Here is a 139,016-nt window from a genome sequence, read left to right on the forward strand (position 1 = left end):
ACGTGTTAATCTCAGACGCCAATACCAAAAGAGAGCAACCGTCTTGCATGTGAGCCTTTGAAAGGTGTCATATATGATCTCCATCTGCCCAAGAAATGAGATTATCTTCAGTTGCCTAATAAATGAGAGATAAGGTTGTGTTCCAACGTAGAATGTGCATGTTTCTTACCGAGTAAGCACCATTTGCAGCCAAAGTAGTCCAACCCCTTGCTCCGCTTTATTCCGGAATTTAGCATACAGTCCTTGAAATGAGACTGTGGTTGATACATGTAGTCGTTTGACTGCAACTAAAGCACATACCAGTATACAAGTCAGTATGAAAAGTTTAGACGCCTCAAATCCTGCAACCGTTAAGACCTACCAACATCGAGGTTAGTACGATGCAGAGAGATGTCAAACGTTCAACCTGATTACCTGAGGCTCCTGCATTCGTCCTGCAAACATGCCGTAAACGCTCGTCATATCGCGAGAATCTCTACCAGTTTTAGCTTCACATATCATATACGAATTAGTTAATAAAGTACGAGAACACTAGTAACCGAAAAGCTAAGCACATCGTGCGAAAAGTGTAAACTCAAGAATGCCCCTTCTCACAAGAGCCTGCGAATTGGCGATGGTCCTGATGATAGCCAAACATTTGCGGAGTATTTGGCCTATTCTGATCTGGAACTAGCGCATCCCCGGAGGCTGAGAGATCAAGGTGTGCAGACAGGTTTGAAGTTTGACGTCTTTAGACCAGCATTACGTTACGGAAGATCAATAAAAGGCTTCCAGCACATTTTGGCGTGCCTGTTCCAACGGATAGAACGCCAGGGGCTTCTGCAAGCTCCTCCGGAAGTGCGGTTGCTGGACCTTCAGGAGCTTCAGGCATTACTTATTGCCTAGTAGCCAAAGCTGTGAGCAAGCTAGCAACCGCCACTCTGGGGGTCCTACAGCCCCAGCAGGCGAACCGGCCATTAGGGCCAGTGCAGCAGCTGAATCTCCAAAACTCCCAGGCTACCATACCGTTGCCGCCATTTTGGCAGCGGCAGAGCCAGACTGCTGCCCAAAGAGTGCGACAGCCTCTTCTGCTTGTCCAGCTTTGGCCGCCAAAATAGCTCCTGAAATCCTAGGCACCACACTGTCCCAAAGCAGTGACTGAAAGCCAATAAAGTTAGAATCTTCCAACCAAAAATTCGAGACTCGTACAGGGATTTTGGGCAGTTACAAGCAGCGAGCCTTGATCCTCGCTAGGCTCGATCATATCAAAACTACCCTTGTCAGCTTGTAATGCGGCATCTGTTGATGCAATCTTCAATGCCATATTTTGTCGTTCTTTAGGTATACCAGCAGTCGAACACCCTTGAATGGCAGAAGGACCCCAAATATTCTTTGGAGCCACCCTTCGATTATGGAGTCATAATCTCGTGCGAGGCTGGAAGAACAAAGTGTGGAGATATGTTCGATTTCGACCAGCTAGTTGAATGCCAGCGATTTTCTTCTATCAGATCAATACCAGGTAGAATAGACGATGGTAGTCGTCAACCAGCTCGAGACTTGAAGGAAACTCAAAGTACGCATGCGATTTTGAAGATAAATCCATCCGAAAATCAAGAAATGGGTTCTTCTTCAAGCTTCTTACTCAAGAACTTACCGCAAATTGACTCCATCGCGTCAAGCCGTCTAGCAGCACTTTACATGCACATTGGCGATACCGCAAGGCGATTCTAATAGATTCGAAGATGTTTTAACTACAGAAATTCAATTCGATTTGAAACAGACTCGTCTGAATGAAATACATCTTTGTGATCAAAAAGTTCAAGAAAAGTGATCAGACAAAACAAGCACTTTACAGCCTAGCAATCGCAACTCTTACTTTCAAGATCAAGTTCCTATAGCTGATTGGCTAAAGGATGATCTCGTTAGTATGCAAGAATGTGGTCTACGCGAAGAAACAAACTCATTTTGAGAGTAACAACGACAGTTTCCAGCGATACTTTTAGTGACGGAAGACCTGTTTGTACGATTTTAGTAGCAAACATCTCCCTTTGGTCTGTCCTCTCGCTCTCCTCTTGTCAAGTTCGATGAAGTTGAGCATTCAGTGGTTTTGAAGAGGCTCGACAAAATAGGAAGCTCACTTGCAAGATAGGACGCGTTTGAAATACATTCTGAATCGAATTAAATTGAAATTAAAATAATTGTGTGACTACCATATATAGTAAAACTAATCTCAGAAAGCAATGCCAGAAAGAAACAAGCTGGTAGATTACCATCCGCGTACTTGCATGTGGACCTTTGAAAGATACCACATATAATCTCCACTTGCCTAACAAATGAAAGATAAGGCTCTGATACAGCGTAGAACTAGCATGTTTCTTACCGAGTAAGAACTATTTGCAGCCAAAGTAATCCAACGCTTTGCTCCGTCCACATTATTTTGGCATTCAGCATACAGTCCTAAATGAGGTTGCGGTTAACAACCCAAAGGAGCGATTTGAATTGGTACTCGAGCACATACCAAGATACAAGTGAGCATAGAAAAGTTTGGACACCTCAGACCCTGCGACTTTTAACACCTACATAATCAAAGTTACCATAATGTAAAGCAGTTGTGCAATGCTCATACCGACTACCTCAGACTCCTGAGTTCGTCCTGCAAACATTTCGTAAACGTTCCTCATAACTTCACGAGAATCTCGACCAGTCTTGAGGAACTGGAGACGAGCTTGATCGAAGCCAACTAGTTTAGCTTCGCATAGCATACACCAAATAGCTTCCTCGGTCTAATAAAGGGCGAACGAAGGCCATTTTAGCCAAAGTGTGCAATCCATTGAGGGAATGGATCGATCAAGCAACACGTCTTTGGACTCACGTCGTTTGGATTTTCAGCAACATCAAGACGAAACTGAGTTGCCCCATCTGCGTATCGTTCCAAATAGTATAGGGATAGACCACGCTGCCAAAGAAACCTTGCAGAATCTGGGTTTGACTTGATGGCATCGTCGAAGTGTGTCAGCGATTCTATGACACGACCGAGTTTAAACTGTTCCATGCCCCGCCTGATAAGAGCCTGAGAGTTGGCCATGGTCCTAATGATGGCCAATCGTTCAGAGAGTTCAAAGTTGACATTTAAATTAGTGGTGAATGTCCAGAGATTCTCCAGCTAGCTGGTGAATAAGAGAAGCTCGTATCCACGTATATCACAATTTAACGCGTAATTTGGCGATTGGAGCGTGAATTTTAGCTTTCCATATCCTTGATCTCGTCGGTTTTGGTTAGTCTGTTCCAAACATTTTTTTCTTCACTCGCAACATTCATTTCACCAAATATCAATGAGGGTTCAGGCTCGGGCTGGACGATATCAAGCCAAGGGCAAGCATTCATCTCGGATACCTGGATACGAGCTGTCAAGTCTCCTGGTCTGCTCGCATCAAGGCTGATTAGCTTCAATTTCAAGATTTCAAGATTTTAATTTTGACCATTGTTTTGACAATTGTTTGACTATTGGTCGCTGGTCGAAAACTCCTCGAATCATCCACATACTGTTGGATGTATCCGTCTCGAACTGGTAAGCTCTCTTGTTAACTTCATCATCAAATGTCTTGACACCAAAAAAAAAGTGGTAATTGGGTATGATGACAATTTATGTGCATTTCTTTCCCCGTCATATCGACCTTGATGATACAATTGCGCCCAGTGAAAGTTAGTAGCTGGGTTCACTTTTGCCAGTAATCGCCTGACCCCAAATACCATCGAGACATTTGATGTTTTTGGTTTGCAAAAAAAGTCGTCGTTTGCTGACCATTTGACCAAAACAGGTTTCGAAACAGATACATCTGCATAACCGGATGGATGCCAACTATCAAACGATGCGTCATAATGTAAGTTTGAGCTCACTTCCGATGTGGTTGATGTCAAATATCCCCTATGATGAAAACGCGAGAATCGCATCTCCAATTCGCAGTTTCCACTATAGGGAAGTTTACAACTTCCCGGTGATAGCCTATTATAATTGGATTGTCTGAGGGGATTGACATCATATCGTGCGTTTTGCAAACGAGAAGCTGGTGACTGTTAGCTGACCGTTGTCTTCTGCTCGCACAGGATGTGGCTTGTACTTTTTTTTCTTCTCGCTGTGTTTGAACAATCTCATGACTGCATATGGCAAGCTTCGTGGTTAATGAAAGTGGCAATGTGTGCTGTGATGGCGGATGGCATCAGTTTGCAACGGATGGCTTCGTTCTCAAGTCGGCTAGAGTGATCGAACTTTTCTCTTGATGTCGAAATACACTGGTGTCAAGCAAAAATCTTTTGGCATAGATGTTTCTTCAATAAAACAGTTCTTTGCTATCTGACCCTGTCTTGGTGTGTCTCGTCGACCACTATTCTGATTTGAATCTTTTATGACAACATCTTACATGTGCATCGAGCCTCTGTAATGCGCAAATTAATCTTGTATCACGCTCGCGTTGCTTCCTTTATTCTCAAACGCACTCTCAAATTCGCTCGCGACAACTCCTGAAAACAAAAACACCCAAACCCAAACAAGATAAACCAAACTATACTATCAAACAACACAACACATCACATCAACATGAAGGTCTCAGCTCTATTGACTTTGCTCTTCATGCTCTTCATTGCATTGGTCTATGCTGAAGAGGTACGTTGGTTCAAAGATTGCATAAGAGAGCTTCTCTGGCTCCAATCCATTCTTTCAAATAGTCTCAAGCCAATACTGCAGCCAAGGTATCTCAAATGCACACTTCTCTTACACCGATCGCTCATGCACAACCGATCGCTCATTCACAACACCCAACATCTGGCCAACACCTTGCCTCAAACCTCAAAATATCTTTCTTCTTCCAACACAGGATGCCTCAGTAACAACTGACTCCAATGGTAACGCAGCTGATGACAATGAAGCTGCTCAACGAGGCGGTCGTGGAGGTCGTTACGGAGGAGGTTACGGTGGGGGAAGATATGGTGGTGGAGGCCATGGTCGAGGCCGCTACGGTGGTGGAGGCCGTGGTCGTGGAAGATACAGTGAAATCAGCGAAGATGATGACGAGGTCACTGATATTGCTGATGAAGATGCTTACTACCGTGGTGGTGGATACGGTGGTAGATACCATGGCGGATACGCTGGTGGTCGATATGGTGGTGGTCGCTACTGAATGCGAAGGATGTTGTTTTTGGGTATAAAGTGCTAAAAAGTGTAAAAGTGGTAGTGTAGCATACAGTCATGAATATATAGCATATAAAACGTACAATGGTGTTTCAAAGAGTTCAAGCTGCTCAATTCGAGCATTACTTGGTAGCAAAAAAAGCTGATTCGTCGCAACGCCGCAAAAAAAGGTCTCTTTGTTCAGCTCAGATTATTATTTGTTTTGACAAGGATGCCATAATAAATTATTAATAGTGAATGGAATTAGTAGAAGCCACCACCAAACCCACCTATTGAGAGAAGAGTAAGTGCTTGGAGGTTGAGAAAGACGAGACAGCAAATGTGAGAGTTCGAGTTACCCTTGCCAAAGTCATCATACTTAACAAGACAAGAATTAGACTCAGGAAGTGTAAGATGAAATGACAAGAAAGGTGAGAAGCTTATGCTGTTCTTGATGTTCTTGAGTACCAGGCTGACCACGAGGTTGGCATTCTTGACCAATTGAAGATTGAGCGAATGCGCAAGCAACCAAGGCCAAGAAGGCAAAGAAGAAGGAGCTCTTGGGAAAAGTCGTAGTTGGAACAGTGTAGGGTGGTATGTTTGAGCAGAGTATAAAGAAAGCATAAAGAAACCTAAGCAATTGAAACAGGTGAATTGACTGTCAAGATAAATACGACCTGGAGCAGCTTGTTTAAAGAAGAAGAAGATGAATAATTACCTAGGGATGAGCTTACATCAGTGTATTTTATCTGAAAATGTTCGTTGTTGTGATGATGGACAGCAGTGAACCAGGTTCTTCCTTTAAATGTTGGGAGCCGAGTCCAAATGGTTGTGGGAAGCATGACAGGTAGTGAGAATGACATGAGGATTCATTCAAAGTTTCAAAGTCGACAGTTTCAAAATCTTGCTTCTATCTAACAATGGGTTGCAATCAAAGCTACCTAAAGGCAAGATGGACGCCTGTGACGATTTCACGAGTTCTTCGACGCAGTTTGGTGATAGGATACCAGATTCATTTCATCCAATATTATTTCAACCATGCTGACCTACTTTGCCTCTGCTCTTCCTCTACTAGGTGACTACTGGTCGACCTATCGTAATACCAGATGAACAGGACGATGATTTTTATATAATTCTGTCAGGAAGGTTGATACATCCCCCCGATTCATCCGATGTAAGTAGTTGGAATGCCAGCCTCGTAATGTCTTTGACGGTATATTGCACGCCGCCAGGCAAACTCGAGCAGTTATTGCCTGGGTTTCGTAGGTATGGGCTGCTGGCACTCAGCAGATATCCAGAAAGAAGTATTTTCCTGCTATTGATGCCAATGCTGGTAATATAGTGGTCATTGCTCAAGGGGCGGTTGGTTTGGATTGTAATCCGAGCCGCAAGCACGCTGTATACTTTAGCGGATCTGGACCACATGATTAGTGTAAATGTACCTTCGGAACGTTGTTTCAATTAACTCAATACGCCAATTTGGACGATAAGGAGTGCGTGAAGGAGTTTCAGGCTGGTCGTTTGAATTCGTTGTTATCAATTAAATAACAGGCGTCACTGATGCTCCCGCGAACGAGGATATGCCACGGCTTACTCTAAGACCTTATTGTCGCAAATGGAAATAAGGGCGCTTTTAAATCATTTCTCCATTCCTTTTTTAATTTTATTTTCAATCCTGCTGTACTACAAAAACAAATCAAAATGCACTAGAAATAAATATCAGAACGTTGCATTTTCACCACCAAGGGGTGTCCTTGGCAGTGGTACTCTTTTTGTCAAGTCGTATTTATAGAGGTTTGCCACACCCAGGGTCGTCCCAGGGGGCAGTACTATCCTAGACCCAGGCCAAAACGTGTCTTGCAGGACCCAATTTCCGTAACTGCAAGTAGAGAGAGCGTTATTACGACATATTGAAGCCTAAGAAACAGAATTCTGTGGCATATTTACCTCACGTCCTAAATTTGCACCAGAGACAAAGTAATCTCGAGCATCAGCTCCAATGGCCTCAACGAGTTTTGCGAGCATGAGTTCCAAAGTGACAACTTTCAAAGCAACAGCATGGCCAGATATTCTTCTTTTCCATATAGCGTCGACGACCTACATGTCAGTACAGACGACACATGTCAGTGAAGCCTGACTTTTGTGCCAGCAACACACAATAACAACTTACAGTGTATTCAAACACTTGGCCAACAAGCCCAGGCTTTGCCACGACACCGATACAATTATAAAAAAGGGCCCCGACGTCGCGACACCATCTAAGTAGCAAAGAAATGTGTGAGTACCCAAAATAAAAGGTACACAAACTTGTTTTGTTAGTTTCGAATGCCTCAACGGGAGCTACCAACGATGGATCTCTACGTTCCAATGGTTCTACTGGTGCTACAGGCGACGATGTTTCAGCTTCTAGCATCACTAATGGAGCGACTATCTCCTTAGATTCTTCGACCACCGGCAATTTACTAGATTCTTCAGATACTGCTGTTGCAGCTGGAGATTTATCGTCTACGAGACTCACTGATGGAGCAACCGTTGACGCTTCTACAGATGCGTCAACACCAGGCAGACTACTAGGTACTTCAGCTTCAACTACCACCGGTAACCACTTTGATTCTTCGACAACCTCTATAGGAGCAACTGGTTATGACTTTTCATATTCTACAGTAACTGATGGAGTGACAGTTGGTAATTCTTTAGATGCCGTGAGGGCTGATGCATCAGTATCTTCTACATTCGATATAACGACCGGCGTTGCAGCATCTATCGGGTTTTCAGCTACTACTGGTTCTATTACGGGCAGCGATTCAAATTATAGTTTCGATTATAGATACGTCCTCAATGGGAGAGTAGGTGATGTATATACTTTTTGGAGCCCACGCCTAATGTTCAGCTATCGGGCTATGATATATGGAAGAGTGGGTGCCGCGAATGCGGCAAATGAAGTTATGGTTCGCGAAGGAATTTCTTTTATGGCTAGCAGGCTGAGGTGTTTCAACGAGCTGTTCAGTTGGTACCATTACTGGTGTTGTTGGTTCGTCTTTGGCGAGAACAAGTTCTCCTAGGTGTTCTATGGGCATCAATTACTGGCTGGCACTAGTATGGCTTGGTGCAGAGGCGAATTCGGCAAAAGCAAACTCTGAAAGTCCCGTGTTGGTGGTGGCTCCACCGTTTCTGCTGCACCGAGCTTCTTGACGGAGAAATTTCAATAGTGTCAATTGACTCTATCGGTTTCTGTTTGAGTGCTTCTGCCTTGGGGTTGACCTCACTCTTTGAATGCCGTTGGGTGCTCGTTCTGGGACACAATTTTGTCCACAGTTTCGACCGGTCGCTCCATGAAAGTGCTGGCTTTGGATGAGCTCATATGTCGTGCATCAATAAGAAGGTTAGGATTTACTACCTCGGATGCCTTTATCGGGGTTGACTGGCACAATCATGTTCCTTGGCCACTGGCGTATCTGTCGCAACTTTTAAGCTTTCTGCAGATGAAGCGATTACAGTGGCAACTTCATCTACAGTAGCAGTACTAGCGATAGCAGCAACTTGCGTGATGGCTGCATCCATCGTCATCCACGCCACAAACTATCATCTACACTCAATCATCCGCTGTCTTGGCAGGCAAGGATCCTCAACGCACTAATACTGGTAAAAGGTCTGTGGATCCTCCATCTGTCACAGTCATTACGGAAGCCTCCCAGAGTTCATGGTGTAGCAGGTCATGTATCAAATCATCAAACTGTCATTGAAGATTTCAGACCAGATCTTACTTCGGCTGGGGTGTCCTGTAAAATTGTAAAACTTTAGGATCAAGTTTCTTGCATAAAGCTGAATTTATTTTGTACTCTTCCGTTGTTGAAGAGCTCATTCCAAGTTAATATTGTTTAACTATATGATACTACCTACTATTACTCTCCAAAAATCCATAAGCAAGAACACCATCATAGATGTTGCCAACGATTCCACGCACGTCTCGTATAAGGAGTAGATCCTCATCTCATCCAGTGCAGAGTACATAGGAAAGGCAACCAAAAAAACCAACATGTAAAATACCGATCCTATCGAATACATCTTGTCTCGATCCTCAAATCTATAGTGAGGAAAACCACTAATAGTCCATGTTTCCATGAAAGCAGTAAAGTAGCCGAGAGTCAGTACCGTTAGACTGAGTAGGATATACTCGAGGGTCTGGCTGACGTTCCAGATAAATCGACAATTATAACGCAGCCTTCGTAGTAGGATGCCGACCGTTACAAAGTATCCCACAAACCAGACGTGGGCCAGTAGGTACATCGAAAATGGCACTATGTGAAGAAGAGTGGTATGTCAGGGGGGGAGGGGGGTGTTTAAAGCGTGTCATCCGAGATATGACGATAGTATCAAGCAGTCTCAGAATGTTCATTCGAAATACGAGTCTTGTAGTATCATTCTCACAGTTGCGTCGGTCTGAAACTCAATCCATAAACCAAACACACCCTCGTTGAGTTCAAAGACATCGTCAAAGGTATATGAAGCACCCAATAGATCGTAAAAGTAATGAGTCCAAAACCACGATCCAATAAAAGCAAGAATCCCGATCCACAGATTAGCCTTCAGATAGTGCTGTTGGTACCAGGGCAGCTTGTCTTTCGGTGATGGGAACAGAGCTGGTATGTACCATGACGGTGTTGCTAGCAATATGCCGATACCAGTATATCCCATAGGACCCCATTTCTATAGATAGATTAAACGTCAGTTCTTACGGAGCCAAAGAAAAGACGACGAAACCTCAAAGTCGTGATGCATCAAGTGTTTTGACAAAGGTGTGGTTTGTCTCAAAGGTTCCATGTCTGGATGGTGTTCCGACTGCCTCCGAGGCTCACCTCGTACAATTCAAAGTATACAACGAATGCTACGATGGTCATCCACACTGGCATGTAACATAGCATCTGAATCTCGAAATGTCTTTTCGATTCGTTCTTGGCCAACCACGAAACAGCCTTTGAGAATTTACGTGTCCTCGTATCCTGTACATTACTTCCGTATGACCGTTTCATCACGTCCGTATACCTATTTGCGTCGATTTGAATTAATGGTTTGCAAGTTCCTGACAGAGAACACAAAAGCTCCCATAGAAGAGTACTCTTTTCAAGCAACAAATAGAAAGACGATTATACCTGCAGCTGGACTAGAAATACATCCGTCCCAGCTCTCCTCCTTCGTCACCCTTCTCTCAATCAAAAGCGTTGGCTACTTTGTTGCTTGCATCCAAAAAGTCTGCAGCAACTCTTATGGGAATTCACAGGACGAGGGCCTTTGATGGTGCCGAATATTTGTGAATTCCGATGATGCTTACTCTTATACCTCCCATCTTCAAACACTTGAGAAACCAACACTGTTGACGATGATTGAGCAATGTGTGAATGTATATGATAATAAGATATAATACTTAATACAACAGCTACTAGATACAAAGACTTTGAATTGAAAACGAAGCGAGACTTGATGCTACCCAGTTTTTTTGGCTGTAGTTGAAGAGACAAAACCCTTCCAAACACAACCTCCCGTCCAGGCCCAACGGGCTTCACGTTTCCTACCTCTCAGTTGATCAACAGACTCCTCACCGGACCGCATCTGTTGACGCCCGACCTGAGAAGATCATCGGAGCACCCACGCCGAGGGTGTCTTGATGTATGGTGGGAGGGAAATGGACAATCCACTCAGGCTAAAGAGGTGCCTAATTGTAAAGGAGAATTGAGTCTGTTAGTCAGTGGATGGAATATATGAGCTTGATTGTTATGACCCATCATCCATCGTCATCGTCATTGAATGTGTGGCGTCTTTGATGAAAACCAATTGAAAACAAGCAAAAGGAAGGAAGCATATAAGAGAAACATACCATAGTGCCCATCATACTACAGCTAGCTTGTTGTTCTATACTAGGACTCTGCCACTTCCAACATTTTCGTGTTGGAATTCATTGCAGGAGTTAGCGAATGTCAAATAATAAAAAAAGTTGGAAATTCAAATTCCGCCTCGCAACAAACAGCAGACACAACAAGCATCAAAAAGACGCGATGTTAAGTGGTAAATCATTACTTTTAGTCTCAAAATCACTTGTAGAATCTTAAATTACGCGTCATAAACCAAAAGTCTGGTGAATTTTGAGTGTCGTTGCGTGCTCATACTTCAGAGATTGATCTATAATGACCTAAATGACCATGAGCTGCATGGTCTTCACGCGCTGTATAACGTTCAGTATTTTTGTCGTCAGTCTCGTCGTCACTACATGTTCGTCACTCGCCCTTCTATCCAAAAAGTCTGCAGAAGGTGCAGCTCAACCAATAACTCTTATGGGAATTGGGAATTCACAGTACGAGGGCCTTTTATGGTGCCGAATATTTGTTATGCGGTTCGAAACTAGTGAAAAGGCGTGGATTTCTAAACGCCTTTCCGGACCGGAGGATGGATTAGAATTCGAGTTTTCATCTACAAAACACAACTCCACCGTTTCAACAACCAAATACCTCTAAAGCACATACCAATACCACCTAAACTCGATACCGAAATGGACGGCTTCCCTACACCAGACTCTCTCTTCAAGAACGACGCCGCATTGGCAACAGTCGACAAGGCCAAATATTACGTGAAAGCTTCGGATGCATCAATTGCAAATGTTAAAGCCGCGTTGGAAAAGAAGGTACAGCAACGATTTTATTTGCATTGTCTCGTTTGTCTTTGCATTATTTCCCTTGAAAGTCACGTACTCATACACATTCAATCTCATTTATGCACGTAGACACACAAAGTTCATATTGTCGAAACTGGTGCCGACGCCCTTGCTAAAATCAAGGAACTCATTCCTGCAAAGGCTACCGTCATGACGTACGTGATATTTTGTCGCATCGTTGCGTTTGGATGTGAAGTCGATTGTGGTGATACACCTCTCACCATCGCTTGTACTATAGTGGTGGCTCTACAACCCTCGTTTCAATCGGATTTACTGGTTTCCTATCCAAGACCAAGAATGCCGACCTGCCATTTGTCAACCTTGGTAGGTGATCTTGGACGTTTGGTGTCATGAACTCAACACACTGATGTTTGCCAACCATTAAACTTGACATCTGCTTTTCCAGGTGAGGCTATCTTCGCCGAAAAGGATCAAGGAAAGGCGGCCAACATGCGCCGTTTGGCTCTTGGTGCTGATGTGTTTGTGTCCTCTGTCAGTGCTCTCTCAGAAGAAGGGGACATTGTGGCTTGTGACTTGACTGGTACTCGTGTTGGTGGTAAGTACTGTGGTTGCTGGTCTCGAGGAACTTTCTCTCTCTGTGTCTTTTGGAAACGTCCAGTGTACTCAACCAACTTGAACTTTTAATAGGTTTCCTTGCTTGCGGCACTTTGGTTATCGTTACCTCTTCCCAAAAGATTGTACCAACGTACGCAGACGCGATCAAGAGGACTGAGGAGTTTGCTCTGGCCGTTGAATCTGCTCGAGGTATAGTTTATATCGAACCGTGTTGAGAGTGTCCTTGCTCACATTCACCTTGTTACGCTTAGTACGTGTCGCATACAAGATTCCAGCATCAACTGCTGCCAACTGGTTGTCCATTCGAGCTGGAAACCCATTCGCCCCTGGCCGAATTCACGTCATCATCGTCAAGGATGAGATTTTGGGCTTTTAAAGCGAGGGGTCGCTTGACAAATAAAAAATCAATGAATCATTGTAACTGACATATGCCCAGTAAGAAAAGAAACATTATAAAATTATCATCAAAACGGAGAGGAGTGATTTTCGCGAGGCTGAACCGGTCAAGAACGAACCGTAACACAAGAAGCTGAAGAACTTGACTCTTACGCAACTCCAGTTTACTGCCATAAAGGACTAGTTCCATAGCATCAAATCGGCAGCCTTAACTCTCGTAACGCAGTTCACTTCTTCATTACTTTGGTTGCCATCCTCATTTTGCTCGCAGCATATCAGTTTGGACGTGACTAGTCAATATCGCGTGGCAACGAATAGGTATGTACGATCTGCAGAATATCCTTACATTTGCTACTATTTGATAGTGAATGTATGATACATGTTCAAGAACCAAACTTCTCATCATCATCTATATCACCAACATCAGAAATGAACGACCTCAAACAATCGCTCGGCCCTAAAGTGGTGCTCCCAGGTGATTCCGAATATGACAAGCTCCGATTAGATGTGTGGTATGAATATGTTTTCTTCAATTGGCCGTCATCTCAATTGTCGGCTTACACGCTCTCGCTCAACCCATAGGAACACAGATTTAGACGCCAAACCAAGCGCCATTGTCAGAGTCAGGAGCTCTGAGGATGTATCAACAGTCATTAAGATGGCTCGCAAACAGAACTGGAGTGTCACTGTAGCAGGTGGAAGGCATACTGCCAAGTGCTACAAGGACGGTGCTGTCGCTATTGATTTTCGCGACTGCCATAACGTGAAAGTTGATATAGAGAGCAAGACAGTTGTTTGTGAAGCCGGTGTCTTGAATGGAGAACTTGTAAGATCGTCAGCATTTACTTCGCAGGTTCTTGGCTTCATTAGTAAATTTGACTATTTCTTAGGAACATGCTTGTGCACGTAAGTTTGAATGCTGTAGCTTCGCAATCGAATTTCTCGTGATCTAAGCACGCTCTCGAATCCGCAGCCTTCAACATGGCTGTCCCAGGGGCTGGGTGAGTACACTCAATCCTGGCAACACTTCTCGTTGAATTGCAGTAAACTAGAACTCTGTGGTTTTTAAATAGTCACGACCCTTCAACTGGTATCGCCGGACTCACGCTGGGAGGAGGAAACGGCTTCTTATCAAGGATTGGCTCAATGGCCGTGGATCACTTGATCGGTCTGGAAGTAGTATTGGCAGATGGGACGATCGTTTCTCTGCCGAACGAAAAATACGACGATCTGTTTTGGGGCATGAAAGGAGCGGGATCTAATCTGGCTGTCGCGACTTGTACGTGATCCCATTTCTGGTGAAAGTGGATTTCTCGAGAAAAAAAAAACAAACTCAACTTCATTTATACAGCATTTACATACAAGCTCTCCCCCGTCCCTCCCGCCATAGTCGCTGGACCAGTCATATATCCAGCTTCCAACACCGAAGCAATACTAGGTGCTTTTGGTCGTCGTTTCAAAGACTGCTCTCAAAATATCGGCGATTCGAGCAAACTCTTTGTTCGCCGCACGAACCATTTCGAGCCTGAAGCTGGTGGTATCGTTGCTATGCTGTATGGTGTTTATCTTGGACAGACTTTGGAAGAGGGTCAAAAGAGTTTGGAATGGAGACATGAAGTGAAGGGGGCGCTGGTTGATGATGTTGGTGAAATGAGTTATCTTGATTTGCAACGTGAGTTCATTTTGGTGTTTCATATGCAGTTGTGGAAACTTATGTGGTACTGTATTATAGACAAGACTGCCGTTCCATCACAAGCCTCCTGTAAGCGTTGGGTCACATGCGTTGGGCGTTATAGAATCTGAACTCTCGTTACTTAGATGAACGAGGATTCTACTTGAGTGAATTCAATGACGAGGCTGCTCGTATCGTAATGGAAGAAATGGAAAAGGTGAGCTTATAACCAGCATTTCCTAAATAAATTGAACTCAATCCCTGAACAAAACAGTTCCCTGGTCCTACAATGGTCGGCTTGTAAGACGTTTCCCCATTTCCCACTTTTTGGCTTCATCAATAACTCCTCCACCTCCAAAGAAACCCAATGGGCGGCGCTATCTCCAACTACCCAACCACTTCCACCCCTTTCCCAATGCGCCGCAAAACAGCTATATGGGTCGTCGTACTTGCATCCACAAACGCACCAAACGTGACTCGCGAAGACGGTATCTCATGGGTTCGTCACGTTGCATCTCGTCTTGAGCCATGGACCATTTCGTCAGTTATTAATGAGGGTGCTCAAGATGTTGCGACGAGGTTGGAAATGTATTATGGGGAGAATGGTACGAGGGTTGGAGAGGTCAAGATGAAATATGATCCGGATAACTTTGTGCGTGTTGTTGGGTGTCAGACGCAAGTTACGTCCTATGGGATACTGGTTTAATTTTTTTTCTTCTCTTTTGCAGTTCAGGAATGGACGTGATATATCGTCTTCTCTCACGGCAGGGTCGGCTGCAGCTGCTAGTTGAAGATGTTTGATAATATATCCTTGCTTCTTTGTGAGTTTAGTTTCTCTTGTTTAAATATAATCGCGCACATATACTTTTTCAAACCCAAAAGTCAGAGTTTCTCGTTGTAAATATGTCAAATGCAATTATTTCTATTGTTCTGCGGCGATATTATATGTTATCAAGTTTTTAAACCAACCATCTACTGATTCTCCCAACGGAGAATAACTATGCATCTTTGGCAACAGGCCCCTTCTTAATCTTGGGATCCACAATCTGCGAGCACTGCATCTTATGCCGATCAGCCAAACTCAAAGCAGCGCCCAAGCACCATCCCGTCTCATACCCCGTAATCTTTTTCGCAATCTGTATCTTACGATCATCCTCAATCCCATACCCATCCTTCAACAGTCCATAAATATACGCCAAATCAAGACACAGATGCGCTTTATCCAAAGCAGCAGCATCGTCCCTAACTACAGCCTCCTTCTCAACCGAATCACATATCTGAATGCCATATTCTCTAATACTCTTGATATCGAATTCAGACGGCAGGCCAAGCCCCTGTGTCTTGTCGTAAAAGTACGAGAATGCATATATGTCCCGATCTGCGAAATGTTTATGGAGTGGTGGATGATGCACGCCTGCGAATGAGCAAGGTGGGAAGGGACACGCTATAGACTTGTCCATGGTAGCCTGACTTACGAATGAATGACATTCATCGAATTCTACGTCGTCCTGTCCCTTTATGATTGTCAATGCATTGTCAATCATGACTGAATCACTATGGTTTGGTCCTAGACATGGATGTATTGCGGGTATTTTGGCTGATGCTCTGCTTTTTGTTAATTTACGGGCTTCCATTAGTCCGTTTCCAAGATACGACCACTGATATAATATATACGTCACTCCGTTTAATGCGATATCAACACGATGAGGTTCTGGTGGTGGTACGGTTGGCTCAAATACTATTTGAGTCGATGCTCCTCCTAAATCCATGATAGCTACAGTCCCTTGCTTGCCCTTTGAAGGCGACGAAAAGCGTTTTAATAAATAATTTACAGTAATCCATGCAAAGACACCTTCATCAGCTCCATCCATGACTGCTACACTGGATTCCTGCGGTGGAACCAGGAATGGATAATCCGCGACCAGATGTTTCCGTACGGTAGCTAGAATCTTCTGCGATATCTCGGCTCCTAGTAATCGTAATCCTGCAGTGGCTTTAACTTCTATGGGAGTGCAGGAATGGTATATCTTTGGAATGACTTTTACAGCTTCGTCTAGTAGCACGTCCAAACTTGCAGCAGCAGATTCAGGACTCTTGGCATATGACGAGAGACCTGGTTTCGTCTCGTTAAAGACCTCACTGACTAGGAATGGTGAGGCCGCACCATGGCAGTTTGAGAATTCGTATACGTGAATTCGTGATCCAGTAGATCCAGCGTCTACCATGATGGCATACTGCGTTGGAGGACTTCCTTTATAGCCAACAGTGCATGGTGCTCCCACTAAATGAAGAGAATCGGTCAGATATACATTGCTTTCATCTCAAAAATGTGAACATGAAGAGATTCAAAGTCTTACGTGGAGCGACAGTCGTATCCTTTCTCAAGTATACAAATGCCGATATGCATAAGAGTATCCCAAGGATGTATGTGAACTTTTTGCCCAAAAAGAGGGGAAGCGAAATCCACCTCGGCGAGGTTCTAGGTTGATTTGGATATCTGAGGTTGATCTTATAAGGCGGGAGTCTATGCTTTGGAGATGGTGGCATCTCGATACAGTTCTTTGTCTGTCTAAACACTCACGCTATCTAGTAGTGGCAGTGAAGTGCAATGTTTGCTCAAAACAAAACATGAAGGAAGGAACAACATACATTTTATGATCATATGGAAATGTTAATGTGCAATTAAATATTTAAAAAATGCTGTAGGAACGCGTCTAGCACGTTCATTCAGTGATAATGTATGTCGATGCCTATGATCTCAACAAAGATCAGCGCACATTCATTCAAACCATAATACAGGATCAGATCTTACCGTTCTAAGCTGTGCAACAAGCCCACGTTCAACAAAATGCTTGTTGAACTGCTGCACCCAAGCATCATCAATCCGATACATGTCTTTCTGAACCTCCGAATAATAGCCAAGCATAAAGTCAGACTCGTAACTTCCTCTAATCAATAGCAATTTGCGTAGAGACTCGACTACATTACACAACTCCACTAGTATGCGATTTGACGAGTCTTCTGTTATCTGATCAACTTGTAATACCGTCAGACTTTTGCATTGTCTGAATGCGTGTATCAAATCGTCCTTTTCAGAAATGCTAGGTTGCTGCATGATTGCAGAAGACGATGATGAGGATGCCGAGGGTACTGTTGCTGGTTTCGGGTTTAGATGGAATAGAGACAATGATAGATGCTTGAGAAGAGTCAGGTTCATACATATTCCATTCAGTTCTTTTGGTGATAAAGAGACGCCTCTACAACCTGAGATATCTAATAGACGAAGCGAAGATGCTATTCCTGCAGTCAAATCATACAATCCTACAAAAACAGAAGTCAGTATGGGACGCAATTGCAGAAGATTGAAGAGCACATACCACGAGCGGTGATTCCCATACAGTTCTTGAAGCTGAGAATCTCAATCGGCAGATTACGTAGATTCCATATTCCGTTATCCGTGATTCTACCACATGAATCTAGTCGAAGTACTCTCAATTTACTCTCGTTTCGAGCAGAAAGTTGCTGCAAACCGACATCTGTGATAGAAGCTTCATCGAATATAAGTTCCTGCAAGACGGGTGACAAACTACAGAGCACTACATCGGTTCCAAGCGACGGCGACTGTGATGCATCAAGAGATAATAGTGATGGCAACAACCGTATCAACCGCTCGGCTGCAGATATAGATATCTGATTGACATTCTTGGCTTTAAGATGTGATAAACCGTGCTGTTTTGTCGTTACTCGTATTATCGATTCGTCAGACAAGAATGTCGCGTTCGACACGTCCAATTCTGCCAGATTTGAGCAATGCTTCAAGATCAGATCTAGCCAGTCTGGTCGGACCGATTCGTATAAGCTTTCGACAATGTGACTAACGTCGAGTCTCAGCACATTGATCAACGACGAGTTTGGAAATGATGCCAATAGCACCTCCAGAGTCCTCAGTGGAGACAATCGACGGCCTCCTAGTTTCGGATTCTTGTATAGATACAGTCTACAATAAATGAGGGACCAGTAAGTTAGACGCGGATCGTTGTTTCACAAGTGTTTGATGTTGAACTCGTTGTGCAAACTTACACTACAGAAGCATGATAATGGCGGTTAATCCTAGTCAGAATCTCTAGTTGTGAAGGCGTTGTATGCCAGACGAGACGAAATAATATCTGCGATGGTATATTTGACCAAGTGAATCGCTCTCCAATTATTGGCGATGCGTAATTCGGAGGCGGTGAGAGCCAGCTATTAGAAGTTCCGTCTGTATATTCTGGTAGATCGTCATCGTTCGTCTGAAGTGACAACGCGAAACTGTCTCCTTTGGACATTGCTGTGATGAAAAACAAAACTGCAACACACATCCAATTTTTTGAGATTTTGCGGCTTTTATTTATAAAATGCTACACTTATGCATAGCTCGGTGGCCACACTAACGTTATAGAAATAGCGTGAGCTTCATGTCAACTAGGTGAAAAAAAACTGCTGGCCGAAATTTACCTTAATGTGCGGCGTGACGACGAGTCTCTGCAATGACTCCAGATAATTCTTCTACCTTTCTCTTGGCACGGAGGAATGTACCCAACTAGATCAGGACGTGTAAGTGTCTTGAAGCCCTCCCAAAAACAGAAAACACGATGCCCATAACATACCCTTCGCTTTGCCAGACGACGAGCTCGCTTGTCCTTGGAGTTCTTCAACAATTCCATGACACGCTTCTCGTATGGAGCGAATCCGGTGACTTCACGAATCAGTTCACGAACAACCTTGGTTCGTTTGCCCAAGTGCTATGATGTGAAGAATGAGGTGTCAGCTTCTGGTAATTGAATTTGGGATCTCCATAGTGACTCCTAATAGTATTCCATATTCGTGCCATCTGCTCTGTTCACATAGTGCCAGCAGCATTTTTTGGCACTTTGCTAAATGTGACGTCTACTTTGCCTCAACAGCTATATAAAACTTCATCCATCCAGTAGCCCACATCATCCACAACGTGATAATTCGACATAATACAGGCTGCTCCACCACTACCTATCTCTCTGTCTACAAAAAGAAAAAACACAACTGATGGAAGCTCACCCCTTTTCTGTTTGATGGTTTTGGCTTCAAGTGAATACGAGTGGTGACATGACCACTGTTTTCACCGGCTGCTATGCCAGTCTTGACGGCTGGGGGCAGATTCTTCTTGCCCATTCTTGTTTGATGCGACTTGCCTACTTGCAAAAAACTTGGGTGTGAAAAACATGGTGTGGCTTGTGCTTGCTGACTGTTTGCTGACGTTATCAACGAATGTTATACGAGACACCAAGGAGACCAGAGACTTCATTGCGGCGGTTTGAACGCGTAAGACTCTGTATACTCGTATACTCTGCTGGATCTGGGGTGTGTCTTGCTGTAACGCCCGAACTTGCAAACCAAGCAGTGGAGGTCAAACCACACGTTATTAAACATATATACACAAACGATCATACATTCAGTTACTCAGGATTCATCTTTGACACCTCATTCAAAATCATCCTGCTGTAAATGGTGGACGTGGTTTCGCCCAAAACCTGCATCCTTCCAACAGTCTCTCTTGACACCTAGTCAACAGAGAACAGGACGAGGTCAAACATGCGCTCAAATTCAACTTGGCGCTTGTGCTTACACGAACAGATTTCATCCTCTTGCACGTTGTAAACACAAAAGCAGCAAATGGTATCGAAGACTGCCGTGTTGGAACATCAAATCGTTCTAGGATTCGAACCAAATCTGCGAGAAGATATGTGTCAGGCCTTCCTTGTGTGCAAGCGTAGAGCGAATACGACTCAAACCCGTACTTGTTATGATACTCTCATCGACTGCTTGCGTGACTTCTTGCAGTATAGGTATCACAGTCTCATTCCATCCTGGTCTAGCTTGATGAAAATGCTTGGATGATGCGTCTATCAGTTTGCTAAAATTGAGGAAGAGTAAAGTTGAGGTCACGTAGAGACAAAGTAGGGGCAAAAGGTTTACGTCAGGAGGACAGAATACAAATCCGATCGAATGTCTTCACGAAGTATCTTGGTCACTAAATCAGCCTGCGATTTGCCAAAGGAGGGCGATATCACTAAACTGACAATAACACCTTCCAAGATGGCAGTTGGTTTGGATGCACATGCTCTCGTTAATGCGGATGCGAGGACGAGAGATGGGGATGATCGTAGTTCAATGATCTAGCAATGTAGCAATGGTGTGAATATGAACCAGTGAGTCAATATATTACGATTTGAGAAGTGTTTTTTTTTGGTACCTTGTCAGCAAACAACAATCTCGCCACAAACACACTTGACGAGTACGACAAGTCGACGTCAAAGAAATGACGACATAAATGCGACGTGATTTCATCAGGTAATTGTCCAAACGGGAGTTCTTGTCCTTTCAACTAAAAGTGCGAATTGTACGTTAACACCCATTCAAGCTCAACGGTAAAATGCACTTCTTTCTACAGCATACCAGATTATCAGGAATCGTTAACAACCCAGATACAGCCTCCACCACCTTATCTAAACTCGTGTCGATCGATTTTTGTCGTAAGGTGGGCGATACAACTTGACTAGCAATAATATCACTTGGTCCAGCTGCAGCAACAGCAGCAGTCTTTTCTTCAGCAGCAGCGGCGGCACTAATTACATCCTGTAGTAACAGCCGAGTCTGCGCAATCATCGTTTCGTATTCTTGATCTGGACGGGAATTCGTTGCGGGGGATGACACTGATGATGTATCATCGTCATCGTCATCATAAGTGCTCGCTGTGAATCTTGGACGCTTCCTTGGACTCTATATCGATAGAAAACAGTCCAGTTTGAATGTTGAATGATTTGATGTTTAGCGATTGCGAAGCACGTTACTTCATATATAGCTTCTATCCCATCTGGTATATGCCATGGTAGCTCATATGCGGGTTCCTCTGTATCTGAAATATCAGATTCTGATGGAGCTTTCAGGTGATCGGTGTTAGTTTGATGAAAATGTTCACAACAATTACAAAGCTCGTACCAAGAGGCTCTATTGGCGCAGCAAAGAAGGCTATGCGATCAAGTCCTATACGTGCCTCTGGAGACAGTAGTTGATATATGCGGTTAAAGTGTTGCATCCTATTTAACGCCTTTCTTGGAGTCGGAGATTCAGCAAACCAGTAGAAGGACAATCACAAAACGCGAACGACCAAAGGTGATGACCTTTTTACTACTATTTCTGATTTTAATACATTTGTTTATATTTGACAATCTTTGTTATTTATTCTATGATTAACCACATTATTGACCACTAAGTGCCAGCCAACTCTCTAAATTCAGCTCTCGATTCCAGAGACAAATTGTCTCTAGAACCTCTATTCATTGTCTTCTTCCTCATCATCTCGTTCAGAGGCCACCATCTTGAAATTCGACATCAAAGCACTTTGGTATGTGCCTTCACTCATGATCCTTGATGCAGCAGCTTCAGACCATTCCTTGAAATCAAATTCTGCAGGATCATATTGTGCGAATGGATGTTGAAGTAGATCACTTGCAGTGGGCCTTTTTTCTGCATCACTAAAGGACAGCCAGAAGATTAGCTAGTTGACCAAAGGGGCTGGGATCATTGCCCTCGTACATCTCATCCGTTGTAGACTCACACTGTAAAACACAGACTAATGAAATCTCTCGCTTGATCAGTGACATCGTCTGGAATTTGAGGCGACTTGCCAGTCCCAATGAGATACAAGACGTGACCAGATATGTTGCGCCATGGCTGATGACCAGTCAGCATCTCCAAAAGTAGACAACCAATACCCCTATTGTGTGTCAGATGAGCTTGTTGAACATTCAACTCAAACAATGAGGATTGAGGCATTTTTTTGTTGCGACTCGTACCAGATATCCACTTTTGCACTATACGCTTGACTTCGAGCAACTTCTGGTGCCATCCAATATATGGAACCTTGAACTGACAAGCGACTGTCGGCCTGATAGACGAGATTATCTGGAATGATAACGGCTTAGAATGAAAAAATTGTGATATCACAATGATGAACGACGTACTGCATACCTTGTCGTTTAGATATTCCAAAATCCGATATCTTGGCAACTCCCAAATCATCCAACAAGATGTTGGCTGCCTTGATATCACGATGAATCACATTCAAATCGTGTAAATACTTGAGCCCACACAGGATTTGATACACAAGAGATCTCGCCAAGTCCTCTTCAAATTTGCCATATTTTGAAAGACAAGAGAGAACCGATCCACCGGGGATATCTTTCATAGTGGGAAATGTGTGATTTAGTACAATATCGTTGAAATTGTGCCAATATATTTTGAGTTTCTTACATTCCAAAAACACATTGAAGAAGCTATCAGTCACTTCATGACCTATGTGATTGGGATGTCAGTAACTAAAGTCGCGCTTGAAATGTCTCATCGATATCAGTATTACCGAAATATCGAACTATATTAGCATGATCCAAAGTCGAGAGAAGGCCCATTTCAGTAGTCAGGGCCTTCTCTCGACCCATCTTGATCTTCTCTTCATCGTCCCCATCAAGAGGCACTTGCTTGACAGCCATGATATCACCAGACTCCATATCAACTCCATAGTACACCTTACCGAAAGCACCTTGCCCAATAAGTGGACCTTTAACCCATTGTTTAGACTTGACCGCCAACTTGATTGGCTTGCCATTCGTGATTGCAGTATCATCTTTATGAGGAGATTCAGGCGGTGTGCTATGCGTTGTGGATGGGTTTGATTCTGTTGTCACAATCTTGGGCGATGGAGATCGTGCTTTTGCTTCTCGTGCTGTTTGGATGAGGCCAGGCGATGGTGACCTTGATTTGGGTTCTCGTTGTATTGGTTCTTCTTTCAACTCACCCAGACTCGTTGGAAGAGGTGCACGAAGTGTCTTGACAGCAACTGGTCTTGGAATGTCTTCATGACCACCCAGATCAGCATTAGACGATACAACAGATGGTGTCGGTTTGTATCCGCAATACGGAGATGGTCCCAAAACCGAGCGACGACCACTACTTGAAGTCAAAAACGAACGTCGTTCTAATTTTCGGACTAGAGCTTGCTGCACTCTTGGCTTGATTGAATCAGCTAGAGTTCGTGACACTCGTCTATCAGCATGACGAGATGGAGCTGCTGCTGAGGTTGATGCTGTTTCTGAAGGTAGTGGTGGAGATGAAGCAAACGATAGCGGTATATGAGTTGGGAACTGTGGTGAATATGGTTCAGCACTGGATGGTGTCATGAGGGTTTGCTCCTGCAACTGCGGGAAAAATGATTCTAAGTTTGCTGCGATTATATCATCAGAAGGCCTTTCACCGAAAGAGTGCGAGTGGAGATCTGGAGTAAATCGTCTTGGACTAACGACATTACTAAAGTTGTTTCGTGCTGGATACGGAGGTGGTGTTGACGTGTTGTTTAGGGGTGGCGTTACGATTGTATTGCCACCGTATGGGTTGGGGCTTGTCGGGCTTGTACAATTAGTACTACGTACGTTGTTGAAGGGCTTCTGTCGTGTTGGCGATGGAAGTTGGTTGTCGGACATGTTCCGTTGGTGTTTGGGACTCGTAATAGAGGTTGATCGAGGGAAGGTGGATACAAGCCGTTTCCCTTTATCAGTGTTTGGCGGCCTGTTCTGATCCTACGCTTGTCAAAATTGAGTCAGAGTTGTCTAAATCCATCGTCAAGGAATTGCCAACAAGTTTCTTACTTCTTCCAGAGGTACGCCATTTACGATTGAAGTGCGCTCTTGAACACGTAAAGTATTCCATGATCCAGCGTCATGGGTTCCTTCCGGTACCTTCACAATAGTGGGGCCCTCTCTGATCGAGAGATCAGTTCTGTTATTCGAAGCGACGATAGTAGGGCCCTACGTGAATCGTATCGAATAAATACGTGTCCGAAAACGTAACTCATGAAAACATCAAACCTGAAGCTGTGCAGACGCTCGTCGTTCTTGATCTGGAACAACGACAATCGTAGGACCCTATAAAACCAGCGATGTTGAGTGCAATGAGTCATCACAACGCTTTGAAAACTAAATCAGGTCCAAATCAGGCAGAAAGTCACAAACCAAAGATTCAGGTCTCTTCAGCGAGTCCCCACGCGACATCCCGCGAGCTGTTGGCCCATATGCATATGTTGCAAGTGGCGAATACAGTTCAGGGGCCGATTGAACGTGACGGAATAAATCAACGTCTGTATCAATCCCTTTAGGGAGATTTCTATTCAAAGTCTGCATTCGCAAGATTGTTGGTCTCGCCTCGTCTTGACTGAAATTCTTATTATGACGAGTCAGCGTATTGGTTCTAGAGAACGATGCGGGTTGGGATCTAGCAGTGTTGCTTCGACTCAGAGATTGTTGTTGAAGAGGTTGCGGTATAGAACGAGGGCTAGGAACCCTTTGCAATGGTGTTGTCACAAAGTCGGACTCGTCCTTTATCAAGGTCCTGATGGCTTGAAGGACACGAGCTCGAGTTCCCACAACTTGGACACCAACATTTCTCAGAGCATCATAGTCTAGTTCCAATAAGACACGTCCAGTTACGCCTCTAATGACGAATAGCGGAGCGATATCAGTAAAGCCAAGAGCATCAATCCAATCTGAGACATCGTCACTAGTCCTAACAAAGCGCAATACGAGAATCCTGTAAGTTAGATTGTTGAAATCCTCACAAGCACCACAATGATTCTATACGACAGCCCCATCTCCACAAAACACTCAAGTGATTAAGTTGCGATGTTTAATGAGATTTTGCAAATTTCAAGCTTTACCATGACATTACTGCGGATCTCAATACACAAAACTGATCAAAAGAGGGGCTTTCATATGTGGGTGAAGGTAAACTACTAGCTGGAGCCTCGTTGTTTGTCCGGTAAGTTGGCCTTGAGAGTGACTCTTGACGAGATGGCAGAGTTCTGAGAGCCCCTCCTTCCGAACGGGACCGCGAATGGCCTTGTCTGGCGCTGTTTTCATAGTCGTTCATTGCAATACTGTTCAAATATATGTGGTTTCTGTGAACAGTTTCAAACGTGATTTCAAAAATGTTGTGTGCGTCGAAGTGTGTCGTTCCTACTGGCACGACCCACCTGGGCGTTGCTGTGCACTACATTATCATTTATTTTTGATTTTGTGTAGCCTAACGCGTCGCATTATCGCCGATCGATATACGTTTCGTCAAGTTTTCAAAGAATTGAAAAACGTTTCACCATCAGGATGTTTCGAGCAGATATTTGAACACATTGTTTTATAAGCAGACACCGAGTTTGTTATTGTCAGGCGGTATATTCAGATCTTACATTTAAAATATGTTGTTTCTACAGTCACAATACTAGCCAAGTCGTATTTTATATTACTGAAGCTGGAGCTTCCTGGCCGTCAGATCCAATAAGAGACTTTAATTGAGTCAAAGCATCAGTCATTTGTCGAGACACGACACTCAAGACCGATTTCGTAATCATGACTTGTGGTTGAGGAGACTTCAATGGCTTGTTGATCTTCAGGACGGTAGCAGCTGCGGGATCCAAGGTGCTAATGGGACTGGGAGTCTTGTTGATTTTGATATTGGTAGAGACAGTCTTAAAGGTGGTCATTTGAGCTACAGAGACTCCAAGTTTGTGATCGGATGACGCAGCACCTCTGGCAGCACCTTGTCGTGCAACGGCAGAGGCAGATTTGCCATTGGCTAGAATTGGTTTGCCAAGAGATTGCTTGGAACGGACTACCTCCCAGCTGTTTGAGAATTTTACTAGACGGTTTGATGGAGCGGGACGTCCCAGAATCTGATTTGTTGCAAGTTGTGTTAGTTTCAAATATTTGAGGTCTAACTTCACATGCAACTCTTCTGAAAAGCAAATTGCCGTTTCATGGTCATCCGAGTTATATATCGTCGCGTTTGGTTATTGATAACACGAGCAGGTCCTTTCCAAAATACAACGGAGCAGCCACGTGTACATACCAATGAAAGGGCTAACGCAAACATTTTGTAAGCCATAGCAGGTCCTAGTAGAATAATTACAGCAGCAATTGCCGCGGTTTTACTATCCAACTTTTTTGTATCGAGGAGGACCATTTTGCCACTCTTGGTTGTCAAGGGGAGTAAGAAGGGGGATCCAACGGTCAATACGTCTGTAATAGTCATGGTTGCTTTAAAAGATGTCTTTGAAAATGTATAGATTGTTTAATGGCTTTTGTTTGTTTGTGAAAACGATCCTCGATCCTCAAGCTTTTCGTTGATTGGCGTGAACCCTTTGACGAGTGCAACAAGACGCCTCTATTTGAAACTTGAGCGGGATTTTCATGCCATAGATCCATTATGGAGACGTTTGTGCGCCATGCCTTGGAGCGTTTACCGTAAAGGTAAAGCTTGACTTGTCCACCGACAAATGTTGATCATTCCTGGACATCGTGAAGAAAGGTATCGAATTCATGCACAAATACACGTTAACTTCGTATCGAAGGCCTTGTTTTCTCATTCTGTTCGACTCTTGACTCTTTCTTCGTATTCCTGACGACATTTTGATGGAAGCTCCTGAAGCCGAGTTTCTTTACAGAGGACACGAAGCAGACGTTCGAGCTGTATCATTCTTGCCTCAAGGCCGAGGATTATTGTCAGCGTGAGTTATTCTTGTTTGCGTAATGTTGAGCTTTCACGAAAACAGCCAACGTCAAATGCAAACATTTTAGAGATGGCGCAGGAGTCTTGATTGTATGGACACTGGATACTCGTAGAGCAATACGGAAATGGCAAGCACATTCCAATGTCATCTATGCAGCTGATGCAATACCTTCTGATCCATGGTGCATCATCAGGTTTAGAGTCAATTTGTTGAACTGAAGCTTGACGAGTTAGGTTCACAAGACATTTCTTAACTAGTCAAGGACGCGATAATGTGTTGCGTGGTTGGAGTGGAAGCGAAATCCTAGATGAGGCTGTTGAGACACCAAAACCTGTCTTTGAATTGGCAATCAATGCACTGAACTTTTGTCGATTTTCGTGGTGTTTCAGCGGTATGATGCTCCTATTACGCTCTGCATGTAATTGCTCTAAATCTTACTAAATATATAGATGTTACCGACAAGGAGAATCTGCTCCTGGCCTTTTCAAACTTCAACAAACCTGAACTTGTTAGTATCCACGGATGCAACAGGGTTTTTTCCGCCTCATATTTCTAACAAGATCTAAATTATTGTAGATTGATGTATATGACCTACGCCGTCGTACATATATATCAAGGGCTCTTGACCCACAAGCGAAATCCGGAATGTGTTTATGTACGAAGCTCTTTCGACGGTCATCTACTCCAGACATCCTCATAATGGCAGCTGGATACGAAGATGGGTCTATACTTATTTGGGATGTCAAGATGAAAAGCATATTAGGCAGGATCGAGGTTTCCAAGGAACCAGGTTTGAGACATACATTCATTGCACGAACGTCCTGTTTTGTTGTTGCTGAAATCGCCTATAGTTTTCGCTCTAGACGTTCAAGCTGACGGTCTTGAAGGTGTAGCTGCACCAGCAGCTACGGAGATTGCCAGTTTCTCGACAGAGTTTGATCAGGTAAAATCAAGAACGCTGTTTCACTTCGCAACAATGTTTGTCAAACATGACTTTCGCTGACATCTCCTTGCTAATACTAGGAAGGACACGTAAAATGGATGAAGACCGCCTCGCTTCCAGCTGCAGGAGTATCAGAGATCGCTATCCGAGGCGATGGTCGTATACTAGCGACAGCAGGGTGGGATTCCAAGATTCGGATCTTTGCTTTGAAGAAACTGAAACCATTGGCGGTATTGACAGCTCATCGGGATGGTGTTCAGTGTGTAGCTTTTGCGTGGAGGGCTACTGATACGCAGCCAACAGAGGGATTGTCGTCCATGTTGGCAACAGGATCAAAAGATAAACGTGTAGCATTGTATAAAATATATTAAGAAAATGACAATTGAATCTTGAAAGTTTTGATCACTTTAGTTGAAAGCCTACTTAGCCAGACTTCACTGCGCATCAAACAAAGTAGCAGTTCCTTTACCGTTCTTGTCAATATCAAGAGGCCAGGTTCTCCACGGCAACTGCAGCTAGATATTTCCTTGTAAATCACCCCGTTTCAACCTACCATCCTTGTCAAATCACGGCTGTAGAATCACAACCTTCACGAAATGTTGGGCAACATGGACGAACCAGAACAAGCCAATACATTACAATCTCTAGCATTAAAAACACTCAATTCCGATCGAAAACATCCTGTTTACTACCACACGTTTAGTAGCGGAGTGGACGAACTTCAGGCATCATTGCTCAAACATTATGATGCAGAGCAACGAGTATTACCGTGGCGAGTGCCCAGTGGATCGAAGGCAGACCATAGATCGACGGATGAACAGTTTAATTCGCAACGTGCCTATGAAGGTATGTCATCTTGCTTTGTCTCGTCAACATTCACAATACCTGACGCATCACGCTCTTCCTAGTTTGGATCTCAGAGGTTTTTCGTCAACAACATCTTAACAATGAATCTTCATCGCTTACGCCTGTCTCAATCCAGATCATGCTTCAACAAACAAAAGTCGATACGGTGATTGCCTACTATGAGAAATGGATGGCTAAATGGCCAACGCTAGTTGATCTTGCCAAAGCGACACTAGAAGAAGTGAATCAAGTCTGGACTGGACTTGGTTATTACTCTAGAGCACGAAGAATTCTGGAAGCTGCTCAACTCGTCACTGAGAAATTCAATGGGGAATTGCCGAGAACGGCTGAAGAGCTAGAAAAAGAGATACCTGGCGTTGGGCCGTATACAGCTGGTATACGTTGGTCATTCGTCAAATCATAGCGCCCTTTATTTGCTCAATCCTCGTTTCTCTATGCCTTCGAACAGGTGCAATCGCGTCTATCGCATACAATCAACCTTCACCTCTCGTCGATGGAAATGTCATTCGAGTATTATCACGACTACGAGCCATCAGTGCAGATCCGAAATCCAAACCCGCTGTAGATCTTCATTGGTCGCTAGCTCGAACCATACTCAGTAAAAGTAGACCTGGACACTTCAATCAAGCTTTAATGGATTTAGGTGCAACTATATGTACGCCCACGAGTCCCAGTTGTACTGCTTGTCCCATCAGCGATCATTGTTTGGCACTTGCTGAGGTATGCCTTGCTGCTTTGCAGTTTCACAACAGAAGATTCAGGTCCATTTTGTTTCGTTTAGCTAAAGGCACACAAAGTCGCTGCTGCATCCAAGTTTTCTGGAAATGGCGCTGCAGAGACATGGGAGTTGGAGGCAGATGCAGCTTGTGAGATATGTCTCCCGTTTGAAGATATTGAGGATTTCAATCCTTCGAGATATCCGTTGAAAATTAAGAAGAAGGCTGCTAGACAAGAAGGTACAGTGATAGAGTCACGTTTATCCGATTTGTAGAGATTTCTTTTTCGCTTCTGTGCGTTCCCTTTGAGATGTTCACCGATTCTTTCCTGTCTAGAACGAGTCACATGCGTACTAGAACACAGACCTGCTGATGGCGGTGAGTCGAAGTATCTGGTAGTCCAAAATCCAAAGAAAGGTATTTTTCAGCATGAACTATTCGTATTTTTGCTCATTTCAAAATCCTCACTACCATCCCTCACTACCCACCAACCAGGAATGCTCGCAAACCTCTGGGACTTCCCATCACATCCCCTCCCAGAATCGTCACCCAAAGAGCAACATCCCGACACTATCACCGCACTACTCGCATCATACACAACATCAACCCCATACACATCACAGAAATCAATCGGACTTGTAATGCACAAGTTCAGTCATGTCCATTGGTCTATGAATGTATATCATTGGGTAATTGCCACTGACGAGATTCCAGAATTGGATACGTCAAAAAGCAATGTCGCATGGTGGACTAAGACGGAGGTGGCATCTGATGCATCGGCTGTGCCAAAGACGTTGAGGAAGGTGTGGGATGCGGTTTGTGGTGTCAAGAAGGGGAAACGTAAAGCTGATGACGAGGAGGAGGATTCAGATGATGGTGATGAGGGGGAAGATGCAGAGACAAAGACTCCTAAGAAGAAGGCTAAAAAGACTTCAGTTAAATCTAAAACGCCGTCAAACCAAAAGAGTATTACATCCTTCTTCAAGAAACCACCAGCTCAAGACGCAAAGTGAAAATACACCCCCACTGACCTTTTAAAGTCTTTATTTTTTCATGCTTCTTATAGTACAATTCTAATGCAAAGCGGGATTTCTATATATTTGTGCAAATTTTTATGTATAAAAAGAAACCTTTCCTCTCATCTCGCTCATCATCCTTTCAGCAACTTTTTCATCACCCTTTCATGTTTGTCTTTCTTTGCTTTAGCCTTACGTCTCTCTTCCCGCTCAACTCTGCGTTCTTCCTTCTGCTGCAACTAGACGAGACAAAGAAAGGGGGGTGAGAACATTTAAACAAAAAAAAGGGGTGACAAACTTTCTCGATGTGTATTGCTGTGACATTCACTGGTGTTTACCTTCTCACGTTGAGTTCGCGTCATGGTCTTCTTCCTGCCAGTCTTGGTAGTGACTTCAAATCCATCATTGGCACCAGGTACAACTTCATCTCGGGCATCATCGTCATTGGCCTCGACCAGTTTTGCCAGCATCAAGTTTTGAGCTTCTGGAGTAACATAGAGCAGAGAAGCTGCTTGGTCGGGAGGTATTTGCTTATATATATCGTCAATGATCTAAAATCATCCAAGAATATGGTCAGCACACATGGCATTTTTGCGAATGACAGAAACAGCCAAAGGCAACTTACAGTAAACTCAAACCCTTGATCAACAAGCCAAGTCCTTCGCTTCTGAGACCAATATACTTCATCAGTGTCTTTAGAGACCAGTGTGAAGAAGTGGGCTTTGAAACCAGGCTCGGTACGTCTCTTGGCTCGCAAGATACGACCCATACGTTGAGCTTCTTGACGACGAGATCCGAATTGAGAGTTGATTTGAATCAAACAGGTCGCTTCAGGCAAGTCTAGAGATGTGTCACCGACTTTGGACAGGAAGAGAGTCGGGAATCGAGTGTCTCCTGCCTTGAAGGCACGAATAAGCCCCATACGTTCACGGTGGTCAACACCACCATGAATGTAGGGCTTGTTGAGAGCTTTGGCATAGAACTGGTGGTAGAAAAAGGGGAGTGTGAGAAGCGGGTACGGACAAAAACTTAGAAACAAAGAAATAATTGGGATGAAGTAACTACCTCTAAGGCAAACACATTATCTGAGAACACTAGGATACGATCACCAAGCGACTCGCGCCATTTGATAAGCCATTGGCAGACATTGAATTTGCCAGGATGCAAGACTGAGATAAGTCGTCGTTTACTGCATGCAAGGATTTAGCACTAAGCTCTTTATTCTTCACGGTCAAAGCAACGACTTACTTGGCTGAGGCCTTCATATAAAGATCATAGAAAGCAGATGGCATAGGACACCAGACTTCTGTACACTAGTTGATGTCATTTGAATTGAAAAGTTTTTTTGCGTTCAAATGATTGCACAAAGTCACACTTACATCGACGCGAGCAATATGACCAGCATCCATCAACTCAAGCCAATCAGCTTCATACAGTTTCGGCCCGATCAAAAAGTTCAGGTCCTGAATCTTGTCATCTTCTCGCACCAATGTAGCCGTCAAACCCAATTTAGCATGTGCAGCCACAATCGTCAACACTCGCCTGAAGACTTTGGCAGGTATGACGTGTACTTCATCAAGAATCACCAACCCCCATTCTCGAGAATTGATGAATTCAAGTACTTCTTGTGTTGCTTTGGCACGTTCACCTTGATTCGACATCATGGTATAAGTGCTAATCAAAATACCAGCAGGCGTTTTGAATGCATCTTTTGATTGGGCAGTAAATGCAGCTATAGCTCCGTCAGGAACATTGGCCCATCGTTTGAATTCTGTTTCCCATTGGCTTACAGATAGTGCATTTGTGCATAATACCAGGACTGACTTTTTAATGGCAGATGCTGCTGCTATTCCTACTAGGGTTTTACCGGCACCGGTAGGTAGCACGACAATACCAGATCGAGCTCGATTCTGACCGCCAAGTAACTTGTACAAGGCTTTTGCTTGGTAGTCACGAGGAGCAGTAGTACCTTTCAGAGTCAAGTCGAGAGTGGGATTGGCTGTATCTTCTGTATATGCATATTCTTCTAGTAAGGGATAGTCGAGTTCTCGACATCGTCTTCTTACAGTTTCTACCATATTCTTACGAATCTCAAAGGATTCAGTCAAGTCGATCAGATTCTTCTTAGATGACGACAATATACCCAAGTCATCTGTAGCTTCTGCATCTTCATCATCAGATTCATCATCTCGATCGACGGTGATGACGGCACCAAACATATCGTCTATCTGAATACCAGCTGCCATAGCTTTGCGTTCTTCTGGAGCAGGTTGTGGTGCAACAGTATCGGATATTACACGAGCCCCAGCAATGACTTCATCCTTGAGCAGCATACTTAGAATCTCTGGATGAGCAGATTCCACGTGGTAGCGATTATTCTTCAATACCAATCTTACTTTACCATATGTATGAGTACATTCCTTGATGAATTTTATGATATTACGTGGCACGACTGTTTTACTAAACCTTTGTAGCGTTTTGATGATGACGTTGGTTTCTACTCCTACTGATACTGCGGCGTACAATGAGAAGGAGGTCAACTTGTACTCATGCATGCGAGCAGGTCGAGACGATGGTTCTGCGACAGTAGTCAAAAAGTCCTTTGCTGCCTTTGCTAACGTAGAATACCCTTCTAATATCATGGTACCGTCTGGAGTTATGATTAATGGACGTAGCGCATGGTCTGGCAGTAAGTCTAGATTCCTAAAGTCTGAATTCTCTGGAAAACGAGACGTCAAGAAGTCTGGTGGTGGCGGTGGTACATCCGAAGTAGATACAAGTGCCGCAGCACTGAGACCAGCCTTCTTTGGTATGAAAGACGTCGTATCAATGATCTTCATGTTTTGATAGTTGGGATCTGTGGTTATTGCCGCATCGAATTTCTTGTTTGCTTCGTCATCGTATACGTCTGATTTGCGACGTGGTATATCATCATCATCATCATCATCGTCGTCTGATGTTTGATAGTCCTCGATCTGCAATGGTTTTGAATCTGGGGGCATGCTTGATCTACTACCGACGCTGATTATATCATCTTCGACGTCTATATCCATACTACTACTAGGCACCTCAGCTTTGACTGATTCTGTTTTAATCATTGATTCTGTTTTGATCACTGGTTCCTTCTTCATTACAACGACAGCGTCAACATCGTCGTCAATCACCTCGATGACTTCCTGCTTGACTGCGACCATTGCAGGGTTTATGGAAGCAGATGGGTGCAGTGGATGTTGTGGTATTTTGACTACAGGGGAAGTTGATCGAGGTGGCGACATTGGCCCATTCACTGGCGTAGCTTCCTTCTTCACAACTCTTTGTTTTACATTACTGTTCTTGACCTCATCTGCTGGCAGTGGTTGTTGTGGTGGCCTAGCAGGAGGCTTGAGCTTCAATTTCAAAGAGGGCAAGGGAGCAGCAGGTTGTGATATAACAAAAGGAGGTTGCTCGTCGTCAAGAATGATTATTGGTTCTGATGTTGGTGAATTGGACATTGCTGGGTTGATTATAACAGGAAGATCGCTGACAGGAGTGACAGGGCCATTATTATGAGTGAGTCTTAGAGTGATCTTCTTTTGCTTTGGCAACAACTCGACAGGCAATGGCTCTAGATTAAACATTGAATAGTTTCGAGTTCAGGTTTTCAGTGTGGAATGCATTCAGACGAATAAGCAAGGTACCTGCGGGACGCTTAATAGTGATCTTGCCCGCCTTGGGAGGGCCTGAATCCATTTACGAGCTCGATATATCACAGAATTAGATGCCACTCGGTTGGAACTTTGTTGTTCAGTTCGAGTTGACCAACGTCTACTCTTGTAGGGAAGGGCCAACGGAAAAGAAAACTAAATTACACGGATTCGTATCTTACACCTAATCCATACTTGATACACTCTACTAAGCAGTAGCGAAAAGCTCAACATAACTAGTATTTGTCTGTTCAAAATGAAGGCGGTGATGGGGCTACCCTTTTAGTGCGTGAATTATAAGAATATAAACGCGCCAAACACGTGTAATTAACATCTTTACTAGCTACATGACCTGATTTCAAATGTCCATGCTAACTTTTTCATTTCAACACACCTTCCTTTGTCAATCTTTTTCTGATTCGAGCTACTCGTTACTTATATATGGACAACATGGCTGCAGCTGGCAGTAGCGGAGCACAACCCGACATTCCACTCGAGCCTGTTGTCGAGTCGAGTTGGGGCGAACGAGGTTTGAAGAGAACGAGGTCTGAGACAGAAATGGAACGAGGTGATGGTACCAATGACTTTAACAGTGGCACCATTGATACCAGCAATCAAGCACGATCCACCACTCCACCCGCAGTCTCCTCATCAACTGGAACCGTAAACCCAATGTCATTGTCGAGAAACGAATCCGTCATGGAAATAACAGACAGCCCCGTACAGCAACCGAATTGTATTATAATAGATCTCACAGACTCGCCCGATGTATCTGTCTCCTCTTCTTCCACAAACCATCGTCGCCAACGACCCAGACTCAACAACAATGATGATGACATACAGTTTATATCATATACTGCTGGGAATAGAACAGAGCCTCCTAGAAGAAGACTACCAGTCAATGATACTACCAGACGAAGGCCACCATCAACTGTCGATCTCGATGATGATGACGATGATGAAGAAGAAGAAGTACAGCTCATTAGTCCATCCAGGTCTAGAAGGAATAGAGCCACAACGGTGGATGATGATGTTACTGTAATGGATGAACGGCCAGCACCAGCTCAGCAACAACTACAACAACCAAATACACCCAGAGCAGCTACCCAACTAGATCGTACGTTACCGTCTCCTTGAATGCTACGCTAGCAGTGACTTCGCAGCTCAATCGCTTCTCTCTCCCTCGCTAGGTATGTTTGCCGCATTACGCCATTTCACTTATCCCTCTGCAACCCCTCCAGCTCGAAACATTGGATTCTTTGGCTTGCAATTCCAATTGGACGATAACGAAAACCAACAGCCAACTGCAGGTGCAATCAGGCCAGCACCAGCAACAACAAACGCATCAGCAGGAGGCAGTAGCACTGCTGGCGGTAGCAGTACAACAGGTTTAACAGGCATACACAGGAACGTGCTGTTGGACGCAGCTATGCTCGCACCGCCAGTCCCGGAAGCTTTGCCTGAAAGGGCGGCTGCGCTGAAATGCGCCATATGTTTGTCATACGCTGCTGAAGGTGAAGGGGTTGTTCATATGTCACATTTTTTCAGTTTTACTAATCTTTTTGTGAGTGTAGATACTCCATTGAGCTCTACGACATGTGGCCATATCTTTTGCGATGGTGAGTTACATCCTGGTCTTGTGTTTTTAGACCTCAATTTCACGTTCTACATTCATTGTATAGAATGTGTACGAGATGCCGTGAAGAGTACAGGAAAGTGTCCCATTTGCAGAAAGGGTCTCAAGGCCAAGAACTCTATACACAGGTACACGTCATTTGACTGTCTGGTACATCAGAGGCTCTCAATTAACGCATTTTTTGGTCAGGTTGTTCTTAACGTGATTTTCGTTGGATATTCAGCAATATGTAACAAACTTCAGAATGTACTTGTAAATAAATCCTCCATTCCCCATTGTTTCGCTAGATAACATTCCATGACGCGACCAGTCTTTGGACTAGTCAACGACTTTGACTCACTTTTGGAAGACGACTGAACTTGAAATTTTGTTGAGGACTGTTCTGCAACGGATCAGATAGATCAGCTCACTGTATCAAGTAGCATGGGAGGACACGCTCTAACAGAGATATCCACAGAGAGACTTCCTCGAAAGGAATACTTGGAACTGGAAGCCAAAGTCGTGAAACTGTGCAAACAAGTTTATGAATATGTGCAGGTTCCACGATACGTGGACGCCAAGGCCGATTTCGGCGATCTGGACCTCGTAGTGTATAATCCGATAGTTGAATCACCTATAACCGAACTTGCAGAACTGGTGAAATCAAAACAAGTGGTTAGATCAGGCAAGAACGCATCCATGGAATGTGATTCCTTTCAAGTTGACATTATAACGTGTGAGAGTCTAGAGCAGTTTGAATATCTTGTGAGGATGTTGTCGTTTGGTGATTTGGGCAAGGTGAGCGTCATGTCAATCCAGCTAGGTGCTTGTGTTTTGGTTGGATCGTCTTTGGATCAAAATGACATTGATTGCTATCAGAACATCATTTCTGACTAGCTTTTCTCCCATGTAGATATCCGGTATCATGAGCAGATGGATTGGTGACTTCAAATTCTCCAGTGATGGACTCTTTTACAACCTCGTCACCACATCGCATTCCGAATACGTGCCATTCACAGAAGGATCAGGAATACTCTCTCACGCTGACGCAATATCATTCTTGGGATTTGACGCTGAGAGATTCGGCGCCGGATTTGTCTCTGAGCAGGACGTGTTCGAGTATATCATCACATCAAAGTACCATAGTTTCAGCATGTGGAAGGGCCTAGATGAAGTAAAAAACGGATATGAACGTAAACAGATGCAGAAGAGGGGTATGTGGGCACGTTTCTTGGAGTATGTGGCCACCATAACAGACAATCTTGAGGACAACGAAGAGGCTGAACGTATTCGGCATGAATATCATCATCAATGTGCATTCCAGCAATATCCGAGTCTGGCTACTCGAGTAGATGCTATAACGAAACGAGTCGAGTTAGAGAGACGTGTCAAGGGGAAATTTAATGGGGGGAATGTTGGAGAGTGGACTGGTTTGACGGGGAAGGCTTTAGGTGAATTCATGAAACGGGTTAAGGAGGTTGTTGTGGATGGTGCTGGAGCAGGTACGTTCTTGACGAGAGTTGATGAGATGGATTTAGATGCGTTGAGGCAGCTTGTTGTGAGGATACATAAGAACTCGTAGAGTAGTGGTGTTGTAGACAGTAGTAAATTATATTCTATATATATATAATTACATTAGGCTCTATTTATGAGTGGCTCTCTACCGATCATCAGGCCAGAAGGGTCAGAATGACAATGTTGCACACCGTCAGACTTATGAATGCTAAAGCGTATTGAACCAGGATTACAGCGGCGATCTAGCAGGGAATAGCATGAATAATTGATGCAATAGTTGAAATCTCATGTTGATCTCACCTCATCAGCACTTCCATCAGGAGACTAAACAATTGCAAACTGATCAGAAGACCATTTTGAAGTGGTGTAATAACCGCAACATCTTACCCATATCTGAGTCAAGAAGACAGCACTACCAGCTGTTGGAACACAGCACTGAAACATTACTATTTTGAAATTGTTGCAAATAAAACTGGTTGTTAACTTTGAATCTATCGACCAAACATTGTGGACCAATCACATAAACACAAACAAAACTCACAAATGAATCGATATATCTTGTTGGAGGGATCAACCCATCCAAAATGATACGTCACTAACTGACACAGCGATATGGCTATTATTGGTAGTATGACCAGTCTTGATGCAGCAATAGACAAGAGGAGCCGTGCAGGTGGTAGTGATTGTACTTTAAGTCTTCCAATTGCTGCACCCATGTTGAGAAGACCCATTGGAACTGCTGCCGCACCAATATATGTGAATGTGTCTTGAATGACTAATGTTTGAAGGGAAGGATAGTTAGAAAATCAACAACAAAGCGCAGGTCCTAAAGCATGAAGTACCACGGAGCGGCGGCTCTTGATCTGGAGCGGGTGTAGCATATATATCCGACGGCACCAGCAAGTTCTTTATAGCTGGTATCTGACTGATAACCAACGCCATTATGATGCTGACATTAGCCATATTGGTCAACCCTGCAAAGAAATAAGTTACGAAACTCGGTGGATGTGCTATATGTTTCAGCATGGGTTTGTTTTCAGCATAAATGACAAACTTTTGCCATTCTTCTTCTATTTTGCCCTGTACTGCATATATAGGTCTAAACAACCAGAATGGCTGCTTTGTGGGTATAAGTGTTGGTTGTGTTTCGACAGATATCTTCTTCTTTACTGATGCAGCTCGTGATATTATAGCTCCTGTATTCGAGTTCTGTCTACTGCTTATCCCTAAATCACCGACCTCTTCCGGATCACTTGTGATGTGACTTGCATCCAATAAATTATGTTGCTCTTCGTTATTCTCCTCATCGTCATTACGATGCGTAGACGACGGTCTGGGAAGTGAAGGTGGCATGGGTGCAAACGAAATCGAAGCTGCCCGAGCTTCATGGAAGCTCCTTACACTAGCTGTACTCGGTCTACGATTCCTCAGACTTGGGTGTGGACTGGAGGCTTGAGTTACGTGTCCTTCGCCCATTGCCAGTAAACTGGTTGTTGAGGCCACCGTTGATAATATAGCCTCGGGCGTCTGTGTTGAGTCGTCTATGTCGGTACTGTGGTTGTTGGGTTCTACTTTGACGAGCACAGGTGGTTCTTCGGCTGGCTCGTTATCTGTAAAGTCACGGCCAATATACATGTAGCAGAATGAGAAAAAGATCAGGTTTACAATCACTTGGTAGGCGGACACCAGAGCTTGGCCGTAGACTGCGTCGTTGCCAAATGGAGGGTAGTTTCCCAATGATCCAACCACTAGCAACCACCTTTAGCAAACAGCCATCGTTGAATAAGGAGAGCAACACTTACCGGCAAGCGATATATCACCCCAATTCCCCATCATAGTAGCCATAACAGATCCATTCCTAAACTTTTGTGGCGGATTACAGAATGCTCGTACCAGCAACCCAAGACCTAGACCTAATGCGAATAGCACCAGTTCCCAGATAAACATGAACCCCAAAGCTTGGAGTGTAGAACTGTCGATTGCGGAAATGATCTTGCTCATGAATACACAGGGATAGAGGACAGTTACTAGCACCTGAGCAATCGTTTTAGATCCAGACGAGCTTAGTTTGCCTTTGGTGATGATGAAACGAGGTTAGGACAGCACGACTTGAATGTTTGAAGGTTTGCAATTTTCAACACCACACATCGGCTAAACACTTGGAAACATACCTACACGAGCCAGTATAAATCCAAATCCCATATTGATGACTATTAAGAAGTGTAGTTTTAGCGAGAGATTCGTCCAAATGTCAACCAACCAAAACACCAAAAAACTGACAGATCTTGACGAACGGTCTTGCCGAACTCCATATTAGCAGCCACGACAGCACCATCTTTCAGGACGCCTGGTTCAAGGCAAGGTAACGCTGCACTTCGTCCTCAACCAACTTGCAAAAAAATAATCGTCACGACGAATTTTCGAACGTACTGAACAAAGCCATTACATCTTATATCGGTCGCTCATTTTGCACGGTAAAACTCGAGTTATAGGAGATTTTATTTCGTTGCTGAAGGTTCCCTTACGCCTCTTCATTTGTGTCCCTTCCCTTGTCTTCTCTATTGACTTTTGGTTGATTTATCTGTGTACTGTGTTTTCGTTTTCCCAACTCTTTAAACTTAGTTGACTTTGGATGCAGTAGTCTTCTCATTCATGAGCTTGTTGCTCAGTTTAGCTAAAAGGTTGGATTGGTTGGCATCTTTCCGAGAAAAGAAACAGCACATCTCCAAATATGGCGGGATTCAAAATAGTACATACCAGCAGATTCCTGCCTGCAAGTTTCCATGTTTGGGCATCTGTGGGCTTCCACCTGAAAAAAATATGGTCAAGTTAGCTCCGTTTTAATAGTGGAAACGGACACGATAAACAACATACATGACGATGTTTCGAACAAAACTTGTCATTACAGTATCGACATAATCCAACAACGATACTCCTAAAATAGTTGAAAATATATCTTGGTTATTTCCGTCACCAAGTGAAAAGATAACATCCACACAAGACCCACCTTTTCTCAGTGCAGCCGTTTATAGGACACAAGTTCGCGGCTTTCTTCGATGGGGTAGCTGCAGCTGAAGTAGAGGAAACGGTAGTGGTAGTAGTGTTTGAGGCGTCCATTGCTTTATTTGGCGGGTTTGGTATGGATATTTAAAAGTTATCTGGATTTGCGTAACTAGACTACTACCGACTACTCGTTCGTTTGTTGTTGGTCAGATGATGTTGGAATGTGACGAGGGATGTGAAGACGTTAAAAAGGCTTCTTGATATATCTTGGGGTTTGTGGGATTTCAAATGTCTCATGACTGTGATCAGCGCAGTAGGAGGAACTTAGAAACCGGTCTAGAACCCTCGCGTTTATTTTCGCTGTAGCCTGCTGAAGGTTTGGAGTAGGACCCGTAGTAGAAAAGTCATTTATAAATTGTCTATGGTGGTATTGTGCTTGTTTTTTTCAAAGACTACATATTTTTTTACAGAGTTTAAGCATCTAGACAGAGCGAAAAAAAATCAGTACAGAAATATCATAGCAATCAATGAAGCACTAAACCTACATTGCAAATCCCATGAACTCATCCATTTACGAGTTCTCAAGACTTCTACAGACGGGAACCCTGTTCCGTACGTCAATGGCGAAAAGTAATAAAACCCACCAATATATAGGACTGTCAAGATAGTCAAGAATCCCCAATACACAGGTCCACCAGATCCTGTCAACCATTGAGCTATGGGCACTCTCATGGTCCAACTATTATATGGACCCCATCCACCGCCAACACCGCCAGGTATGACTTGTCCATGGTGGGTTTCCGCTACAGTCAATATAGTACCTTCATGTGTCACTCGACCAATAAAGTCAAAGACGATGGCGGTATTCAATACAGAGAATAGCAAGGCTGGTAAATAATGATGCAAGAATAGTTGGCGACCCATCAAAAAGAAGGGCGCCCAATGACAAATCCATGCAATCCACATAAACCCTCCAGCTCGATCCCACCATCTTCTAATTCCAACTCCTAAATCATCTAGTCCACGTCGTAGCAAGATTCGATCTAGGGTATACATGGCGGCATACATTAATACACCAATCACAGTTGTCCACCATACAAATGGATTGCCTAGTAGATATATTTGTCGCCATCCTTCCTTGTTCTCCCAAAAGGATATACCACGTAATACGAATGGCCATGTTATGGGAGTTGACGAGTATGGATGTGAGCCAGTCAATCCAGCATTATGTTGAATCATGAGAGATTGTAACTCAAAGACCTTTTCCAAGAATGACATGCGTGGTGCTTCGTCAACGGGGAACTTGGTTTCGACTTCATCAGGCATTTCCGTTCCTAAGTTCGGTGTTGTAATGAGTTCAAATGAGAATTGGTGTGCGTGCGAAAAATCGCCAACTGACAAAGTTGTACAACAAAGATTTGCTTACCATTTATGATTGTTTCATGAACTACTTCCTCGACATACCAAATGTTTTCCTTTTCAGGCAAATTCTTGTTACCATTCACTTCTTGCTGATTAAACGCCCAGTCAGGCAATTTGCTCTTATAAGTGTGGATAGCAACTTTATGTTCGTGATTCACGAGCCTAAAGAGCCGATTCCTACTTTTCAACTTGGCTCCAATCGGTAAGGCCGTTTCAATAAATTCCACCTTCCAAAGCGTTTCATTAAATCTATCTTTTAGTTCGTCAAGAGGCATGGTGGTCATTTCCATATGTGTGGGTGTTAATGGTGATGCAACGTCGTGGGTAATCAATAGGGTATCGGTCAAGACGTGTAATAGCTGTACTAGATCTCCGTTTCGTACATATCGGATTGGTTTCCCTTCATCATCATTGTTTATAACAGGAACTTTACCATTTGATTGCTCTGCATCAATTGGTAGCATATGCCATATGTTGTTGGTGTCTCGATGTGGATAACCTGTTACTTGCTGACCTTGAGAACTAATCCGGCCATCCTCATATCGTAGTGGATAGTGTTCTGCATGAGAATGAAGAAAACATCCAGTCTCTTTATGGTAGAAGGTTACATTGGATCCATATGGAACATCTTGATATACGGAGAAACGAAAGTCAGCAGTTTCTCGAGAACTAAGAGCAGCCTGAATGACAAACGCTTACTGAAACTACTGGTGGTGACCTCACTCCCACGCAAGTCTTGTTGGAATCGAGTAGTATGGAAGGCATCTCCAGGACCACTTTTGACAAGGATGGCAAAGTGAATCCAAAAGAAGGACAAGTAGATTATAATGGGCAGAACGATCAGACACAAAGCCCGTGCTGCAAAATGTCGGAAGAATTCACGCTATGCGAAAAAATAAATCAATGCCTACCCAGTTTGATTGAATGCATGAAATTCCATTGCCTGTAATCTTACCAGAGGAAGGGCTCGTTGAAAGTCCAACAACCGCCACAAGTCAATCAACGTGGCGATACCTACAACTGCCACCACAAATAATCCAACAAGCTTGATTCCCAATGCTGCAGCTAGTGCCACTCCAGTCATTGATAACCAAAACCACCAGTTCCTAGACCATGCACTACGAAAGTTGTCGAACTTAGATTCGTAAATCGTGGATGAAACGGATCTTTTCTGTCTCATACTTGTGTCGTTCTTTGAAGAAACGGACCCAGGTGTAGCAACACATCACACATGATAATAACAGCATACTATCCAGCAGAATCAGTCGAGATTGTGTAATGAGAGTGTTGTCTAAGCAAACAAAAATTCGTTGATCACAGCAAATGCTTTTCAACCTGATCTCAATTTCAAATCCAAAGCATTTCATACCAAAGACGAGCATCAGACCAGCAAACAGGGCAGCTGGCAAGGAGACATGCATTTCCTTGAGAATCAGAAACGACATGGGTATACATAGAGCTCCACAAGAAGCGGGAAACAGGCGTAATGCGACATAAGGGACATTATTTGCTACATAATCCTCTCCAATGTTTTCAAAGAGATAATGACCATCATAACCGACAAAGAAACCAGTGAGGGCCAACAAGAGTTTGCCCAACGGAGGATGGACATCAAAGAAGTATTGCCTTCGCAAGTAATAGGATGCGAATTTGCCGAAATGGACTTCATCAAACCTATAAGCGAGAAAGTGTTTGGGTGATGTTTTGCCAAGACGATAATGATCGCGACTGCCATGTCACGTACACGACTTGAGCAGGTTCAGATATCCTCCAAACTCGCGTAGCGAAAGCAAGTAAAGTCAGTACGAACGTAGCGACCTTCCATGGTAGTGCGAGTCTCTTTGCATGTTCCCTTCGTCGAGCCACCTCCGGGGCGTTGAAGAATTTCTACCAAAAATGTGATTATGAGTATCTGATCAAACGAGATTGATAAAAGAGAACAGAAAAGAAGATCCTTCACCGATGACACGAGTTCTGGAATTACTCTGAGCCTTTTCTTGATCCATCACATACCTTTGCAATGTCAGATTCTTTACTCTCGTCGTCGAGAAGTGGAGTTCCTGCTCTGTTGTCAGGCGAGCCAGGAGCAGTTCCTTTACGTTTCCTGACTTGGGCAATGTCAATTGGGGGCGGCATGGCAATGGAAACTGATTGCTCCAGCCTATTTGATGTGGACTTCGTTCACTCCTGAATTGTGGGTGTGAACATTGGTAGCATGCAGAGACTCACCGTCTTCTTTCATAGCCGAGGACAGCATCACTCTCGCCACCGCCACTTCTCTCCATATGTCTCTCTTGGAACTCATGTTGGAGCTTTGCTGATCGTGTGAAAACAACATCTCGTCTCATCATTGTGGAGACTAACACCAAACAGAGCAACTGGCAATTGTTAGATTTAATTTAGTCGCAGTAAACAAGTTCTTTTCGATGTGATCGTCTCAAGAACAAAGTCGAGTACAGAAGCACATCTTCAAGTCGAAAACAGAAGACACCGAGACAATCCAAATTGTAGCAAAGATTTGGTTTTATTTTACACCTGCAAAGTGATTTTTACGTTGCTTGCTTTATAATGTGTAGTCGTGGGATCAATCACCAATTGCCATATCGACCATAGTATCCGCGTCCGTATCCTCTACCATATCCACGACCATGGTATCCTCTACCATAATGCCCTCCACCATAGCCACGTCCCCAACCACCATAAGCAGCTTCAAGATCGTCTGCATCTGATTGTTCGTCAGCAGCAGCCGAGAAGTCTTGATCATCGAAAGATTCAGTTGCTGGTGGACCAGAAGCTTCCTTTGTTGGTTGAGGAGTAGGTGCCTCTTTGGTTGGAATAGGTACCACCTAAAGAAACAGAATTGGTCTTGCATGTGAGCGCCACAGCTTTGTTGGAGTGCGTTTCAAGTGGAGTACGAGTGCATTTTGATGTAGACCTTGTGTTGGATTTCAGCTGCAGAAACCTAGTTTAATGATTGCATGTGTTAGAAGCAGTAAAGTGTATGTCTTGATGCGGTCAAATGCACAAGAAATGAAACCTGACAAACTGACAATCCAAGAGCTTAAAACTTACCAAGGCCGCAAAAGCAGTAACCAACAGAGCAATCAAAGTGAAGACCTTCATGTTTCAATACGGAGTTGTTGTGATGGTTGATTTGAGAGTTTGTTTGTCTTTGGGTTTGGACTGTATGATATTGGGACTTTCTGTGGTGGGTGAGTGTGTTTTGTGAAAGAAGAAGTAGAGAAAAAGTTGGGTTTTAAATACACGCTGACCTGTCAAAAGTTGAGGTGATATACAGTTTTACACGTGTTAATCTTCAAAATGTTACTGATTCACTATACTCTCTCAATAGGAGACCCACTTGTCAGTAAACAAGATCGTGCCATGCTAACAAATACTGATCCGCAACCCTTTTGATGATTGAATTGAATGTGTGGCGAATACGAAGCTTGATGGACTCAGAATGCTCGTTGTATGTACTCATCGCAACAAATCGCAATGGGACTCTTGAACCCACCAGCATAGTTGTAAATTTTGCCTATCTTATTTTCAATGGAGAGTGGAAGATTGTTATGTGCTGTAATTCATGGTCACAGTGGTGTTGTGCCCAAATGTCAGGTCGCACTGACACCTCAAAAGCCAAACGAGGCAAGCAAGAACATCTTACTGGAGGCTACGAGAAATGAAGTTCCACAGAAAACTTTCTGAACTGAGTGCAACTCCCCTGAGTCCTTCCCGAGTCTTTACAAGTCCCTCCCTTTCATGTCTTTTCAATTGAACGATATCTCTATCCATATCGCTCAGAAAGACCAGATTGTCGATTTCCAACGTGATGAAATTCAAGCGGTCTCCATGATTGTAAAGTCTTTTCGTGACTGTAACGTCAAATCAAATAGAGTATTACACAAGAATCATCAGGTCGTAAGCCATTTGGTCCTATTGCACAAGGACGCGATTTGGTTTGAAAGACGAGCACAGAAACACTCGTGTTTATTTTGTAAGAGATCATGCAAACAAATTCCTACAATGTGAGCTTTACAACATACATTGTGAGCTTTACAACACCTATCATGGAATCAATACCATTTGCAATATCCACGGTAGTATCCTCCACCACTATGGTAGTATCCCGGCCATATCCACCTCGACCATATCCACCACCATATCTCCGGCCATAGCCAGCATATGCAGCTTCAAGATCGCCTGCATCTGATTGTCCGTCAGCAGCAGAGACGTCTTGATCATCGAAAGATACAGTAGCAGGTGGAGCAAACGTTTCCTTTGTTGGAGCAGGTGCTTTCTTGGTGGGAGTAGGTACCTTCTGAAGTAACAAATATGTTTGGATGTCAGTGACTAGACTTTGATGGAGTGCGTTTCAAGGAGAAAGAGTGCGTCTGGAAGCAAGACCTTGTGTTGGATTTCAGAAGCAGTAACCAACAAAGCAAGCATAGCAAAGACCTTCATGATGCTACATAGAGTTGTATCGATGGTTGTTTATGAGAGTTTGTTTGTCGTTTTGACGGTGTCTTGATGTTTTGTGTTTGCATTGTGTTGTGGAAGAAACTTTGTGGCGCAAAGTGCGTTTTAATGCACTCTCGCCTGTCAAACGATTGAGATGGCTCGTCGATTCACATTCAACCCACGTGGTCGTTGCGAAAACGCTTAACAGAGACACTGTGTTGAGGTACAGATTACTGATTGTTGTATTTAGATTACTGATTGGTGGTGTGCTATGTTATGAGAAACAGCTTAAGTAAAGTGCAAAAAAGTTCGTGTCCTAAGTGAGTCGTGTGTTGAGTAGTTATGGGTTTAGGATTCCTCCAAGTCCACCTGTAATTCTCATCGCCGGTGGGCGCGCCCGGTACCCAGCAATTATGTGTCTGGCTTCGGTCCATGAAGGATCATCAGAAGCGCACAAGTCTAGTGCCCAAAATAAATGAGAAGATAAAGCCTCAATACTGTTGTTGTGGTGAATACTGTGTGTTATGCATGTCTGGGCTTCACCCTCTCCAACAGTGTTGACCAAGACAAACAGTGCGGTAGTGGCGTATAGTATAGCGAATGGGCCTATGTCTCCCAATGGTCTTTGTGGATTGAAGGCAAGACAGTCCCTGATGATGGTGACCACTTGCACGATTCCATCACAGACTCTTCTAACAGCTGGTATATCCTTGTATCGTTGTGTCAGATCAGCAGCAGGTGTGTTTAAGGCAACAATGAAGGCCGGTCGGTGCAGCACAAACCTAAAAGTTCCAAATTCCAGGTCAGAAATGACCTTGGGACATCAGAAATCAAGTCAGGTACAAACCACAGAAGACAAAAATGCAAGTGGACGAGCACCAAGATCCATGGATTCCTATCTGTGTCTACAGGTGAAAATATTCTATATTGACTAATGTCTCGTACTAGAAGAAAAAGTTCACGCGAATTAGTAACATGCGAACTCACAACGACGCAAAACACCAATTCGTACTTGATGGGGGTAGTTGCTGCATAAACTCCACTAGACTGGCAGAAGTAGCTTCCAGCTATGGAGGTCAGTTGTCAGATAAAATTGCCAAAACTCAGGCGACTTACGAATGCTCACGTTTTGATGATAAGACGCCAGCGCTGCATCATGATCAAATTGAAACGTTTGATCTCTACCAATCCCCAGTATTGGCCCTACATTTTCAGAATAAGAATTTGAGAACAGTGTTGACTATTCCAGTACAAAACAAGGAGACGTACATTCTTCACGTGGAAACAACCAAGTATAAACAATCACACGATCCCCAATATGCCACAGGTCGAGCAACATGGTGTATGCATCGCTTGGGACTTGACCAGAAGCGTAATTCATTATCGGGGGCGGTGGAAGCATATCTTGAGTCGTAACAGACTCCCAGACCCAAAGTGGCGCTACAGAGCGAACTCTGCAAGCACTCAGTTCTCCTCCACCGCGAACAAGATAAAAGAATCTACGAGATGAATAACAGTGAGTGAATTTTTTTTGCGTTCATAAATAGTGTTTCATTGTTTACCGATCTCCCAGGTGGACTCCATGCCATACTCTTCTCCGTCTCTCTTTTTCTAGCCATGAAAGCTGCGAGGCCGTGCTTTCAGGTGCGTCTGGATCTACATCCATTCCCATTGATAATGCCTAGATTCAATAGTGTCAGTAATATGCCCTTCTAAATAGCTGTTCAGTGACTCGTTTCTGCTTTGAACCTCGTTGCTCTTAGCTCGCAAAGTTGATCTTCGTACTGTTTATCCTCACTTACCATGCGGAAAGCAATGTCATGATCTTCAGTGGCATTGGAGAAAGGATATTAGTCTAGGAAGATCAGTTTTAGAGCATAGATCATTCACAACTTACAATATATGGCCGGTTGAACTATAATAGACTGTTGTTAGAAACCCGGATCCATAAAAGCACATGCTCACAGACCAAACACCTACTTTCCCCAAAATAATAATATGTAGCCCAACATAACAAGTCTAACGCTTGCACGTTTTCTATAGTATCTATCAAGTTGCTTTGGGCGAGTGTTTTGGCGACATTCCACCAGTGTCTCCCTCGCTCTTTGGGGTTTGCATTCAACGCCGCAATTCTTGCGTGTTTGGAAAATGGAGCTCCATTACATAACAAGGCGGCTCGGAAGAAGGGGTGCCTTCTTGCTGTATACATGATTGTTGGCCTGTGCAGGTACATTCTCTGCATACTGTTGTTTTACGGGTCAGAAACACGCTTGCGTATTTGAGGCCAGGCATGTCACAACTTTTAGTTTACCTGAGACTTTGGGTGTGAATGAGAGATTCAATGACTTCCTCATCATCAAATGTACCATCTGCCAGGTCATTTGAAATGGAATTCAACGATGCCGTGGCAGTAGACTCGAGTGAATTCGATCCCATTACTAGATCAGGCACAGACGGGGTTCGACTTGAGGTTGCTCGGCTCAAATCTACGCGATGCATCAGTTAAAACTGATTATCATGATGCATTCAGCAGATGCGACTATCTGTCTTTACCTCCTTCGGACTTGGTTGGTCTCTCATCAACCAATACGCAAGGTATTCTCATGTCACGACAATATGAACATGATTCATTGGATCCCTCTTCACGGTCACATTTCCTTTTACGCCTAAAGTAAAGGAAATGCTTGTTTAGGATGCGCGTCGGTCATGAATTGGCAAAGAAAATCACGATTCAAGGAAAATGCTTTGCAGTTTCATTGTACAATGAAGAAATATCATTTTCTAAAGATCTTACATGCGGCAAGAATCACAGGCGGTCCTCCGGGGCCCAAAACGTCCGGGCCTATTCGGACTGCTACGAGGCATGCCTGCTATCTGCCCATCAAGGTGAACTTTTTGGACCATGGAATGATAATGCTTTGAACGTTTAACGGCTTTGCTGTAGGGCCTTCTGTGTTTCTGGTTACTTAATCATTTGTCCGCCAAAAGAGAAGGCTGGAGCCTCCAAAAAGTAGAATCATTTATTAGGAGGGAGGACTGCTCCTAGTAGCAAAAGTAGGGAATGGTCGAATTGCTTGCACGGACATTCGGACATTTTATCAATACCACAATTCCACGCCACTTGCCGCAATATACCCATTTTTTGTTTTCAAAACATCGACGGGAATGGAGAATCATGGTAAAGGGCAGAAGAAAATATTTCAGTTCGAGAATTCATTCTCACAACCAAAGTTTCATCATATCTAATCAGGCAGCCTTTCTTGGTGTGTTTTGGCTTTTGTTGTGTCAATGATGAGATCAGTCATAGTCCGAACTCCGGTCACAACACACCCCACATCTCGCAACATAGAATCTTCTATCGGATGAGCGATTTGCATCATGTTGCATATATGTTGGTGGATTCCGGAAGAGCACAACGAGACACCACTTGAAAGGGAGATAATGTATCGTTTCCAGTCCACATTACTTCTGAGGTCGGTCATACATCGATCGGCTGTGGGCTAAATATTTGCTAGCTAAGCAAGATGGTGCTTACACGATATCGGTGTCCTATTGACGAGGGAGAGAGGGGATACTCATTCAGTCAAAATTGGATGAATAAATCTCAAGTTTCGACATGTGGAAGGCATATCTCAATTCTTTGACGGATGTTCGTGTATTTAAAGCGCACCTCTTCTCCCAACAAACGCTCGTTTTTCACACTACTACCACAAACCACAACCTCCACACAATCACCAGCCTGAAAACAAGACAACCCCATTATCAACACAACAAATAAAACAACATTGTATTCAGACATGACGGCCTTCTCTTTGATTGCCTTGCTGATACTGCCGCTACTGTTGCTAAGTTTAGATTCGAATTGGGTCCGTTGACAGTTTCATTGCTTTTGCCTCACATGGGATATAAACCGAAGCATCTAACGCCTATTATCACTAAAGTAGAGTCCTGCAGCTGAAATTCAACAGAATGTCCTCCATTCAAAACGAACTCTTCTTGAAACGCCCTCCATCACAATGTTGTTTCTGACATTGGTCAAAATTACTTGCTTTAGGAGGCACCTGCTCTTCCACCACGTATGAAGGAACCCTCTCCTCCACCACCAGCTACTGAATCCTTCGACGACTAACATGTTTCTGCTGCTGATAAACAATCAGTTGCGGATGACCTTGACAGCTGCATATGGTGGTTGGGGACATGAATACGGATATGGTCCCTATGGTCGAGGATATGGTCGTAAATGGTATTGATTCCAAGATACATGTTGTAAAGCACACAATGTAAGAAATTCTTTGCAAGCTCTTTTGTGAGATACACTCAGATCTTCTGCTCCTGAATTGATTTGTCTTCGTGTGTTGTATTGAATTTTGAAATGACTTTCGTGTCCTGTCGCGTCCTTTCGTGCAAATGTCAATGATTGCTTGGATTCAAGTCGAATACGCTTCGTTGGCTATTAATGTCATTTCATCATTCCGTGAAAGTTGTTCGGGCTGGCTCCACGTTTTTTGTGATCCCTTGCATGAACTCACTTCCAAACTCCTTCGACATACAAAAGCTCATAACCAAAACCAAAAACATACAACTACAAACAATACAAACCAAAACAAACTATCAAAACACACCAAAATGAAGCTCTCAGGAATACTCTCCTTATTCTTGATGGTCTTGATTGCATCCGTATACGCTGAAGAGGTATGTTGGGTTCTTCGCAACAACTTGAATTTGGCTTCACGACTGCATTAAACATGATTTACTGATTCCAATCCATTTATTTGCATAGTCTCAAGCCAATTCTGCAGCCAAGGTACCTTGAACGCGCACTTCTCTTAGACCGATCGCTCATTCACAACAAGGGATCACTTAACGCAACATTCTTCAACAAAACGTAAACCTATCTCTTCAATCATCACTAGGATGCCGCAATGACTGCTGATTCCAATCAAAATGAAGCTGATGCATTGGCAGCAGATGATGATGAAACTGCTCAAGGAGGCAGAGGAGGCAGATACGGAGGAGGTTATGGAGGAGGCAGATACGGCGGCGGCAGATACGGAGGAGGTTATGGAGGAGGCAGATACGGAGGCGGCAGATACGGAGGAGGTTATGGAGGAGGGCGCTATGGTGGAGGGTATGGTCGCGGCAGAATGTGAAAACTGGTCTCCTTTTTGGTCAATCCTTTGCAAAAACTGTGTATTGTGGTAGGTGGTGTAGCATATAGTCACAAATATATAGCTTGAAAAAGGGATGATTGGTTTGCTCAAGAGTTTAAGTAAATGATTTGAGCAGCAAGTAGAGAGGGGAATGAGAGTTTTGACTACATAATGATCGGAATGGTATTGGGAAGAGATAATGCTCACTTTCTCATATTCCTGTGAATGACCTTGTCAAATGAGTAAGAATAGAACACGAGTCACAAATAAACTGTGCCAAATCAGACTATATTATTTGGTTCGCAGAGAGTATACTACAATAAGACGAGTCCATAAGATGCTTTTTACCAGCCACCAACACCACCTATTCAATAGTGCAGCAATTAGGTCTAAGAAGTCAAGTCAACAGACAAAGTCACAAAGTGAGAAAGTTACCCTTGCCAAAGTCGTCAAAACCTGAAAAGTACAGCGATGACAATTCATGATGAGCAAACTGAAATGGTGTAGTGACGAGGCAAGCTTACCTCCGAAGTCTTTCTTATAATAACCACCATAACCTCCGTAGCCGTTCTTGCCACCATAACCACCGTAGCCGCCAGAACCACCATAACCACCTCCATATTTCTTGAATCCACCGCCATAGCCTCCGTCGCCGGCACCATAGCCTCCAAAACCTTTGAAAATGAGTGTTATGAGACAGAGCGTTGACTCGAGAACGACCATGCAAGTGATATCAAATGAAAGCAAAGAGATACCTCCAGCTGCTGCATTAAGATCATCCATTTCAGCAGCGCTCATCCATTGTCCTTCAGAAGGTGGAGCTGGTTGCTCTTGGTGTTCTTGAGTACCAGGTTGACCACGAGGTTGGCCTTCTTGACCGACTGAAGATTGACCCAGTGTGAAAGCGACCAAGCCCATGAAGACGAAGAAGAAGAAAGTCTTGGGAGAAGTCATATCTTGAATGGTATTAGAGTAGTACAGTTGAAGTAAAGAGAGCCAAGTTTGGAGTAAAACCAAAGTCAGTTGATTTGTAGAAGCCAACAAAACTATTAAACAGTGCACTTGAACGATAATGTCCAATTTCGTACCCCAATTTCGTACCTTTTTGTTGAAGAGGTGAGCTTGAATCAGTTCGAGATCAGAGCGTGAGGGATTGTTGTGATTGAAAGAAGGAACCAAAGTCGCCTTTTATGCTTTGAATCGAGTCAAAAATGGTGGGGTATATGACAGGGGTGAGAATGACACGAGGTTTGATGAAGCTTCACATGTGTCAAAACAAACACTCGAATCTGGCGACACATAGACAATTCAGATAATGATGAAGCATCCCGTTTAGGAGGCACAAAGATTCCATTCGGTAGTCGATTTAAAAAAATTCAAACGGAGAAGCAACGTTGAACATGACAGAACATCACGTCGTCTTTTTCATAAGGTTTTTACTCAAGGATGACTTGTTGACCAGGGTCCACGAAAATCAATCCAAACAATCCAAATATGAAAATTTTGCAAGCTCAGCAATAATGTTAGGCCCTTCTGTGTTGGGACTCCAACGTGAGTCATGAATGCATTTTGCTCCAAATGTTGGCAAATTCTCCCCTCCCGCAGACGACGGACGTGTTTCGATTGAAAGCATCGATATGAACCCATGCAATACACGTCTGCCATGTACGGTCCAAGTAAGAAGAATTCTATCTTTCTCCAAGCTCAAGATTTCAAGATCCAAGATAACAGCGACTGGCCTTGCCTCGTGACACCTGTAACAATTGAAAGACAATCTTGGTAAGTTTGAGGAAATGATTATACGTGAATTTTGCAACTGGGCACTACTTGCTTGCGCCTTCTTCAAAGTACTTCGTGCTAACGTCCACACATCATCTTTGAAACTAGACCTTGATGTTGAAAAAGATTCGTCATTTATCGACTCTTGCAGCAATATCACGTACATCTCTGGCAGCAACATCACGTACATCACCATCTTCATCCTACATACACTCTGTAACATCAAGGAATCAACCAACCATGCAGCAGGGAAACGGCTCGCCCTTGCGAAGTCCCAACACTGGATCTGGATATACGTTCGCTCGAAGATCATCATCCAATACACTGTCTCCTTTCAACACACCGGCTCCAACAATGGCAAAGTTGACTACTGACGAACGAACCAAACTGTTGCCATCTTTGTTGGTCCCCCCTCACGGGAACGGATCTTGGTCGATGCTGGCCGATAGGGATGCACTGCATAGGTCTCTCAGGTTTACCAACTTTAATGCTGCGTTTGGATTTATGACTCGAGTTGCGCTGCTTGCTGAAAAGATGGAACATCACCCAGAGGCATGTTTTGGAATCTGTAGTGCTTGAGTTTATGTCATACATGAAAGCTTACCATCCTGTTCACTTTCTAGTGGTCGAATGTATATAATCGTGTTGAAGTGGTGTTGACCAGTCATGATGTCGACGGTATCTCGATGCGAGACATTCAGATGTGTCACTTTATAGATGAGGTGGTGACTCAATGTGGAGGGCACTAGTGCTCTCCATTATACATAAATGTAGTAAAAATCAAATTGCATCGTCAAATGAAGAGGTACTCAAGACAACCAAGCGAGTTTCGTGATGTGGAATGTAGATGTTTATGCCAGGAAAGAAATATGCCAAAAATATTAAAAACAAGTGTGTCCCCTACTTAATACGCATCATGCAGATCTGTATCAACAGTCGAAAATCCTGCTTCATGCAACATTTTCTGTTTCGTATGTTCATTCTTCTTGTTTGCTTCTGTCTCTGCCTTTATGTTCTCCATGACCTCCCTAAATGATATATGCCGTAGCCCAGCAGTAGTGGCATCTTCTCTACTCAGATCCTACCAAAAAACGGGGTTTGAGGAGATACAGCAAAAACCGATATTGATGCCAAAGTCTGCATGTTTACCACTTCTCCCAGCAATACGACGTTTTCACCTCTTATAACATATACTCCTCTTGCTTCATCTCCATAAGCATCAGCAGTGTATGCTCTTTCCACAGTATCCTGCAGCACCAGATTGGCTTTTTAATTTACATGGTTAACATGTCGTCAAAGTTCTGTATCCAACAAGGTAGCACCACAACGTAAAGAGTTGCATACCAAATTGATCGTATGCTCGTAATATTCCATATAATTTTCTACCGTCTCGTAACATGACAAACAGCTTCTCTACACCCAAAAACCAAAAGCAATGTTAGAATTACTGCAATGACGACCAAGACAAAGATGTAAACCGATTTACTGTCAACGCAATCAACCAGACTTGCGGATCCAGGCAAGAAGTTATCCATTCCAAGCTAAAGTACTATGCAAACTGTGCTTTTTCTCCTTGACGACCAAATCGGAACTCTGAATTTGTGAAGAGGAAACAACCACACTCAAAGACAACGCAACAAATTCATTTAACTGGCAATTTATATTACTTGGGACGTATTCAGTTCACACCAGGTAAGATGACACGTTTCCGGCTCGACATCATGCACCTTTTCACTGGCGACCTAGACCTTAGTGTGCTAACTTCAATTTGATATCCACTACAGGCAAAAAATGGCTCCCAAATCCACATCCTCTGCCGTATGCACCAAATCAATCAAGAAAATCGTGTCTTTCCTGCTACTAGCCATCGTCGTAGCCCAGATCATCGTGTTTGGTGGTGGAATCACGTACCTTCCACCATGGAAGACCTTCTATTTCGCTAAAACAGACACTATAACGTATGGTTTATCTGCGTGGTGTCCTGTCGATGGAACTGCACCTGGATTTGCTTCCTTGGATCCCACATACAAGCAACTGCAAGGCACTTGCGTCTCCGTCTTTGGTGGTCCCAGCCATTACGATTATGCTAACGTGGATGCTAGTTCTGGAGGTATGGAAACCCATGTACTGTTGTTTTATGTTTAAGTCTCAAAACTCATTACGAACCCACCTCCTTTGCTTTTTTTAGTCACATTCATCGAGTCAACCACCCTCTTTGTAATACAGCTAGCCTCATTCGCAAGCACCGTAATCAGCACCGCCCACTTCTTCTTAATGGCTCATAAACCAGCGCCACGATCTGTGTGGTTTACCTTTACTGGTCTAGTGCTCCAAACAGCTGCAACTGCAGCATCAGCATTCAACCTCCACAACATCGTACTAGTCCAATCTGGTGTATGGGGTCCGGGAATGTACTTACAAGCTGCTTGTGTCGGTGGCATGCTTTTGGTCGTAGTGTTGACTTATATTGCCAGCATCGCAGCTAGTGATGAATGTCCTCCTTACTCTCGCGGTGGTCGATTCTCGTTTGGAAGACCTACGTTACGAACGGTCTCTGTCAGAGACTCTACAAACACTGTCGTCTAGAAAACACAGATTGCATCCATTTTAAACCCTGTCTTGCATTTTTCATGTCTTAACTGAATCAAATATATTTAATCTCATGCTCAAAAGACAGGCTGGGCTCATACGCATCATTTTAAACAAATGCACACACATACACACACACATGTCAAGCTTGCATGAATACAAGAGGAATCCTTAAATTGTCTATACACACAAATGCAACTATAGTCCTCACTCACTCCAAATTAAAAGTTTCGTATCTTAATACATGATGTCATATGTTCGTGCCAACTTTCTTCAACCACTCCTCGTTATCGTCAGTATTTTCCCAGCGCTGAACATTAGTCCTCAATGTGGTCATCACCTCATCACAAGGTGCAATAGCATGGAAGGCCTCAAACAATGGTGCTACTATGTACTGACAAAATGACAATTGACATCCTTTTACATCAGGGTGATCACGATCCATGTATGCAGATACAGGGAGTCCATGTGCTCGTTCGCGATCTCCTTGGGAAGTGAATTCAGCTGTTATGCGATCTAGCCAGACCATGTATAGTTCGTGTGATTTGGTTGGGTTTGCCACATCTGCGCATTTGATCATACTAGAAAAAAACCAGAGTGTTGAGTGAAATCGATTGTGGTTTCATGTTGTGCAATATTCAGAAGCACCAAGATAACCAAACTATAGCATTTTCATATCTCTTATGAAGTGATGCCTTCATCGTCTCAAAAAAAAAAAGATACGACACGACTCAAAACCATGCTTAACCTACGTCTGAAAAAGTATAATCTTATGTTCCGCCACATTCTTTGGATCAAACTGATCCAGCGATAACGTCTGCACCTTCCATTTACTCAGCAATTCAGAATGTTTGGCTAAATCAGTAGCCAATACCATCTCTACAATCAGACTCTTGGTAGACTCTCGTCTTCTCGGATCCATTGTAGCTAGGAAATCACATTCGGGTATAGCTAAAACTTCCATGCCTGATGCGGCGTGATGAGATTCCAGGATTGACTGATTATTATACCGGATTGCTAGAGGGTGGTTTATAGATGATAGGTACTTGTTTGTCACGCCTGGATGATCGTAGTCGTGTATGGCTGCTGCTACATATATCGACAATAGGTCTAGGTCTGAGAGATGCCGTATTACTTGAGGAAGCATCGTGAGATATTGGATTGTATGTAACACGTCGGCTGCATGTACAGAGTTGTGGACTATGAATTTCGTTGAAAAGAGTTTGGTTAGAAAAGAACAGATTAAGAACAGATTTTGGACACCAGAAAACCAACAGACGCAAAGGGGACGAATGGCGCACTCGCATCCCTACAAAGGGCGTCATGCGTTCTTCTAAACAATTGGAACTACACAGCTGATGTACTTACATGGATGTTCTGCATGGTATCCTTCTTCAATTCTCTTAGCAAAAACCACTGTTGGAGAAAGAAGATGATTGCAGAGTGAGCACAAAAAAGGCGACTCGAGGGTGTTGTAATGCACTTACTGAATACACTAGCATCTAGTCCTAGTCTAACCAGTAGTCCAGACTCGACACAAAGATAATGCAGTAACATTAGCAAGGCATGTCCCTGCGTAAGTTCATTAAACTCAAACATTGGGAAATTATAATCAGACAATCTAGACAGACAAGCCAGTACTTGCGGTGTATACAATTCAGACACTGTTTGTGCCCCTGGTGATGATTTAGTTGGTATATATGGTGTAACTGGTAATGCTATGGTGTTGGGTATGTTTCGAGGCTGTGATAACGGAGACAGGACTTCCAATTTCTTTCGCTGTATATGTATTAGAGATGCTGGTGCTGATCCTCTTCTTAGCGCAGCCTGTGATGATGAAAAGTTTGCTTCGTTCACTACACTTCTTAAAGATCCGGATTCTGCTATTGAGACTAGATCGTCTGTTTCGAAGACAAGCTTGCTGGAGGCACCAACAACTTCGGCCAGCCATTTACGTTGTTCGGCATCATTCTGTTTTGACGCTGCATTCCAATCGGGTAATAACAAGTTGGGCGCATTCAGCCAGCCGAGGATTAATGACAGTGTTCTTATATGCTCCAGCGGTACACTCGGTGCAGCCGATAGAGTGCGAATGGCGTTAATGGCTTTTTCGAGAGGCGAGTCGAATTCGTTCGACTTCAGGGTCATTTGGTTCTGTACATAGCGGAGTTGGGTATCAAGCTTCACAATCTGTCTGTACAGCCTGTTTTCAGATTGGAATCTTTGTCTCGACGACCGCTGCGGGAGAACGTGTCAGCCAAGAGAACAGAAACATTAAGCAATTCAAAACTTGGGAATAAAAACGAAAAACGAATGTGACCTTGAGCTCACCTCCAATTCGTATGACATGAAGAGACACACTATACACGACAGAGCGAGTGCAACGGCGTTAACTATATACAATTGTTGCTATAGGATAGAGATATAGTGTTAGTTTCCAGGTACATGGCTTCATGGCACTAGTTCACCCAGGCGTTTCTTTGCCAAAACTTACCAAGATGGCAGACTGAGAACTATAGTCAATGCCAAACACCGTCCACCACACAACCGAGCAAACGAATACTACAACGGCTGCGACTTGGAAGCGAACCTTCAGGAAGAAAACTGCTCAAATTGGAATTAGTAGATATTCGTGGTAAACGATTGAAATTAGTGGAATCTCTACCTGTTGCGCCAAGCATGACGACGTACATGGCACCAAATCCACCCGCCGTGTACTGATCCATATCCGTCCTATTTAGATGCATCGACAGAGCAATGACGGGCTCAAGACAAATAATATACAGAGCCGAGATATAATGAATAACGACTGCCAGAACACTCTTTGACAATATAAACGTGGATATAATGGCAATCGTGATAGGCAATACGGCTCCAAGAAGTACCGTCAGCAGCTCACTCCTCACGTCATCGTTAGCAGGCGCTAGTGGGAACGCTAGTTCTGTGCATCCCCACACTAGAATCTGACACAGGAGCCCGATAATGGCGTATATCCGCCATGTAGTTAAATTCCTGTCTATAAAGTATCGTTGGTATTTACGTTCCATGTCTGGATCTTCGAACGAGAGGGTTTTGTGAGAGAATGCTCGTGGATCTTGGGCTATTAGGTGGGTGTGATCCACGACTGATCCCGTCATTGGGTCTCGAACGTTGAAGTTGTCATCACTAGTTATAGCAAGAAGCAGAGATTTGAGTAAACAAATGAATAAAATATTCAAATGCGAACGAGCCCTTGTCTTACATGACTTTGCCCTTTCTCTTTGCCAGAGAATGTGAAGTTGGTGATGTATCGAATGTGGTTGGAATATGTCTCCGGGTAATATTGGTTTCGTATGAAGTAGGTTCGGCAAACAGCTTATTTCGTATACTAGTATCGATCAGCGCCTCGTCACTGGCACTGTTGTGATGTTGGTGCCCGTAGATCTTCCTCTTGTGTGAGTTGACGTTGGGAGAGGATGTTGCTGTAGAGCAAGAAGGAGAGCTTGAGTTATCAAGTAGATCTGATCCCAGCTCGACATCTTTATTGCCGTCTGCGGCAAAGGAAACAGTGCGAGAAGCCATTGTAAAGATATTGTCAAATTCTCCTGGTATTTTGGCTCTTGTTGATTTCTGGAGTTGTGAAGCCGGCTAGAGAGAGTAGCTGACTATATCGGGCTGATCATACGTCTATGCAAACAACAAGAAATTGAGAAATCAGAGGTTGGCTAGGAAATCTCTTTGCGTTTCAATGTTTGTTGGTGCTATTGTGTTGTACGGAGAAGTGTACCCAATTCAACTGAAACAAGTGATATCGCACTTACTGATAGCGGACGTCATCTTTGACAGGCGAGTGAAGAACAGCAATAATAGAGGGATGTGCTAACAGCTGTATGATTTCTGCTACTAAATCAAATTTGTTGGAAGTTTCCTAGTTCAAAGCCGGTCACGCTGTGTGTTTTTGGCGAGCCGGTTCTTTCGCTTTCCGAGCTGATGTGACAAAAAGTTTAGATACCATCATAGGGGACCGTTCTTGCCGCAGCATATCAATGCATCGCATTCACAACCAAGTAGACACCACTTCTGACCAACAAAAAAAAAGCACCCATTACTGCTACAGACTAATTTATACTACAACAGGACAGATTATAAAAAAAAAGATGTGAAATCTTTTAAGTTGTGAACTCCAAATAAGTAAACTGGCTCCCTCTTCACTCTATTGCTCCAAAAAGGTTTGATCTGGATCTCAGCCCTGATCATACTCTGACCTTTGTTGACGATTTTTTCGGTGGAGACGGCAACCCAATACCCATAATCTCTCGTTTCAGTTCTTGTTCTACTAGCAGCTGCCCGTTACAGAACCTCCTTTTCAGTTCCGCTTGCCTATCTGCTGACACGTCACCACCCAAACACAGGTCGATAATTTTGAGCATCGCAGAGCATAGCTGCATCCTTTGATAATCAAAAGTCATAAATAGCTCCCACTAATAGATTACACGTGTTGAGAAACTCGTTAGAATCAGAATGAACTCCGAGCGTCCTTTTTCTGACCCTCAACGAGACAACCCCACAAGCATACCTCAAACTCAAACTCCTTCTCCACAGGAGATCGTTCTCGCCTTATATGCCGTAACTGCACGGCTTTCACTGTATCACGATCCTTGGCATCATCCCATCTCGGCCCCATAACAAACTGTATCATGACCCTCCATCCGTTCTCAGTTCTAATATCCAGACCTCGTAAATCAGGCAGCAGTACATTCTGATACAAATACCACGATGCAGCTAGCACGACTCCTTGATTAATGCCTCGTATCAGTTTCGTTGTTCTCATGTCACTGGATAGCAAGCCAGTTTCAATTAGTGTTCTCAGCATATTACTCTCTATTTCTCCATGCGAGAGAGGCGGTATAGGTTGCTTCGTTGGGCTACTGTTGGCGCTGCTACTACTATTAGCGTTTGCTCCACTACTATGACTGCTACGTTTACTGTTGCTGTTGCTGCTGTGCTGAGCGAATTCCGGACGAGACATGAGATACGACACCATACAGTCCACCATAAGCTCATACTTTGCTCGATCCAACTGATATGTCAACGCAGCCAACACTTCACCTGTAGGATTCCCTACTTCACCAGCGCGTGGATGTATCATCGCAGTCGCCGGCTCAATAGTAACTCGACGAGCCAACCGAGCAAAGTCCTTTATAATCAGTATAAACTCTTCCTGCTGCAGTATATCCCGTAATTCACGCTCCAGGGCCGTGTCTGGTATATCATAGAACGTCGGGGGATATGTCTTTGATCGTAGTGGAGATGTGGGGCCATCTCGCGGCGTGAATGGAGACAGTTGTACGTTGGAAGCATTTCCAAAGGTCAAGAGTCGACCTACTGGTGAGTGACTTCGTCTGCGTGCGTGATGAGGGATTTGCGGAGGGTGCAAGGAAGTAGATTCCGGTTGGATTTCATGTGCAGCGAGCATTGTGGAGAGATACGAGTCCTTGGCATATGTACTTTCCTACTCGGTTCGCAATGTTGTTAGTTTGCTTGATTCCAAATAATGCTTTGCAGGGGTCTCATTAGGAGGCTCGCTCCTAAGCAAGCATGTAGTAAGCATATTCTACCTTGTAATAGTGATCACTTTCGAATGATCTAGACACGATATGACTATATTACAATGATTACCAGCAATAAGTGTGATGAGTGTAAGTTTCTTGTTATAAGTGTGATGAGTGTAAGTTTCTTGTTTGTGCTTTGCACGAAATGAGTATGGAAATCTTGGCTGGCTGAGAAGAAGCTGCTATGCGAAGAATTAATTACAGTTCAGAGCCTCTATATCGTGCGATAGATACAGGTTGTATTGGTTTTATAAGATGTTGAGTCTAGTGTCTAGTTGTTCACCCGCCGCGCCGCGTCCTTAATATACCAGTTCTTACGAAAACACTGACCATTTGCTGACCTGCTTAAAAAGTGTTGAAGAGATGCAACCTATATTGATGAGACCTTTCCCTCTACATTCTTTTTTACAAGCTGATTTTTCTACACATAATCCTCTTTACCCTTCCTCCACCTATACACACATTCTTATTATTGTCACAACCAAACGATTTTCTCTTTTGGATCACGATTGTGTAAAAGACGAGCAAGGTTACTCGCAGTTTCAATTGTACTATCACCAACCCACCTTTTGAAAAGTCCTTCATCTCCTTCAGTAGCCATACGCATGATTGTATCCAATAATACATCAAGTGCACATCGTGTGAGATCATTAATGACAGTTTGATGATGTGATACATCAACTGCCACATCATGAACTCTGGGAACTTCAGTACTGACAGCGACAGACGCCGTTTCTATAGAAGTAGAGACACGAGGGACCATGCCAGCCAATACAGTTGATGATTCAGTGTGTACGATGCTTTGTGGAGTGGATGTCCGAGTTAGCTCAGCAGTAGGCGACTTTTCCGACAAGGATATTTCCACAATCTGGTACCCATCTTCACTTGATCGGATATCATCTGACGATGGTACTGATGACGTGCGAGCGATGACTGAGGTGGTGGTTGTTGTTGCTTCTATAGTCTTACGTGGTGTTTCTACAGTTTTGTTGGCCCACTCCTTTGCAGCTGGGTCAAGTCCTTCGAATTCCGTATTTGAGACAGCAGAGACAGCAGTTGAGTTTTCGGGCCTATTCTTATTACTATCTACCATGGAGTCTTCCGTTGAAGTTGTTGATGACGATGATGTACGCTCAATCGAAAATTCTGGAGCCGATGGTGAGAATTTGAAGGAACGATCGTTTGTCTTGACACCAGCAGCTGATGTGTTAGGCTGTGCTTTATTATCAGATCCATTTCCACGTGCTGGTGGAGCTGAGATCTTCACAGCTTTACCAAGTGGAGGACGTATTGTTGGGACTACGGAAGTCTTCTCGATAGTAGTCGGAACTCTATTGGTAGCGGTATATGAAGGGACTATTGTCGAGTGTACGACTGGTTGTATACATCCATTTGGTTGCAATATTCCAATATTTGTGGGAACGTATGGAGCGGCATATAGATTCAGAGGTTGCTGATATGTCTGCTCCCACAAGTGTTGAGGTACGACTACCGTGTGAAGAAGCAATTGGAAATTCAATTCAAACTGCAATTTCTATCAAACCGCATTCGGTATAAACATACCTGAGGCTTGGACAGGACGACACGATGGTGCGAAGATGCTGGGCACCGTCTTTGCAGCAGTGACAGGTGTGCTAGGTTTAGGTTTGGACACCTTTACACTGTTGAACTGTTGATATATGCTTGATTGGATCCTAGAACCTGTATTACATCCCAATGTAGGGCACACCTCAGTAGTATGCAAACATACGATAGAAGTCTTTTCGTGGAATGCGTTTGCTGTTAATTCAGCAGATTCACGAGCATTCACATCCAGGAATCGTCTCCCATCGTGAGAGCAGATCCTGGGGCCCTTGATGGATGGTACAAACTGCAGGGCCAGTGAGAGTATGGCTGGAGCTGGTATGAATTTGGGACATACAAGTTCGAGGAGTCCCGTTGCTACACCAGTCGAGGATTTGAATTGGCTGGGGTTGGCTTGCGATGGTAAAGTCTCGTTCGAGACATATGCAGTGTATGAGAGTTTGTATGTATTTATATAATCGGTGGCAGATCGAGCATATTGACTTCCCAGAAAAAGCGCCCTTATAGTTGTAGCGGTATCTGTTTTCAATAAAGACAAAAGATGAGTCTTAGGACGTTCAATGCAGCGCAAAGTCCCAAAAATGTTCACAAACACGATGTCGGTCCAAAGCTTACCAAAGTGAGCGCGAACAAAGCCAGGGAGGGCAGCCAACGTATTATATGATTGAGATGTATTCTCAGCGATAGCTCCTTCCATGACAACCACAGAATCTGTAGTGGGAACTTGGCTCGACATTGTTTTACTTCAGTCGTCGTAAGCTTGTCCAATGGAGACTACTGGAGGGCGGGTATCCTTTAGAATCTATAGATATTGAACATATGGATGATGGGAGATGTCCGTCCCTTCCTCTGGAAGTTTTGGTCAAATGCTAGCTCTCGTCAAATGTTTTGTAGTGGTGTGATAGAGTGAATGTGGCAGCAATATTCATTCCAGTCGGTTCGCTTGCGAGAAAACGCGACCAATTGAACGCGACATGATTTGACTCTTTCATAATATTTATACGCTGAAATCATATATATTCATTTACACATATATTCATGTACACCCAACGTTTAAATAAGAAACAGAATTAGTTGCAATTATGGGGTCTAATTATATATACGGATCTGTGCAAATACTAGGTACATCTTTCTTACAGCGCTGTTCCAAGAACTATGGGGTCGTCATCTATTGATGCTTCGTTTGGGCGCCATGACCCACTTGGTATTCTGGCTTTTGTAGGTCGCATGAGGCGCAGCTTTGTTTTTTCGAGGAGATCTTCCATGCTACACTCTTCAGGGACAATTTTGTCAAGCAGTGGTGGTAGTTGAGCTGCAACTGGTCGAGGACGTCGTTGAGCGTCTACAGCCTAAAAACAATATTATCGTTGAGATCATCGTTCTGTTTGGTAATACTACTTTTAGAAAGTTCAATGGCTACCTCTTTGGCTTGCTGTCGTTTCTCAGTAGCAGCCCTCTCTTCAGCCTTCCTTCGAAGCTCTTTGGTCTCTCGCTAACGGTGAATTACATATTGTTAGTGTTGGTGCTCCATTTAGAAGCTGCAATTGTATAGGAAACACACCTCGAACGTGGCTACAAAATCTGAGAATATCTTAAAGAACTCCTCGGGCTTCAACTTGGGTTCTCCAAACAATTGTATGACTTCCTTATAGAGAGCATCACAGCCAGAGTCCAGTTTCTCCAGTTCGACCACTTTTGTAGTGGCCACTCTGGTGAATTCATCGTACGTTGTGAGGAAAGCGTCGTTGCTATCACGAGGGGTTTTGAGTAGTGCTTGATATTGTAATTCTTGCTGCACTCCTTTCAGAGCTCCCTTGAGGTTGGCCAAGTTACCCTTCAGAGTTGAGAACGAAACTAACCAATGCCAAAGTGTTAGAAAACGACAGGAGACTTTAGCAAGGCTTCATGAAATGAGAAACGTGATACAATCATACCTGATGAGGTGCCTTTAACTGCTGATATTTCTTCTATGAAGCCTTTGATTTCAGGGAAACCGGCATCCACTGCATTGACAATGAACTGCAATAGAGTGGTGCCATCATTGGCTTTTGTATCTGCAAGCTTATTCAATGACGCAATTTTGAAGCCATGAGCGCCAGCTTTTGGACCACCAGCGTTCATAAAATTTCCCATGTTCAGAATGAGCTCCAGGAGGTTGAAAAGAGATGATGAGGTATATAGTTGTGACAAGGCTACTTTGATTGTCTCCATGCCCTACGGGTCAGAGGACGAGTGTGAGAATTCATTGTCATCCATGATGTTGTGATTTAACGCTCTCACCTTTGCAACATCACTGGCTTTGGAGGCGAAATCTATGCGAAAAGCATGTGCATCGAGCCTTTCCTTGTAACGACCAACTCTCAGCATCTAGTGGAACGATCTTAAGTGAATATCTTCACCTCAATCATGTTGCTGATCGTCTCAGCTCTTACCTCGTACAAGAACAAATCAGCTTCTCGAACCTTCGACGTATCGCCGTTGAAAGCAAGGATGGTGCGACATTCGTCTTCAGTGGGCAACATCGATGACAATCGTAACTGGTTTAACGAATCTTCTGGAATATCTTCTCGGAGCATTGCTCTTTTAAGAGCAGCGACCTGAGTCACAGTATTCGAAGAAGAAGAAGAAGGCATCTTGATATGTTTTTTGATGCTTCGTAGTACCAGAGCTAGAATGTTTGTGTGTTTGGAGTGAGAATCGTCACCTTAAGCATAAACAAACCGAATGCCTGGAAATCACCGATGTTTTGAGACTTTTTGTCGTTAATCAGAGTCACCTCCGAAGGTGCAGGTAATGATCTGACACTCTCTGTATCAACTTTTGACACTTTTGGCATTGGATCAAAGAAGGTCTCCATCTTCGTAAACAGACCAAGCTTCTCCATCCGCTTTTGGCAATCGTCAGATTGCTCTTGTAGACTACGCACATCTGTACATAAGGATATCTTGGAGGCCCAGACTGTTTTTTGTGCGTCGGAATATGGCATCACATCTAATTGCATTCTTCGCAATGTTTTGGCTGGCTTTAATAAAGTTGGACGCTTGGGTGCCAACACTACACATGTATACGTGTTAGATGTTTGATATCTCACACAAACAACATCATGCTACAATCGAAGTTCTTACCAATCGAACCAGGAGGTGGAGGAGGTGGCGGTGGTCCTGTGCCATCGCTCGGGAGAGTCATTCCTGGTGGAGGAGGCGGTGGTGGAGGTACATTATCGTCTGAACTAGACAACATGGCTGGGCCACTTAGGAGAACGACCTCGACCTGAGGTGGTTTTATATCTGACATGTCGGCATCACCTTGGACTATAGTCGTTATGGATGACGATGATGCTCCGAGTAGCAGAGGTGGGATTGGAGATGGGATCCTATATTTCAGATCAGACACGGCTGAATCTTGCGAGTCTTCGGGAGACTGCGAGTTCGATGGAGCAAAAAGTTGGTTTTGAACATAAGCAGTGCTTGGCACAAGCTTTTGACCCCTCAATTCAAGTAATAAGGAGTCTAATTCCTCCTCCTGTTTACGATATGCCGTTTCCATCTCCACTTGAAGGGTTTGCAGATCACTAGTGAGGCGTTGTAGCTTGCCATCACGTTCACTGATCATGGCCTCCATGCGAGCTTTTTCGGCAGCATTGAAAGTGGCAGCTTTCAACTGCTCAGCAGCAAGCTCGGATTGCACTCGAATTGTTCTCTCTTTGGAATGTTTTAACTCGGCATTTATGGTTTCTATGCGATTTTCGAGTTCAGGTAATCTATCTAGGTCAGCGGACCTGGCAATGAGGCTATTCATATCGAGTGCTGCTGAGCCATCACCATCTGAAAACATGTGGCGACCAGCTGAGGCCTTCAACAAGAGTTCTTCAGCCAGTGCAAGATACTTGAGTCTAATTTCATTATTCGTCAGTTGGAGTCAATGCATGAGAACAAATTTAAAATATATTGCTAACTGACCTATGAGTTGGCAAGTCCATAGATCCCAGAGTACCCAACAATGTCCTGAGAATGGCAGCGAGATTGACTTGAGCACCCGCTATCGACGTGTTACCAACAACACTCAACAATCTTTGGGTAAGCAGAGCAGGATCCTGCAACTCTGAGCTTGTCATGCTTGGAGCCCACTGGTTACTCTTGATGAAGGAAGACATCTCATCTTCTCCTTGCCGTTGAAAATTGTCGATTTGAGCTTTCAGATCATCATAGTCGCTAGACCAGCCCATAACAATATCGATTACATCAGGCCAGCCAGCACATATAAGTTTCTGCCTCAACGAGATGCGATAAGAAATGGAAAGGGAGGTGTTTGCAACGAGGTCTTGTATAAAGGTCACAAACGATGTCTAAAATAACAAAAGTTTGTAACAGCACATTTCACATTAAAGGCAAAGGACTTTTAATACGTACTGTGCATTGAATGAGACTTTGCTTATCATCTGCCTCCTGCCTTATAATACTTTTTGGATCAGGGTTCAAGGTGATTTTGCCTAGTTTCACTTGAGTGACTGCTCTGGCACCAACGTCTGTACCGAATGTACCTCTACATGATACTATTTCCTTCAAACTGGTCATCACAGGGCTAAATGCATGATCGTGACCATTATCACGTTGATACGCAGAGAAAGCCCTCATAATAGCATCATGACCTTTATGTATCCCATCTATTCCACCATTGTCGAATCCCAAGACAGTGACTAAAAAATCCATGGCAGCACATCTGATAGACACTGATTCGGCATCAAGTAAGTTGATAAAGACTTTCAGAGTGCTGTCCAATGACCCGCTCTCTAGGAACAGTTGGACTGCATGCTACACAAATGTTGAAAAATGTCATTTAACGAACGTGGAATATCAGATATCTAGGCCTGATGACTTACACGACCGCCCATGACAACCCTTAAGGTATCACAAACATCTTCAAGCAGATCAATATGCTTCGACTTTCGTCCAGCCTTCCCATGCACAATATCCAAAATCCCACAAATCAGCTCAATTCCTTTCAATTTGTAAAAGGACTCGTACCAGCTAAGGAGAGTAAATGAAGGTGGAGATGAGATCCATGTGTCATCAAAAGGTTTGTGCCAAACTTACGCAGCTGCGATTCCCCGCTCAGCCTTGGATTTGACATCTCTCCTGAACGTGGCAAGAGCATCCTTGGGAGATTGGGTTTGCGGGATGTTGTTGACCTTGAACAATCGTCCAAAAGCATTTTCTTGTATCCCCGCCAATATCGTATTCAACTTGTCGATATCGTCTTTGGCAATTGGTGGAGCAGACCAGGTCTGGACCTTTCCGTTCTAATAATCAGGAATGAATTGGTTCATATTCTTATAGAGCAGAGCAGCAATTATGTCGAACTTACTTTGATGCGATGGTAGATTTTAATCAGTTTCTGATGCCTCTCAGCCTTGAACATTTTCTCTGCCTCTGGACCGAGCTATAATGGGAATGAACATAATCAGCTTCGTATTACACTACCTAGGTACTCGATCATGAAAAGAAGCACCGGCACAGTGGCACAGTATACAACCTACTTCTACGAAAGCGCACTGGACCAGTTGATTGATTTGTTCCTCAGTCAACAAGTTTATATCATCCAGCTTGTCAACGAGACCACTCTTGATAGCAAAGTCTCGTAACTCGCCACAAGCTCTAGCATCTAGTACTTGAGCTCCTTTTCGCACTGTTCCATGAGGACTGGCACCCCCACTGGAGATAGAATCGTTGTCATCTTGACGACTAGGACTTGATAGACCTTTGTAGGTCATGTTGCGGTGCGTATTATTATAATCGGGTAGTGATGCTGTTGATGGAGCTCGTGACAATGTGGATCGAATTGTAGATGGACTAGGTGGTATAGGTGGTTGAGATGGTGCAATATAACTATTCACTGGCTTCCTCTTCAGACGACCTGCGTCCTCCGAGTTGCGACGTTCTGCCATCATCCCTCCATTCTGTGCCGATTGATGATGCTCTGGAGATGAAGGCATAGGAGACATTGGGGGTGCGAGATCATTGGAATTGTATGGATTATGATCAGCCTGAGGACTGCTATATATCGAGCTCATGGTTCCTGTTCTCCGATGGCCATCGTCTGCTTGCAAAAGCGATGGAGGAAGAGCAAAGGCAGATGAGCGTTGACCATTATTGCTAGTGAAGCTACTGGATCGAGACAGAGTCATGGCGGGCTAGCAGATCTCTGCTTTCCCTCTTCTGCAACAACGACCTATCGTAACAAACGTTTCGTTGGATACTGCTTGCGAAAACGACTCAGAAAAGCACCCACAAAACATTCAACGGTTGTACTGGCTACTAAGACGTCTGGGCGCGAAAAAAGCCTCAAATATCGCACATGCCGTAGATTACCAAGTCTGATGCGTCGCTTCGCGGTTGAAGGCGCAAATTTCTCTTCGAATATTTGAATGGTTGATAGCATTGATGTATTGATAGATGATAGATCTACCTTTGAAAATACGTAACATGCTAGTTCGTGTGTATGAATAAGAGAAAACCCGTAGTTTTGCAGTAGTTCATTTTTCGCACACCCGGTGAAGAGCCAAAATCTAAATCTTCATTATTGCTTTGCCTCGGAGCTTTTTCGACAGACTCAACAGTGCATATAAACAGCTTCGAGACAGAGGCAGAGACTAAAATACGACTATAGATCCCTCTTTGAGTGACTTTCTGGAACTCGTGGTCCGTAGCACCCACATCTAAGGTAGCCAGCCTTGAATTCCCCAGTTTTTTGATGAATTTTTCGAGCGCTCGCTAAGGCAAGGTACTCATAGGTCATGCTGCCTCCTCTTAAGACGACTCCTGTCTCAGTAACAGCTTCATATAACGATAATGTGGTCAAGACTAGGCAAAGATCTGACCCGGTCGAAAACTCCCCTCCTCCACCAGTCGATGTCCTCACACCGACCACCGCAGTGCCTGGAGCTGATAACATACCTCTAACCGCTAATGCAGCCTCACCTTCCTTTGCACTCACTGCCGAGAACTTGGGAGCCGTCGTCAACTTTGATAATCGTAACGATGAAGCACTGTTAAACACGCTAGTCACCAATGGAGGCGTCGAAGGCATCTCTGAAAAGCTGAATGTAAATCTAGAAAAGGGTCTCCAGATCCAGGCTAACGTGCAACATGTTGGACATGGCAAAGTAGCTCCAGAAAACAAGGCGGGTACTCTAATCAACACTACTGTAGTCGATGCCGATGAACGGCGCAAGGTCTATGGTGCAAACGTCATTCCACCACCACGGTCAGAAACTATTCTCGAACTCGTATGGGGTACTATAGTCGAAGATCCAATCATTAAAATTTTAATATTTGGTGCCATCGTGGTTATATCTCTTGGCTCTGCTATTGATCCAACAAAGGGTTGGATTGATGGTATTGCCATCCTCATTGCTGTAGTATTGGTCCTCTCTGTCACTGCTGGTAACGACTACTCCAAGGATAAAAAATTCAAGAAATTACTATTGATGCAATCAGACAAACGAACACGTGTCATGCGTGCGGGTATTACAGATCAAGTCTCTTCATGGGATGTGTTGGTTGGCGACTTGGTAGTCCTCGAAACTGGAGATGAAGTTCCAGCTGATGGTCTATTTGTACGAGGAAACCGTCTTGTATTGGATGAATCCCCTCTCACTGGTGAATCTCTACCCGTTAAAAAGAACCCATCTTCGCCATTTATGTTTTCTGGATGTCAAGTCGCTGAGGGATCTGGAATCATGCTTGTTACTGCTGTCGGCCCTCGCTCATCTGGTGGTCAAATTCAAGAGCTGCTAAACCAGGCTCAGACTGAAGAAACCGTATTGCAACAAAAATTAGGAATAGTAGCCATGATGATTGGAAAAGTCGGTGTCGCTGCTGGTCTGTTTACCTTTGTCGGTCTCGCTATACAATGGGGCGTTCAATTCGCTCAAGGTCAAGCTGATAACGAAATCACTCAATGCATGGCAGATAAGAGTGAAGTGCTTTGCCGAGTAAAGGAACTTGCCCAATTCTTTGTCGTTGGTATCACTATTGTTGTGGTTGCTGTACCAGAAGGATTACCACTCGCCGTCACCATCTCCTTGGCCTTCTCTATGTTCAAAATGATCAAAGAAAAGTGTTTCGTAAGACATTTGGATGCTTCTGAGACTATGGGAGAAGCCACCTGTATCTGTACCGACAAGACTGGTACTCTCACTGAAAACCGAATGGCTGTCGTCAAGGCCTTTGTTGGTGACAAGGCATACAACGGAGAAGGATCTGCAGAACCAGATGCTAGTCCTTATAGTATGCTTACATTCGATGGCCGTATTCGTGAGCTTCTCGCTGAAGGCATCGCTGTGAACTCCACTTGTCTAATTCGTCAACGAGAAAATGGTGGTCAGCCTGCTTTTATTGGATCTGCCACTGAAGGTGCTTTATTGGTCTTCTCTAGTCGTCTTGGAGCTGACTACGAACGTACAAGAGCCACAGTGGAACAGGTCGAAAATGGTCTATGGACTTTCTCATCTTCACGTAAACGCATGTCTTCTCTGGTTGTCCCTCGAGTACTGACTCCTGGAAACGTCAAACCATCCAAATACAGACTGTATACCAAAGGTGCCTCCGAAATCGTATTGAATCTCTGTAAATCTTATGTCGACAAGTCTGGATCTGGCACGCATCCTCTAACTGCCGACACTCTCGCTGTATACCAACGTGTTATTCGTACTTGGGCTTCCGAAGGTTTACGAACTCTGGCTTTAGCTTACCGTGACTCCGATGTATCTCTTGCTTCCGAGTCAGAAAACGACGAAGACGATCTGGACCGCACTCCAGAACATGATCTCGTACTTCTTTGTATTGTTGGAATCAAGGATCCAGTTAGACGTGAAGTACCTGGTGCTGTAGCTCAGTGCCAACGAGCTGGTTTGACTGTGCGAATGGTCACTGGTGACAACGTCCTTACGGCTTGCAAGATTGCCAGAGAATGCGGAATCTTCACTGACGACGGCATCGCTTTGGAAGGACCCGAGTTCCGAGCCATGTCTTTGCATGAGAAACTCGAAGTCATTCCGAGACTTCAAGTACTTGCTCGCTCTAGCCCAGCCGATAAACACACATTAGTAACCCTTCTCAAGGAAATGGGTGAAGTCGTTGCAGTCACTGGCGATGGTACAAACGATGCTCCAGCTCTTAAGGAAGCCGACGTCGGTTTTGCTATGGGTATTTGTGGTACTCAAATTGCTATGAACGCTTCCGATATTGTACTTCTCGACGATAACTTTGTGTCTTTGGTGTCTGCCATCAAGTGGGGTCGTAATGTGTTGAACTGTGTGCGTAAATTCTTGCAATTCCAGCTGGGTGTCAACTTGGTCGCAGTTGTCTTGACTTTTGTTGGGTAAGTGGTGCCTATCTTCTGTGGGTGTTGGTGTCGTTTATAGTGAAACGAAACAACGAGAGTAATTCTTGTTCTGCAGATCTATGACTGTCGGAACTCCTCCACTCAACACTGTACAACTCTTATGGGTCAATTTGATCATGGATACTCTTGGAGCCTTAGCTTTGGCATCTGACGATCCAGACGATGATATTTTGCTCAAACCACCTCACGCTCGTAACGAATCTCTAATCAGTCGTCCCATGCGAGAGTATATAATCATTCAACTTTTCTTCCAACTCATGGTCTTATTGGCATTGCTTCTTCGAGGAGACGACTGGGTACCTTACGATCACTCCTTCCATGTACCAGACGACTTGGCAGCCTCTGGTCCATCAATCCGTACCCTTACCATGGTCTTTGCCGTATTCGTATTCATGCAAGTCTCCAATGAAATCATGGCTCGACAGCTAAATGGCGAATTAAACATCTTCAAGAACTTTTTCAAGAATCAACTCTTTTTAGCCATCATGGTCATCATTGTCGTCATCCAGGTGCTCGTTATTGAATTTGGTGGTGACTTTGTAGGAACAACCAAGCTGGATTGGATTGAATGGCTGATTTCTATCCTATTGGCTGCACTCAATCTTCCATTCACTGTAATTGCACGTGCTAGTATTAAACACGCTCAAGGACGACTCTTCAAGGCACACAAGCATGCTCACACCTCACACTCCATGGAAAAAGGAGATACCGTTGCACCATTAACCGAAATAAAGAGCTCTCGTGCTAGTCTCCATATACATCAAATGGAACGTCGAGCATCCGTTCCAAGTGCCTTTCCAGAAAGACGTCGGTCGTCAGTCACTGTAAGAAACGTTTATCATGGCGCTAGCAGCCGCCCACGTCCCGATGGCATCACCTCTTCTACCACCTTCCACACACAGCAAGGACAAGACATTCATAATGCCGTAGTAATTGCTAATGTGTCCAAGAATCTGAACAAGTCAATGGTATCTCTCAAGGAAGGATCGTCTGCTGGTGGAAGAGCTGGATCTTCTATGTTGTATGCAAGCAACACCCGTATGGATTCCGGAGCACGATACAGTAGCAATACTCACTTGGGCGCTGATGGGAGACTAAGCATCAGCCAACTTGGTGATAGGACCGTCGTAAACCCTAGCTATTCAAGCAACAGCGGCCTCAAGGCCAGTAGCCACCAGCTGAACGATGTTGCCAATAAATTAGAACAAGGTGGTAAACACTTCAGCCAAAACAAGCTAAACCAAAGTATGGTTCAAGTCAACAAGAGCTCAAACCTCCTCCACCAGAGTACCACCATCACTCAAAGCAAACACAGTGTCTATGGTGGTAGTAGTCAGCATCTAGCTAGCAGTGTCCACCTAAACAAAGCCAGCATTCACAACATCGCTCAACCGTCTGCCATGAAGGTATGTAAACGGAAGATTTTGAAATCCCCTAAATACGAAAAGATCCAATACTCATCCAATTTTTCATGTACATAGAGACAATCACGATGGGCTACGCTCCGAGCCAGTGTTGCTCTAATTGGAGGATTGTCTGAAGTTCGTCAAGCCAACTATGTGAGTGGACAAGGCCCTGATCAAGAATTCGTACAAGGATGGAGAAGATACAGTCACATTCCAAACCCCATCCGTAATGAAGAAGCCCCTGTTGAACCTCATGGTCATCATGTCAGAACAGAACCCACCTATGAAGACACACAAGATTTAATTGTCGAGAGTGAGGTCGAGGACCGTTATGGTGAAGAATCTGTTTAGAAACAACAAATCGTTGGCATGATTTGACAAAAATACGACCTCTGATGAAATACTACTACATAATGGACTTTTATCTGGAAATTGTGCACTGCATGCGACGTTTTTGCGTGTTATCTTGAAGTGAATAGTTGCTGCTCCTTGAGGGCTGATGCATAGTAGCACAAGTATTATCAGATCCCCAAGATATACCCCTGAATCACATACCCGTATGCAGGACCAGATGGTCTAGATCACCAAACTGTATACACACTACTAGTCCTCGACTGCCACTACAGTCCTGCAAGTAGCAATAAAATATACAGATAGGGAGATAGCAATTCACAGTCATTCTTTGCATTGCCTAAAAGTAGAATGGAACGAGGATTACGAGGATACGCGGGATCTCTTGGATTACACGTCTTTCTCTCGCCAGGAATGTGATTTGGAGTTTGGATCTGTTTGAGCTGTTAGCCGGAAGCAACGCGTCTCATGTTTCAACACGTTATCAAGGGTTCAATATAATCAGGTCCATGTTCTTCAGTAGTTGATACTCCTCCTCACTCTGGCCTCACTCTGTTATATGATTTGCATGATTTATCACTAGGAGCTACCAGCGTTTCGGCCAAGATAATGGCGTTGATGGAGCCGCCGACTGAATCGCAAGTCGAGGCTTTACTGTCAGTATTTCTGGACAAGGAAGAAGCATACGCTCAGGTTCTTGAAGCGCAACGAAAGCAACAAGCTCGTTTTGCTCGAGATATTGGGGCGAGAAGCGAAGAATCATCAAAGAGCTTTTCGATACCAGAACCATTTCAAATTAATTACCTGCCTCCAAAGATTAGTAGAGTCCTCCTGTAAGTGGCTCTTGTTCGTCAATTACTCACAGAATGGAGACGCCATTTGACATCAAACATGATATTTTCAACACATTACTTACCCACTTTGTTGCAGGTATCAAGAAACTCAGCCGGCCACGGAAAGGCTAGTTCCGATCCGCATCGATTGCGAGATAGAAGGGATCAAGCTACGAGACACTTTTACTTGGAATGTTGCTGGTAAGAACCAGACACCAAAGTTCCACCTAGATTCTTCACCTTGCTCACTCATACCACTTTTATTATTCATCGTTTATTAGAGAAACAAATTACTCCAGAGTTGTTTGCCGACATACTCTGCGACGATCTCAGCATACCTCAAGAACACTTCAGGCCTCACATTGTGAAGGCCATAAAGGAGCAGATAACAGACTATGAGAATCATGCTCCCCCTGCTATGATGCCTGTAGATCCTGCTGGAAGAGGAAACGACGGCAAGGATACGTCCAACGTTGATGCACAAGAGTTGAGAACTATCATCAAAGTGAGAGGCTTGGGAGTTAAGCTCCAACACAACGACGCTCACACTTCTTCACTCTTTTCATGTACAGCTCGACATTACTATTGGAAATTATTGTCTGATGGATCAGTTCGAGTGGGATTTGAACTGTAAAAGGAACAGCCCTGAACGATTTGCTGAATTGATGGTCAATGAGTTACAATTGGGCCCAGAGTTCCAGTAAGAATTGTACAAAGAAGGTTATAAATATCTCAACTAATATACTTCATGCTGATAGGACGGCTATAGCTCATAGTATACGAGAGCAAATCCAAGTGTTTGCCAAATCGCTATTACTAGTCGACCATAGGTTTGATGGCAAACCCGTGCATGATGAAGACTTGGCCTCCTGCTTCCTACCGCCTATAACTCACGCTCGCAGATATGATATAAACGCATACAACGCATTCGGGCCCCAATTGATGTTGCTACGAGACACGGATGCTGAGAAACGAGACCGAGATGATGACCGAGAAGTTCGAAGAAAACGAAGGCAAACACATAGATCTCGTAGGAATACGGTCATTTTACCTGATCGTGATATACAACGCACGAATAGAACTGCACTGCCACCATCGCAAACCAATCCCGCTTTGATGATACCTACCATAACAGCCAATCCATCTGCCATTCGTAAAGATAGTGGACTGTACTTTACATCCATGGTACAGCAGGCGCCTAACCCTGCATTAGTATCACCACCTGCCAGAGGTCGACGTGGCGCAAAACAAGAACAAATGCAACCCACAATAGTCAGTAGTGTCGCTGGTCTAGATCCAAGTCAAGTAGGAACATATAGGTGTCACAAATGCACTGGACCTGCTTTGGTAGCTTTGCCATTACCAGAAGGTACAAAGCAGAGTGATATTCTCTGTGACAATTGTCGTAAGTACAATTTCTTTGTTAAAACTAGTTGTGGAACAGATGACGACGTTTTGTTTGAATGTCAGGCTACCTGATGGCTACCAGGCCACCTGCGGGAGTAGCTTCAAGAGCACATCGTGACGGGAGACGTAAGTGCGTTGAGTTGGTGAAGGCTAACATGTATTGCTCTCAGCTTCGTTTTTTTGGGTGATTCTCTCCCTGACACGTCTACTTTTCAGAACGAACCGAATCACCGCATCCACAAAGACAGTCCTCGCAACCACCGTACCGGTCTTCAACACCAACTCCACATCCACAACAACCTCTGGAACTTAACGTTGCGACCCCATCATCAGTTGCATCTGTTGCCGAGAACGTTATACCAAGTATACCACAACAGCCGGAATATCCAGGTTGGTTGTTGTCTGCAGAGGAAGACCTGAACGCGAGGTTTCCTTCGGATATGTTTGAGTTGACGTACAAGAATGGAGCCTTTAAAGTCCGGTGCCTGGAATGTCGACCTAGGAAGCTGTATGAGACTGGGTCCGGCGAAACACTCGAAAACTTTGAAGTAAGATGACTTGGTCTGATTTAGGTATTTTCTTAGCCTTCGATCTAAATGTCAATTTTTAAACGAGGTTCATTTGCGCAATCGGACACATAGACTGAACGTTGCAGAAAGGCTAGCAGATGAGCTGGAAGACCAAATGGGTCGATGAGCTGGAGGAAATAACTAGTTTAGGACACATTGGACTGAAGATGCACAGATGGCAAGCAATCATCGCTCATAGTAGTAGTTTGTAACTTTAAATTTGTTTCTTATTGCAGATATGTATAAACACAAGCATCCCATTTTCCCTGTCTATATGTACTCATCTCATTTGCTTATACAAATATGCTTTCATACAGCCAAAGACAAGACCAGGGCCGCACCGCGTTTAACCGAATGAGACTGAGGTAGATCGGATGGCACTTCGATCGACATATGCTAGTCCTATTGCAGTCAGGCAGGCTTCTCTCAGTATCAGGAAGCAGACTGATGAAGGCCTTGAGAGGGCTTTGCTTCGAGAAACTGCCAAGCGCTATGCTATGTGCAGAAGGATATCAAGGAGGTGCTGACTGCTGTGATGCAGAAACGAGATCCTCAGTTTGCAAACTTTGGGCAATAGTCGGCTTGTAATATATCTCAATCTCAAATCACAACGACTCAAGACATCATGTTTTAATTACTCATTCGAATTTATTGTTGAAAGGCGAGACTTTTGGAATGTTTCTTGCTACAAACTACAGACGGGCCGTTGGGCTTGACTTCCTGAAGGCGCTTCCAGTAGTTAATGGCTTAATATACTCTTCATATCCGTCTACAACAGGCCAATTTGAGCCGGTATTCAAAGGCTCCTCGGCAGCCCACTCAAACATATGCTCATACACACGTCCATCCTGACGACCCAAACTGCTATTCAACAAAAAGTCTGGAAGCACCCATGCGTCAACCAACGCGACGGCATTCGGTCGCACGTCTTTGGTCAAAGAGCGGACATTCCGTCTCACCATATCACCCTGCTTTGGCGATACATATCCAGAGCTACAAGAGGATGGAGCATTAGACCGATGTATCACCAACAAAAGAAGCTAAAAGGCAAAAGAAACATGAAAGTCTCACCCCAAGAACTCTCCCAACTCAATCTCCATACAATGCAACGCATACAGATTAGCCAATGTAGTCAAAACTTTGACGATTTCAGCATTAGCTTTGGCCTTCAGAGTCTCCAGATTGCGGAAGAAGCACTCTACAACAAAGAGCTGACAGTGTGCCTTTGACAGACGATAAACATCTACCAAAGACTCTGCAAATGTTGTTGCTCCAGAATCAATTGATTCAGCTAGATCCCGAACGAGCTTGCCAGCCCTGTAAGCATATGCGTCGATCAATACTTGAGGTGTGAGAAGGTCAGAGTCTGACGTGGCAGTCATTCGCCTCGCGTCAAAGTCTGGGCTGAATGTTGCAGCAATGTATCGGTTGGCTGAGGCTGTTGAGGTGGAAGCGCCCTTGGATTGGCGGAGGGTGCGGTATACGTTGAGAAGATATCGTCTATGCGAGAAATGTGTGAATCGCTGGTTTTGCTGTCAGCGAGTCAACCAGTACGTGTGACTTACGTAGTCTGTTGAGTCAAGACCCAGTTGTCACCTTCGACGGTTGCTAATCTGCAATGGATTGCGTAGAAATCGGGGAAGCCTATATTCAAAACGAAGATTTAGTGTCGTGGACAGATTTCGCACCCGAATACCTGCCATACCCTAACATTGTGTAAAAGTAAGATTTGGTAAAGATTGCGAAGCTCAGGCAAAAAACGTGACCTTGTACTTACGGAGAATTGGTGGTATCCATGTCCACCACACGAGGTTCTCATATCAATTATCTAAAAATCAAGTTCGATTGTGTGGCTCATAGACTCAAACACTGATTGAAATGCAACATACACAGTCAATAGCCATCGTAGTGCAGAACGACTTGAGACCACTGCTAGTGGCGTGGACTTCAGGCAAAAGTTCTCGAGCTCCCTCCTGGAAAGTCTCAAAGAGATTCTTCATGGCAACACCGGTGAAATGGAGGGCGTAGGCTTTGGCGATGGTGGAGAAAAGACGATATTGTTGTGATGAATCTAGAAGGCCGACACGTCAGATACTTGTTTTGGATTTCACACGACATAAGAGGGCTTTGATTCTTACAGTCAATGACAGCAGTCTCAATTGGTCGTGAGCTAGACTTTTGGTATTCTTTCGCCAACTGGTCTCCAGCTGAAGCTTCTGGGTTCGCAAATTGTCGACGGATCTATGAAGGATCCAATTAACATAGGCGACACATAACAAAACGGGTCTAGATATGACTTACAGCCGAATATCGAACGGCAATCGTAGCGGCTCTTGCGGCAGTCGTTGAAGCAGCCTGCACCATTCTAGCTCGAACCATAATCATGGTACCATAATTGGCTCGTTCTTCACCCTGCTTTGGCTTTACATATGTTCCGTCTTTCGTGACATGCGAGAATTTAGCGAGCATGTTGAATCTTGGTATGCGATAATGATCAAAGAGTAATGTTCCATTGTCGACCTTGAAAACAGCAAATCAGAAAACAGTCAAGTTTTCAAAGACACATAAAACCCAGCTGCCTTACAGATTGATATGCCATCCTAAAAGAGTCAAGTCAGTCACTACTTTGCTCACAAGTCGACAATTAGAAGCGTACTTGGGGCCAAGGTCCATAACAAACACACGGGGCAATAATGTATGGTCCTTCAATGATCGGAGTGGCACGAAGAAAGTACTAATATGGACCACGTTTCGTGTCAGGAGGAGTTCAGACTTCGAAACTCGCTGCTTACTGTGGGCCGTAATCCTTTCCTTTGCAAATCAAACGAGCCATAAGCACACAATGATTTGCTGTTCGGCCCAAAGATCCAATCCACCATTTAGCAGCCGTCAATGTAGGCGAATTGAGCTCAAACTCTTCTGTTTCTTCAATGTATGTTGCAGTTGTTTCAACTCCTCTAAGAAAAGTAGAAAGTTGAGACAAACGTGTAAACGGTCACGTTTGAAGGTAAGCTTACTGAACGTTACTTCCATGTCCCATTTCAGTTTGAGCATATGCTCCGATATACTCGAAATCTTCACACTTTTGCAACCATGCCTTCTTTTGCTATAAAATCCAACAAACACATGGTTGAGCATGTTGTTCTCGCATTCAAAACTCCCGGAACATTGAATACCCAACATAACAATCTCCAAACATTACCTCCTCAGTAGTCTGATTCCTCATCGTAGGCAAAAACATTCCCACATGCAACGCAATAGGCAACGGTTGATCCACTAGCTCACAAGCGATTCCAAAATCCTCATCAGTCCAATTCAATTCCTTCTTCAAGACAGCAATCCGCTTCATCATTTGCATGGCATGGTAAAATCTCTCTGTGCGTCCTTGGAAGAAACGTTCACGTTTGGAAAAGACTGGTTCACTCTCCATGACTTTTAAGACTTTGCGTTCACGTTCCAGACGGGCCTTGTTGTAGAGAATGGAGGTCATTTCGTCGACTTTGAAGGTTGCATTTGAGCGTTCTACGGCGAGAACTTCGACTCCGTGTGGAGCAGATGGGACCTAAAATAGTGTGAGATTGTGATGCACGGATCTCAGTTTGGAATTGTTTGGATCAGACAGCAAATAAACAGCAAATTGTGAGCAATCAGTTGCATGGATCTCAGGTTTGAAAGTGGTTCCAAAGGGGATGGAGCCGATGCGTAATTGCGAGAAATTGTTGCAGTGCTTTCCTTACCAGATTGTTTGGGTTTGACCATTGAGCTATACGTGCTATGGCTGGAGCACCTCGAGCCGAACGCGAAATAACAGAATCCGTCATTTTGAGCTTCACAAAGTGTCGTTTCGATGAGTGCGTCGCAGTTGCGTTTTCCAACTCACGGTTGCACGAAAAATCCACGTTTACCAACTTCAGACGTTCAGGTGCTTTTATCACAGCGTCATATAGTTGTAAATTTTTAGAGCAGCGTCCATCATGGCATCCTCAAGAATCGACCTAGTGAGAGCCCACTTCTCTGCAGCTGCAGCTGAAACTCAAGTACCAACACAAAATCTCGCTGCTGCTGCACAAGAGGAGCCATATCTGAAAGTCGTCCGTGATGAAGTGAATGGAAAGCCAACTGGAGTGGTCATCTTGTCTTTCAACCGACCCAAAACTCTAAAGTACGTGGTGGATCAAAACATTACATTAACACGGTTTCGCAAAATGTGATTTCCAACGCGCATCAATCTGCTCTTTCTGATTGATTATCTTTCTTTACTTTAGCCATATGAGTGTAGAAATGGGTGAAGGTAACTCGCATCGTCTCTGCTATTGTCGCAAGAAAGTGCACAAAGTTTTGACACACATCTTGCTTCACAAACATTAGCCGTGGTTGATTTCGTCAACAAGGCCAAGAACGACAGCACAATTCGTTGCGTCATATTAACTGGTGAAGGACGAGCCTTTTCAGGTAGCGTTGTTGTGATACAAGACAGTCTGCTCGCTTTCAGACATTGATACTCTTTTCCACGTAGCTGGTGGTGATGTCAGAGGAATGCTGCAAAGAACTCTGGAGCCACCTGCAGCCAACCATTCAGAAAACCAGGCTCAGTTTTACGGACGATTTCTGAGCATTCGTCAATTGCCAGTCCCTGTTATTGCTGTGAGTTTCAGAACGGTGTACAATCAAGCATCTGGAGTTATGTCGCTGAGACTCTTTCTCTTTTAGGCAATCAATGGCCCTGCAGCCGGTGCTGGATGTAAGTCAAGAGACGTGTTGCTACTCGTTGGCACTTGAATCTTGTCGCTGAATCTCCTCCTTTGCGTTCGTAGTGAGTGTTGCATTAGCTTGTGACATGAGATTGGTCGCTGAAGATGCCAAAGTGAGTTTGATGGCTCTGTATACAGACTGTTTCTGATCGCAAACCATCTCTAAACCACATACAGATTGGCGTCACTTTCGTCCGCATTGGACTCCACCCCGGAATGGGCTGCACCCACACGCTCCTCAAAATCGTCGGCCATCAAAACGCGGCCCGATTATTATTAACTGGTGACACCATCACTGGCAAGGAAGCAAAAGAATTGGGTATCGTGCTAGCAGCAGTGCCCAAAGAGAAACTGATTGAAGAGTCGTTGAAGCTGGCTCGTCGTGTTGCCACTGCTAGTCCAATCGCAGTCAGACAGGCTACCCTCAGTATCAGGAAACAGACTGATGAGGGTCTTGAGAGGGCTTTACTTCGAGAAGCAGAGTCAGTGTTGAAGGTTTATGTTGAAGTCATAACACTACTGATTTTCTCTCGTTTTTGTTGCTAGCAACCAAGCTCTAAACAATGTATTGCCCGACTTGAAAGAAGGTCTGGACGCTGTCATCAACAAGCGAGAGCCCGTCTTCCGAAACATTGGCGACTATAACTGATTTTTGTATTTCAAAACATACAAAAATACAACAGTCTTATGAAATTTGGAAGATTTACTACTATTTGAGAACGACAATTTTAGAAAAGTTACGATTTAGGTTTTTGTCGACTATTTTATGTGTTCAAGCAGATACGCCAATCGCGTTCCATTCAGCAGGATCAGTTCCAAGAGGTCTCGAAGGAATATCCCACGCTGCCGGAGTCTCAGACATTTGCAATACCGGTGCGAGGAACTCCAATTTTCCATATGGCCCATTACTCGTAGCAAACCAGTCATTTTGCGGCACTCTTGCCAAAAGTTCAAACTGCCAAGTCGCAAATGATTTGCCTTGATATTCCTGTCGGTATCCGTCAACCACCGATTCGGGATACAAGCCGAACGACTGGAAAAACAAGCTGGTTTGGCTTAGGGAGGCATTTACGAGATAGCTTCCGCCGTACTTGGCACGTCTGAGTAATGCGGTCAGACAGCCAAGAGCGCCGAGGTAGCCAGTGCAGTAATCGTTCATTGCTGTAAAGAAGTGGAGGAAAGGATGTCTGAAGATTAACTTTGAAGGTAACGTGAGCAGTAAGAGTGTTTACCACATGGAGCTAATATAGGCGTAAAGGGTTCTCGTACACGACCTTGTAGCTCAGCGACTCCAGCAAACGATTGTCTAAAACCTGATATGTCAGTCCATGTGACAATCAAATGGATCATCGGCAGGAACACACCCGAGCTGTTCCCATCCCGGACGGTTGCGCCACGGCCCCTTGAGTCCATAACAGTTCTCTTCCGCGTAAACGAATCCTCGTTTGCGAGATTTCAATATTTCAGCAATGTCGTTGACGCCAAATCCGGCCTTTTCGAGTGCACCGTATCGATATCCTTGGATGAATACATCGCAGTCCATGATTAAACGGCGAAGGGTAGCTTTTCCCTCCTCGGTCTAAATATTGAAAATCAGAAACCATGTATCAGACCCGTGGATTGACCAGGTCCACAAGCTTCACTTTGATTGTCCACACATCCTCATACCTTGAGATCTATATAGCAAGTCTTCTTTCCATGTCCCGTATCAACAGAAAGAAACATGACATCAGGAAGGTTTGGAGATGAGACCTTGAGCACTTCAGCCCCGTGCTCGGCCAATGTTCTAGCTATCATGGGACCTGCTAAGATACGACCTAATTCCAAGACTTTGATGCCAGCTAACGGCCGTCGTAGTTTGGTATCAAATGGAGCTGCCTCCCACATTCCGTCTACTGGTGTAACTGATACAACTGGCAGCTGTGATATAATACGTCCTTGTTCTGTAGCGAGACATTCTTCGCGGGTGCGGACCATACAACCACAGTGTCCATTCTTGGCAATAGCGGTTTCAAGGTCGATTGCCTTCCAGTTCAAGCAAGCTTTTGCGATCTCGGCATGTGCGTCATCATGCGACATTTTTGATATTGATTCTGAATTCAACTTTAGTAGTTCAATAGTCTTGTAAAAGTCTAGCGATCTGTGGACTGATGTTGGAAAACAGTTAGCATTGTAAACGTCTGGAGATCTGTGTACTTGGAGACAGTCTAGCTCGACCAAAGAGTGTACTCACGATGAATGAATCGGCCGTCGCCACACTGATATATAGCAGAGACCACGTCAGGAGCATTTGGATTACCGGGAATATCGATATGGTATGGTTTGACGTTTGGTACTCCAGTTTCTCGTAGAGGTTTACCATCCAAGACCGGCAAAAGGTATGTGACGGTGGCCAACGATGCATGGTCTGTGTTGATGCTAATGTTTTGATAATGCCCCGTCTTGAGCTTGTGGATTTCATTTACAGCAACCTATGTGGTCCATGGTATTAGCCCAAACTGTGACGCAAGAATCAAATGTCGTGGCAATCGCTCGAATGCAACCAAAGAAGGAAGCTGAATTAGCGAATGTCGCTTACTCCTATTGCTCCCAGTACACCGGAGATAGTCGCGGAAGCCTTGACTGGGGTTGGAATCGGCTGATCTTCAGCTCCTGTGAAATGGATTGACGAAGCACCCTCGCTGCCAATGTTTAGCAGTCCAAGCAGATTGTACATGACATTGTTGGCTTCCGCTTGAACGGTAAGGACGGGAGGCTGCACCATTTTCGAGTTTTTGTCCTGATGTTTGGCAAAATCGTGGTGACAAGGTGTAGCAACGCACCGATGAACATTGAAGATAGCTGTGCCGTCTCATACTAAAATTTGCAATTCGAAAGTATCGTCGCCGTGATTAACGCGTTAGATATACAAAACTTTGAATTTGAATCCAAAATTCCGCAACACCCACACACATTATTGTACAAGATGCTGCAAGTTTCCAAGAAGAGGAAGAGGCCAAGAGCTCCTAGTCCAGCTGATGAGCCCGTTACTGCTATCGTCACTGCCTTGGCCGACTTCACGACTCTGTTTTCCGATGAAATTGTGCTCACAATCTTCCAATATCTGAAAGATAGCCAATTGTGCAATTTAGCGTCTGTCTCGCAGACATGGAATCGCCTGGCTCTAGATCGCCAGGTAAACATTACTTACTAAACTTCCTGGCTAGCCACAACGTGTCTTGTCGTGTCTTGTTGTCAACATTGATCACCACTTTCAACCATTTCTAGCTTTGGAAGAGATTATTCCTAAACCACTTCTTCCTAAAGCCGCCAAGTAGCCCACTTACGGCTCGTGAATTGGAAGCTGAACCTGGCAATGCTTCCATGCTGATGAATCAAGCTAAAGTAAAACTACAGCAAACTGCAATGTTTTCAAACTTGTGTCTAATTGTTTTCAAACTTGTGTCTAATTGTCTGCTTGTGTAGAACTGGCATTCCATGTATCGGCTGCAACATAAATGGGCGAACGGCACTTGCAAGGTGTCAACAATTCCAACTGCAACAGACATGCACCACGCTACACATATTGGTTATGTAAACGACACGCTTATATCATGTGCAGGCCGAACTGTACAAATATCACATATACCCAGTCAGAAGGTCTTCTCTAGATTTGACTTGGAGGAAACTAGACGCCCTGAAGCATACATCACTTGTGTAAATGTAACGTACGTAGTAGACGAAGTTCCAACAATCGTAGTAGGGTTGTCTGATGGATGTATTCTCACTTACCGTATGTCTGATTCTCACGCCGTGGATTTCATATCGGCCTTTATACCGTCACATCCAAAACCAGCTATATCGACACTGACGCTCTGTGACGACGTGATTGTATCGGTGTCTGCAGATTTCTGCTTGGGAATCTATCAGATGCTGCAAACTTCGACTAAAGCAGTACTGAGGCTGCTACACTCGTTGAAATCGTTTGTGTCCTGGGCACCAACCGATATATACACAGTCCGTAAAGGTGAACGTGAAACGCCGTGGGCATCAGTGCCTCAATATGTGACTTATATATCGTATTCTGTGCCGCTGTATGGCGAAGGTGGCTGGGAAGTCGGGCTTCAAGAACTGATATTCGATATATGGGCCATAGTATCATCACGATCATTTAGACCTAGTGATTCTGTGAATCGCCATGATTCCGTGCTTGAACGGTGTGGTGATCCCGTCACTTGTATCAGGTATGAAATGGCGGATGATTTCTCTCGGCTGGTGTCCTGACGCAATACACCACCAATAGATTCAAATATCCATATCTAGTCACGGGCCACTCTGATAATACCGTCAGAGTCTATACGTTGAGCAGCATACCAAGAATGCATCACAGTCCACTGCTCATATTAACCCATAGCACAACACTATTCTCTCATTCGTCGACAGTGCGAGCCGTAGACTTTGATGTTCCAACAGGTCGAATGATTACAGCTGGACGAGACGGGATAAAGCTATGGAATCTCCCAACGGAGGGAGTGAATGATCCGATACTTGACGGACCTAGTTTTCCTGTTAAATGTATAACAACTATTAGGGAGATTGGGGCAGTCGACGTGAGCCGAGGGGTAGTGGATGTCAAATTTGATGAGGGAAGGATTGTCACTCTGGCGCAGAACAGTGTCCGCGTGCTCTCGTTTTTTGACTCTTGAGTTAGTAGTTATTACAGTAGTTCAAAGTCCTTTTTGGGACATATCTCTACGTCAATATAGTATAGCAGTTTCTTCCTTTGCTCCGTTCCACTCTTTGGTTAACTTCATCTCATTCGAAAAACGACTATCCAAAAGCAACACCAGTTTTTACACAATCATCATGAATACTCTATATACTGTTAACTACTACAGGAAGGGCCAGCTCCCAAAATCACAACGATTACTAATGCAACCTCCACCAATGCAAAATTATCCCCCTTATCGTGATAAAAAACGAGACTAGACAGGGAAGAACATCACAACACTAACACTCCAACCAACGCTCCTATACACAGCGCCATTACCGACACCACCGCATTCGTATTTACAATTACGGGTGATGCACTTGATCCTGATCTAGGTGTGCTGGTTGCACCATAGGGCAATGTCTGTACTGGAGTCGTAGCATTTCCAGTTGCACAATTTCCCAACACTTTTATGGATTTCAGCGTTATTACTGCACCCTGGGGCGTAATATTCACGAGGGTAAAGTCCTTTAGATGCACGAAATCGTATGCGGCGCCTAGCAAGTTTTGGGAAAAGTCCGAGAATGGGATTGTGAGGGTTTGTTGGGATCCTGATGGTGTAATGTATTTCGTCAGGAGATGATATTCAGAGTCTGGATAATAAAGAAGAATGGGTGTTAAAAAAGTGTCTTGATGTGAAGTGAGATTACTTTGTTGTAATATTTGGGTGTATCGTACCGATTGTTCGATTTAGACAATTGGATGCCTTTTGCGTCATGGTGATATTAAAGTTGACGCCAACTGGGAAGGTGCCGATTATTTCGACTGATGTATACGAAGTGGCATCGAAACAAGCACCGTTATTCTAGAGAATCGTTGAAAAGGATGAGCAAAATACAACGTGTAATTTCGACGTTCAAAGTGCGAGTGGGGAGGACTACGTACAAATTTAGTATACCAATAGTTAAAGGTACTAGCAATGACAATATGTTAGTCCCAGATGACAGTTTGCATATTGCTTTGAGGGATAAAACATACTTCGCTGTTTTTGGATTTGTGCTTGGATCGGGCGTGTACACTGGCGAGATACTTCCAACTGTCAATGTCATTGATCCATTGTTGTACACATACGGAACTCCAGCTTCCCCATCTAAAACGCATAAATCCTTTAGTATCTCTTGTCCACAGCGGGATTCAAAACGTGGGGAAGGAGCAGGTTTCAGTGAACAATCAACCACAAAGAGGCAATTCGAAACCGAACCCATTGCTACAATTCCGTATGCAAATCCAGTAACATTAATGCGGTTCCCTTCCCGCGTCCCTCCAATGAAACATTGATGGTGCTTACAGTCGGCATCGACAAGATTAAACGAGACTCCAGCAGGAAGGTTTTGCTGTGTAGGGCCACCATTGAGGCCTGACGAGTTAGTAAACGGCCTTGGCATCCTGAAGTCATCCATTAGCTGGCGTGTGAAATGGGTTAGCATGAAGATTAATGAAGTGGACAGAAACCGGTAACGTACGATATCAGCTGTACATGCTGCTTGCGACAGTATGGGCAGGGCAACCCCTATAGCTAATGCAAGGATACTCTTCATTATGCTTCCCTCTTATTGTCAAGTAGTGGATATGGGTGTTAGTAGCGGAAGTTGTTAATTCGTTCTTTCCCTCTTTCCGTAACGGCAACAAACACCAACAAACAGGTAAGCTTGAAAGCGACTCACGAGATCCCAGTTCAGATCGAAGTGAATTGAAATGCTACCAAACGTGTCAAGACATGCGGTTCGGAACAGTTTTTTAACGATCCAAAATTGTTTCACATTCAGTAATCAAGTACGCCAGCCACCAACGGTTCTCCTTGCAGCAATATATGCTGTGAATAATTATACACTCTATAAACATAAAATATGACTTGATGAGAACTAACAATCAAATCTGGTCTTACTCTTAAGAGGAGATGGTGAGATGTTTTATTTCTGCGTCGCAAGTCACAAATCAGAATTCTTGACATATTTCAAGGCTTACGAAGCAGATGCAGACAGATGCGCTTTCTGAAAAGGTTTACGGTCAGGAACTTGCGTTCGTTCCGTGTAGCGTCCCCCTCTAAAGCTGTGTGAATTTGATTGGCAAGTTAACTATTTTGGAGTTATCTTGAACGGAATACCGGGATTGATTTCCGTACTCCAGAATAAAAGTACCCTCAAAGGATACTTCATACGGTGTCATATTCATCTGAATCCTAGTGGTAGACATTGCTAGTCCCAAAGGCTCTCAAATTTGAATTTGCGGCAGCTTCCCAAACTTCACAACAGAAATGTCATCCATTTCAACTGTACTGGCCATAGTCCTGGGACTGCAGGTTCGATTAAGTATCGCTCAACCACCAGCAATTACAATGCCTGCAGCTTGGCCACCAGCAGATGAAACAGTCATGATTGCAGATCAATATCTTCAGGACCCGCTGGTGACGAACGCACTTGCCTACGTTCAGTCTGTCGTTGATCCCAGCATATTGGGAATATTACCATCAACATACAACAATGTACGCCAGTTTCATCTTTCTTCAGTGCTATTTCTTTTTTAACGCCTGACAATATGGATTCTCCACTATAGTTAGCCAATGTGACATACCATGCAGACGCGACCGAAACCTGCTACTGGCCAAGGGGAGGATGTACAAGGGCTTCTGATATCGAATACTGTCCCTCAAATTACCAATGGGGCTTAACAGTACGATGCCTTTGTGTCTTCTGCACAAGAAACGAATACTTAGTCAAACGCTCACTCTGTAGTACGATGATGCTCCTTCTATCAACCTGGTCAACGGAACAAACTACAATGATACTATTGCTTTGGTCAACCTCCTTGGAGAGCTGGATATTAAGGCTACATTTTTCGTTGTTGGCACACAAGCCTGGTACTTCCCAACAGGCGTCCAAGCCATACTAAATGAAGACCATCACCTCGCTTCTCATACATGGTCACATCACCCAATGACAAGTTTAACGAATGGCCAAGCAATTGCCGAATTGATGTACACACAGGCCCTATTGTATAACACCACCGGATTACTTATGCGATACTGGAGGTAGGTGCAGTCAACTTGATCGATTCGAAAAAATGAAACTTATATGTCATAGCTTTGAAATTTAACGTTTTTCTTCTCCTAGGGCTCCATATGGTGACATTGATGACAGGATACGAGCTATCGCATCTGCTTTGGGATTTGTGCATGTAGCTTGGAATGCTACTTTCGATTCGTTTGATTCTGATGTGGCTGCCAATGCAGCAGGATACACAACAGTCATGTCTAGAGTGACATCTTGGCTCAATCAACGAGCACCATTAATATCATTGCAACACACCTTGAACCAATTTGAATCTGGGACATCCGCTTCTGTTTTGAGACAAATTCAGAATGAAGGAGGAATACAAAACTCAATCATGACCATTCCGCAATGTCTCGGTGACCAAATGTGGTATAAAAACAAGGTATCGTCTATCGTTGTGCTGACGTGAGAGACATTCATGCTCATACATTTCACTTCAGAACATCACCAAGATTTTCAATTCTTGCACAATTCCTGGTGGAGGATGTGTAAGTCCACGAGCCTAGACACTGGATCAGCCGTTTCAAAGACCGAGACTCACTCGTTTTCGTTGCATCTATGTTAGCCCGACACATTTGCCAACACCAAGACTATCACCAATAGTACTATTGCTTCAAATACCTCATCGCCTACCGGTGGTAAGTACCAAGTTCAAAAGCATCTCGAGGCCCATCTTCTCCACACTAACGCTTGAATTTAGTAGCACCCGGTAACATCATCAGCACCACAAGCACCAGCAGCACCACAACAAGCGACGCATCACCATGGAACGGTTTCTCATTAGTCAGCATACCGACAATACTCATTCTGTCGATTTTGAACTTATAATCGGAGAGCTCAGATTTGGAGCGAGCTTTCTCTTTGTCGAATCCTATACGTCCGTTTAATGGGACGATTGAAAAGTTAATATGATTTTATTACACCCGTTTGCATCTGTGGAAATGCATGTTTCAACGGATCTTATTTGAGAGACTGTGTGCTTGTGCTGTTGTCGCTGTCTGACGAACCGTTCAAGAGGCAATTCAGGTGAAGCTTCAACTAACTTTGAGTTTCCCCAATGAGACGATTCTACAACAGGAACGGTGGCGCGCTGTCAACTTCAGTTTGCTTTGACACATGTGAAACTTTGCAAGCCGTGTGTCATTCTCACTACCTGTCAAGCAGATTGACTCGATTCGCTGCATAAAAACCGACCTTGATTCTTTCTATCCATCCCAGCTAGCAAACATCTCCCGAGCATAACTAGTGCCTTATACTGATCAAGCTCACATCTTGAACAAGAAAGGTACGCAGCACACATTTTCTGTCAACACACTATCTGATGTTCACTGCATATGCTTCAAGCTTCAATGGAAACTTCAGATTACTCTCTTCAAAGTTTAGATCTCTTCATACTCGCACTCTACTACTCTACACTATTCAAACAATGGCTTCCCCAAAACGCTTCTTCTTCTTGGTCTTCATGGCCTTGGTTGCGTGCACTATGGCTCAATCTTCAGTTGGTCAAGAAGGCCAACCTCGTAGTCAGGCACTTGGTACTCAAGAACATCCATCAGCACCTGGTACTCAAGAACAACATCAACCAGCTCCTCCTTCTGAAGAACAATGGATGAGCGCTGGTGAAATGGATGATCTCAATGCAGCTGGAGGTTGAGCTTCTGCTAAATGAACGACTTCATCTTGCTTGCCGTTCGAGTCAACGTTGTGTCTCACGACACTCATTTAAAAGGTTTCGGAGGCTATGGTGGAGGCTACGGAGGCTACGGCGGTGGATTCAAGAAGTATGGAGGTGGTTATGGTGGATATGGTGGATACGGTGGTTATGGTAAAGGTGGTGTCGGAGGTGGTTATGGCGGTTATGACAAAAAGGGCTTTGGTGGTAAGAGGCTCTTATTACTAGATCATTTCAGTTTGCTTGTCGTCAACTCTGACTCTTCATTTTCAGGTTATGATGACTTTGGCAAAGGTAACTTCGTCACTGTATGACTTGGGCCTGTTGAATTTGATTTTCAAACCTTGTTTATACTCGAACATAGGTGGTATCGGTGGCTGGTAAAGATACCCTATGATTTACTACTGTATCCCTCTTATTGTTTTATCCTACTCTTTTTAAACCAAATAATAATACTTCACAAAATGCAACGCCGTTGAATGTTAGTTCAGCTGTAAATCCATTGCGAATCTTCCTTCTTAAACTCAAGCGAAATCGGACTCACTCAGTTCTTGGCCGTATGAATACAGTTGGAATGTGCGTATAAAGTTTTACCAAACAAAATCCACGTCGCTCTAAAGAATCCCAATTGAATTCCCGGCTCACTTTGAATGGCAGATTGTATATCATCTCCTATATGCTCATCGTACATCAACACAGGAGATCTACCGTTCACACCCAGCATCATATTTGCTCTCCCCTCTGAGGCGACTTGAGGAATTCCAGGTAAAATTACCGTACGCCTTACATCTGCTGATTCACCAGAGTGCTTCTCCATCTTGATTCTCTCGTAGGACATGCGAGGTGCACAAAAAAACCATGGTTGCGAACGTGAGTCAAGTCAGGATGATGTTTTCAGATGTGAGTGCCGAGCTCCAATCGTAATGAAATATGAAATTGAAGTCGCTTTCCCAATCACCACTGTATAGATAAAGTCATTTCGGTCAGTTCAAGTTGAAGTAGTCAAAGTTAAAGAGACATTCAATTAGCTGAACTATTAGAAGGTTCAGAAATAAGCACCTGTGATCCACTCTTGTATGTCGAGGGGCTCGGCGTATTGGAATTCTCTTTCCTTCTCCCTCCCAGTCGTGATGCATGGTAGTCGTCACCGGGTGCGTGTCAGAAATTGGCTCCACATCTTGTGGTTCTCACTATAACAGTAAAAGCCGCAACCAACTACAAAAGCAGCAACACAGTCGCCGATTTCAATGCAGAATCTGCGACAAAGATGTTTGAATGACGACCTCCACAAGAATAAAACCCTTCACAAATCACTACCTCAACAAAAATCACTTGCAAAACACCCCTTCCATTTATTTCCACTATTCTTCAAAAACCGCTTTACAATTTGGCTTCATTGGCAGCAGCACCGGATGCAGAAGCTTCAGTAGTAGCTTTGTCTTTCGCATCTTTGTCTTGAACCCAATTCTCAATCTTCTTGAGTTTGGCTTCCAGATCTTCTACATCCTTAACCAACGATTTCACTCGTTCACTCACACCAGACCTTCCAGATTCTCGTAGCTGGCGTAGTCGGCGAATCACGAATGGTTTGTCTTGGTCGGGCCATAAGACAAGAGACTGAAAAAAAAGAGAAAGATGGCATGGGGTAGTTAGTCATTTGTCAGAAATGCTCAACGCAATGAAAGTTATTGTTCAACAATGTTACCGATTCGATGTCACCGGCCTTGTCACGAGCTTCTAGACTTATCAATCCTACCAAAAATATATTGAGTCACAGCGGGAAATGGTAGGAGGAAATACATATCAACAATACCTAGATAAGCAGCATTTCTAACCGAATCATTTTCATCGAGCAAGTATTCAGCCAACAAATCAGCCGCACTTCTTTCATCTTTATCACTCTGGAAGGCGGCAGATGTGGCTATAGCATCCAAGACAGCGGGTCTTGCTCTTTCCGGTTCTACGCCAGCGGCAGGACGAGACATGAGATAATCAAAAGCAGCTTTTGATCGTGATTCTCCTAGTCCACGCAATGCTCCCGCCCTTGTTTTTCACCAGAGGGTCAGTCTCTCATCCTCACCAACAAAACAAAACAAGAATGTGTGCCCATTTACCTGATAATACCATGCATTCCAACAAGATCCGGATTTGAAGCAGCATCAAAAAGTAAGGGCAAATCATCAGGATTCTTTTGAGCACCAAGGTATTGATATGCTGCTCCTCTGGCACGATAAAATAAGTTTGTTGATCGACTCAAAAATGCTAGTAGTGCGGTACGAAGCACTTCATCCTTCATAGCAAATGACTTTATCAAGAAATGAAGGACACGTCCATCGTCTTCCTCATCAAGCATAGCAGCCAAAATTGCATTGGCTGATCGTGTTTTGGCTTTTTGTAAGGCTGCAGCAACTATAGAGAGAAAACTCCGTTTATCTAAAGCCGCAGATGAAAGGAAGTTCGACTTTTGTGTTTCTGTTGTCACCTTTCACTCGAACACCATAAAAGTGTTCTTTGAGAATTGCATCCTAGTCGAAATGATGAAAGCGAAGAAAATCATTCAACCGGAAATGGCCGAACAACTCGTCGTGGTTCTCACCTTCACCTTCTTCATACTCGTAAAACTACCCAATTTGACCAGTTCACGATACGCCCATACCCGATTGAAGAGATCAGGAGCCTGTACAGCCGTATTTCCCAATATCTCTTCTCCAACCGTAGCGAAATCCAGCGAAAACAAGACCTTCATATCAGGATCAACTCGTAACATGGCAGGTTTAGCACTACCAACAGGAATGACCACAACCACTCGAGATGAGTTGGTGAATGTAGCAGATCCAATATACTTGACTTTATCGATATCAGTGATTTCGATGGTAATAGTGATTTCAAACAACGGCATGGTTTTCATATCCTGGGTTTGCTCAAGAGCAATAGCGACGTATTTCTTGTCTCGATTGTATTCGTAGGTTGCTTTTATTTTGGGATACCCTTTTGAGTAAAACCACTGGTCAAAGAATTTCGTCAAATTTAGTCCGGAGTTACGTCTATTAACAATTGGAGCGGGGTATTTTTGTCAGCTTTCGCTTTATACAAAGCAATCAAAGCGTAAAATGACCCTGCGTACGTACTCCAAAATCTTTCGGAAATCATCTGTTTCGACAATCTGACCAGCATACGTCTTTACATAGGTAGAAACACCACTCCAAAAAGCATCTTCACCGAGCGTCTTTCTCAGCATATGGATTCTCCACGCCCCACCTGTCCAGATGAAAATTAGCTCGTATGTTATTTACCATTTACAACATACAACCAAGACCATTTCTTACCAGGATAGGTATGGCTGTCGAACAGCTGCCAACTTGAATCAAAAGTCCTCAAAACGATAGGTCTAGTGTATCTCGCAGCTTCAGCAATGTATCGGTCTGCAGAACACAGCATCTCATATCGTGCTTCATCGTCTGAGACTGTCTCGTCCTAGCGAAAAAACATTGCTATTGCCCAACAAGTCATGTTGAATTCAAACTGTGCTGCTTTACCATCCAGCAATATTCAATGTATGTAGCCCATGATTCCTTCAACCTTTCGGTAGTCTTAAGCGTTTACTTTCATTGTCCGAGACCAACCATTCGCAATATGACCTTACCATGCATGTTCAAAGTGCTTAATGACAAGCAAGTCTCCAAAGTATGAGTGAGTCATTTCATGTATATTGGTGGAATCGACTTCAAGTCCACGTTCCAAAGCAAAAGTATCATCCATGAGAGCCAAACTAGGGCCAAAAAATGATGTTGATGAATACATAAAAGTTCAATCAACTGATGCGCTTATTGCAATTTACATACCTAGTCCACGCAACCAATGTAATGTTCTCCATAGCACCACCAACGTAATCACTGGCCACTTGGTAATATCGAGGGCTAAAAAATGTACCAATTCGTGAGAAATTCGTTGACAAACAAAGGAGCTTAACAGACACGTACAAGGGGAAAGGATGTCCAACCCTCTTAGTCAACCACTTCATCATCCCAGGCGTTTTATCAAAAGCCCTCTTAATCCAATCATGTGGCGTTCCTTTAGGAGCAATATAAGCAATGGGACACCCATTCACAACTTCATCCTGTACAAACTCAAACTCTCCCACAGCAACACAAATCAAGTACGAAGGACAAGCAACATTATCTAGCGTATAATGTGTTGTTTTACGTCTGGCTTCAGGATTTTCATCAATCTGATCCGCCACTTTGCCATTAGCGAATGCTGAATGTGTCATGTCTGTAGTCAAATGGAAGCATAGTGTCGTTCTGACGATCGGAAAATCGACACATGGTAACCAGTATCTACATCGTTCTGTTTCGTGATCTGTTACTGCATGGAGGGGACGGTTTGGGTAGTTGAAATCTGGAGCACTGAAGCTCATTCCTGTAATGGGATCAATGACAGAGTATTCGAACGTCACGACTCGTGATTCGTTTGGGCTGAATGGTGTATTCCACCATATATCGATAAGTTTGCCATCATAGGCGGAGGTGACATCTTCACCAGTAACTTTGAGATCGATGAGTGCGATTCCGTTTAGGACTATGTGCATCAGAGATTCACGTGGTAGATCACGTCTATATAGGGAAAAAGACGGATCAAGCAGGGCAACGTGAACCAATGCGACATCTCAAAACTAACGCTGTGTGAGGATTGACGAAAGTTTGCTTGACGACTGCGTTTAGGCTCTTATTCGGCAAGTTAAAGTCCAGTGAAATGTCCAAGTGCTTTGGCGAGATGACGAAACCTAGAAACACGAGTTTGATGTTTTGTCACATTGTTTGGGTGTTTGATGTAGAGCTTTGCGGGCGTTACCTGGAGCATAGGAGTCTCTACAAAATGTGATGACTGTTAATAGAATTCTCTTATAAATCGAAAGAAAGCTCCGTCTTACTTTGCATCTACAATGTTGAGCTCATTGCCCCTAATTTGATCATAATCGTTTCCACCGTGATGATGGCATTCAACGTCGTCAAGTGAATGTAAAGGCATCCTTATGACGGGTGTTTCAAGTGTAAGCTGGTCTCGCCTACAACTGCTGCTGATCAGCCAAAAACCAACTCGCGTCGAGAACTAGAAGTCTATTTAATATAGGTATCTCAACAAAACTGCACAAAAGGAGAAGTTCCACTATAGATTTGAGATGACGGCTAGTGTAAAATCTGTAGTAGTATTAGTGCCTCCTACATCAGGAGTTAAACACGTTCCGTCTGAAAGAACTGCATTCACAGCTTGAGTGATTTGTCGTGCTTGTCCATCCAAACCTAAATGTCTAAGCATGGACACTGCACTGAGAAGCATAGCAGTTGGATTGGCTTCATTTCGACCCTATTGATTGAAAAGAAGTTCCAAATTAAAGCGCATGTCATCAGGTAAACACAGCCAGATTTTTTTACCATAATCTGTCGACCAACATGACGACAACCAGGTTCGAATACAGCGATTTCACGTCCAATGTTTGCTCCTGGAATGAGACCAGGCCCACCAACTAGCGCAGCACCAACGTTTGATAGAATGGTTCCATACAAGTTACCACATACGATTACATCGAATTGAGATGGTTTTGATACAAGCTACATATCAAAGCTGTTGGTTAGATATCAGGCAAAAGGTGGGCGCCGTAAAAATAGTAGGATAGCGGTCACTGCGTGTAGCTACATTAGCATTTCTTTTGGGTACTTAAAAAGACATACCTGCATGGATGCATTGTCGACAATCATGTCATCAAACTTGATACCAGAGCTCTCATATTGCTTGGCTACTTCACGACATACGTTCAGAAAGAGACCATCACCCAATTTCCTAAACATAAACAAGTTCACCAAAAAAGAGAAATTGAAGCAGACTCCACATGATCAGCTCACATACATAATATTAGCCTTATGAATAATAGTGACTTTCTTTCGATCATTCTTCAAAGCATAATCAAAGGCGAATCGGGCAATACGTTCCGTCTTTGCTCGAGTTACGACTTTTAAACTTTCTACCACACCAGGTACCGGTTGATGTTCTAGACCAGAGTACTCACCCTCTGTGTTTTCACGGATGATTGTAAAGTCGACATTCTTGTGTCGAGCAGGCCATGGACCAGGAAAGTTTCGAATGAGTGTGATTGAAGCATATACATCCAAATCACGACGTAGATGGACGTTAAAGGAGGTGTGACCCAGTTTGGAAATGGGCGTATGTAGAATTCCTGATATATATAATGCCAGTGTTAGCATACAAGGAGAGAGGAGCTGGAGAACAAAAAAGACGAATCAAAGAACGTTGTGACAAGGATACCAACCTTTGAGAGCAACCTTATTCCTTCTGATAGAGTCCATGGCTTCCTTCATAACAGCATTAGAACGACCTTCAGTGTAGCCAGATAGATCGAATATTTCCCATTCAACGGGGACATGAGCAGCCTTGAAAATCGTTTTTACAGAAGCAGCCAGTTCATGACCAGTGCCATCACCAGGAATGAGAGTGACTGTGAACTTGCCGCCGTACTTTGTTCCACCGTGTGTTGACTAAGTAGATGAGAATATAGCAATTGGCAAAAATAAATGACCTGCCACATGTGCATCCTCTACGGTCTTTGTATCCGCTCTGTACATACCACAGGAGACATTTCGGGCAAACTGTCAGAGAGTCTACTTGCGGTATTTGTAGTTGCGGTTGCCAATGTACGCGTTGATTGTCCAATGAGTCGAGCCATCTAAAGTTCATGCAAATATTAATGTTGGAGTTTTTGGGTGGATGTTGATGGATCAAGGCGAGCAAGCAAAGTAACAAACAATTTCACATTAATATGCATCTTTTCACGAAGCCATTAACTGATGCAGTTCATTAGCGTCCCTTTCAGCCCTCCCTCTTTTGCTCCATCAATTTTTGAGACCAACTGATAATAGATTTCCGTTCATACCTGGCTAGGATGACGAGACAATAGCGTCCTGTATGCTCCTGATTGCATGATGCTTACAAAATACTCTCAATCTTAATTGCAATCAATACTCAATCTTCAAATGTTTGACAACGATGACAACAAACCAGACACAGGAATAGTAAGGTTGTTTTCGTGGGTGCAAGTAGAGTTGGTGCTCTCATTTGACGTGAAATTTATTGCAGGAGAATTTTATCGAACGTTGTCACGTTGCTCAAATCAGACGAGGTCCGTCAACCTCGTCCAGTGCCGCTTCTTCACTATAAGAAGGCTTGCTCTACGCGTAATTGTGCACCAAACCATCAAAAATGGGCCGTTCGCTAAGCTTTCTATGTCTTCTCATGCCGGTAGCTGTCGATTTTCTCCCAAAAACACCTTCTTTACGTGATTTCGACGATAAAATGTTCCAGACAATCGCAAATCTACAAATAAATACGTTTAAGGAACCCCAATGCACGTATTGAACGTCTCTCTTTTTCTATAACGGTTTAGTCTATTCCAACATCACGTAGTCTCAGCCCATCAACCAATCTGTGAAGAACCAGACCAAACATCAAAATAGTCTCTTCCACGACTTTAGGAATTTATTGCCATGTAAGTTCTGAAGACTAATTTTCTCATTCAATACTATGTCACTGTACATATTTGCCAGTTATCTCTCCTTAAAAATTCGAAAAATGTGTTTGCTGAAGCCAAATCGTTCTGACATTTAATTTCTCTCCAATTAGATTACATTTTATACAAGTATATGAGCATCATCTGTCTCTGAACGTGACGAATCTTCATCATGGTATACCGTGTTGGACATTTACAAACATTCAAACAGATTCAGAACTCACATTGTTCATATCATTCCTACAGCCATTAAGGCTAGACATCAAACGTAAATTATCAAACAGATCTGACCGTGTCAAGGCCGTCGACTTTCATCCTACAGAGCCTTGGTTACTGGCAAGTCTGTATAATGGAAGCGTCCACATATGGAATCATGAAACTCAGGTATATCTAGACATTGATATTGATCTGTATATCTAGTACTAACCCACAACAATCCAAACAGACACTAGTCAAAACATTCGAAGTCACAGATCTCCCTGTCCGTGCAGCCAGATTCATTGCCCGGAAATCTTGGCTCATTGCTGGTTCCGATGATATGCATTTGCGAGTCTTCAATTACAACACTCATGAAAAAGTCACCGCTTTCGAAGCTCATGCCGATTATATTCGTTCCCTCGCCGTACATCCTACCCTCCCATATGTCTTGTCAAGTAGTGATGACATGTTGATCAAGTTATGGGACTGGGATAAGGGTTGGAGGAATGTCATGGTGTTTGAGGGTCATACTCACTATGTTATGATGGTTGTCTTCAATCCAAAAGATTCGAATACGTTCGCTAGTGCTTCGTTAGACAGGACACTCAAAGTAATTTCACTTTACTTGCTAGCGCATCTTTTTATGGTCTACATGTCCTTATACCCTTATTTCATTCTAGGTGTGGTCGTTGGGCTCTGGTTCACCAAACTACACATTAGAAGGGCATGACAAAGGTGTTAATTGTGTTGATTACTATCATGGTGGTGAAAAGCCATACTTGGTATCTGGTGCCGATGACAAGTAAGCACTATACAAGAAGGCTTGCTTACAGCAGCAACAGCGCTGACTTTTTGGGTGTACACCCTCTCTAGGTTGGTCAAAGTTTGGGATTATCAGAACAAGACATGTGTTCAAACATTAGAAGGACACACTCAAAACGTCAGTGTTGCCTGCTTCCATCCAGAATTACCAATCATCATATCTGGAAGTGAAGATGGTATGGCATTTGTGCTTCACCTCGTTAGTTGTTCTCCCAACTGACCTGTCCCGGGGGTTTGTAGGTACCGTCAGAATCTGGCACGCCAACACATATCGTCTAGAAAATACCCTGAATTATGGTATGGAACGTGTATGGGCCATCGCATATCAAAAAGGATCAAATGATGTCGCATTGGGTTATGATGAAGGAACCATCTGTGTCAAGGTATCCTCTTAAACTCTAGAGTGTGTTTGTTTTCATATTTGTTCTTCATAGGCACTCACACACGATTCAAATCTCTTTTAGCTAGGTCGAGAGGAACCAGCTGTATCAATGGACAATCTTGGCAAGATCATTTGGGCAAAACACAATGAAATACAGACAGCCAATGTGAAAACTTCTACCGACGAGGCTCTCAAAGACGGAGAACGCATTCATATACCTACCAAGGAATTGGGTTCATGTGAAGTTTACCCCCAAACACTGCAACATTCACCTAATGGTCGATTTGTGGTGGTTTGTGGTGATGGAGAATACATCATCTATACTGCTCTAGCTTGGAGAAATAAGAGCTTTGGTAATGCTTTGGAGTTTGTTTGGGCTGGAGATTCTAACGAGTAAGTCCTCACTCGGACAAAGACATGCTTCTTTTGCGCTTGAAACATTTTTTTGTTCACTTGCCAACCAAAACTCACTGTTCCTCCTCAAATATACAGATATGCCATTCGTGAATCATCATCAAAAGTGAAACTATACAAGGCATTCAAAGAAAAGACCAATGTCAACATCCGACCATCATACAGTGCTGAAGGTATCTTTGGAGGTGCCCTGTTGGGTATCCGAAGCAATGCCTTCTTGAACTTTTATGATTGGGAAACTGGTGCTTGTGTTCGAAGAGTGGAAGTCGCTGCAAAGAATGTATGAAATTGCGGTTGCTTAGCGTTTTTCCGTCATCCTTACTGACATATTTCCTTTTCGATACCATTAGGTCGTATGGTCAGAGTCAGATTTAGTGGCAATTATCACTGAGGATTCCTTTTATGTACTGAAATTCAATCGTATGGTGTTCCAGCAGCAACTTGAACGCAAGGGTGTTGCTTCATTTGGAGAAGAAGGGTTGGAGGAAGCGTTCGATTTCGTTTCTGATATTACAGACTCGTAAGTACACACAATCGCGTGAAGACCGTGATGAGACATTGTATCTAATTTCTTTTTGCGCTCGACTGTAGTGTCAAGACTGGATGTTGGGTTGGCGACTGCTTCATTTACACAAACACAGCCAATCGACTCAATTATCTTGTTGGTGGTCAAACTTCTACTGTTGCTCACTTTGATACGTAAGTACCTTTTTGCGGGTATCGGTTGAGAGCATGGCGGCAAAAAAAAAGGATTCGAAAGTAATATGCTATTCTCTTTCACAGAAATATGTACTTGTTGGGTTACATTCCACGAGACAACCGAGTCTATCTCGCCGACAAGGACCTTAGTGTCTACAGCTATTCACTACCACTCACAGTCATTGAATATCAAACCTATATATTACGCGGTGATTTGGAAACGGCCGAAAAGATATTGCCATCTGTGCCTACTGAACAACGAAACCGTATTGCGCGTTTCCTTGAATCTCAAAGTAGGTTTGAATCCGACTTCAGCGCGCCTGGATTTTTCCTTCTGACCCAGCCTTTTTTCGCATTCTAGATATGAAGGAGCAAGCACTTCAAGTTACCACTGATCCAGATCACAAATTTGATTTGGCGCTTTCTTTGGATCGATTGGATGTTGCCTATCAGATGGCACTCGAAGTTGATAGAGAAGATCGATGGAAGACTGTTGGTGATGCCGCTCTAGCTGCTTGGAATGTAAGCATTGGCCGTCGTTAGCCTCCAGTTTTTTGTCTATGCTGATCGTCCTGTTTCCAAATCCATCAAATTCAGTACCGTTTGGCAGAAGAGTGTCTGAGACGAGCCAAAGACTTAGAGGGGTTGTTGTTGTTTTACCAAGCTGCAGGAAGTTCTGCTGGTCTGAAGAACTTGGCTGCTTTGGCTGGTAGGCAATGCAAAGGGATACCGTCGCCACTTTTTTGTTGTCCCGTGAGCTCACACATTTCCAATTATATGTTCCCACAGTTGAAAAAGGAAAAAACAATGTGGCATTCGTATGCTATCTCTTATTAGGCCAGAGCGAAGCATGCATTGATTTACTCATTGCCACTGATCGAATTCCAGAAGCTGCTCTCTTCGCACGCACATATTCCCCTTCATCCATTACACGAGTGGTAGGATTATGGCGAGAGTTACTACTCAAGGCTGGTAAAAAGAAGGTCGCCGAGTCTATATCGGAGCCATCGCAATATGAAAACCTCTTTCCTGATTACAAGTATGCGTTGGTGGTTGAAGACGCGTTTAAACGCAGTAGAGATAAAGGATTGCCACCTGCCAAAAAGTATGCAGAATATAAGGATTCGTTAGAGTTTGATTTCATTGGTGGTAAGTGTTGATGTTGTGGGTGGTTTGCATCACGTTGTACTTGGGGGTTTCGCTAATATTCCATCAATTGTAGAACTGAAGAGACGGTTCCCCAATGGTATGCCCGACCAAATCCCGCCACCACCAACGACAGCAGCAACAGCAGTAGTAGCACCAGCTACAACCCCCACACCCATTCCCGCACCATCACCACCATCATCCACAAATGGTTCCTTGACATCAACAACACCACCGCCGTCACTACAACCAGCAGTAGTATCTACTGAACCAACATCTAAACGGTCTGTTACCTTGAACGTTAATGGAATTACAACGACTCCTGATGTAGATATTCAACAAAGTGGTGGAGAAGATGAACGATACGAGTCGTTCTCAGATAATATGTCTCACGTTTCTATGGAAGTCAATACCACTGGAACAGGTTCAGTTAGGGTGAGTTGCTGCCTATTGGTCAGGTTGAGACGACCATCTTGTTACTCGCGTTTTATGGGAATCAACTCTTCTGTTTTGTGGTGTCAACGGCAGAACCCAGTTGTGAGAACATGCCTCTGACACACTCACTCTCTTCATATCAACAGGGCGATGTGGACTTTGATGATGTTGCATCACTAGCTTCTGAGTTGCAAACGGTATCAAGTGACGTGGCAGCATTGACAACTACAGATGAAGATCTCGAACGATTGCTTGCCGAAGCCTAAAACTTGTAATGTATTAACACAATTCATGCCAAAAAATATAAGTCCCAGAAGTTTTATACATCAGGATGTGTAAGGTGAAAAAAGAAACCAGGCCGACGGAGACCCTATGAATGTAGTTGCGATCCAACGTTGCGCGCAGCTACCTTTTTCTATAGAATTTTCAGCAGTTATTCCACTTGCGGTACTGTGTACGTGATTCGGATTTTTGCCGATGGTTTTTAGGAGAAAGCCGGGATGCCAAAATCTGACCAAGGAAACTTTTGCTAAAACCAATTTTCGCCTAATAGTAGCAAGAATCCTGACAATAGAACTTGCCTATATTTGCCACAATGGAACGGTAAGATATAGCCCTCAACGTTTCCATTTCCATCAAACTTGCCAAACTAACAACCTTTCCGCCCTTAGGCAATTCAAACTTTTCAACATATCGCTGAACAAAACATCTATATCCGAGAAATGGCAGCATATACCCCATATAACGCAATTTGAAGAGGCACCTACCTTCCGGCCAATACAGACAAATAATGTGTCGCTGACCACTGTAACATCCTCATCACCCGACCAGGCCAAAACCGCCTCATCCACCACCACTGCACCAACGACTGCATCAAAACCGGTAGCAGATAGACAATTGAATGATCTCATGCAATCCTTAAACTCGCTGAGCGATGGTGGTTGCTGAAGTCGTGAAAAAACTGTAGTTATGAAAAAACACCTCATTGGACAATTAGAACAATAGTTTCATGATACCACCCACATGCATATTTAGTATCTAAACAAGCTCATGTTTGCCACGACTTGATTTGTTCGTTTCATGTATTCTATATAAGTATGCACAATTCTAGAACTAAATAATAGTATCAGTAAATCAGGGACGCCTTGTCAATGCGATGTGTGTGTGCTGTATGCCCAGATTTCATATTCCTATACTGCTCAATGGACTTTCGAGAGAGTCTCTGAGTGCACGTCCCTATGAGAGGCCATTGTGTAAGTGGTTTAACCCAAACCCCTTTGGAATGTCAAGGTTACCTTGGCCATCAAAACACCCAATGGGGTATCTTCAGAAGCAGCAATACATAGCAGCAGTTTACTTATTCGTATCATGCATAGGCGGCCCCTCTACAAAAGAACATGTTGGCATAAAAAAACACAAGATACTGTATACGAACAGACACATCATACATCTTTATGATCACAGGCAAACTCTTTCAACTGATCCACGACAGGGGGCGGGACCGCACCACCACTTCTGGATCTGCCACCACCACGTCGTGAAGCCTGTGGAGTAGGGTAGTTTGAATTGTCACTGGGTATTAGATGTGATGACTTGTCAAATGTCTTCCATATGGAGCTAGCTACAGAAGCGATGATTTTGGCTTCACGGTCGTCGGAGCCGGAGCTTGCTAGGACAGAGCCGTCTGCGTTTAGGAGTCTATTGGAGTATGGGGTGTTAATGTGATGTTTTGTGGAAAGATGTGACTATCGAGGGAAGGAAGCTTCGTATGAGCTTACAAGGCTACTATGACGCCTCCAGTGACGGTCTGGCCCAGGACTGATGAGAGAACTTTGGGTTTTAAGGCTAGCATCGTTGATAACTTGAACTTTTGTGAGCAACGAATTAGAGGAGATGATTGACAGTTTCTCAAGATAATCGGATACCAAATCACAGAGATTAATAGATTAATAGCAAGCTGACGCGTATAAATTCAAAGCTATCGAAAAGGAACGCGTCCTGAAGCTAAGATAAGGTCAGTACAGTTTCCCAAACAACAAAATCTTACATAACAAAGTGACAGTACACCAGGCCGTTTCAACGTCGACCACTCAGGAATTCGCTGAAAGGGACGTCTTGGATATAGACCCATACTGGACTTTGCGTCATTTGTTCTAAAGACAGCAAAATCTTACATAACGCTTAATAATCAGCGTTGATTAGAATTGGCCCAGGTATATTAGGCCAGCCGTATCAACGTAGACCACTAAGAGAATTCGCTACAAGGCACATACTGAATACAGATCTATACTGGTATGTTGGGCTTTGCTTCATCTTGTCTTGATGGAGGAGCACCATTTAAGTTTTGTAAGTTTGGGTGCACACTTCCGCAACAAGACAACTAACTCGCATTTCGTTATCTCAATAGACAATATGGCCAAACAATCTAAACTCCCTCCAAAGGAGAAACCTCAAGGTCGAGATCATATCTTCAATGTCGACAGGAATGCCCCTTTATCAACCAGCAAGCTCGTTGGCTTTATCGTCGGCCGACTTGCCGACATTCCGTTGCAGTACTATATACTGACGTACTACAGCGGATCCTTCTGGAAGCTCGTGGGATTGCCAGTTCGCCACCCTAGTGCCATTACTGGCGTCTTGTCGCCTCGCCAGACTATGCTTCTTGCGTTTAGTGCTGTTGCTGCTCTGAGACACGCGTACTGGGCTATTTCGTTTTCGTTCTGTGATATCCCCGTGCCTGGTATGTCTGCTTGAAAAACTTGATCAACGTCCTTTTGGGGGTTTAACTTAATTTGCTTCGTTTTTAGCTATAGTTTTCTTCAATGCGCTGTTCAGCACTGTGAATTCCTTGTTGCTGGCTCGTGATTCTTCTTGGGACCTCTCTTACTTGGACTATGCTGCTATTGGGTTGTTTACAGTTGGATCCTTGATTGTGCGTTTCGTAATTCGGCAGAAGCTTCCTCTCCTTGAGGTTAAACTTGCACTGGACATTGGCTCATGATATTTGACCTTTAGGAAACTGTATCTGAGTATCAACGAAATGCTTTCAAGAAGAACCCTGCCAACAAAGGTAATAATCTCTAACGCCTGCGCACGAATTCTAGTGAAGTGACAACAAACATCACTCGCTGCTAGGCAAAATCTATACCGATGGATTGTTTGGTTTGGCTCGTCACATCAAGTGAGTGAACGTTGAGTAAGCACTTGCGTCCTTGTCTTCTGATCAGCAACTTTTTTCTAGCTATGGTGGATACGTTATCTGGCGCGGAGGATACGCTCTAGGATCTGGTAGCGCATTTGCTCTCGTCCAACCTGTCTTCCAGCTTTACGATTTCTATTCTCGTGCTGTGCCTGAGCTCGACCAAGTAAGTTTTAATACTTTGAAGTTCAACCCGAGTAATTGTCCGCCAACTTTGACGTTTTTTCTAGCACATGTCTGCAAAGTACGATGATCAATGGAAGACGTACAAGAAGAAGACTCCGTTCGTTCTCATCCCGGCTGTTTTGTAAACTACAATTTGTACCATTTCGAGATTTGTCTTCTTATTTGAAATACGAGTTATGTGTAGAACTAGTTCCACCACCAATGAGCGGCCTTTTCCTGTAAATTTATATGAATCCAAGTGTGGGCATTGATTGACGTACTTGACAAACCCGAGTCCCTTTTGTTTGATATGAATCTGAGCCAGCAGGGTTAAATGAGCTCACTCCTTCCTTGTCACATCATTCAATAATATTTTGTTACTGCTCTTGAGTCAGGACGTAGGGCACGCTGCGGACGAGTAGTATCGATAATTTGCCACGGAAGGACCGTTGCTTGTAAAGAAACGACTCATACAGGAATCTCGAGTTTTTCCTCAAGCGATGAGCCTTGGAGGAATGCAAATTTTTTTGAATGTCCAACCGCTTGTGTTTTTTTGTTTTGTGGGTTACCCTTTGAAATCTCCTTGTAATAATAAATGAAAACGTGTTTTCTAGTAACAAGGTTTTCGTATCTAGTCAGTATATCTTGCTTCACGATGCATCACCAGTTAATGACGACCATATCGCGTCAAGGCCTCGTGGAACTGTAAAGGATCAACCTCCGACAGTCTAGACGAAACGAGGTTTGTGTTTTGGACGTGTTTCTCGTGTGCTAAACCACCATTAAGCATTCTAATCAAGTTTCACGTACACCAGCAAACGTTTATAGGTCATCGTCGACTCTCTCTTGGCCTTTGCGTCCAGAAAGACCACCATCTAGGGCTTACAACAAAACAAAGCACAAAGCAATCGGTCAATTAAAATCCCATCCCATACCAAGATGCTCTCAACAATGCTACACGATCATCACATCTATAATAATTTCAAGGATTTTACACCACCCTATTCACCCTCCTCGCTTGACAGTAGCAGTGGGTCTTCCGCTGACGACAACCGAAACGGATCCGATAACAGTCCACCACCACGCTACAAACCCAGACCACTGGCCTATACGCCGCGTCGTGAATACACGACCTATCATGCCACTAAACATGTAACGCCACGACTGTCCCATCCGAAGCATAGATCAGGTGTAAACTTGCCCGGCGTCAGAGAGTTGTTTCTTGGTGAGTTACAGGCTAGAGAGGCGGCTTTTAGTGGTATGAATGAGAGGAATAGGTATCGGACTGATGATACAGTAAGGAATCACTCTGGGCTAACAACGGAAACGTTTAGTCACCACCAACATCACCATCATAAACTGAGGCCAATAGCAAACATCACACACGAAAAACCACGACTGGGAATCGTATCGCCTGCATCGCCAACGAGAGTGGCTAGTAGACCTGCAGTAAATATCCCACCGATACTGCATCCGCCAATACCGTTAAAGAAAAGCGAGCTCATGAAACGTATCCACATAAAAGGTACACTTGAAAACCTCAAAGCCTCCTTATCCGGTGTTAAACTAGTGTTTGCGTACACATTTTAGATATAGTAGTAGTCGTTTTGTAGCATTGGTAATTTGTTGTATAGATTAGTAGTTTTTTAGTATCATAGACAGACATAGTTTGGTTGTTGGTTTGTAAAACAAGGGGACTACAATTTGGGTTTTGTGGAGACGTCCATCCAGTTGATTCCAAGTCTATGGTGTTATGAATGTTAGGTCGATCAAAGCAGCATGGATACGCATAAGGAGAAACACGTACTGGCGAGCGATACAAATCAGATTCTTGTTGGTATCGAAGATGTATACGGCAAGATCAGACCTAAAGAAATCAGAAAGGTAAGTCTCTCTGTCTCATGCGAGTATGTGGGTTGAAAAGCTAGGATTTGTCCTATACCTTCCGGATTCATTAAACACTTCAGAGTCCTAGTATGTTTGGGGGTGGATTTTATTACCATCGTATCTTCAGACACGCAACACCATCAAAACATCACCATACTTGAATGAACAAGTGTGGATTGGGAGCTTTGGGATCCGGACGGTTATGAAAGTGGAGGCTCAAGGAGACCGTTCCAGAAGAACGAACTATAGGCAAAACGATGGGGTTAGCCAAAATATATTGAGGCTTCAAAGCACACAAGAGTTCGGAAACAATACCTTGTGGATACATGACTCTCATTCGATGCCACATGCTGAAATCGTTGGCAAAGTCGGAAAAGAAGCATGCCGAGACCACATCGCTACATTTGCATATCAATTATCAGCATTTCGGTTTGTTACAAGCAATGTGTTCCACGGACTCACTGTGGTCGTGCGTCGAGGAAGCCCCGGTAGATTGGAAACTCGTTTGGTTGTGGTCCGGGGTTCAATTGAATGTTTGGATACGTAGCCTGTAGTAGGAATCAAGCATTACCAATGCATCGAGAGGTAACGGCAGTAACGTCACTTTACATTGATTCGGTCCCAAGCAGCACGACCTGCGGGCTCAACTAAGGCCCTCTGGAGTTTGCTAGCTCCACTAGATCCGATTTGAGGTACAACTAGAATAAAACAGAGCTTATGAGTACATACTGCCTACTGCCAAAACAAACCGCAAATAACACAAATTACCTCGACATTGCTCTGGTGGAGGTATTGGTGGACAACGTGGTTCATTGTATAAAAAGTCCTGCAATCTAAATTCATCATAACGGGTGAGTGATACAATTCATAGATTGGCCGATTGCAGCATTATTTAACACGTACGCTGAACGATTCATGTCCCCAAATGTGCCTTGCATCGAAAAGACGATTGCTTTTGGTTTGTCGACAATGTTTGCCATGACGGTCACATAAGCGAGATCTATGTTAATCAATAGAGATAACGATTCGGCTTCATAGTTCAGTACTGGTGTTCAATGGTGTTCCTACTTTTGCCAATCTTGTGAGTTGTAACATGCAGCCTGATCTTGTCTCGTGGTTTGGTTGTCGACAAGAAGCTCATGTTGATTACAAAGGGATCAGGGTATCTTTCTCCTGAAATGGAAAATAGTTCAGCTCTCTCCCATTCATAAGGGACCTCGTAATAGTACCTAGGTGTACTCTGCACACATGGCAACCCAGTGCGAGTAAGAAACCACCAAAGGCGCTCCTCCTCCAGTTTAAGAAATCCGGATGTATTATGCCTTCGTATTCTCCTGATTCCGCATTTCTTTCAATGGTCTCGACCTCAACTGCTTTATCGAGCAAGAAATTGGGTGTGGTTGGTGATGTTGATGATGCCATGACTTTTCACGTTGTTTTACAGGATGTCGAGACCTGAGACTTGATCAGACAATCTAAACATTCGTGTTTGGTTATTAGTGGTGATCGATACAAAGGCAAAGGTGCAAAATTCACATCTACAATTTGCAGTGACGACTCGCAACAGAAAACTTTAATACAACTGGTAAACGGGACTTACTATAGATCAGTGAGTGTATATACGCAAATTGGATCAAATCTCTTCCTGGTAAATCACGATATTTGCCTGCTGCAATGACGTCGTCTATGTTTTAAGAATTTTAATGCTTACGCAGATTTGCATATAGACGCAGTACAGACAAGAACACATACCATGGGGAATAAAACTTCAAAACCGAAGAGTGGAACTCAACCTCCTCAAACGCTGCCGAAGCTGAATGAACAACTGCCTGTAATCCCCCAGAATTCGCCTACATCAGAAACAACGAAACCAACAACACAACCGATACCACCACCGGCCGAACGAGAAGCCACGCCGTTTGTCCTGAAGAATTATATCTTTGATAATGCTTTAAACGTGCGGAAAAGGGGGGATAATGAGTACTCTATAAGGTTCTCACCAGATTGGGAAAATGACCTTGGTAGGTCTGGTTTTCTCTTTCATTTCGCCCAGAGCGGCAGATGATGCATCGTGAGTTTTAATCTATTCTGCTTGGGTCTCAGGAGTTTTACATGGAGGTTATCTGCTAGCTGCTGGAACGAAAGCCATCATGTTACATCTCGGATCTTTCGAACCAAACAGCAAATACCCTGACCCACTAGTTCTCAACATCAGCTTCGTAAACAAGGTCAAAGGCAACGAGTCGTGTTTGATGGAAATCAACGTTATGAGACAGGGTGCAAATCTTGCCAATGTCTTTCAAATATGTCGCGATGTGGTCACCAACAAGACGATATGGACACTCCAAGCAACATTTGGAGACATCACTAAGAATGTTTTATCCAACTTTCACTACAATATACGGCCATTCCCTGCTCTGGTAGACCCACACTCGTGTGTGGACGTGAGGGATATAATAGACCGCTCATCGCATGGGGCTTGGTGAGTAGAGTATTGCACTTTTGTCCTTTTCAAAAGCCTTATCAGCCTTTTCAGAAGCCTTCAAAAGTCTTCTTTTCAAATGCCTTATTGCTGACCCCGTCAAAACGACACAGGAGTGGTCCATTCCAAGTAATGAGAACGTGTATTATGCCAAGGCAATCTAGACGGGCTTTAGAAACCGCTATACTGAATGGTGAAGACACATCGGAGCCATCCAATTTGGGCGAGTTTTCCAATATGAATGGCCGAGTACAGTTAGCCAACTGGACTGGGTTCCAAGATTCGAGGCCGATGGATATGTTGAGGTACGTGTAGGCCACCTGTACATGAAGGGTTCAAGAGAGTATCAAGTAAACATAGCTTTTTTGTGAATACTAGCGCCTGCTTCTTTGCAGATTGTAATTCCGACATCGGTATGCACCAGGAATTGCTAAGGCAAAACAAAGTCTTTCGAATGTGTAAGTCACTTATTCGTGGCCAACGAAAATGAATACTAACGTGCATATTTCATGTAGCCGGTGTCATCAATTTATCGATTCACTTCTACAATCGACCATCCACTGTTTGCGAACATAAGGAACTGTTTGCTTCGTCTGTCACGGACATTAGCATACGAGGTTAGTAGCTGACTTGCTCTCAAATTTCGGCGAGACTGGGGAGAACTTCTTGGGCTTACTCTATTTCACAGGTCGAAGTGATCTAGACCTAACCCTTTGGGATGCTTCAGGGAAGATGGTGCTAGTAGCTCGCCAATTAGCTCTTCGATGGGAAGACAAGAGTGCACCTTCAAAACTGTGAGCATTGAACGGCAGTCGTGTCATTTAACTCGACGTCGAACACGCAAACACCCACCACCAACAAGCGGGCTGTTTCGTTGAGAAGTAAAATGCGCAACTAAACTTTGTAACGTATAAAATAATAGTATACCACCACAACTAGCAAAAAAACGTGAAAAGCTGTATGCGTAGAGAAACGCGTCAGGACCGAACCATGTAAATTGTGAATGATGACACCTATGTGCAGGTGCACTCACACACTTGAGCTGGTCGTTGGACAGTCGTAATAATGAAGCGAAGCTACACTTCATCACTTTCCTTTTTCGTCGACTCCAAACACACATAATTTTCCCAACCAGCACAACCACACATTTAGTAGTTAGGAGCGAGAAGTAATCGATTAGAATCTCGGTATATACAGAGGGAATGCTCGCGACTTGCTAGTATGAATACATCGAAAGCCAACGAACCCTCAACGAACGAGACTCGAAACACACCTGAACGAATTGGAGACAATAACTCTATTGAAGCAGCCTTTCCACCTGTAAGTATAACTATCTAGATCTCACTGATTCTGGCTAGGCCTCGAGTAGATCCTATCTTATAACGACTTGCAAACCAATGAATGAATCAACATTTGGGAGGGAGGAAATGAACGGTGTACAAATGGGCACTCGAGGAGGGAAACGAGACTCGTCAAAGGAGAGCAGACTGCCATCTTCGATATTGATTTCGTAGTCATATTTGATGCTACATCCTTCACTGCCATTAGACACATATTGAGTCTTTGAAACTGCGGTCGTTTGGTTGTATGTGTTGACAAACAAACCTAATGAAAATCCTCTCAAATGCATACGTGAGGCCCTCTCTAACAGTCATTTATCCTATTGAAATCTAGTCCAACACTTCCAGAAACACTATCTCAGACTTACCTAGTGATAGCACTTCAAGCACCACACATACCTCACACACACCATTCTATATCACTCAGCCAGCCTTTCCTCGAAGCCAGTCTGAATATCCATTGTGGTATACTCCAACACCACCCGCTTTGAAAAGGTTTTGCTTTGACTTGAACGGTGTCCCTACTGATTTCAAGGAAGTCAACCAACAAGAGGTACTAAATGCTTTTGGTGCTGTGGGTGTTTGGAGAACAGAAGCAGTTTAATGCGAACGATATGATTGATAATCGCAGCGTTTGCTAATCTATCGCTCTCTTTTTTCAACTAGAATCCATTATACACGTCATTACCAACGTCATCACTAGATCAATCAACCCAAAACAGTAATTCACGTAAAAGACCAGCACCTCGAGACTCTATTGATAGCGACGATACGCCAACCCTAATGATTACAGACCCGTCAACCTCAAAGAAGGCTAGCTCAAGTGTGCCAGCACACAAACGTCGTCATAATGAAGAAGGACGACCAACAGCCACTGCATCCTTTAGAAAGGGATCGGGGTTGTTACGTCCACCAAGAGTATCGAGTGTAGGTCAAGTAAGAACATCAACAGCAGCAGTGCCCTTGACACCATTCCCAGAAGCCCTTGTACTGGATGCTCAAACGTCAACAAAAAGAAATATGGATGATATGATTGATCGTGATGACGAAGACTTTAGCGATAATACTGACGTTGATCTCGATGATGCTCCTAATCTACCTAGTCCTCGATTGTCACCAACGTCCACGTCATCGCTGCCAACAACTCTACATCTCTTGACCAGCCAATTCTCGTCGATACCATTATCGGATCCACAATCACCTTCAGCAAAGGAGCTGGAGTTGGTTGCAGATAGGGTCTTGTCTACATCACCATTTGCTGGCGACTTGGGAGGTATGCTTTTAGAACAACCGCTACCAGGACATACCCGAGCTGATGGCTCAACACATCCTGCACCAGCATTGTCTGAACTACCGCGTATTATCTCCACCTTTGAGGGATTACCGCCGCAACTTAAATCGTATTTATTACTACACTTATTGAGACGCTGTCCATACCCTACTCTTCAATTCATATCATCCATTATCTTGCCGACCTTGAAACGAGACTTCCTTGGTCTCTTACCTATAGAGTTGAGTTATCATATTTTAGAGTATCTGGATATAAAGTCTATTGGTCGTTGCGGTGCAATCAGTCGACAATGGCAACATGTAGTTGATGGTGATGGTGCTGAGATTGCTATATGGAAACGACGTATGATATTGGAAGGATGGTATAATGAAGCCGAGGTACAGAGTGAGATGGCAGTGTTACGTAGTAGGAATGCCAACTTGTTCCTCCGATCAGCACCATCAATACCATCACCATCTCGAGCTGCCAAACTCTTGAAACACTCTACTCAGCAACGTCTACCGATGGGTGACGATACAGCAGATAGTGACGATGACTTTGCTCTATCACTCAAGCCATCGTCTTCATCGAGACGTCGCAATATTGACTCTGGTGCCGGATCATCAAGTCGTAATGCCTTGTCCCCGAAAGCAGGTGCCATGGAATTGGCTATGGATTTGGAAGACAGGCCGCGACCTGTACCACAAGGTGTATACAAAACTCTATATGCTCGTCACTTCAGACTACGTAAAAGGTGGTTGGCTGGCCAATATCGCCAAGTCTCCTTCCCGGGTCATGGATTTAATGTAGTAACATGCCTGCAGTTTGATGGTGACAAGATTGTATCTGGCTCGGATGATATGAGTATTCACATATATGATACAAAAACGGGAGCTTGCCGTAAAAAGTTGGAAGGTCACGAAGGTGGTGTCTGGGCTCTACAATACTGGAACAATGTTCTGGTATCAGGATCGACTGATCGTACAGTCCGAGTATGGGATATGCAACGTGGTGTCTGCACGCACCTGTTTGAAGGACATACCTCAACAGTGCGATGTTTGATGATTGTCACACCTAGTAAAAACGATGAAACTGGTGAAATAGCTCCCACGCAACCACTGATAGTCACTGGATCTCGAGATGCTACATTACGAGTCTGGCGACTACCTGTACCAGGCACCGATGCCGAATACTTCCCACCAAATGGTGCCTCATCACCACCAGCTGACGGTGCTCATGTCAATCCATATGCTCTCCATGTATTACAAGGTCATACCAACTCTGTACGTGCTATTGCTGGGCATGGGTCTATTCTCGTCTCTGGCTCATACGATTGTACAGTCCGTATGTGGGATTTGGTGTCTGGTGAAAATATTTGGGTATTTAGAGGTCATCGTGAAAAGGTCTATTCTGTCGGATATTGTCATGAATTGAAGCGAGCCGTATCTGGATCTATGGACGCTACGGTACGAGTATGGTGTGCTCGAACTGGCAACTCTCTCCATGTACTTGAAGGTGAGTTAAATGCACGATTTTGTTACTTCAGTATCCCGTTTCTCCTATTTTTGTTGATTCCATAATCTCATGTATCTATGCATCACTGTTTAGGACATACATCTCTTGTTGGTTTGTTGGAAATCTCGCCACAATACTTGGTATCCGCTGCTGCTGACTCGTCACTTCGAGTATGGTCGCCCATTACAGGTCAATGCCTTGCTACCTTGGTTGGACATACAGCTGCTATCACTTGCTTCCATCATGATCCACGTCTCAATCGTATAGTGTCAGGATCCGATGGTGGAGTCAAAGTATGGGAATTGTCTTCTGAAGGTCCAGGTGGTCCATCTCGATCCAGTACTTCGCGAAGTCCGCCACCTGTATATGGTCGTCTCTTGCGTGATTTGGTGAGCAACGTACAAGGAGTCTGGCGAGTACGTATGGATGAACGTCGACTTGTATGTGCTGTGCAGAAGGATCAAGGGCGAACCTTCTTTGAAGTACTCGACTTTGCTGAAGAGGAGGGGAATGTTACAGAAGCAGCTGAAGCTGACGATGTAACGTTTGCCGACCATTCAGCACCGGCGACCGCCTCCAATTGAAGTCGTAAAATAGTAGTTTTTTTAAATCATCAAGCAAATCTCGATCCACGTACATATAGATCCTTTGTATACTTATATAAATCAAGCTTGTTCTCGAGGCTCCTGGTCAAGGCTGTTTGATCGCACGAAAAGGTTATTGTTTTCGAACTTGAGGATTCCTAAACAAAATTCGTTTCTGCCGCAATGAGACGAAGCAAGTCTTTGACGGACAGGCAGTCGACAACTAGAACTAGCCCTATTGGTGGTTCTCATATTTCAGTTGAAGACGCTAATACTGTCGAACAACAAGCAATGCTGTTCTCCACTTTTGATGATGTGGTGAACAAGTTTGAGAATAATAATGAACAGAGCCGCAAAATGACGCCACTTCCGCCGCCATATTCTCCAATGTCTTCTTCCTCCAGCTACAAGACCTCCTCACCGGGAACATCACCATCATTCATCAACCACAGAACCCCAGATCTCGCCCTGTTGGGTCGATATGATTCTGCGTGCACGCTTCCCGATACCACCAGTGTCATAAAATCTGATGCTGAGACTAGCACGGTGTTTGATCAGAACCACGCTCTCGTCCAAACAGGTATGGGTGACGAATCTTGTCTACTTTGGTAGCAAACTCACTTTATTCTCGCTCTAGACGACGTAGAAGCTCTACTACTACCACCCAAAGCAATCGACATTGCTAAACGTATACATGAGCATGGTAAAGCACCTGGTGTTTTGATACAAGGGGAATTATTGCTCTTTGATGATGACAATGAAGGAGAATATGCTGCTGAGGATACTCATGAGACTGAGTCTGTTGAGGCTCTATCGGCTATGGCTCTGTCGTATATAAATAATCCGTTTAGGAGTGACGTGGTGCTGAGGATTGGGGATGCTGTTTTCTTTGCTCATTGGAAGTTTTTGAGACCACACGAGTACTTTCAGGCGCATTTGAGATTTAGCAGTGAGTCCAAGCTAGTTGAGGTGAGAGAATTGTTATTATACTCCTTAACTTACAAGAATGGATACAATTACTGTGTATTATTCCTGATATGCGAACTGACACAATTCTCTTTTCAGTTGCAACTACCGGATCCATATCAGTTCCCCGATATCTTGAGATACCTATATACCCATGAATTGGATCCCGTCCTGTTTATATCAGACCGTATATTATCGACTCTCCAGAACGCCGATTTCCTGCTACTGGAAGAACTGACTCAAGCAGTATACGACAGGTTCCCCGCAGTTTGGGAACTCGTAACGGCCAAAACCGAATTCCATCATGAACGTATAGCACCACATCACATTGTAAAGCTATTCGCTAACGCCAAAGACGATGCCACAACACAACGTATAAACGGCGCAGATCTAGCTAAATGCATCCTCAAATGGTCGTCTGGATGGCAGGCCGATCGAGGACACGTAATCCGCGACCTCATGGTTGAAATGGTGGAACCGATAAATGATTTTGAGGCGTTAAGTCAACTCAAGAGTATGTTCCCCGCAGAATTCGACTTGGCTGTGCCTCCTTCTTGGGTGTTATCAATGAGTGATGGATTGACTGAACAGATACATCGGGATGTTGAGCTTAAATGGTGTACTAAATGTCGGACAATGCAGCCGTATATAGTTTTTAAGAAGGAGCTGGATACTTGTGCACATCAGTATCATCCTGAGGCTTTTGATAGGAGGATATCAAAGTGGTTGTGTTGTGCTAGCTCGGGGAATGCTGTTGGGTGTCAGCTTAGTAAGTACTTTATATTTGAATTGGTGTGTTGCCTTTGTATGCTTACATTCTTGTATAGGATATGAAAAGCATCGACTACACTAAGGAGTCCGCACTATTTATCTCTGTCGCCTGGTCGCAAGTTCGTATGGAATTTCTTAAGTACTTTTATAGTAGTTTCGTTGGAAAATAAAATGTAGATTTGGCCTCAACATTCACTCGCAAACATGCTTTCGTGGGTTTATGTTGGACCACCAACCAAACGCAAAACGTTCCTCGAAAAACTCCAAAAAATGAAATCCAAAAGGCATCTTGATAAAAGTCTTTAAAGCACACTCATAGTGTTGCATATCACTACGCCTCCTTCGGACAACCGATCGCATACAAAAACGGTTGCTTACCGAAGAAGCCGTCCGCAATGTCCTCGGTATGTGCAGACATGGTCGATAGAGTTGCTTCTATGTAAGCTTGCCTACTTGTGATTACTTTGAGTTGTATTGAAGCGTCTTCCTCCGATCGATATTGCTGTTGTGGTGACGTTGACACGAAACAGAAAGGTGGAGTTAAATAGTTTGTTGCGTCTGGAGAACACAAAAATCACTTGATGGGCCAAATTTCTAAACAGGCAACTCCCGGCTGATTATTTTGAACTTCAATCGAAGGCACCATTCGTGGTGGTAGCTCTGGTAAGCTCAAATCAAGTTTGGTGATCAAAGGCTGGATGGAGTCTTTTGGATTTTTTAAAACCATGCACACACAAGAGGCGATCTCAGTTCATCGTAACAATCACCAAATCCAATGAACAAGCACTTCCGGATAACTTAATATACATGAATTGTATTCCGTAACCGAGAAGGACCCCTTAAAATATATAGTTGCCTCTCCATTAAAAAATCAATTAACTGAACCATCAAACTTTCATACTGTGCAGCTTATGCAGCTGCAGCAGTGACGACCTTGACATCTTTACGCTTGTTGAAGCGCAACATGGCAAGTACGACGACGGCAGCAGCCAAGGCAAGAACCAGACCACCAAGAGTACCGATGATGGCAGCAGACGAAGGTGAAGGAGAAGATATCGTCATCATGTCACGATCTCCCATGACTTGACGAGCAATCAACAAGTTGTTGTCACGAGCGACGAGTACTGCATCTTCAGCACGAGTATCACGGACAACCAGGCGAGCCTTGGCAGTAGCCTTTGCCTTAGGAGATGCCTTGGCATTGTTGTTGTTAACTTTGGCATTTTGCGTAGCTTTGGCTGTGGGGGATGCCTTGGCTATAAAAGTCGAATCCAACAAGGAATGTCAGGTTAGATCCAGGTACCAGAACTACTAAAAATACAGGATAAACATTCAAAATGTGTAGACTTACGTTTGTTGTTATTGTTCTTGGCCTGAGCTGCTTCAATTTTTGCTTTATCAGCTTCAAGTTCAGCTTCAAACTTTGCATTTTCGGCAGCAAGGTTGGCCTTAATTTTATCACCAAGGTCTCGCGCTTCCAATGTGCCTACAATCACCAATACGTAACTTTGGTCAGATTGTGTTTGGTCAAGATCACGTCAAAAAACCATTCCCACCTTCATTATCACGGACAACTAGACGAGGTTTAGGAGTAGCTTTTGCGTTATTAGCTTTGGCTGCAGAAGATGACTTGACATTGTTGTTGTTAGCTTTGGCATTTTGCGTAGCTTTGGGCTTCGGAGATGCCTTGGCTATGAAAAAGTTGCATCACACCGAAAAGACAGGTTAGAGTCAGGTTTCAGAGCTACTCGAAATCCCAGGAAAACTTTCAAAATGTGTACACTTACGATTGTTGTTGTTATTGTTCTTGTTCTTGGCCTGGGCAGCTACGAGTTTGGCTTTTTCAGCTTTAAGTTCAGCTTCAACCTTTGCTTTATTAGCAGCAACTTCGGCCTTGATTTCATCACCAAGGTCTCGAGATAGCAAGTCACCTATGTAAACGCATTGAAGTGGTTAGCATTGTGTTGTGTTGTAGCTCACCGACGAATTCCCAACGTTGCAAACCAGAGAATGTCGGGGCACCAAACACATAGAAATGGGATCGAAAACAAGGCCTTCATCATCACCAAAAACATGTGAAACATCGAGCTCATGTGTTTCGGTTGTACCCCTCATCACCGACGGAAAAAGCAAGTTGAAACAAAAAAATCAACAAGAAAGGCCAGAAACATCTTCATGAAACCTTCAGCACCATATCCAGTATCATTGTAGCGCGTTTGCTTCTGTTTAATCACCGATCGCATACAAAAGCTGGTTACTTACCGATAATGGCGTCCGAAACGTTTCCGTTGTAAGATGTAGACATGGTTGATCGAGTTATCCTGTTTCTGGTGGAAGATATGAACTGATATGATGACTTTGCGATACAGCCGATCTTCTCGTCGTTGCCTTTATCTCGGTTGCCGTGGTGAAGAGTTGAGAGGGTGAGGATTTGGAGACATTGGTTGTTGGGAATACAAAAGCTGAATCAGCGGACCAAGCAAATTTTCATGTAAGCTGATATCATATAATCAATATTGAACTTGAATTGGAGGTGCAATTCTTGCTTTTGCAAGCTGTACCATCAAACTTGGTGACCAAAGTCCGAATTTTGAGAATTCCTTCAACCCAAACACACAGAAGGTGATATTATGTGATCAGAAATATCCCGGTTCCAGTGAACACGCAAGTCCAGCTAACTTGATATATAGTACTTGTATTCGACAGCTGAGAAAGTAAACCAGAAATAAACAATTGTCGGTCTCTATAAACCGCTTCTAAATTGGCCAGCCATTGACAATTTACAGCGCCTTCCTGCGCATCTGAATCTGAACTTCTGAAGTCGGTCCCATCATGCCTCCTGGAAATAAAGTGTGAGGTGCCGTAAAATCTGACAAAGTCGAATCCATTTTGTCAAAGTGAAATCCCAAGTCTTAGCTTACCTCCCATGCGCATAGTGTTGAACTTGGGAGTCTTTGATGGATCAGCAAGACGCATATCAAAGAAATATAGCAGCATGGCTACAAAAGACTTGATTTCGGCCCTTCCGAACTGACGACCAGGACAGAGAGAGATGCCCTAAGACCGGGGTGAAGTTCAGACTCCAGTTCAAGCTTTCCATTATTAGGATTATTCAAGGACTTACTCCTCCAAATGGTACGAGAGGAGACACAACTTCTACACCTCCCTTCAACCTTGGTTGTGGAGCCGTGTGACGGTTGACATCAAACTTTTCAGGCTCAGGCCAGACTTCTGCATCTAAAAATTGGTGAGAGAGTGGTGTAAGACGATGGGCAGTAGTGTGGACTTGTATGGGCTTAAAAAAAGAATCCACCAGCACCAATAAGCCTACCCATATGGACTAGATTCGATAAAATGGATACTACATCACCCTTTCGTAGATTATAACTTTGACCATTCGTACTAGTCAAAGTCATTGGCCCACTACCGTTACGAACAGATTGGCTTGAAGAAGCTAGGCGAGATGCTTCTTGGAAGACGGCATCAATCAGAGTGAGTTTTGACAGATCGATATATGGAATAGTGCTCCCAGGAGCCGGCTTGGAAGATTGCACTACAGTGTTGATCTCCTTGTTGACAGCAGCATATAGTTGAGCGTCTTGGAGGATGAACCATAGTGACCAAAAGGCTAATGGTGTTGAGTTTGCTTGAGCCGCCCTAAGGATTGAGGAGGTGGTTTAGATGATTGAAGGTCAAGCACAATAGGCTTTCGACAAAGATGTCTTGCAGGAAGCCGCCACTCTGGCTCTAGCCAAATGATAGTTTATGTAGCCATACCAGAATATACAAGCATGCACTAAACGTCAGTAAATATAAGTGAGGTATGAGTAAATCGCTACAAAGTTCGATAAGAGACAGGACTCGACATTCTCAACACATACTTGCAGCAGTAACGTCTGGTGAAAGATTGATCTCCTCAAAGTACTTGATACGAACTTTCAGCAAGTCCGACAAGTTTTCAGAATCCAGCGGTTTATAACCAACAGGAAACTTGCTCGAAAACTCTGCCTTCATTTCCTTGAAGGCTGCCCTTGCTGCTTTTACTTCAGGCATAAACTCTGGCGCTCCCCCGAGAAGAAGCCCGAAAGCAGAATCAAATACTATTGATGAAAAGGAAGGAATCAATATGAATATTGTGATGAACCAACATTATGGTGCTTCGGTGATCAACTTACTCTGAAACTTGTCATATAACTTGTCAGTTTCAAAGCGCGAGCCGTAAAAAGCGGTGCCCGAGCTCTCAAAGAACCACCTGGTAATGCCCGAATACATGGGTACAGAAGTCCATTCATATTGACTAAACTTCTGGCTTGTTAAGACCTTTTCGAGCCTTTGCTGAAAGGCAGCCGTCAACGAGTTGCACTTTTCACCAAGCATCATTGTCCGATACTGGACTTTGACGTCTTCCCACAGTACCTAGATCAAACGGTTAGGAAAGAGGGTCGCGAAAGCCAGTCGCAAAACGATTGCTCTCACATCAGGCACTTTGCTCGTATCGATAGCGAAAGCATTCTGTAAAGCAGTGAGTTCCATATCGTGAAAGCTCAGAGTCTTTGATCGATAGATGGAAGTCACAAACGAGGGATCAGAGAAGTAGACATAGCGCTTTCCGGCCTGGTGCAGATGGTGTCAGTTTGAGAAATAAGTAACGCCGTGAAGATTCTCCAAATCTGAGATGTTGAGCACACGTACCATGTATACACAGAAGACATCGCCGAACTCGGCGCGAAGCTTCTCCATGTATGGTACCCCATTAGCTTTCTGAACTTCAAGAGCTACGCCGATGAATGGCAAACCGGCGATTAACGGTGGTTCACCTAATAGTAGATTATGGTGTGAGAAATGCTTCAATGCGCTTGGTGTCATCAGCATAGAATGAGGCAACAAGAAGCGAAGCATATCTGTAATCGAGCATGAAAGGCACGTTTTGGCAGCAAACCATACCTTTCCTACGGCGGTACTGCTTCTCATAGATATAGACAATTCCAACTGCACTCAAAGCCCCAATTACAGCCAACGCGATGCGTGCTGGAGAGTTCATAGCTGTCTATCGTCGTTCTATAGCCAGCAAGAACGATTCGTAGGATTGCAGATGCGTTTGAATTTCAAAGTTTAATCTCTTGCGTAAAAGAGTCCATCCCAACATGTACAAATTTACTACAATTATCCTGAAACTTAGGCAGCTGCATCGGTAAACTAGATTCAAATTTCGACGCGTCTTCATTATGGAGACGCGTCCATCGATGGCTTTGTCTCTTTGTGAACTGGCGATTGTTGAACGTATTGACAAATTTGCAGTAGTGTTTGATCGTTTATAACAAAAATGACAGACGTTAGTAAGAAGAGCACCGTACAGAAAACCCTCGCAAATCCAGATTGCAAGCCTCAACCTATCGCCCAGTATGTGTTTTTGCTGAATGTGTATGCGTTTGGTTGTTTGGAGCAAGCTTTTAAACGCTATCCACTATAGGTTCAAGACATTTGAAGACTTCTATCCGTTTTACTGTACGTGGAAGCGTATAACGCACTACAGTAGAAGCTATTGTTTGCCTCACAGTCAACATCAACATCATCTGGGTTGCCAACATTGCTCACCAAACCTGTGTTCATCTAGTGGGAGAGCACTCATTAAAGGCAACAAGACGTCTACACGTCATCGGTACTTCATGCATGCTTAGTATCGTAGCATACTCTCTAGCCGCTCGAAAGTTCAAACTACTTCCACTTGCAATCATTCAAGCTTATGGTACGTGCTCTTCAGCTCGTAGAAGTTAGACGCGATATATGCTTACCAACAGTTTGACCTAGGCTGGGCATGGATTTCGCATTTCTTCATTGGTATGATGGTGCTTTGAACGTGTCTGTATTGAGCAGCTTGCGGCTCAAAGCATTTTGTTGGAAGATCAAACGTTTCGGACGTGATCTTGCCCAAAGTACATACCTCAAAAGCAAAGCTTGGGATCCTAACATGCTTCTTCTTTATGCAAATAGAGATGAACAGACCAGCAACTTGGACATACCCTCTATGGAGTGCTGCTGGCGATTTTAAGATGTGGTGGGAGATCCTGTCAGGACAACGTGCATTCTAAATCACTTAATGCGCGTGATATAGCAGCATGTCTCCAGCTGAGAAGATTCGAAAGATTTGTTTAATACTAAACTGTAACTTTGTTCACTTGCCAAAATATAAACACTTTGATACTTGATACATAAATTTCGCGAATGTTTGGTAGTGATTTTGTGAGATGACTTGATGTGTGTCATTACTTTGTTGGGAAAACCTTCCATTCACTTTTGCTCAGTGCCGCAAGGAGGAAGAAAAGAACACACAACTACTATCAGAAACCTTGCAGATAGTGTTCGCTAACTGATAGTACAGTGAGAACTACTAGATCCCTTGCAAATCCACTCCATCGTATTCAAATGAGTGAAGTTAAAAAATCTGTAAAGAGCAAAGGGTTGGTGAATCCTCACTGCGAACCACTGGAGATGCCAGCCGATGGGTAAGCTTTATGTTACATAGTAAACAGCTCAAATTGAGTGTCATCTTGTCGAAAGTTTCTTAATTGCAGCTACTGACCGTCAACATTGGAATTGTGCTTTAGATTTAAGACATTTGACGATTTCTACCCGTTCTATCGTAAGACCCCAAGAACCGCTTTCTTTACTGGCAGTACAGTCCTAACATGATCAAACTCTTAGTTGGTGAACATTCGCTAGCAGTAACAAGGAGATTTCATGTCATTGGTAAACGTTTGGGACACATATTGCGATTAATGCACAAACGAATGAGCGTATGTTGACACTTGGATCTCTAAAGGCACAACTACCATGATGGGCATCATCGCATACGCTGTAACTTCGCAAAAACCTCGATTACTTCCTCTCGCCATCTTGCAAGCTTACAGTAAGTTTTCTTTGGATCGACCAGTATCATCGAACGCTGAATGTAACAGTGATTATTCCGTCATAGCATGGTCGTGGTTCTCGCACTTTGTATTTGGTAAGCAATTGGGCTTGTACATATGACTTTGAACAACTTTGTGGCAAAGCTAGTACAATCTTTCAAAGACACTGGTTGTATCAGCTCACATCTCACGTCCACAATAGAGGGAAACAAACCAGCAACATGGACGTACCCAATATGGAGTGCGATGGGCGATTTCAAGATGTTTTACGAAGTAATCTCTGGCCAACGCTCAGTCTAAAATTATATTCGTTCGAATTAGATGCAACAATGTATAGACTTATTTATGAGAACAACCTCACCCATACTGTACACTGTTTTGCACTGTTTGAACAAGGTTTGTGCGAGACTTTTTCTTGCTTGTTTGTTTAATTTAACATAACGAAACGAGGCTTAGAGAACGATTTCGGTTGTGTCGTGGAGACGTAGATAGCACTTCGGGATGTAAGATAAGCAAGCAGTTCGGGAAGATGAATCGACTGCTTGATACATTGAGATGTGTCAACGATTGTCATGCGATATGGTCCACAGGTTAAGGCAGTCGTCGGAAACCTTATCACGAGAGCGTCTAGATAAGGCAATTTGGTGTGAGTGAGGCATCATGACATCAGCATCAGCCAACCCAAGCCAAATTGGGTAAATGCGCTGGATAACCGACCAGTTCGTCAGACAGACCAAGAGGCAATGCTGCGAGGAATGCGGAAGCCAAGAAGGACGTCTAGTGATGTGAAATGCATAAGCAAATGTTCATTTATGTATATGTACTATGAGAGTTTGCGTGCTACATATGAAAGGCACTTTAAAATCTCTATTCTACAATTTCGGATACGTCAACTCCTTCAACAGATTAAACATGCCAAGACGCGTTACGGCATCATAGTCCTCAGCCCTCTTCACAAACACCATCCCGCTAAACCCAACTGAATTCACACTAATCCCATTCCAACTTTCTTCACGACGAGGCACAATCAGCATCCACCGACGCGTCATTAGGAATGCATATGATGGCGGTAGCGGCTCTGGTGTTTCTATAGTCGGATCCGTGGGATTTAGGTATGGACTATAGTCCTGTCCAGAGTTTTTGAAGGCTGCCAGTAAAGTTTCACGGTAGATGACTGTGAGCGTTTTTGCATCGATAGATGGTGGTATGAAGACTGCTGCATGTGCGAACGGGATAGAGGGTATTTGGAATGGTTTTGCTGCGGGGTGAAGCGATTCCATTGCATTCACCAACACCTCCATTGGCACCCCGTGACTGTCAACTGGTATGACTTGGATATGCTTATGCAGGACACTAATAGATACTCATTTAGTCAGCATTCGCTCAGTCAGAAACTTCCACAACGTGTTTTACCTGGCTCCTGACATGTGTCCGCAGTTGAAGAAGGCCAGAGAGTTTGACATGGAGTCCATGACATCCAAAATCGACTTAAAGTCACTCTCAGTCAGCGGATTGTACTGATTCTGAAAGTCTGTTTACCCGGTGAGCAACCAGTGTGAAACCAACTTGACAGCAGGGCTTCGTTACCTCGAGTGGTAATGAGCAAGTGGTCTCTCACGATACAATACTTGTTGAAGAGTATGTTGTGCGTGCCATTCAAGGTATCCACATATAGCTTTTCATCGTATGGTAAGAATGGGTTGAACTTGGCTGATGGTTCCCTTGCTTTTGCAGCGGATGATGCATTTGGCAAGAGCGAATAAGGTTTGGATTGGAGAGACTCTAGTAGTCTCAATTGGAACTATGAAGATGAACAAATATATGAGCTCGGATTTGTGGTAAAAATGAGTGGAAGGCCCCCGAAGCCTCACCGATATTCCGGGGGTTTTTTTGTGCTCACCATCACTCCATCGGAAGGCACTTCTTTAATAATAGTAGATGTAAATACGATTGCTCCCAATGAAAGAGCCTTGTCAAATTTCGTCCCTACTCCCTTTAACATGTTGCAAGGTCGCAAGTCCAAGAAAAGAAAAGGTCTTTGAGGTAAACAAGCACTGCCTCTTTGACACATCCAATCCCCTAATATATGCAACTAATTAATGAAGTTGCAGTCATCACGCTCATAAACCGCTAACGATATTCAGAATTTGCTTATCGCACCTCATACAGGCACAAGCTACCGTTCTCTGCTCAAAAGAGAATCAAAATTGTGGCCTGGGAACCCGCTAACTCATATAAATTATATCATCCAACCGAGAGACTGCCAAAAAACAAAGGTAGAACTTTCCTCATCCGCAAGCAAGGAAGGGCATCGATATCGTGGACTCATATATGATCATTCGCATTATAGACTTATCATGGAGCAAACGCCACCTCCCCCATCATCGCCCTCTGCACCAGTTGCATATACATTGAGATCCACGGCATCAGCATCACCAATTTTGAAGGAAGAACAACCCGCAATCCCAGCTATGCTTCCAGAAAAGTATTGCTCGTATTGTAAGACTACATCCAGCCCGATGTGGCGATGGCAGACGGACGAAGGAGGAAACAGGAAAGCGCGATTATGCAATTCATGTGGGGTGAAATGGCAACGGGGAAAACTGGATTTGGGCGTCCCCTTCTCATCAACGAAGCCGAAAGCATCAATCAAGAAGGCCAGAAATGCTGCTGCTCCATACTCGAAACTCCCTTCCAACCGACGAACCTCCATAACGCCAGCCTTGGATGGGTCTGAACATAACAATAATCATAATAGTACCATAACAGCCATCGTCATGTCGGATTACCCAGTATCACCAGCCCCATCATCAGCCGCGTCCGAACATACCTCGGGCTCCGCATCACCAACCATGATTGAATCCACCATCAAATCCAACGTAAATAGTAACAATGCTAGTATGTGGGTACCGCCAATGTCTCCTCTTGTATTGCCAGATGCTAGTGGGGCTTTGGGTCGCGTAGATAGCCTAATACCTGCACCGAACGTAGACAATGTAGCACAACAACAGCCATCTCCGGTAGAGGACTCCAGCATCGAATCACGTATAAAGGCCTTCTCAGCTGCACTTCAAGGTCTACCAGAGGCTAAAGTCGTGGCAGTATATAAATGTATCGAAAAGGAATTGACAAAGGGGCAACAAGCACAGCTGGTTGATGGTGTTGAAGTGGATTTGAACGCGTTGCTAGCTAGCAGTAATGTCTGGGCATCGCTCATCAAGATCCTAGCATGAGCAGTAAATCACAACAACAAAAGTAACCTTGTGCCAGGACAAAGCATTAGGTTTTGGATGGAAATCGCCTCTTTTTTTATATAGCTTTGCACCTCGCTTTTTATATAGTGGTAATCTTACCGCCTGTTTATTGGCAGAAGTCTTGTACACTGTCGTAGTTCGCTTTGCGCTTTTTTTGGTATCTCATTTTTGTTAGCACTCTCAAAACATGGTCTCAACTTGGACATGTATATGTATATAGTCTCGTAACGAAACCGAATATAATTTGAATTCACTACCTCGTTAAATACTCATACACTACTAAGTCCCGTCTTTTTCAAGTCCTTCCGTAATGCCATCAGCCTTAACTTGGATGGGTAATCGAAAGGAGTGTGTCGGTCTATCGGGACGAGTGCATCAAGCTTCTTAAGAGTAGTTGGCAGCTCAAATGTTCCACGGAAGCCCGATTTTTCTGATTCTGACCCTAGCCACGACAGAAGGTGTGTGTTGACAAAAAACTGGCGAGCTTCATTCTTTGTAAGCATATGTTACGGCGTATTAACATGCATTTTATTTATTAAATCTAGTATTATAGACTCCAGACTACTCCAAACATCGAGACTACCAGCGAACCCACGAAACATTCAGCACAACGGGAAGACTTCGAAAATACAACGGGATTCGGAACGTTTACAGCCGATGTCGGAGCAGCTACAGCAGGAACACCACCAACTCCACGAGGACTACCACTTCTAGTCGTAGTTGCTACCGCTACTGCTTGTGTACCATTACCTGAAGCAGTTGGCACGTTTGTGTTTGCTGATGACGGAGAAGGAGCCAATGTTGGTGATGGAGATGCTGATGCTACGACTGTGGAAGAAGGCATTGGTGATGGTGATGCCTCTTTGGCCATATCGGAGGCGGTTTTGCAGGCACTGTCTGCTCCAACCTGCAAAAGTGACGAATTGTATGAGTGAGAAGGGCTCAGAGAAGAAAGATACAAGCTCAAGTCTTGCCTTTACTGTACGGAGTTGCAATGTGAGCTGAGGGTCATCAGGACTAGGTTGGAGAAGGCTCCTGTTAGCGACATGATGATTTGGATGGTCCTCTGAACTAGTACCAGAGATTATAGCAAAGCACTCCTTGCTGAGCAGAGTTGCAGAGGCACTGATAGAATGCTACTGTAGGCGTATCCGTGACCTATTACCACATATTGTGGATCAAGACTTTGTTTGTGTGATGATACATTCACATTCCACTTACATTAGAAGAGCAATCAGACTGAGCAGTAGATGCATTCGTTTGGCATGCAGAAAATTCCGCTGTCCTTGCACATATTTGAGGTGCAGCTTGCTCCCATGTTTTAGAGATCAGGACCGCAAACAAGACGATAAGAATCTCGTGAAGGTACATTCTGTTTTTGGGGTACAGAGAAGTTTGTTATTGTTTCTTTTATACTGGGATAAATACAAGTGCTGCAAAGTTATAACAAATTCAAACACCTCGAGGTTATCACAACGCGAACGGGAATGTCTGTCAAATGTCAAAACAGCGTATCAGCCACGAGTTTCACAGCAGCTTCCCGTTGAATGCAGAACACTTACATCAGGAATTCTACGTGCACCTTTGGGAAAGTGTGGGAAGGCACGATCCAAGGGAGTAATTCGACGTGTCGGGTCAATCATCACGATACCGTCAAATTGTTTGCCAAGGATACAAGCTGAGTAATGCGGATATTGTTCGGTCTTTGGCTAAGGTCAGACATCATCGAGTTAGCCTCGTCGTTTTGCTACAACTCTTCTCAGAACTCACTCTGTATACGACCCGACAAAACGTTCCAGCACAGATTCAGAACGCCTGGCAGCTTCCAACTCAGAATCGACAGGCATCTTGGTCTTTTGCCCGTTAGCTGACTTGACAGTCTTATTCCAGATCAGCATGAATGGATTGGTTCCAACTGCTTTCACGCGGCGATATTCCCAACTGTCTTGGTCTTGCTTTCTGTAAATCAAGTCGGGTCTATTGATTTGATTGGAAGTTAGTGTCCTATTACATCTGAATATGCAGCAAGCTTCTCTTACCGTTGGTTCGTCCCAATTGTTTGCACAAGTGAGGGTTCCAGGATTGGCAACGAATCTAATACTTAAGACTTCACTTTCTCCGTAACGTTCTCTCAAGAGCTGTCCAACATTGACTTCACCTGCAGCAACATTTTGAGCTGCTTCCATGCACAAGGCTTCAAGGCGGCCTAAAATATCATGTCCTACCACGAACGCAACCCATGTCAGTATGTCGTGCACAACCAAGGTGTGAATTGTGAGCTCAAATAACAGCTTTGCTTGGTGTATCGCCCTTGGAAGTATGTTTCAGCTGAATGAAATTCGTCAGATGAGTGTCTCCTATGTTCCACCTGATGACATCTTCATTCAGCATTTGGCGATAGTATGACCATTCAAGTAATGAGGTGCCAGTAGGCTCAATACACACCAATCGACCATATTTTTATTACCTCGGCATCTTTGACGACAACTGCATTCATTTCAGCAACAAATTGCTCATCACCGTCTCGGATGTTCTTTTGGATGTACTGCATTCTTTTCATCATCGGTTTTTTCAAAACTTGTACAGCTTCTTGGTCTACAAACCACCAAGATTCAGCTAATGGATTTTGATAACAAGAGTTCAACTTCAAGATTTTACCTGCAGATTCCACTAGTTCTTAACGTATACAAAGGCTGTATGTTTGCATTTTCGTACCAAATCGAAAGAATGAGCCATGCCTATGAAATACCATTCCGTGAGATCAGTCTGGATTTCCATGTAACTTTTGTTATCTGCATCCAACTTTCACGAGCCTTCGCAGCAGCTTTCACATCCACACACTCAAGTTACTTGATAACAACATCAGCTGAAGCATTCAAAGAATACAAATCCATTCCCCAGAAACCAACTTGTTGATCCACCAGCACTGCCTCATTCTACGATTTCATCCATTTCATGAATGGGAGCATGACTTCGTTGCACCACATCCATAGAGGGAATCGCTGAAAATCCTTCAGGGAATCTAATGGAGTCGAGACTTCTACTGCACCGTGTATGTAGCGATTGATTTGGTAGCAATCTAGGAAGTCTCCTTCGACGATGACTGAGGTGAATGCTTTGTCGGCAATGAGTCTCTGAGTGACGTAGGCTCGTTCATCGAAGAATTGATACGTTCCATGAATCGAGTCCCCTGTGGTGAAAGTCAGTCTTTTTGCTTGAGGTGATCGCATTGACATGTTGACTGACCAATTAGCACCAGTCGAGCATCTCCTACAAGGTGGGCTGATTGAATGGTACAATCGCTGTAACTGAACAAATGCTCAAGATGCTTACCAAAAGATTCGAGTAATTTATCATAGCTTGGTCTTGGTTTGGGAGGTTGAATTGGGTAGTGGAAGGTTTCAATGAGGTTTGCTCTTGTTGAGTCCATCATGATTGTTGAATCTAAATAACGAAGTTAATAAAGTTTCAAAATGTGCGCAGTATAAGCATGTGCATGTTTACACTTGAAGGTTTTCGTCTTTTAGTGTATTTGGTATTTTAGTTGTGGTCTTGCAGAAATGTAGTGCATTTGGAGCATAAGCCAAGTTGACAGCTGAAGCAAGTATGCTAACTTGAGGTGAAGGACGCGAAAAATGGAGTACTGCTCCTTCAAATGTTTGGTCTGCAGTTATAGAATAGGACGATAGAATAGGACAGCTTGAAATCATCTTATGAACGTGAACGGCACAAATCGGCAACAATGATATTCGCAAAAAGCGTTTGGAATGCATTGCTCGGCTCGGGAATTTTCTCCTTCCGAATTACATGTTTTCCTAAGTTTCTTGATTGAGGGCAAAACTTAGATATTCTTTGTCCTGCTCAAGCAGCAACAAATATTCAAGATCGAGAACATCTCTAGTTGATCGTGTCAGTAATGACCTCGTACTTGTCAAAATTCGTTGGGAAAGGCGATAGAATCGCGTCCACCGCCGATTCTCTTCTTCCACCTCTATCGAATGCCGCAGAAGAGAAAACAAACAGCATGGCTCTAGTCAGAGTATCAAGACCAACACCCAAGACTGCTCAAATTGATCTGTCGAATATGAAGGTGACGCTCTTTATGTTTCTAGCCTACTTGGTTGGAGAACGAATGTGGGCTTTCGTAATCGACAGACGAGAATTCAAAGACCCAGTGACTGAATTTTTACTTGGATGGGGGACTATTACCACCGTTGTCATATTGGGATTCTTCTTGTTCCCAGAAGTTACTGTGCCTATTCATTCTTCGTTTACTGCTGGAGGTGAACATGTTCGTTCAAATTGGGATATGAGGAAAAACCACAACAGTGAGTTATTTGATATTGATACTAAGGCTATTGGACACCTATATTAACTTCTCTATGCGTTAGAGAAAAGATGGACAGTCTCAGATGCAGTTTCCCATGCTGCAGTCTCTGGTAGGAATCAACGTTTGCTGCAGTTTATTGTCAACCACATGGCAACTTTCGTCACCATTTTACTGATTTCATGTCGATTAGGTGCCGTTTTGCTAAAGAGATCACCTATTCCAGATATTGCTGCTCGTATCATTGCCTTTGCACTAAAAGCTTCCAAAGTCATTGATGAACATTTACACATAAAGCAAGCAATGGTCGTAGCCAGCACTATTGGTGCCAAGGCTGTAATACGAGCAGGTGTAGCTTATCAACGGGAGCCTGGCTACGGAAAACCAGCAGAAACAACCCATACTACCGAGTCGATGTGGTCACTAATAGAGACATCCCCGATATCGACTAGCACAGAAGAAACTGAGACTTTCAAACTCCCGACGATCTCGAAATGGATTAATCCATTGTCTATATGGACTCCTCAAGAAACTGTATCGAGAGATGTGATTGTAAAGTCCAGTAGTGTGCAATCCGACTCTCCTACCATCTCTCTTGCAAGAGCCGAGCAATTACAACCGATTAAAACAACTGCCGTCGCCGTTGCACCAATACCCAAGTCTTATACATCACTAGCGATTGACACAACAAGAAACTGTGCCATCTTTGCCACAAGGACCACTTACGCAGCTGCTTCGATACCTCTACGCCTTACGGTCGCGGCTGCACTACTGCCATATCAAATGACCAAGTCTGCCGTCAACACCACCACATCTGTTCTCAAAACCACCACCACTCTAGCCTCAAATATGGTCGAACGTGTGGTAGCTCCTGCATACGTGTATCCAGTAGTCGATGGTGTCGTGAAACTCGATGCAGGGGGCATTGTGATTCCATTCGCCGTCAAGAGTTTAAAGGACTTTAGTGAATCTAGATTAACTATTTTGGAAACGAAAGACAAGACTCGGCCTACACCGAAATATCTCACAATCGAATGGGGTGTTGTAAAAGTTGCTTGCATTGCTCCACAAACCTTCTTGGCATTGATACAATTCCTATCTGGACAAGTTACGGATATAAATCATTTTAGTATCGACCACGCTGATGCTTTGTATGATTTGAGAGAGGAAGCTAAGCTTTGGGATGTGAAAGAGTTTATGCAAGTAGTCCAGTCAAAGCTAGTCGAATTCGGATTGCCATCAAGACGACCTTCAATGGCTCCGGTACATGCAAGGATGGATTCGTACATCATCAGGCTTGATGATAAAATCATGTATCTTCCAAGACTACACGTATCCAGACGGCGTGGATCAAAACTTTCTTGTCTTCTCTCCGACCAATACTCGTCACGACCCTTCGACTTAATGGTCCACGATGGTGCCTGTGATCTCCCAGTCAAATCAGTGGACGGCTTCCAAACTATAATGGACTTCTTTGATCTGGAAGACACAACAAAGGATCTTTGGTGCCCAGTCTCTGAGGAAGCTTTGCAAACTTTCTGGCCACACATCAGTGACTATCGCTTAAAACAAGTCATAGCAGAGGCCAAACATTGGGATATCATCGACATTACCTCAGCAGCACAATTAGAGACTTCTAGAAGGCTTGAGGCAGAGTTTGTAGAGTATTACGGCCCAGGTGCAGTCTTCGCTGCCTTCTTCCTATTCGACGTGTTGTCCACTATAACGAGATACACCCGTGGTCAAGTTTTCGAAGCCAACAAGGTCTTATTGAACTTGACGTGCATAGCTTTTTCAATACCCATCCTGACGACAAAACATGCCATGATACGGTTGGAACAACTACGAAAAGTCATGATCGCACTCAAACCTCCTCAAACTACTAGTACACCATCATCACCAGCTCTAGAAATTCCACCTGCAGTAGCAAGCATGATCAAATGGGTAACTTCCGATCGTGTTGGAGGAGATCTACTATCCGCCATTGTATTTGCCTACTTGGCCTTCTCGGTGTACTCCTTCACAAGCAAAAACGCGTCAAACATATATCAGTAAACAGCATATTGTTCATTTTCACCAGCAATACATATCATCAGCACTTTCAGGTTCGTGTAGATTGAGTTCAAAATTATTTTCGTGTTTGTTGTCAAGATCTAGCTATAGGACGCTCCAGTTGAGCTTATCTAAGAACGCGATTTTATGATTTTTGCATTCAATATCATGATCTGAATAGGTTGATCTATCATTGAATGCATTCCTCGAGGTATCCAATTTCGTTGATGTGAACAATAACGAGAAGCTGATGCACTGATTGTAAACAGCAAATATTGAACGTCTCATAATACGCGAAATGTGCACGTCGATCCTTTCTCGTTCCTTCTGGTTGATTCGATGAGTTTGCTTGTGCGGTTGCTTTGAAATGAGTCTTGCTTTTACTCGTAACATCAAACGCAACACATTGTCACATACAAACTCTTGAAACAACAATCAGCAAACCTATAAAGGATGCAAGTAAGTAACCTAGCCACTGAATTAGCACATTCCGCTCTTTTCCTGCATTGTTTTACATTTAAAGAAGGCCTCAAATGGTCAAATATGTTGGGTGGAGCATTTGCGATGGTTTATTGGCGTGCCAAGAGAGCACAGGGAGAAGAAAGAAGAGAGCATTACTTGATATCGATGGATGGACTGAATGAGGATGGGCTACGGATTGCTTCTGCTCACGAATGAAGTCAACATCTTCATCCTCGTGACTGCGCTCAAACGCCACAAACCCGCAATGTTTCTTTGATAAGAAAGTAAAAGCAATATACCTAATTATCAACTAACGCTTCTACTCTCGGTGTCCATCATAGATATTCGTCAAAACACTCACTGGCAAGACCATCACTCTCGAGGTCGAATCCTCAGATACTATTGACAACGTCAAGGCCAAAATCCAAGATAAGGAAGGCATTCCGCCAGATCAACAACGTTTGATCTTCGCTGGAAAGCAATTGGAAGACGGTCGTACTTTGTCAGACTACAATATCCAGAAGGAATCTACCCTCCACTTGGTACTCCGTCTCCGTGGTGGTATGCAAATCTTCGTCAAGACCTTGACTGGAAAGGTAATTTATTCTTCAATATATTTTGCTCGATCGAGTAGAAGCTAAAGATCCATCATTTTTTCTGATAGACCATTACTTTGGAAGTCGAATCATCGGACACCATCGACAATGTCAAGGCCAAAATCCAGGACAAGGAAGGTATTCCACCAGATCAACAACGATTGATTTTCGCTGGAAAACAATTGGAAGACGGTCGTACCTTGTCGGACTACAACATCCAAAAGGAATCCACTCTTCATTTGGTGCTCCGTCTCCGTGGTGGTATGCAGATCTTCGTCAAGACCTTGACTGGAAAGGTACGTGTGCATATAGCATTATCACTGCCATATTCGAATCACGAGCTAAAACTCATTTCATTGATAGACCATTACCTTGGAAGTAGAATCATCTGACACCATCGACAACGTCAAAGCCAAAATCCAAGACAAAGAAGGTATTCCACCAGATCAACAACGATTGATCTTTGCTGGAAAACAATTGGAGGATGGCCGTACTCTCTCAGACTACAACATCCAAAAGGAGTCTACTCTCCACTTGGTGTTGCGTCTCCGTGGTGGTATGCAGATCTTCGTCAAGACTCTCACTGGAAAGGTATGTTATGCAGTCAATGTATGGTTTCTCGTACACTCGATTCAGGAGCTTAACGTTATTACTCAACTAGACTATCACTTTGGAAGTCGAGTCATCGGACACTATTGACAACGTCAAGGCCAAAATCCAGGATAAGGAAGGCATTCCCCCAGATCAACAACGTTTGATCTTCGCTGGAAAGCAATTGGAAGACGGTCGTACCTTGTCGGACTACAATATCCAAAAGGAATCGACTCTACACTTGGTACTTCGTCTCCGTGGTGGTATGCAGATCTTTGTAAAGACCTTGACTGGAAAGGTATGTTTCACGCGCATTGGGCCATTATTGTCGTTTGAACAGGAAGTTAAGATCATTGTTTAAAATAGACCATCACCTTGGAAGTTGAATCCTCAGACACCATCGACAACGTCAAAGCTAAAATCCAGGACAAGGAAGGTATCCCTCCAGATCAACAACGTTTGATCTTCGCTGGAAAGCAATTGGAAGATGGTCGTACTCTCTCTGATTATAACATCCAGAAGGAGTCCACTCTTCACTTGGTTCTACGTCTCCGTGGTGGCTTGTAAGGGTGGTCAGTAGAACTGCTGTTATAGAATCATAGCTTCGCTTTGTATCAGAATATATTTTTCGTCTTCCATAACGCTTAGCTCGCTAAATCTGTGCATCGCGCTTCGTTTGGCTTCTGTATCGTTTTACCTGCGTAAACCTCCGTCTTCCAGCGCTTCGTCGCCTATCGTTCGACCTAACCCTGTCTCGTTTCCTTGTCAACTACAAACGCACGACTTCATGCTTTTGGAAAACGCATTTCAGACAAACCAGAACATCATGAAGGTCGCTCTTCCGACAGAGCACAGAGTGGTCTGGGCGTACAGTGAAGCTCAGATCTCCGCCATCCCACTACTCTTTCAGCGATTCAAGCTCTGGAAGCAAATTATTGCGGTAACCAATTTGTTGGCTGTCAACAACGCGAGCAGAGCCTTGATTGAACTAACGAATTCTACCTGAAAACAGCGTCTTGATCTATTTTTTATCGGCGTGGCAGCTTTGGAAGATCAAAAAGGTCGTATACATACTGGACTGGTAACATCATTAACAAACTTGACTGATGCCTCGACGGGTAAGGATTGACCAGTTCTGTCTAGATCTTCTTCGAAATCCATGTGCAATCAGTCTAATCAACCTGATTTCGTGCTGATGTAGGACTTGGAGACTCTGTTTTGCCTGTTATTCGTGATCTCAGTAACAACTGCTCCAAAGAACACTCGCTGCAACAGCAGAGATTGTTTGCCGAAACAATCAGGAGGCTTCGTGCCCTACGAGCTCAGCTGTCTACCAGGAAGCGGGTATGCTGTAACATCTTGGCTGTGGTCATGATCAAACCTCTTCATACAGACCATCACCTAATTCTGATGTGAAACACTTTACCTCTTCGTAGACAATGAAAAACGATTTCTTGAGAGCATTCCATTCAGTTACTGTTGTTCGAACAAACACATTGGCATGTATTCATTTACATGAACGGGTGGTATCCTCATCGTCGTCCTTGACCAATCCCTACATACCCAACTTTCCACCTCCAAAATCAAACTACTTCAAGCGAAACAAGAACCCTCATTTGATTGACCCATATTTGACTGAACGAGCTCTGAGAGTACAATTAGCTGCTATGGAAGTATCAGAACGAGAGTTTCAAGACTCTGCCACCAAGTTATGGAAGGAGGCTGTTGATACCGAAAAGTCAATCATTCTTGAGTTGGTTGCTATTATGTATCAGTATGAGAGTATTAGCACTTCGTCGAACGCTGCCATTCAAGTGCGTATGAGAGCTTTGTTGGCTGATTGATCTGCATTGTGTCTAATGCCGGTTTTTTGTCTCTATTTGTTTTGTCTGTCACCGATATTGAATACTTATCGCTTTTCTACTTTACAGGAAGTGATGAAAAATGCCTTGATGCCATGGGCTTCATTAGATCCCACCAAAGAAATTCGTGATTTTGGTATCTCCATGGAAATCGATACACCAAATGGAATATGGAATACTCCACGTACTCTACAAGACTTTCCAGTAAGTTATGTTGTAATTTCGATGTTTATTTCACTCTTGCTGTAAAGGAATGCCTCAATCGTCGCTCAATCATTGCTTGCACAAACACGACTTTCAGTGTACTCGATATTCTTTACTAAATCAATCAACAATAGTACTCGCCAATTTCTACAGAAGTCATCAAGTCAGGAATGCTTTTCAGACAAGGAACCATTCGCAAACATATTTGGAAACCGGTGTGGGTTGTATTAACTCAATCTGGCTGGCTACACTGTTTTGAAATGAAGAGACCAGCATCCAACATGTTTCCGTTCGCCTTGACACAATCACGACCAGGATCAACAATCACATCTCCAAGAAGCTCCACATTGCAATCACCTTTATGGTCTCCATCTTCAGACGCGGGTAGCACACCTCATACACGAACAAATAGTATCACACCATCATCAACAAACTCGTCATTCCGTATATCCAATCAAGCTGATGACGCAGCGTCACTACTCTCTGCTGAAGATGGAGTGACAACCAGTTTGACCAAGACTATATTCAGTGTATCGTTACGTAGACCTCGTGTGTCGGCAGAATTAGAACGTGGTAGTGGACATCCTTTTGTATTCAAGGTATCCATTGCTGCCAATCCAAATACTTCGTCTCAGAATACGTGGAGCAACTGGGTGTCGGGTAGTGAGCCAAAGTATGCACTCAAAGCATCTTCAGAGACTGATATGATTGAGTAAGTGTGATTTAGTGCCAGGTTTGTTTTGCCAATCTTCTGTGGGAGTTGTGATGTGTTGTGGTTGACAGATGTATTCAGTGCTAATGCAGTGTCTTTATTCTTTGCAGATGGATTGCGGCTATTCGAAGGTCTATAGAATCGCACATTCCAAGTCGTCCACCAGAGCCACTTTTCTCGCCTGTGGAATTTATCGAGACCCGTATTGATGAAATAGCAGCTGCATTATTATGAGCGCAACGAAGCAGTGGCTGGCTACAAGAGCTCAGTAGTGACCTCTATAAAAAGTCTTTTAAGAACTGTAGGCAGCCTCTTAAATAGGCATTTTGATAATATACAACTCATTTTTGGGAATTAGAACTTGACTTCGTTCGGCAGTAGTTCAGGTTTACTTGATATATTGAACAGTAGTGTCTATGTTCAACTCCACGGCTGTTACAGAGGGGTTGCTTTCTCGTTTTGTGCAAATGGGGTGTATGATACAATCGGTCAATGTTGCACTCAATCTGATGATGAGGCAAGCACCTTATCAATATCAGTAAAATCTGGCCCAGACGAGACCTATTTCCAAAGCAGTATTCAGACAAACTTGTACCAGTTTTTTCTGCCAAAGAGTAACACATACCCATTTCAGCATTCCTTCCAGCTTCGTTCTTGAGATCTGTGGATCATCTTCCTCGACCTAACCAGAGAAAATATACTGTCAGAACAACGGGTTTCCGTCACCAGAATTTGACTTTCGTTACGGGACACGTTGCTTTCTTCACCTCTTCTTCTTCTCTAGGTATCCTCTGCCTCCAATTCATCTGCGCCGAGATATTTCGTGTAGCACGTCTCGCACCAACAATCTTTCGATCATGGGCTTCTATACACCCCTTCCAAGAATTGAATGCTTTCGTAACTGAATTTTGATCAAGTGAGTTGTATGCCTTGATATCAGAATGTGCAGCG

At 43.8% G+C, this 139,016-nt stretch overlaps 32 protein-coding genes across 32 annotated transcripts in view; 14 read left to right on the forward strand and 18 right to left on the reverse strand.

The window, feature by feature from the left end:
- Positions 1–11,684: 11,684 nt before the first annotated feature.
- On the forward strand, positions 11,685–12,798 carry SmJEL517_g05398 (uncharacterized protein; the record flags this gene model as incomplete). The annotated part of the gene is made up of 6 exons (XM_031171324.1): positions 11,685–11,816; positions 11,916–12,001; positions 12,085–12,170; positions 12,253–12,402; positions 12,495–12,611; positions 12,674–12,798. 6 exons carry the CDS (start codon positions 11,685–11,687, stop codon positions 12,796–12,798), a joined length of 696 nt encoding a protein of 231 aa, XP_031022677.1.
- A 2,690-nt stretch (positions 12,799–15,488) lies between these two features.
- Positions 15,489–17,037, reverse strand: SmJEL517_g05399 (uncharacterized protein; the record flags this gene model as incomplete). Its single annotated transcript, XM_031171325.1, has 2 exons — positions 15,489–16,771; positions 16,848–17,037. 2 exons carry the CDS (start codon positions 17,035–17,037, stop codon positions 15,489–15,491), a joined length of 1,473 nt encoding a protein of 490 aa, XP_031022678.1.
- A 1,948-nt stretch (positions 17,038–18,985) lies between these two features.
- Positions 18,986–19,677, reverse strand: SmJEL517_g05400 (uncharacterized protein; the record flags this gene model as incomplete). Its single annotated transcript, XM_031171326.1, has 3 exons — positions 18,986–19,069; positions 19,137–19,271; positions 19,564–19,677. The coding sequence occupies 3 exons, from the start codon at positions 19,675–19,677 to the stop codon at positions 18,986–18,988; spliced, it is 333 nt and encodes a 110-aa protein (XP_031022685.1).
- Positions 19,678–21,838: 2,161 nt separating this feature from the next.
- On the reverse strand, positions 21,839–25,482 carry SmJEL517_g05401 (uncharacterized protein; the record flags this gene model as incomplete). The annotated part of the gene is made up of 10 exons (XM_031171327.1): positions 21,839–22,040; positions 22,124–22,282; positions 22,362–22,470; positions 22,537–22,746; positions 22,819–22,860; positions 22,925–24,137; positions 24,207–24,365; positions 24,426–24,482; positions 24,570–25,119; positions 25,271–25,482. 10 exons carry the CDS (start codon positions 25,480–25,482, stop codon positions 21,839–21,841), a joined length of 2,913 nt encoding a protein of 970 aa, XP_031022686.1.
- Positions 25,483–27,017: 1,535 nt separating this feature from the next.
- On the forward strand, positions 27,018–28,429 carry SmJEL517_g05402 (uncharacterized protein; the record flags this gene model as incomplete). Its single annotated transcript, XM_031171328.1, has 7 exons — positions 27,018–27,112; positions 27,183–27,308; positions 27,373–27,506; positions 27,565–27,623; positions 27,692–27,905; positions 27,979–28,058; positions 28,139–28,429. The coding sequence occupies 7 exons, from the start codon at positions 27,018–27,020 to the stop codon at positions 28,427–28,429; spliced, it is 999 nt and encodes a 332-aa protein (XP_031022687.1).
- A 237-nt stretch (positions 28,430–28,666) lies between these two features.
- On the forward strand, positions 28,667–30,654 carry SmJEL517_g05403 (uncharacterized protein; the record flags this gene model as incomplete). The annotated part of the gene is made up of 6 exons (XM_031171329.1): positions 28,667–28,904; positions 28,967–29,299; positions 29,374–29,645; positions 29,707–29,881; positions 29,978–30,058; positions 30,137–30,654. The coding sequence occupies 6 exons, from the start codon at positions 28,667–28,669 to the stop codon at positions 30,652–30,654; spliced, it is 1,617 nt and encodes a 538-aa protein (XP_031022688.1).
- Positions 30,655–30,779: 125 nt separating this feature from the next.
- On the reverse strand, positions 30,780–34,386 carry SmJEL517_g05404 (uncharacterized protein; the record flags this gene model as incomplete). The annotated part of the gene is made up of 8 exons (XM_031171330.1): positions 30,780–30,787; positions 30,854–30,896; positions 30,996–31,208; positions 31,283–31,639; positions 31,723–31,846; positions 31,906–31,970; positions 32,037–34,261; positions 34,335–34,386. The coding sequence occupies 8 exons, from the start codon at positions 34,384–34,386 to the stop codon at positions 30,780–30,782; spliced, it is 3,087 nt and encodes a 1,028-aa protein (XP_031022681.1).
- Positions 34,387–37,625: 3,239 nt separating this feature from the next.
- On the reverse strand, positions 37,626–40,587 carry SmJEL517_g05405 (uncharacterized protein; the record flags this gene model as incomplete). Its single annotated transcript, XM_031171331.1, has 10 exons — positions 37,626–37,712; positions 37,771–37,794; positions 37,858–37,916; positions 38,012–38,245; positions 38,313–39,218; positions 39,273–39,542; positions 39,642–39,680; positions 40,228–40,279; positions 40,345–40,405; positions 40,478–40,587. 10 exons carry the CDS (start codon positions 40,585–40,587, stop codon positions 37,626–37,628), a joined length of 1,842 nt encoding a protein of 613 aa, XP_031022682.1.
- Positions 40,588–40,974: 387 nt separating this feature from the next.
- SmJEL517_g05406 (dolichyl-phosphate-mannose---protein mannosyltransferase) lies at positions 40,975–44,180 on the reverse strand (the record flags this gene model as incomplete). Its single annotated transcript, XM_031171332.1, has 9 exons — positions 40,975–41,807; positions 41,900–42,523; positions 42,595–42,778; positions 42,851–43,013; positions 43,078–43,186; positions 43,265–43,569; positions 43,640–43,782; positions 43,909–44,056; positions 44,125–44,180. The coding sequence occupies 9 exons, from the start codon at positions 44,178–44,180 to the stop codon at positions 40,975–40,977; spliced, it is 2,565 nt and encodes an 854-aa protein (XP_031022683.1).
- A 9,219-nt stretch (positions 44,181–53,399) lies between these two features.
- On the forward strand, positions 53,400–53,864 carry SmJEL517_g05407 (uncharacterized protein; the record flags this gene model as incomplete). Its single annotated transcript, XM_031171333.1, has 1 exon — positions 53,400–53,864. The coding sequence occupies one exon, from the start codon at positions 53,400–53,402 to the stop codon at positions 53,862–53,864; it is 465 nt and encodes a 154-aa protein (XP_031022684.1).
- A 325-nt stretch (positions 53,865–54,189) lies between these two features.
- SmJEL517_g05408 (uncharacterized protein) lies at positions 54,190–54,820 on the reverse strand (the record flags this gene model as incomplete). The annotated part of the gene is made up of 4 exons (XM_031171334.1): positions 54,190–54,366; positions 54,435–54,550; positions 54,630–54,698; positions 54,772–54,820. 4 exons carry the CDS (start codon positions 54,818–54,820, stop codon positions 54,190–54,192), a joined length of 411 nt encoding a protein of 136 aa, XP_031022679.1.
- A 1,304-nt stretch (positions 54,821–56,124) lies between these two features.
- On the reverse strand, positions 56,125–59,435 carry SmJEL517_g05409 (uncharacterized protein; the record flags this gene model as incomplete). Its single annotated transcript, XM_031171335.1, has 8 exons — positions 56,125–56,455; positions 56,627–57,074; positions 57,243–57,290; positions 57,362–58,112; positions 58,206–58,283; positions 58,369–58,478; positions 58,540–59,039; positions 59,116–59,435. 8 exons carry the CDS (start codon positions 59,433–59,435, stop codon positions 56,125–56,127), a joined length of 2,586 nt encoding a protein of 861 aa, XP_031022680.1.
- Positions 59,436–64,182: 4,747 nt separating this feature from the next.
- SmJEL517_g05410 (uncharacterized protein) lies at positions 64,183–69,233 on the reverse strand (the record flags this gene model as incomplete). The annotated part of the gene is made up of 14 exons (XM_031171336.1): positions 64,183–64,398; positions 64,470–64,541; positions 64,611–64,903; positions 64,984–65,263; positions 65,330–65,416; positions 65,482–65,717; positions 65,771–66,103; positions 66,175–66,941; positions 67,009–67,394; positions 67,459–67,860; positions 67,929–68,076; positions 68,143–68,348; positions 68,414–68,488; positions 68,586–69,233. The coding sequence occupies 14 exons, from the start codon at positions 69,231–69,233 to the stop codon at positions 64,183–64,185; spliced, it is 4,149 nt and encodes a 1,382-aa protein (XP_031022666.1).
- Positions 69,234–69,842: 609 nt separating this feature from the next.
- Positions 69,843–74,211, forward strand: SmJEL517_g05411 (uncharacterized protein; the record flags this gene model as incomplete). The annotated part of the gene is made up of 3 exons (XM_031171337.1): positions 69,843–72,430; positions 72,510–73,860; positions 73,936–74,211. 3 exons carry the CDS (start codon positions 69,843–69,845, stop codon positions 74,209–74,211), a joined length of 4,215 nt encoding a protein of 1,404 aa, XP_031022665.1.
- Positions 74,212–74,820: 609 nt separating this feature from the next.
- Positions 74,821–77,232, forward strand: SmJEL517_g05412 (uncharacterized protein; the record flags this gene model as incomplete). Its single annotated transcript, XM_031171338.1, has 8 exons — positions 74,821–75,044; positions 75,142–75,245; positions 75,326–75,549; positions 75,617–75,744; positions 75,803–76,449; positions 76,515–76,577; positions 76,668–76,999; positions 77,116–77,232. 8 exons carry the CDS (start codon positions 74,821–74,823, stop codon positions 77,230–77,232), a joined length of 1,839 nt encoding a protein of 612 aa, XP_031022664.1.
- A 480-nt stretch (positions 77,233–77,712) lies between these two features.
- On the reverse strand, positions 77,713–80,841 carry POX1 (acyl-CoA oxidase; the record flags this gene model as incomplete). Its single annotated transcript, XM_031171339.1, has 14 exons — positions 77,713–78,013; positions 78,092–78,520; positions 78,586–78,664; positions 78,717–78,726; positions 78,798–78,848; positions 78,910–79,091; positions 79,159–79,261; positions 79,322–79,540; positions 79,605–79,620; positions 79,677–79,754; positions 79,813–79,977; positions 80,038–80,126; positions 80,223–80,582; positions 80,758–80,841. The coding sequence occupies 14 exons, from the start codon at positions 80,839–80,841 to the stop codon at positions 77,713–77,715; spliced, it is 2,166 nt and encodes a 721-aa protein (XP_031022663.1).
- Positions 80,842–80,994: 153 nt separating this feature from the next.
- SmJEL517_g05414 (uncharacterized protein) lies at positions 80,995–82,420 on the forward strand (the record flags this gene model as incomplete). The annotated part of the gene is made up of 8 exons (XM_031171340.1): positions 80,995–81,182; positions 81,286–81,311; positions 81,389–81,472; positions 81,537–81,664; positions 81,731–81,761; positions 81,835–81,884; positions 81,949–82,253; positions 82,318–82,420. The coding sequence occupies 8 exons, from the start codon at positions 80,995–80,997 to the stop codon at positions 82,418–82,420; spliced, it is 915 nt and encodes a 304-aa protein (XP_031022662.1).
- A 2,316-nt stretch (positions 82,421–84,736) lies between these two features.
- SmJEL517_g05415 (uncharacterized protein) lies at positions 84,737–86,456 on the forward strand (the record flags this gene model as incomplete). The annotated part of the gene is made up of 4 exons (XM_031171341.1): positions 84,737–84,946; positions 85,039–85,155; positions 85,237–85,994; positions 86,054–86,456. 4 exons carry the CDS (start codon positions 84,737–84,739, stop codon positions 86,454–86,456), a joined length of 1,488 nt encoding a protein of 495 aa, XP_031022661.1.
- A 296-nt stretch (positions 86,457–86,752) lies between these two features.
- SmJEL517_g05416 (uncharacterized protein) lies at positions 86,753–88,059 on the reverse strand (the record flags this gene model as incomplete). Its single annotated transcript, XM_031171342.1, has 6 exons — positions 86,753–87,114; positions 87,200–87,326; positions 87,407–87,434; positions 87,500–87,611; positions 87,810–87,924; positions 87,985–88,059. 6 exons carry the CDS (start codon positions 88,057–88,059, stop codon positions 86,753–86,755), a joined length of 819 nt encoding a protein of 272 aa, XP_031022660.1.
- A 716-nt stretch (positions 88,060–88,775) lies between these two features.
- On the forward strand, positions 88,776–90,399 carry SmJEL517_g05417 (uncharacterized protein; the record flags this gene model as incomplete). Its single annotated transcript, XM_031171343.1, has 7 exons — positions 88,776–89,003; positions 89,075–89,191; positions 89,254–89,549; positions 89,632–89,953; positions 90,012–90,059; positions 90,137–90,209; positions 90,272–90,399. The coding sequence occupies 7 exons, from the start codon at positions 88,776–88,778 to the stop codon at positions 90,397–90,399; spliced, it is 1,212 nt and encodes a 403-aa protein (XP_031022659.1).
- Positions 90,400–92,623: 2,224 nt separating this feature from the next.
- Positions 92,624–96,271, reverse strand: SmJEL517_g05418 (uncharacterized protein; the record flags this gene model as incomplete). Its single annotated transcript, XM_031171344.1, has 15 exons — positions 92,624–92,860; positions 92,949–92,995; positions 93,057–93,286; positions 93,358–93,652; positions 93,726–93,768; positions 93,840–94,287; positions 94,372–94,501; positions 94,570–94,717; positions 94,780–94,822; positions 94,887–95,012; positions 95,086–95,160; positions 95,224–95,856; positions 95,921–96,026; positions 96,095–96,111; positions 96,174–96,271. The coding sequence occupies 15 exons, from the start codon at positions 96,269–96,271 to the stop codon at positions 92,624–92,626; spliced, it is 2,676 nt and encodes an 891-aa protein (XP_031022658.1).
- Positions 96,272–96,409: 138 nt separating this feature from the next.
- SmJEL517_g05419 (isocitrate dehydrogenase (NAD+)) lies at positions 96,410–97,982 on the reverse strand (the record flags this gene model as incomplete). Its single annotated transcript, XM_031171345.1, has 6 exons — positions 96,410–96,607; positions 96,676–96,852; positions 96,973–97,081; positions 97,148–97,475; positions 97,569–97,794; positions 97,884–97,982. The coding sequence occupies 6 exons, from the start codon at positions 97,980–97,982 to the stop codon at positions 96,410–96,412; spliced, it is 1,137 nt and encodes a 378-aa protein (XP_031022657.1).
- Positions 97,983–98,994: 1,012 nt separating this feature from the next.
- SmJEL517_g05420 (uncharacterized protein) lies at positions 98,995–103,184 on the forward strand (the record flags this gene model as incomplete). The annotated part of the gene is made up of 16 exons (XM_031171346.1): positions 98,995–98,997; positions 99,069–99,206; positions 99,268–99,630; positions 99,701–99,822; positions 99,894–100,018; positions 100,083–100,225; positions 100,307–100,617; positions 100,717–100,918; positions 100,989–101,158; positions 101,230–101,337; positions 101,422–101,630; positions 101,699–101,859; positions 101,935–102,046; positions 102,127–102,486; positions 102,560–102,918; positions 103,065–103,184. 16 exons carry the CDS (start codon positions 98,995–98,997, stop codon positions 103,182–103,184), a joined length of 3,006 nt encoding a protein of 1,001 aa, XP_031022695.1.
- Positions 103,185–104,100: 916 nt separating this feature from the next.
- On the reverse strand, positions 104,101–104,770 carry SmJEL517_g05421 (uncharacterized protein; the record flags this gene model as incomplete). Its single annotated transcript, XM_031171347.1, has 4 exons — positions 104,101–104,154; positions 104,214–104,303; positions 104,367–104,616; positions 104,697–104,770. The coding sequence occupies 4 exons, from the start codon at positions 104,768–104,770 to the stop codon at positions 104,101–104,103; spliced, it is 468 nt and encodes a 155-aa protein (XP_031022696.1).
- A 560-nt stretch (positions 104,771–105,330) lies between these two features.
- SmJEL517_g05422 (uncharacterized protein) lies at positions 105,331–106,428 on the forward strand (the record flags this gene model as incomplete). The annotated part of the gene is made up of 6 exons (XM_031171348.1): positions 105,331–105,658; positions 105,726–105,850; positions 105,934–105,988; positions 106,054–106,099; positions 106,160–106,283; positions 106,348–106,428. 6 exons carry the CDS (start codon positions 105,331–105,333, stop codon positions 106,426–106,428), a joined length of 759 nt encoding a protein of 252 aa, XP_031022693.1.
- A 5,444-nt stretch (positions 106,429–111,872) lies between these two features.
- On the forward strand, positions 111,873–115,360 carry SmJEL517_g05423 (uncharacterized protein; the record flags this gene model as incomplete). The annotated part of the gene is made up of 5 exons (XM_031171349.1): positions 111,873–111,971; positions 112,010–112,161; positions 112,364–112,544; positions 112,658–114,776; positions 114,870–115,360. The coding sequence occupies 5 exons, from the start codon at positions 111,873–111,875 to the stop codon at positions 115,358–115,360; spliced, it is 3,042 nt and encodes a 1,013-aa protein (XP_031022694.1).
- Positions 115,361–123,586: 8,226 nt separating this feature from the next.
- Positions 123,587–124,305, forward strand: SmJEL517_g05424 (uncharacterized protein; the record flags this gene model as incomplete). Its single annotated transcript, XM_031171350.1, has 6 exons — positions 123,587–123,600; positions 123,703–123,737; positions 123,800–123,844; positions 123,918–124,004; positions 124,071–124,100; positions 124,208–124,305. The coding sequence occupies 6 exons, from the start codon at positions 123,587–123,589 to the stop codon at positions 124,303–124,305; spliced, it is 309 nt and encodes a 102-aa protein (XP_031022691.1).
- A 572-nt stretch (positions 124,306–124,877) lies between these two features.
- Positions 124,878–126,007, reverse strand: SmJEL517_g05425 (uncharacterized protein; the record flags this gene model as incomplete). Its single annotated transcript, XM_031171351.1, has 4 exons — positions 124,878–125,358; positions 125,419–125,536; positions 125,593–125,806; positions 125,906–126,007. 4 exons carry the CDS (start codon positions 126,005–126,007, stop codon positions 124,878–124,880), a joined length of 915 nt encoding a protein of 304 aa, XP_031022692.1.
- A 3,133-nt stretch (positions 126,008–129,140) lies between these two features.
- Positions 129,141–129,810, reverse strand: SmJEL517_g05426 (uncharacterized protein; the record flags this gene model as incomplete). The annotated part of the gene is made up of 3 exons (XM_031171352.1): positions 129,141–129,236; positions 129,299–129,480; positions 129,705–129,810. The coding sequence occupies 3 exons, from the start codon at positions 129,808–129,810 to the stop codon at positions 129,141–129,143; spliced, it is 384 nt and encodes a 127-aa protein (XP_031022689.1).
- Positions 129,811–130,195: 385 nt separating this feature from the next.
- On the reverse strand, positions 130,196–130,692 carry SmJEL517_g05427 (uncharacterized protein; the record flags this gene model as incomplete). The annotated part of the gene is made up of 3 exons (XM_031171353.1): positions 130,196–130,449; positions 130,506–130,529; positions 130,593–130,692. 3 exons carry the CDS (start codon positions 130,690–130,692, stop codon positions 130,196–130,198), a joined length of 378 nt encoding a protein of 125 aa, XP_031022690.1.
- A 483-nt stretch (positions 130,693–131,175) lies between these two features.
- Positions 131,176–138,299, forward strand: SmJEL517_g05428 (uncharacterized protein; the record flags this gene model as incomplete). The annotated part of the gene is made up of 15 exons (XM_031171354.1): positions 131,176–131,587; positions 131,651–131,698; positions 131,780–133,596; positions 134,442–134,696; positions 134,765–134,992; positions 135,060–135,287; positions 135,358–135,585; positions 135,654–135,850; positions 135,936–136,227; positions 136,300–136,405; positions 136,489–136,631; positions 136,724–137,101; positions 137,219–137,353; positions 137,488–138,065; positions 138,176–138,299. 15 exons carry the CDS (start codon positions 131,176–131,178, stop codon positions 138,297–138,299), a joined length of 5,169 nt encoding a protein of 1,722 aa, XP_031022697.1.
- A 267-nt stretch (positions 138,300–138,566) lies between these two features.
- The window catches only part of SmJEL517_g05429 (uncharacterized protein), a gene marked incomplete at both ends in the record, with an annotated part of 1,030 nt that continues 580 nt past the window's right edge, over positions 138,567–139,016 (reverse strand). The window contains 3 exons of the mRNA XM_031171355.1: positions 138,567–138,626; positions 138,691–138,747; positions 138,833–139,016. The exon at positions 138,833–139,016 is cut by the window's right edge and continues 79 nt beyond it. Of these exons, the coding sequence (XP_031022698.1) occupies positions 138,567–138,626; positions 138,691–138,747; positions 138,833–139,016 (301 nt within the window). The remainder of the gene's footprint in view (positions 138,627–138,690; positions 138,748–138,832) is intronic.

Source organism: Synchytrium microbalum (genome assembly GCF_006535985.1).
Source record: "Synchytrium microbalum strain JEL517 chromosome Unknown SmJEL517_scf0049, whole genome shotgun sequence".
In the NCBI taxonomy this organism is placed as follows: domain Eukaryota; kingdom Fungi; phylum Chytridiomycota; class Chytridiomycetes; order Synchytriales; family Synchytriaceae; genus Synchytrium; species Synchytrium microbalum.